At 42.6% G+C, this 121896-nt stretch overlaps 1 protein-coding gene and 1 long non-coding RNA gene across 6 annotated transcripts in view; one reads left to right on the top strand and one right to left on the bottom strand.

The window, feature by feature from the left end:
* Positions 1-1425: 1425 nt before the first annotated feature.
* LOC125466610 (solute carrier family 22 member 23-like) lies at positions 1426-86791 on the bottom strand. Of its 5 annotated transcripts, none has more exons than XM_048561381.2 (9): positions 86775-86791; positions 73470-73573; positions 72968-73122; positions 40823-40991; positions 37256-37383; positions 37026-37128; positions 31191-31417; positions 13250-13373; positions 1426-2740 (listed from the first exon to the last, which is right to left on the bottom strand). In XM_048561381.2, the coding sequence occupies exons 3-9, from the start codon at positions 73035-73037 to the stop codon at positions 2386-2388; spliced, it is 1176 nt and encodes a 391-aa protein (XP_048417338.2). In that variant the 5' UTR covers positions 73038-73122; positions 73470-73573; positions 86775-86791; the 3' UTR covers positions 1426-2385. The 5 variants fall into 5 exon arrangements, with proteins under 5 accessions (XP_048417338.2, XP_048417298.2, XP_048417328.2 ...); XM_048561341.2 differs by lacking the exon at positions 86775-86791 and adding an exon at positions 85696-86758; XM_048561371.2 differs by lacking the exon at positions 86775-86791 and adding an exon at positions 86232-86758.
* A 30331-nt stretch (positions 86792-117122) lies between these two features.
* LOC132210706 (uncharacterized) overlaps positions 117123-121896 on the top strand; it is a 59320-nt gene continuing 54546 nt past the window's right edge. Inside the window, exons 1-2 of the long non-coding RNA XR_009446878.1 lie at positions 117123-117212; positions 119626-119675. This is a non-coding gene — a long non-coding RNA (uncharacterized LOC132210706). The remainder of the gene's footprint in view (positions 117213-119625; positions 119676-121896) is intronic.

The following is a 121896-nucleotide window of genomic DNA, read 5'->3' as shown; positions in this document are numbered from 1 at the left end:
TAATCCTCTGGGAAAACATCCCGTAGGGTTCCTTGGTCAAAAGCCCAGACTCCTGTCTATTTCACTTTAAAAGACCTCTGCAAAGTTTAAGCATTACTTTCTTATCCAAAATTAGATATGGCAGCTTCCAACAATTTTTTCATTTAGCCACTTCCTCTTTAAAAGGAGCCTAAATGTTGTCCCTAATAATCTAATTGGCCTGTCTTTACAACAGGAAAAATGAAGCAGATACTGGACATTTGAAATTAAGTGCTGGAGAACTCAGCGTGTCTGACAGCATCTGTGGAGACAGAAAGAGAGTCAACTTAGTGCTTAGAGATGTAATGATTTTTAAAGACATGCAGGAAAAGATGGGAGTGGGGTGGGGAGAAGAAAAGAAAGGGAAGGTCTGCAGTAAAGTAGAAACCAGGACAGAATAAATAATAATAAAAGGGATTACTGAACAAAACAGGCACGTCAATGGCACAAGTAACAAACACAGAAAAATGCCTGTGTCCATCCTGCAGTCCTTCGACAATCTCAAAGAATGGCTATCCTCCTGAAAATGTGATTGAGATGATGATGCAAATTCTCTTAAAATTACCTGGAATTCAGGATGTGAGTTTGTTCGCTGAGCTGGAAGGTTGTTTTCAGACGTTGCGTCACCATTCTAGGTAACATCATCAGTGAGCCTCCGACGAAGCGCTGGTGTTATGTCCCGCTTTCTATTTATCTGCTTAGGTTTCCTTGGGTTGGTGATGTCATTTCCTGCATTGGTGATGTCATTTCCTGTTCTTTTTCTCAGAGGGTGGTAGATGGGCTCCAAATCAATGTGTTTGCTGATGGAGTTCCGGTTGGAATGCCATGCCTCTCGGAATTGTCGTGCGTGTCTCTGTTTGGCTTGTCCTAGGATGGATGTGTTGTCCCAATCAAAACTCGCTATTACCTGGAATGCTGTCTAAAAATTGTCTTCCACTGGCCACTCTCCAGTTTTCTGGAATACATTCACTTGGGAGTAGAATCCTAGAACCTTTCTGCAGCAAGCTCACACATAAAAAGGGTGTACAAATACTGGTCAGTCAGAGCAGAGTCCTTTTCTTTTAAAAAAACCCTTACCGTGCTCTTTTCCATTCAAGTAGGTACACAAAGCAGATAGAAAGTGAACAATGACAATTACTTTATTTGCTTTTTAAAATATTCACTATGTAACTTCAATGATCCGCACTCCAGCACTTTTGGGGATAGGTGTATTGAATTGTAGACATAACGTCAATTGACTAATAAAATACAATGGTAGTCAATGTCACTGGTGTCAGGATAACCGTGCCTCAGTGTTTCACCTTGATTTAAAAGTGGGCAGAAAGAGGTGGAAATATCTGGGTCACCCTTTGACGTTGGATGGTGGGGGGGTGGGGGGGTGGGGGGGTGGGGGGGTGGGGGGGGTGAAAAAAAAAATCATATTGACAGTGATGATGTTACCAATGATCCTTTAAACCACCAAAGTACACAGTGTTAATGGAGAACCCATTTAAAAATTCAATTCATGCTTTTAACTTTTACATTTAAATTATTCCTGTACACAAGTTTTTTTTTTAAAATGATTATCAGCAGAACACAGCCTACAAGGTACAAAACAAAACACTAATTTACAACTAAAGACCTGATAAAAAAGTGGGAGAGAGAGTGGTAATGCTGACATTAAAAATATGAGCACAGTCCCTCAGTTCTTTATTTTGATGAACAGAGCTGGCAGAAAGACAAACTGTTGACAAGAGATTTTGTACAATACTTGCTTTGATCTTTCAGAGGGAAAAAGGTCATAGATTAGTTTGTCAAAATGGGAAGTAACGATGAATCCAAGTCTTAAATAAAAACAGCCACAGGTTATTTAGTGTGTCAATAGCTGGGGAGTACTGAGGGGTTAGAGTGGGAGGAGATCAGATAACGAAGAGGCTGAGGGGGGGGATTGCAGGGACACCCCAAGCAGTGAGTCAAGCTCATCTGTAGTTCATCTTGATCCATCGCTCAGTATTTTCAATGTTAACCTTCAAACTTCCTTCATTGGGACAGCAGCTCGCCGAGCACAGTCCTTCCTGATGTTTTATTTTCCCTTCCCAACTGTAGTGCAACTCCTTCCACTATAGGCCTTACAGCATGCTCCAGGCAATCGAAAATGATCAAGTTCCCTTCACATTATTGGACAATCGTCAAAATGCCAGCCCTCTGGTGTTGGGGAGAGCAAACTCGATTTTGCAAATCTTTTCAAAAATAAAAAGGTGCCCCATCCATAATTAAAACATACCTGGCAGAGAGCAGCCCCGTTAATTGATTATCCTTTCATGAAAGAAAACCTGCTGCTGGATGAAATTTGTGCAAAAACAACACAACTGTAAACATTAAATAAAATCATTTGGACCTAGTGCCATTGGCTGTGGGACTGTCAGCAGTCAGCTCCGAGTTTGGGTTTTCGTTGAGCCCCGAGTAGTCTTTGAGCTCAGTGTTGTTCGAGAGTAGGGGCTGCTCTATCCTTTTGGCAGGGATGAACGGTTGCCTGGTGTAGTTGTCACCATCATCTATGGTTTCAGGCAGGTTCTGTCCTTTGCTTTCTGGAAGGAGCAATATGCAAATGATGCAGATCACTGTGCAGCAAGTGAAGATCACATGGTGCAGGAAGTAGCCTTTCTGGTTATGAAGCTCCATAATTGGTGCTGTCAACTGGCCAAACCCGGCGCTAGCCAAAACCAAACCCAGTCCTCCACCCCTGGAGAAGACAAAAAAAAAAGAGCAGGCAGGTTAACGTGGGCCATTCTGGAAATCCTCACTGATCTTCCATTGCTTCTCTCTCTATCCCAATCAACAGACCTTTTGATCACCAAAAACTATACAAGCTTGGTGAATTCAGCATGCTGCAGCTGCGAATTGACTAAAACCCAATAAAAGTCAAAAAGGAACTGCGGATGCTGGAAATCAGAAACAAAAACAAGTTGCTGGAAAAGCTCAGCAGGTCTGTGGAGAGAAATCGGAGTTAATGTTTCAGGCTCTGTGACTCTTCTGAGGAACGCAGATGCTGGCAGCATCCGTGTTCCTCAGAAGAGTCACAGGGCCTGAAATATTAACTCCGATTTCTCTCCACAGACCTGCTGAGCTTTTCCAGCAACTTGTTTTTGTTGATATACTACTGCTTTAGTCTGTGAACACTCTAGGATTACCGCACCTCAAAGTGGAATCAAGTACTCACTAAATCATCAGGAGGACAATTCAATCAGTTCCGTTACTTTTCAGTCAGACATACCATAGCATGTGACCAGTAGGTACAACAGTCTCATATTCCATCTTACCTCATCTCATGAAGCACAGCACTCCAATCAAAGCATTCTCTTAATTTTAGCCCAGCCTTGTATGCCTGAGGAATGTAAATGTTTGCATTCGATCTTGTAATAAAGGTCTGTTGGACTCTTCATAACTGCACCCTTTTTCTAACAACATCACAGGAGATAACATAAGCACTGTCACATCAGGGGAAACACGTTGCTGAAGGCAAACTGCATAGTGCTCCTTTGATCAGAATGGTGGTGAGCTACTTCCACTATTCAGGACAGGAATATACCATAACCGACAGACCCACTGAGGAGTTGCCCCACCACTACTACTTGTTGTTCTTCCTTTCCCTTTATTTTAGCAGGAGACCAGAAATCACCGATTACTGTAGCAGTGGTACTCTGCAGGACTGCACATGGGGGAAGGTTTACATGAATTGATTCTAAACTGAAACTAGAAAGGGAATAACCATAAAGAAGAAATCAATGGCAATGAAAATGATGGCAAGTTTCCTGGATTGACTAGGCTCTAGCCCAGAGCTTCATAGGGAGAAGATGGGAACATTGCAAATGCTCCAAACAGTAGGAATAAATTGGTCTGGGACAGAAAGCAGCTTTGGCTCAGCAGAATGATGCTGGGTATTAAGGGGTGAATTATGGGGGGGGGGGGGTAGAAAAGACAAACATGCTGGTATTCTCTGAAATGTACACGTACATGGTTAAGAGATAATTCCTTCCAAGTTCAGAAAGTTTTATTTTCAAGCCAGCGTAAATGGACTAAAACTATTTCTGCTGCATGGGGAATCTAGGCCCAGAGAGCAATCATTAGAGCTGGACCAGACCATTTTAGATTAGATTCCCTAAGGCATGGAAACAGGTCCTTTGGCCCAACAAGTCCACAATGCCCCCTGAAGCATCCCACCCAGACCCATCTCCCTATAACTCACATACCCTTAAACACTACGGGCAACATAGCATGGCCAATCCACCTAGCCTGCACATCTTTGGACTGTAGGAGGAAACCGGAGCACCCGGAGGAAACCCACGCAGACACAGGGAGAACGTGCAAACTCCACACAGACAGTAACCCAAGGCTGGAATCAAACCTGGGTCCCTGGCGCTGTGAGGCTGCAGTGCTAACCACTGAGCCACCGTGCCACCCCACGGTGTGACATAAGTGACATCTGAGAAACTGATAAAAGTTTGGAACACTTTCTACAAGTTGCATTTCATGCTAAATGAATTATTTACATTAAATCAGAGAGTAAATAGTTGTTTAGTTAACTAAAAGTGGAATGGGTTGGTGAAGCCTCGAGTGGGACTCTAATGGTAGTGAAGGAAAAGTTGGACACTCGAGGATGTTATTTATCTTTTTTAAAGAAGTTTTATTTTACTTAGAATGGTGCCTGTGCATGGTGACGGTTTAAACTTTTCACTGTATTGTATTACTGAATACACATGACAATAAGTGATTCAATAAAATTCAAGTTAAAAAGCATTAAGCAGTATTTGACAAAGTCAGGAACATCGCATTAGACTGCAATTAGTCATGATCGCAGTGAATGGTGGGATAGGCTTGAGGGGGGCTAAACGACCTCCTTGTGATCCTATGATGTTAATAGATTTGTCTTATTTGGTACAAGCTCCTCCTGGTTAGATGTGAAGTCAGCTACATACGGGCCTCATCTCTGTGATCTTTGTGCGCTCTAGCGGAAAGACAGGAAACAATGTCACTATAAGCAAGGAGGCAATTTGTGCAGAAGCTCAAACTCACGAATAGGAAAGGTGTGGAGGGATATGGATCCATCGCAGGCAGGCGTGACTGGTTTAGCTTGGCGACATGGTTGGCCCAAAGGGTCTGTTTCTGTGCTGTATGACTGTGAATTGGACAGCCCCTACCAAGTACACTGAAGATAAGGCAATGCTTCACACAGTTCTGTACACAAAAGATAACCAGTTTGCCTAAAAAAAGCTGTCCAAATTAAATACAAACACTGCACACCACAGCTGCTTGGATAATGCACATTTAAACAAAAACAGAGAAAGGGGACACTAAAATAAATGAGAAGCCGAGCTGGCAGACCATTGGAATTGCTGACTGCAGTTTCACATGAGGAGGGAAATCACAAGACAGCCAAAGTGGATGATTGTGGCACGAACTGTCAAGCTCAGTTTGTCAGGATGGCACAAGCGAAAATAAATGAGTCACAGTGTGGGGGCACTGGAAACAGAGCTGTCTCACTGCCCAGAGTGCTGGCAGAAGATTTGTATGGGACAAACTACATTGCTCCTGAAATATAACAAAATACATACTGGGGGCCTTTTGATAATATTACAGGCTCCTTGCAAAAAGCACCAACAAAATTGGATGAACCATATCAGGACAGATTAGTCTGCTACAAGTAGCCCGCACTACATAATCCCCTGAAGGGTGTGTTGATAAAGACTAAATGCTCGAGTGGTGATATGGGTTTACTGACTAAATGCTTACTGGGAGCCAATCATCTGCCTGGTTTCATCAACGCAGGATTGTTCACCATCGTACTCCATGGAAAATGCTGTACACTACATCCTAGAAAATGCAAACGGCTGAAAATAAGCATTGAAACAAAAAGCTAACCACTCAGCAAGCAACTTGTAACCTGGCTGCGATAGGGTGGCAGCAGAGAGAACTGGCCTCTGTCAGCCAACGATCAACACGACTGCTTTCAAGCAGCTACCCTCACGAAATTCCTTGTGTTATTAGAGAGCTCACGATTTTAAAAGCCGCAGTAAAGCCAGCAGAGACCAAAAGAATGGTGGAAACTGGATTTGGAAGAGATGTTATAAGCATGTTCTGGAGAAACTAATGCTGAAAGGCAATATGACCCTGAGCGGGCTGAATAATGTTCAGTCTGGAAAATGCCTTGTTCAAGTGCCAACACCACAGGGACAGCGTGTGCGCATGAAGCAGATAAGATTAACTCATGGTGCATAATAATTTTGACTGTGACCCCTCCGCACCCTCACCTTGGCCATCCCAGACACTGGGAGGTAAAGGGTAGGGTGTGTTGGTTGAAGTTTTAATAGCCTGTCTCCAGCCCATGTTGGCAGTAACATTAAAACGTACCATTTGAACAATCAGAGAGGTTCCTGTGAAATGCAAGTGACGTCCTCTTAAAATGTAGGATTAGGGTCAATGGGGTGACTCCCAACAGTTGCAGGTCTGGATAAGGTGGGGGAGTGGGAACCAGTTGGCTGGACAGCTGCTTTTTAATGCAGAGTGATGCCAGAGTGATGCCAGAGTGGGTTGAATTCCTACACTAGTTGAGGTTACTATGAAGGACTGTCCTCCTCGACCCCTTCGCCAGAGGCGTGGTGACCCTCTGCTTAAACTCACTATCAGTCACCTCTCTGTAATAACAGAGCAGTCCTATGGTGCGAGGACGATGGTGACTTTCCTTTCACTAGAAATGGCCTTACACAAACAAATCCCTCCTGTCTAGAATTGACCAAAAGCAAGAAAGGAGCATTTTTGGGAGGGTGGGTGGGTGGATGCAGATCATGCTCCTGCATATTCCCTGGAGACTCTGCTATTTTGTTGCTTTGATACATTTCCAGCAGAATGGCACCTCCAGTATTGTAAATGCCACCTTTGAGAGAAACAGCAGGATGTGTACAGCACGCTGATGAGGTAATCAACACACAGTTACAGAATGCAATCAACACTGTACAATCAAAACAGCGAGAAGGAACTCTGCAAATTCAGCATAAATACCCAGAACAAACATTCCTCGCATCATCAATCGATACGTTATGATAGAACTGAGTGGACTGATAATAAACCATCGTGTCATTCTCCTCTTCAGAGAGAATTAGTTTCACTGAGTCTAGTACTAAACCACAAATTTGATCAGGAACCTTGAATGCACATTCCAGAGAAAATCCTAGAGATTTGGCAGATTTCTTTCCTCAGCTCCCAGCCTTTCCTAAAGGCATAAAGCCCTGTGAAACTCAACAATAACAATGCAAGCAATTACACAGAGTCCTAAAACATTTGAAGCTGTCTTTTCATAGAATCACACAGTACAGAAGGGGCCCTTTGGCCCATCAAGTCTGTACCATCAAAACTACACTAAAGCTGCACTGGTCCCACTTTCTTGCACGAGACCCATGTTATGACACTTCAAGTGCTCATCCAAGTGCTTTTCAAAGGTTGTGAGATTACCCGCCTCAACTATTCTCCCAGGCAGTACATTCCAGGCCTTCACCACCCTCTGGGTGAAAACATTTTCCTCAAATCCCCTCCAGAAGCCTGCATAACATTTTACAACGTGTCCCCTCGTTACTGACCCTTTGACTAAGGGGAACAGCTGCTTTCTATCCACCTTGTCCATGACCCTCAATCTTATACACCTGTCAGTTTCCCCCAGCCTTCTCTGCTCCAAAGACAATAACCTAAGCCTATCCAGCCTCTCTTCATATATAACCTGCTCCATCCCAGGCAACATCCCGCTGAATCTCCTCTGCACCCTCTCCAGTGGGGTCACATCCTTCCGAACACATGGTGACCAGATCATGCACAGTACTCCAAGCTCTGGGTTAGGCCAAAGGCCTGTACAGCTCCAACATGACCTTCCAAAAGAAAAAGGGTCTTACCAGATGAAAGGGCAGCTTGCTCAATACAGAGAGAGGGGGAGGGAAACAACGAGATGACTGGTGGTGGTTTAACCTGAGGGTGACCGTGTGTCAGGTAAGGGGAAGAGGTTGAGAAGGAGAATCCTTGAAGGTGACCTCAGGTGCTTACCCACCCTGTTGGCATCACTTTGCATTGCAACCCAGCTATCCAGCCAACTGTACTAATCAAAGTAAGTGAATGCATTAGATTTAGTTATGGTTATCTGCACTTTGAACCAGACAGTGGCCTCCATCAAGAGACTGAATTTAACTGTAAATGTGATGCAATCTACCACACATCACTGTGTTTGATGGAAAACAGTAACTGCACTGGCACACACTAACAGCTGCAATAAAGCCAAAAGGAATGCACCAGGAATCTAATACTCCCATTTTTGATTTGAATATGAATGCACGATACAAAAATGTTTTGAAAGGAAAGGCATTTTGAACTTTCTCTTTGAGGCTGCTCAGCTGTCTCACCTTAAAATCGACATTAATGTCTGACTGAGCTCCTACTTTCTCCAAGGCTGGGATGCTTTATATCTGTTGGCATTTCAGGGAGGCTGTATAAAGAGAGGAGGTTGGCTTGCTCTTGCAGTGGAGCAGTGCTGGTGGGTCAGTCTGACCCCATACAGTCTTTCTTATCTTGCAGGCTCCTCGGCAGCCACTTCCAATTCTCACATCTACGATCACTCAGCTGCTCACCATTGAAACTACTCCTTCTCCCACTTCAGCGTTTCAACGTGTTCCGTCACATACACATTTTCATTTGTAAGCACGTGCTTGCATACGCGTTTGGAGCAAAGAGCATGTTTTGTGCATTTTCCTGCTTTCCCTGACTTCTCTTCTACTCCTTTCCAAATACTGTTCATTTGTGACTCTCCCAGTTCTGACGGCAGCTGAAGTGTCCTCGCGACTGGGCTGCCAAATGTCTCCAGCTTTGGTAGCTGCAAGACAAGCACGCACCCTGAAAAGCGATTCATTTATTCATCTGGCTGACCAAAAGACACGTCCCTGCCTCTTAAAACAAAAAAGTCAGCTCAACATGTTGTTGCGCCCCAATGCAGCACAGAGTCAAATCAAAATGCTGCCAACAACCACTATTGAACCTACTACTCCTATTGAACCCACAGTGTACGAGGGACTACACAAAGCATTTCAGTACAGGTTCCAAGTTTGATGGAGTCAGTCAAGCTGCATTCCGCATGAATTCTCTGTGTTAAGTATTAAAATCTCAGCTGTTTCCCTCCATCAGTTTGTAACATGAATTCCAGCATCACTCAGCTTAAAAAAAGGAAACACGTCACCCAATGTTACTGTCCTCAGTAAACAGCAATAACCAAAAACCTAAAAACTGTTGGAAAAATTACCTGCTGAATGGCCACAGAATCTAAAATCAATGAAAGCAAACTGAAAAAGAGAGGATTGGTCAATGGCAAAATTCTGAGAAAAGTAGCTGTGGGAAAGTACGAGTTATTTAATCGTAGAATCCAGAGAGTGTGGATCAAGTGACCTGTTACCATCGAGATCCTCCACCCTGCCCCCCCCCAAACCACCACAAGTAGTGAAGAGCACAGCGATGAAACTCAACGGAAGATTTTTTCTCAGATCAATGTTTAAAGGATCACAGACAGTGCTGGGGATGGAGGAGAATCGGAATACTGGATCGAGTAAAATAACAACATGTTCTCTGCAGATTATTTTCAAGAAAGACTCAAAGAATTGCTGCTGTCTCATTAAACATCCAGCAGTCTGTCACATTTGCAGCATTGAATTTTTGCTGATGCTTCAGAATATTTTGAATACATATTTTGAACAGAGTTTGTTATTTGAAATGAAGATCGATTGCCTACTGCAATCAAAATTGAAATAACCTGCATCATTTTGTCCATAAATCAATCTCTCTCTCTCTCGCACACACACACACACACGCTCTGCTTGGCCTGTTGTGTTCATCCAGCTTCACACTTTGTTATCTGGTAGATGGGACCTAGCTAAACTATAATCAACAGGTTATTATTTCATTGTGTGGGCATCTCAGTGACCTTAGTGAAAGGTTATGTGGTGGTTTGATAATTTTGCTAAATTAGCTGAGTTGCACTAACCTGTAGCTTTGTCAACAAAATCAGATTCATGATTATTGGAGAAAACAGAAGTCTATGACAGGCACAGAATGACCAATGGGACAATTTTATTGAGGCGTCAGGGAGAAGGCTGTCTCTCGAATGGCTGAAAGTCTGATAGGAAGCCTACCCCACACCACCATCACCTTGTACAGTCTAACTGGATGCAGAGTGGGACCAACATCTACAGCTGCCCTGGCAGCTCCATGTGTCCTGGCATCAGACAAGAGCTGGTACTGGAACTGCAAGCATTCCCAAAGTGGACCACTGGATCCCTGGACCCAGATCAGTGAGGGAAACTAGGTAGGGAAAGCTTAGAGACAGACCCCATCCTATCCCTCCCTCTTATCTGCACGTTAACAAGCTTTACAAAAAAAGTTGCCCTTTTCAAACCAACTGCCCACTCCAAACACATTGTAACACAGGCACTATCATAGCAGGTCATCCATGTTTAATTATTTGTATAAATACAGCAGAGAGGCTGCTAATTCTAGCACTCTCACCCGCTTCATACTATCAGCAACAGCTCGATAATGGGTGGAAAAATGGTAGATTGGGCACCCAGTCTATTGCAAGTGTTTCTCCATCCAATGTAAAAAGTACTGGGTGAAGACAGGTAATACATAGCCCAGGGAATGAGAAGTAATTCATCTGTGGGTACTTGTTTATTTTGTTTCTCTTAGGATCAGTAAATTGTAATCCTCCACGACAAAGACCAGAATATTCCTCCTTGCACCACTGTTTGCAACACATTGGATTGGGCTAAAAGGCCTTTTTGTACTGTATGACACTCAAACTGATTTCAATTGTCATACACCTACGAAGGCACTGCAGATGGATCACAGAGTAGCTTGTTTGTACACAAAATAAAGTTTCAAACAAGATTTACATTAGAGATTTAAATTTTTGCAGCAGTTTCAAGCAATAGTCATATTTTTCTCCAAGAACACGGTTAATAAACTGCAAATTCAAACTAAGATAATAAAGTGTGAAGCTGGATGAACACAGCAAGCCAAGCAGCATCTCAGGAGCACAAAAGCTGACGTTTTGGACTGCTTGGCCTGCTGTGTTCATCCAGCTTCACACTTTATTATCTTGGATTCTCCAGCATCTGCAGTTCCCATTATCACTGATGCAAATTCAAACTGACCATTTAACAGATTCCAAGCCAAATGCACTTTATTTCATGATTAAATTAACCAACCATCCACAGTTTCGCTCTTAACTGCAGATATGCTCCACTCTCTCACAAGTGAGCACACCAGGTTTCCTCTCCTCACATACCCCACTCAGTTTGTTTCACTCAAATGCTAATCATCTTGGCTAAGTACTTCACTGTCTCCATTGTCTGCAGATCCGTCAGTCATTCCTTGTCTCCGTTCTGCCTGTATATACTTGTCCTACCAGTGACTCCTGCTTGTATGGTTATCTGTGTGTCTCTTTACCTTCCTTTCCTCCTATAAACCCCTCCTACTACTTCTCCACTCTGGGGTTGCCTGTGGGTCAGTCTCAGAGTCTGTCACACACTTTCTTCATTCTTCCCTCATTTTGTGCCACTTTCTTTTAAAAAAAACACAACCGGTTTTCCTTTTTAACACTGTGTGGAGCTGGAGGGACACAGCAGGCCAGGCAGCATCAGAGGAGCAGGAAAGCTGACATTTTGGGTTGACACCCTTCTTCAGAAATTGGTCCTGGCCCAAAACGTGAACTTTCCTGCTCCTCTGATGCTGCTGGGCCTCCAGCTCCCACACTTATCTCTGGCTCCAGCACAGGCAGTTCTCACTATCTCATGTTCTCTGAAAGTCACTTTGGGAAATTTTCTTTCTGTAGATGCAGGCAACTTCAAACAGCATTTTAATCGAAAGATCTCAAAAACAGCAAATGAGGTAAAAGTCTTTATTCCCACGTGAACAGGACTGTGTGTCGATTTAATGTTTCACCTGAAAGAGGTCAATGCACTAGAATGCCAGCGCTCAATTTCTGGAACAGGGTTTCAAGCCAAACTGTCAGAGTCTGAGATCCATGGATCAAGCTGATATTTCTTCCCCCCTCCTCAAACTATTCATCCACAGGACATCGTGCTCCATTTATTGCCCATCGCTAATTACCCAGATGGCAGTTACATTGCCAGCCAAATTACTGTGGGTCTGGAGTCACATGTAGACCAGACCAGGTAAGGCTGGCAGATTTCCTTCCCTAGTTGATATTAGTGAACCAGATGGGTTTATGATAATTGACAGTGGTCCCACAGACATCATTATTCCAGGTTTTTGTACCGCCATCTCCCCAGCAACGAGCCCATGGGCAGAGTTATACGCTACCACAGTACGATATTCAGAGACATGAACAATCAACAGGATAGTGCAAATAATCTGATATCTTACTTGATGTATTTTACTTCTTGTGCTCAGAGGTGAAAGGTGGCAGAGATAAAGGATCTTTGCTGCTTTTCACAATATCCAGTCAGACAGGAGGGCGGTGTGTGAATGGAAATAGCTGACAGAGGAGTTTGTGGAGGCAGGTGCAATTACAGCATTGAGAAGGCATCTGGATGGGTACACGAACAGGAAGGGTTTAGAGGGATATGGGCTAAATGGGATTAGACCAGTTCAGGGTATCCATGCAGAATGGACGGTTGGACCAAAGGGTTTGTATCTGTGCTGTATAACAAAGCAAAGCAAAGCTACAACAAAGCCAGCAATCCACAGCAAGCCTTACTACATTTGTGCGAAGTGAGCTTTGACCTCGATATTACAAGAGCTCACACCCAAGAGTACTAAACTGTCTTCCTCACACTCCCACAAAGATTATTTCATTCAATAAAATTTTTAATGCAAAATTGGAGCAATTGTGGATCATAGATTTCTGTCTATGAGCAACTACAATGCGATTAATACATTTTTATTCATATATAACTGGCTGTGACTGGAAACTACCTCATCAATTTGGGCAGCATTTGAAATTGGATTGGCAAGTTAAAAATAAGACAAGCATAATAAAATTAAAGAATTTTTAGAAATCTTTCCCCCTTATATATTTTGCTTATGATCCAGAATCAGTCCACATGCATGTTAACACTATGAAGTGAACTGGTGTACACTCCATTCACAGTAAGAATATTCATATTTCAAATAAAAAAACCATAAAATGTTTGTTCTACCACAGCCTTACCTGATGACAGTGGGTGTGAGTTCAGCGCAGAAAAAGATGCTCAAGTTTCCTACTGAATGAGATGCGAACATGCCTACAATGGAGAACACGATAGAAAACGGGAGGTGCAAATGTTGGGCCAAATCTAGAGGAGAGAAATGATTGACTTCATTAAGCAAAAACCTACTTGGAATTGAAAACATTACATATTTCATGTCATTCCACTTGCACTGGAAGAGAGCTCCGTACCTACCACAATGTTCAAGATTTCTGTGCAATACAATAAAGGCAACAACAAAAGAAAAAAATCAGACACTGAGGAGAATCAGGCACCACCTCCAATTTCCTGGGAAATATGAAAATGCAATCATGTTAAAAAAACCGGCATCAAGGCTTATCAGCTGAAGTGACTGGAAGCTGACTGATGCCAAATTACAGAGCCCTTTGCATGCTATACATCTGAGTCTACATTGTGTGTTTGGCATTATCGTGGGGGACTCTGATTACAATAAAACTCAATATGGACATGTATAGCACTACTTCCTGTGGTTGGCCTGCTCCTGAAATAGCAACTCCTAACTACAACAGCGTAAAGAATCCCTTCCAACAGCAACAGGTCTCAGTGGCAGAATGGAGACGAAATCTGATGCAGGGAATGGAGCTGGTGGAAAGTGTACACCAAAGTAATTTTTTTGTAATCCATTGCATTAGGCTCGAGGGTCAAGGGTTAAAATCACCACCATTCCTGGCTGCTGGAAGTTAAATTCAATTCCTTTCAGTGGAAACAGAAATCTGGAATTGTAAGTCTCAGTGACAATAATAAAGAATAGGAACAGGCCATTCGGCCCACTGAGTCTGTGCTGACACACGACATGTTTCTAAACTAAACCCTTTTCCCTCAACATGGTCCATACCCCTCTGTTCCCTGCCTATTCTGGTCTCTGTCAAAAGCAGTCTCGTAAATATTGCTATTGTAACCAGCTCCACCATCTCCTCTGGCAGTGCATTCCAGGCACTTACCACCCTCTGTGTTTAAAAAAAAAACTTGCTTCTCACATCTCTTCAGCTTACCCCTTTGTTCCTTACGCTACTAACTAGTAGCTGACTCCAACTATCCATGTTTCTCAGTTTTGTAGACCACATCCTTTAGCATTCAAGCGAAAACAAACAATTTGTGTCCAATCTTTCCTCATAACTAATACACTTCAAATCCATCTTCAACGCCTCCTCACCCTCTGGTAGTGTGGCTTCCAGAAATGTACTGATGATTAAGAAACTATTGATTGTCACAAAGACATCATCAGGATCACTAATATTCCTTAAGGAAGAGTCCATACCTGACCAGACCCACAACAGTGTGGTTAGCTCTTGACTGCCCTCTGAAACGGCTGAACAAGCCGCTGAATGCTAGGGATAGGTAACAAATAGGTAACTCCCATACCCCATAAAAAATACAAAGGAAAATGAGGAGGGAGGGGGGAGGAGGAGGAGAATGGCTAGATGCAGGAAAATGACTGCTGAGATAAAGAACTTGCATTTAAGTGGCAGTTTTATCTCCCTGACCTCAAGACACTCTAAATCACTTCACAAGTTTAAAGTACTTTTGAAGTGAGTTTGCTGTTTAATTGGCAGCAGCCAGTTTTGATCAAAGAGCAGGAGAGAAAGACAACAGCAAGACTGATGGCCCAATAACCTGCTTCAGTGATGCTGATTTAGAGATGTACAGCATGGAAACAGACCCTTCGGTCCAACTTGTCTATGGTGACCAGATATCCTAAATTAATCTAGTCCCATCTGTCAGCATTTGGCTAATACCCTGCTAAACCCTTCCTGTTCATGTACCCATCCAGATGCCGGGGGGTGGGGTGGGGGGGGGGGGGGCAGTGCATCAGGAAAATTCAGTGCCCTTTTCTGATAAATGCTGTGGGATCCTTAGTGCCCACTTGACAGATGGAACTTTCAGTTTCATATCTCACATGAAAGTTGACTTCCCTCACTACAGCACACTGCAGTCATGCACTGAAAGGGTTGACTTTGTCTATGTGCTTTAATTGCTGGCACAAAATTCAGGACCTTCTGATAAATAAGAGGACTACTATCAAGTCAAGTTGAAAAAGATTTTGTAAAAGTAACTGGCTGTTCTGTGGAAAACACAAATGTCACTTTTCTTTGTTCGACTTTTCGAATCTAATTACATTTGAAGTATTTAAAATGGACCAAAGACACTCTCTTCGAGGAAACTACGGAATTAGTATTAGAAGACAGGTGTACAATTCTCTGTTCATTCTCTACAGCCTTAATGGAATCTCTCAGTGAAACAGGGTTCAAAGTCCCTTGTTTGCTTTAGTAGCCAATTAAACAATGTTCTCCCAGTGATGCATCTATTACTGTAGGACACAGAAGCGGAAAATCATTAGTTCCTAAGTAGTAAACAAAAATGATTTTCAAAAAAAATTGTACAAGTGTCCTTTCGAATACCAAAAGCAATGCAAAATGTGTTAAAGTGCAAAGCACAATTCAGAACATTCCAGAAAGCCAGGCCAGTTTCCGCAGTGACAAATTATATTTATTACCTTGAACATTTTTAATGCGATAACAGGTGTTTCCAGTACTTTATTACACCAGGTGAACCCATTAGAGGGACTAGCTTTTAAACAGAGGAGGTTAACAGTGGTTTCCTGGATCCACTGTGGTCCCTACTTTGAAACATTCACTTGGTGCATTAGCGCAGTTAAAACAGGCCCAATCACCCCACACACTAGGAATCAAAGCCAGGATCTGCCCAGCATCTATGATTCTGCAGAACACTGGGTAAGACATGCACTCTAACGAAAGTCACCGAATACAGCATACATAATTTCACAATTTATAACCCTACCCCTCTCACCTCCCGGTATAATTTTCTAATTTCTCCTCCTGAATGCTGTCAGTGGCATAAAAATGTACTGATGACAGAATGTGTCCAAGTGACATTTCTTCATACGCAACTAGATTTTTGCAGGTCAGACATTTGTGTCAAAACCCATTCTGACCAATCATCCACAACAGAACACTTTTAAGCGAGGTTCAATTGACGGCAGTCTGATGCAACTTTTACCTCCAACAGGGTATTTCACCCGGTGTACATTTCCAGTGCTTAATTATCTACCAAGACATAAGATGCCAGGTGTGGATCTTGCGATATTTAAGAATCCAACACGTGTTTATTTCAGCTCACTGCTATATGTAAACATTACATTCCACAGGCACATTAGTGCCTGGGCTAGTAGTAAGCAAATGATTTGTATAGCACAGTATACTTCAAATGACCAGAGGTAAAACGGAATCTGAGATTGCTATACCACCAGGTCACATGCCATAAAAAGTGATGTTAAGATAAGCATGCCTCAAAGGATTATTGGCTGAGAGACGTCACAACTTAGAATTCACATGCGGTTCCCTACTACCCCTACCCATTGATACAGGGGGACCTCCCCAGAATTGCGTTATCTAACATCATGACCTAGGAAGGGCCCTGTCTGTAAGACTTCACCTCTAATCAGTAGATTTGCTGTCATTGCGGTCACGAAAACACCTCATAATAGCTGTTCAACAACGATTTGACAGAACTCCAAGAAAAGTCACAGCACAATTGAAAGTGTGTCCTCAATACAAGCTTTTAAAACACGAAAACAAGTTTTAGTGGTACAGGACCTTTTGAATATACTCATCACTCCTTCATCTACATTGGAAAATTAAACCCCAGATCCATGCATGGAGGGGGTCAAAATGACCATCTGTCGAGGTGGCGAAGGGTCAGTCACATCTATTAGAAAATTATGCATTTCAGAGTGTTTTAGCACATCTTTTAACACCTTGGGAGTCTGAAGTGTTTGGGTTGAATGTCAGCAATGAACTGTTCCCAAATCTAAAAGTAAATGGATACGTGCTCAATTTAATTGACTACCACTATTTGCAATTTAGTAATTAGTAACTTCTATAAACATTTCAAAACTGTGTAGCATTTCAAAACCTAGTTATGACAAAAAAGTTCGACTTCATTCCCACCTTTCTAAATCAAAAATGAGGAAGAACAAAAAAAAATTCAAATCCAGTTTTATCAATGGTTCATTTCAATCCACAAACGAAGAATGGCAATTTATTATTTTTAAAATAAGGAAGCATTTAAAAACAGTACAAGGCAGAAAAAAAACCAATGTTTTCTGAATTGAGAGTTAACGCAATAGCATCTTAATTCATCTTAAGTAGGGCTTCCCTCCATGTTCTTCCAGGCCTGATGATTTACCTTGTTCTGGGTTTGTCTACTGTCCACTCACTGCTATCCTGCTTGGACTCCACCCTCTGCCTTTAGTCATTCAAGGTAACAACGCAACCAGCTCCTCTCTTAAGGGATCTCTCTCTGCTCTTATTCTCTGACTGCTATTTTCCATTTCACTTTGGTCTATCATAGCAGTCTATGTTCAGTGGGATTTCTCTTCAGGGATACATCGTCCACTCAATGCACATTGAAAGACGTGTGTGAGTCACTTGCAGGTGTTACTGCAAAACCACAGATGCTCAGGAAATGATATCTTTGCGCAGCTCGTTACCTTTTAAGTTTGAGAATCCAAAGGTACTAAAGTGCCGTCTTTTGCTGGTGTCGGGGTACTTTTGGAAAAAGAAAATCAAAAAGGAATCTGATCCAATTGGCCTCAAAACACAAAGAACTTTAGTTCATAGAAACAAAAAATAAGATTGGGCTAGTCAGTCCTTAGAACCTGCCATACCTTTCAATAGTAACATGACTGATGATCCAAATTAGTTCTCTGTTCTTGCTTTCTCACCAGACACTTCGATCCCTTTAGCTCCAAGAACTATATCAAATATGTCCTCCATTCACCCCACAAACAGACGGAAAGAGAAACATGCAAGCCCAGACAGTGGGAAATTTGAGAGTGTATTTGGTTTTCTGAGACAAGTACATTCTTGAACAAACAAGAAGCCAGGTCATATTACAGTTACAGTTAGTGATCAATAAAGATGCAAATTTAGCTATCATAAACTGAGGAAGGGTTGGGGAAAAATGAGTCATGAATTTTAAATTGAAATTAAGACTGTTTTTGAAGGGATGAATTAGATTTTAAAGCACAGCTGATCGGATAGAAGTATTAATAGATAGAACTAACAATGTGCAGGGGGCAATATAGGATCAGAAAAATGCAAATAATAGATTGAGTGAGTGGGAAGAACTGCAGTAGATGGAATCCAACACAGGATGATCATCCAGTTTGAACCCAATAAGGTTAAAAGAAAGTATTTTGTAAATAGCAAGAAATGAGAAACTGCAGGGTAGAGATTTGTGGGCTCCATTTACAGAAATGAAAAAAGTTCATAGACAATTACAAAAGAAAATGTTTATAAAAAATACAATACTGGCTTTCATTGCCATAGAGAATACAAAGTCGGTGGATATATTATAGCTGCACAAAGCTCTAATTAGATCCTGTCTGGAGTACTGCATTCATTTCTGGATGCTGGACATCGAGCAGCATTTAGGTTTTGAAGGGGTGCAGGGTTTATTTTGGAGATAAAAGAGTTATATGGGAGGACAGCTTGCATAGATGTAGGCTTGTACTTCCAGTACGAGAAAAACTTGCGTGACATAATTGAGACGTGCCAGATAATTAATGAAGTGGATCCTGTTAGAGAAACACATTCTCCTTCGGATTCCAGAAGAAAGGGACATGATCTTACAAATACAATGAGGCCACCTCAGGCTAAACAGGGCTGTGGTTTCCATTGATTGGCAAATCTAAGGGGAGACTGGATAACCTTTACTGTATCCCCATAGGAATGTCTGCCTCTGACCTCCTAGTTGCAGTGTGGCGTGGGGGTAGGGGGAGTGGCAGTGCAGAGCTGGGAAGACAGGAGATCCAGGGGAAAGTTTTTTTTGCACTTTTGGTCCATAATGAGTTACAATGCGATTTGTCATGGATCCCAAGTTTGGGGGGTGGTGGGAGGAGCTGGGACGCTCTTCGTAGGATTGGTGCAGGCTCAAATGGTTCTTTCTGCACTGTAGGCATTCTATAATTTGGGAGTTAGATCGTAAATTGAGTCTAAAGGTCTTGGAGGAGATCTGTGTCTCGGGTTGTGGGTGTTGAGGTTGGTTGACTCGCCGAGCTGGTTTGTTGTTTCGCAGTCATTTCATTACGTGCTTGGTAACATCCTCAGTGCAGCCTCCAATGAAGTGTTGCTGTGTTTTCCCCGAGATACTAGGGACTGCAGATGCTGGTGAATCTGAGATAACAAGGTGTAGAGCTGGATGAGCACAGCAGGCCAAGCAGCATTGGAGGAGCAGGAAAGCTGACGCTACGGGCCTAGACCTTTCCGACCTGGTTTTTAAACTCTGGGGTCCACTGAGAAGGATCACCTCACGTCTGGGTTTCCTTCGCGGCAGAATGTATATGGTTTAAAATCGTGTAACTTTTCCCTGAATAATTATCCCTGAATTGGAAGTTGAACCCTATAAACTGTAAACATTACAAAAGGGTTTGAGACAGGGGAGAACAAGGTGTACAAGCTGGATGCACACAGCATGCCAAGCAGCACAGCAGGAAAGCTGACGCAGGGGAATTGCCCTCGGGAATGAGCACTTTCCCCAGCGATTCCCAGAGAGTCTGCTCTGGCTAGGACTCTGCTGGGTGCTGATGTTGCAGAAGTGACACTTTGGCCATCAAGTCTTTATTTTGTAGCACGATTGTAGTGTTTAAACTTTTAACCCTTGGGAATTAATTGATTCCTGCGAGGCAGGGATAGGGTTTGGGGGATGGTGGTTGGGGGATGGTGGTTGGGGGGGGGGGGGGGGGGGGGGTGGGCGGGGCGTTCATGCCACCTAAGACAAAGAGTTTGGACAGGATGGTCCTCTATCTACCAGCATTTAGAAGCCTGAAAAGGTGATCTTACTGAAGTGAAATTGTGATCGAGAACCCAAGATGGCGGATGTTGAAAGAACTTGTTTCCCATGTAGGAGAGACTAGAATAAAGGGAGACAGTTTAAAAATAATGAATCTTTCCATTTCAGACAGAGACAAGAAGAAATTCTTCTCAGGATTGCGTATCCATGGAAATCTCTTCCCTGGAGCAAAAGTTGCTCATGCGTTTTAGGTAGATAATTCTTGAAACAAGGGAGTTAGAGAGCAGATATTTTCAAAGCAATGTGCTCAGGAGCTACTATTGCGTATCTCTGGAGCAGATGGGACTTGAACCCAGGCCTTCTGGCTCAGAGGCAGTGACACTACCACTACATCACAAGAGCTCCTCAAATGTAAAGAGATAGCCTGGAAAGATTTGGCCAGGACCAGTTCTACCAGGGCCTAATTGAAAGGTTTGTGTTTCCATGCACATTCAGAGATGAAAGATGATAATGGTTAAAAACAAGGTCCTTATCTCTGTACAATAACAAAGCAAAGTGTCACACATTGTTCTTGTTACAAGGTGGTGAATCATTTTCTGCATGGAAGATAAGCTTTTCTTTCCATGGACCCGGCCATATGTTTGTACAGTATCATGTGATTTCAGCAAAGAAACGAAAAAAACACTTGAAACTCTTCCAACTGACTGGCTGTTAAAGCTTTAGGAATGTTCCAGATTATTCTGAAAGAACAGTGCTTCACATTTCAATGGTGCTCTCATTAAAGTAAGATACAAGATACCCCATTAGCTGATGCACCGGGGAATCAGTGGGAATCCCAGAATAGTGTGGAAGGGGGGAGTGGAGAAATGTAATGAGTGACCTTTGTATCCTCCAGTACAGGAGTGAAGGAACATGCCCAATGTGGGAGAAGGAGCCAAACTGTATCACAGTGAGCGGTTACAAGGCTAAACATTAGCTGAAAATGAGTAAAAGACTCAATAGGAGGCCAGGCAGTATCTGTACAGGGAACACAGCAGGCCAGGCAACATCAGGGGAGCAGGAAAGCTGACGCTTTGAAGAGGGGTCCCAACCCGAAACGTCACCTTTCCTCCCCTTCTGATGCTGCCTGGCCTGCTGTGTTCCTCCAGCTCCACATAGTGTTATCTCTGACTCCAGCATCAGCAGTTCTCACTTGCTCTGTACAGAGAACAGAGCAGTTCAGCAAACTTGACTGCTGTCTTCACAACATTTAAAACCATTTCATTGAATTGATAAAATGTGAAATTATTTCACATTAGTGGGGCATTTTTGGACATCCCTTTTGTTTGGCTCTGATCCTGGTTGCTGACAATGGCAACCTTCCTTCTGGATAATGCACATCAAATGATGGGCAGGTAAATGATGGGCTGATGTCCGTAACTACGGCAGTCACAAGTCAGTGTGTCATGAAGACCAGGCCCAATGTTTCAGCAATTTAGTCATTAGCAACCTCCCCTTGTGCAAATACAGTCACAGCTGCCTCAGTTTCAGGGCAAAGCTAACGAAAAAGACATTAGCGTCAGTAATTGTATTAGACATTTTGTTTATTGAGGAGATGCAGTGGAGTGATTTTTCTGTATTTCCAAAAGGGTTTTGTCCCTCATGTAAACTTGTATGGCCCATACTACAATACTACTTCAGTTCCTGAATATGGGAAACCCATGTCACCAAAGAACAACAGTTCTTGAAACCACAACTAAACAAAACTAAATAATTACAGATGTTGGAAATCTGCACATTTACCTCTTCCAGTACCAACGCACAGTGAGAACAGTGTGATTGATCTACAAGGTGCCCTACAACTCGGAGACCCTTTGACCAATCTGATGCTTTTTCAGTGCACGAGCCAGATTTCCACGACCAGCAATGACTTCCAACCTGAAGATATGCTGACGGGTGTGCGCAGAATCATGAAGGAACCTTTGAAACTGCCTTTGAAAGCACTTTCCAAACCTAAAGCATCCCTGCCAATCCGCACACGTGCCTAACTGGAATTATAATCATTGCTGTCACTGTCAGAAACCTAGAGCTTCCTCCCTCATAACACAGTTGGTGCACAAAGCAGATGGCCCGTCATCACTATCTCATTAGCAATAAGAATCAAGGAAAAAATACAATGTGGCTTGGCTGTGGCAGCCTTCTATCTGGTCACTGCCTTGATAGTTGACAATGTGATGAAGCACTGCCTGGCATAGTTCAGGTACCCAACTCTAGCACCCCAGTCTGCTGAGGTGGTGAGCAATTTACTGGCCTCCCTTTCTCGGTCCGCTGAATTTTGCACGCCGGTAATTTCAGTGTCCTTTCACGAGGGCAACCTCCAGGAGGTGAGCAACTGTCTCCCAGTTGTCAGTGAGTCATTATCTGTTACACACATATCTTGCTTGCCGGTGTCCTTATAGCAGACATATAGACAGTCAGGATCTCTTGACCCAGTGCCCAATTCTCTGCATGGAAACAATGTCTTTGGGTTCATGGGTCATCTTTCATCTGATGACAGTGGCTAAGCTAGGCCAAGATGTTATTGGCTTAGCAATGAGCACATGCTGATGGACATCATAGAGTGTGTTAACTCCAAGTTGGTGAACTTGTCCTGCCAATAGATGCCACAGTTGGTTTGACCATTAGCACCATGGTGCAGGATGGTGACATGCTGCCAATCAGCATTGGTCATGTAGCACTGGAGGTTGTCAATAGCTTCACATACCTGCACCCTCTGATCCCCAGCAACTTGTTACTTGAGGATGAAATCGAGTCAGACAAGGCAACAGCTGGAATTGTAACATCCAAGTCAAGTAAGGCAGTGTGGAACAACTGCACCATGAGAACACCAAACAAGTCTACTGAGCCTGTGTCCTGAACACACTGTTCTGAAACAGTGAGGCCTGAACTATACAAGTCAGGGGAACTGACTGAACACCTTTGCTGTCCAACTTCATCGCTCAACATTGTACTTGGCCCATAGGATCCTCTGCCAAAGCCACACCAGAGTTGAGCTGGCACAAGCCTTTGCACCCATGGTGCTGCATGTCTTTAGACACCAAAAGATAAAAACTTTATTTTTAAAATAATGCTTTTCACAACCATACAGTATCCTGAAGTGCTTTATAGTCAAACAAAGTACTTAAGTGTCTTCACTGCTGTGATGTAGGAGAAAGGTAAAAGGTCATGGCACATATTATAGCACTTCATCAAGGTTGAGAAAAAGTGGAGTTATGCCTCAAGCATGAATAATTCACTGCATCACTGAGACAAGTCGAGAGTGACTCAACCCTGATTTTCTATCTTTGTCTGAGGGTGGGGTACACAATCCGACAGGTAATCTCAGTCAGGTGATGTTAGGTCTTTGCAAGACTGGTTTGGAAAGTTAGTGGATCGAAAGATATAAATTTGCAGCTTGTCATTCCTTCATCATTTTAATTGTTTCCCCACACTGCACACCATTCTGCGGCCAAAAAATTCTTAGCATGAGCTGGGTCGGGCAAACAAGAACTTTCAAAACTGTGAGACATCAAATTCCAACAGTCCCCTGTAAATGTTTATATTTAAAAACAGTGAGTGTGAGAGAGCTCTCACCCCACCCCTTTGCTGAAGCATATGGGAGTTTTTTTTAAAATGATGAGCTCGACGGGTTGGATTTCTGTCTTTCAGCTTTAGGAATCTGGCTGCTTTGTCACACCGAGCCGCAGAGTTTAATCGATCAGACAGACTGCTACCAGACAGAAGCAACTGGAGGAGTTAATGGGGTTAAAACTCTGACCCAATTCATCATAGACATGATATTAAAGTATTATTAATACTTACGTAGCCAAATGCTCACCCAGTCCTTGGAACAGAATCCCTTCAGTGCAGAGAGGGGCCATTCAGCCTGTTGAGTCTGCACTGACCCTCTGAAGAACATCCCACCCAGACCCAGCACTCCTCCCCATAACCATACATTTCCCATGGCTAATCCAACTACCCTGCACATCCTTAGACAGTATGGACAATTTAGCATGGCCAATCCACCTAAAATGCCCATCTTTGGGCTATGAGAAGAAACTAGAGAACCTGGAAAAACCCGAGTAGACACGGTGAGAATGTCCATGTGCAGTAGAATTGAACCAGGGTCCCTGGTGCAGTGAGGCAGGAGTGCTAACCACTGAGCCACTGTGTCACCCTTTGGGTCCAGTTTGGTTCGTGGCTACATAAGAAAGTTTAACAAATCTGATTTAAAAAGGCATTAGTTTTCAGTGAGCAGTTCCCAGTAGAATGATTATCCTGCTACCCAAGTTTTTGTCATGGTGAGACTACATTTAGTCAGCTGTAAGCTACGAAGAGGTGGGTAAGGAGCAAAGTACTGCAGATACTGGAATCTGTACTGAAAACAAACAAACAAACATACTGGCGATTACAGAAAGTCAGGCAGCATCCATGGAGAGAGTGCAAGCTAAATGTTTCAAGTCTAGACAACTCTTCTGATTGACGAATCCAGTTCTGATGGAGGGTTAAAATCATAATTGGTTCTCTCTCCAAGATGCTGCCAGACCAGAGTTTCTCCAGCACTTTGGTTTAGAGGACATTTGGCTGTAGAACTATTGCTTTGAGCCACAGAATAGTTTCAGTGACACAGTCTGATCTTTGAAACTTAAGTATTAAAGGGCTATACAGGGTGCGTGCATGCACAAAATTAGTCAGTGCTCAAACAAAAAAACCACACATTCCTCTGCTTGCAAAACTTAGTGCAATATTTTCACTACATTGTCACACCCAGCAGAAATTGATAAACAGAAACACAGTAATAGCAACAGTACAGGCCAGTCAAAAGCAATTTCGAAGAATTGCTTTTCCAAAGAAACTATCTGAATACAAACATAAGCAAACAGGTTTTTCCAACTGCAAGTTACAGCACAGGGTAGCTTTCAAACATTATTTCACGATTACGTAAACTTACAAATAAACCATTCCAGAAATTATTTATCAACGAGCATTTCTGAAGCAAAGTTGGTGTGGAGTGCTGTCTTTTATCTGAAGATTCATGTTCGCCACACAAAAGGAAAACAAAGAAAACTTGAGACACTTTCATGGAGCTTCTTAGAAGATTCCAAATCTTAAGGACTGGCCAGATCCAGTTTTATAGATGGGAGGAAGTGTGAAACAACGCTATGCTTTATATTTCAGGAGCACATTTCTGACTCGAGTCAGTCATACAGCAGGGAAACAGATCCTTCGGTCCAACTTGTCTATGCTGACTGACTTTCCCAAACTAAACTATCAATTTGCCTGTCCCTGCATCTACCGCTTTCGGTTCTGGCAGTTCGTTCCACATATGAACCATCCTCAGTGTGAAAAAGCTGCCCCTCGGGTCGCTTTAATGTTTTCTCCTCTCACCTTAAAATTATACCCTCTAGTTTTAAACTCTCCGACCCTAGGGAAAAGACCTTTGCTATTCACTATCTATGCCCTTCATGGATTTCATAAACCTCTAAAGGTCACCCTTCAACGCTCCAGTGAGAAATGTCCCAGCCTTTCCAGCCTCTCCTTATAATTCAAACTCTCCAGACCCAGTAACATTCTTGTAACTCTTTTCTGAACGCTCTCCAATTTAATAATATCCTTCCTATAGCAAGGCAACCAGAACTGAACACTATGGGGGAAGATTTAAGGCAGCCATTCAAGCCAATGCAAACGTCGTCAATAAAAAGAGCTATCCATCTTCACCTGGAATTTCATCCTTGTTCCTTCACTGACACAAGGGCAAAATAGAAACTAGGAGCAGGATTAGGCCATTCAGCCCTTCGAGTGTGCTCCACCATTCAATATGATCTTGCTGATCCTGTATCTCTAAGCCACATTCTGGCCTTTTCCCTTATACCCTGATGCCTTTAATACATTTAAAAAACGTCGCTTTCTTAAAATCCTGCAACTTTCTTTTTAACATCCAATGTGCCACGACACTGAAGGACTGCAGTTACTCAAGGCAGCAGTTTACCGCCTTCTCCCAAGAAATTAGAGACTGGGCCAGCATTTACTGCCCAATGAAACCAATCTCATGGATGTTTTTTAATAAAAAAATTTCACTGTGCATCTGAGCATAATCTACAGCAAACTCATTGCGCTTCAAAAACAAGGGTTTCTGCGTCTAGAGATAGTAGGAACTGCCGATTCTGGAGAATCTGAGATAACAAGGTGTAGAGCTGGATGAACACAGCAGGCCGAGCAGCATCAGAGGAGCAGGAAGGCTTGACGTTTTGGGTCGGGAACCTTCTTTTCTGAAGAAGGGTCCCAACCCGAAGATGTCAAGCTTTCCTGCTCCTCTGATGCTGCTTGGTTTCTGCGTTTACTTTACTATCTGACAACAAGTTCCTAAACCCAGCACAAGTTGGATGACAAAGAGCTTTTAACTTCCCTACAACCCTTCCACTAGTTACTTCAAAGCTATGTTCTCTCGGTATTGATCTTTCTGCTAATTAATACAGGTTCTTCCTATCTACTTTATTCGAGCTTACATAATTATATGCTCCTCAATTAAATCTCGTTCCAGCTTCCCCTATTCCAAAGAAAACAATGCCAAACTATTCAATATTTCCTCAGAATTATGATTCTCGACTCATGGAGAATCTCTTCTTTACCCTATCCATTAAAGTACATAATTCATGCAATGAACTGAGCTGAACCATATATAGTACTCTAGCTATGGTCTAACCTACTATTTTAGACAGCTCCAGAATAACTTCCTTGGCTTTGGGTCTCCCTGCTCCATGTCATGGCAAAAACAAAAAAACCCTATGTGCCTTTGTGTCTACCTGCGCTGCTGCCTTTATCAATCACTAAATACACCAATGTTCCCCGTTCCTTTATACCGTATTGAATCCTCTCATTTATTGCAAAATGCCTTGCCTGTTCTCAGGTGCTCCCCAAAAGCATTACCTCACCTTTTTGGATTGAATTCCATTGCCGAATTCCATTGCCAAATTCCTGCCCAGTTAACTAGTCTATTGATATTTTCGCACAGTATACAGCTTTCTTTAACTATCAACTACCGGGTGGGTAATTTGATGGAGGTGATGCTGAAAGATAGGAATTACACTTAGAGGGGAAAGGATTGATTAAAAGGACAGTCAGCATGGCTTTGAGCATGGGAAATCGCATCTCACAAACTTGGTTGAGCTTTTTGAGGAAGTAACCAAAAAAATTGATGAGGGCAGAGTGGTTGACGTTGTTTACACAAACTTTGACAAGATTTTACATTGTAGACTGGTTAGTAAAGTTAGATCACATGGGATTCTGGGCAAGTTTGGCTTGGCAGTAGGAGTCAGCGGGTGGAGAAGGGAAGGTTGTTTTTTGGATTGGAGGCCTATGGGTAGCGGTGTTCCACAGGGCTCAGTGTTGGGTCCATTTCAGTTTGTCATTTATATAAACAACTTGGATGAGAATTCGGGAGACATGGTTAATAAGTTTGCAGATGACACCAAGACTGGTGGTATGGGTGGGCAGTGAAAGAGGCTAAAGATTACAAAAGAGATTTTAATCAATTGGGTACATGGGCTGAGGAGTGGCAGATGGAATTTAATTTGGATAAACGGGAGGTATTGCATTTTGGTAAAACAAAGGCAGGACTTATACAATTAATGGTAGGGCCCTGGACAATGTTGCAGAACAGAGACACTGCGGGGTTGCAGTACATAATTCTTTGAAATTTGCATCATATGTAAACAGGGTGGTTAAAGAGGAGTTTGGTACGCTTGCCTTCATTGCTCAGACATTTAAAGTACAGGAGTTGTGATGTTACGTTGAGGGTGTAAAGGACATTGGTAAGGCCTTTTCTGGCATAGTGTACAGTTCTGGCTGTCCTGCTTTAGTAACGATATGGCTAAATTGGACAGAGTTCAAAATTACCACGATGTTGCAGGGAACGGAAGGTTGAGTTATAAAGACAAAATGGATAGGCTGGGACTTTTCCTTTAGGGTGTAGGTGGTTTACGGGTGGCCTTAGAGGTTTATAAAATCATGAAGGGCACAGATAAGGTGAATAGCAAGGGTCTTTTCCCTAGAGTGGGTGGGTTCAAAACTGGAAGCATATTTTTAAGGAGGGAGGAGGAAGATTTCAAAAGGGTATGAGGGGCAACTTCTTGATTTAAAAAAGTGTGATTGATTTATTGTTGTCACTATGAAAAATGTTGTTTTGCATGCTATACAGCCAGATTATACCATACAAACTGCATCAGGATGGCAGAACAGAGTGTAGCACAGAATGTTACAGCTGCAGAGAAGGTGCATAGGGAGATCAGAATGAACATTTGAGAAGTCCATTCCTCAGCATCTGCACTTCCTACTATGTCTGAAACAGCAGGAAAGAAGCTGTCCATATGCATATTCACACTTGTATATCTTCTGCCCGATGGAAGATGTGGAAGAGAGTGGTATAGAGGAACTGGTGGGTGCAGGTACAGTTACAACATTGAAAAACATCTGGATAGGTACATTAATAGAAAAGGTTTGGCGGGGGGGGGGGGAAAGAAGAGGGGGGTGGGCGGGCAGAATATGGGCCAAACATAGGCAAATGGAACCAGTTTGGTTTGGGAACATGGTCAGTGTGAACTAGATAGACTGAAGGGTCCATTTCCATGTTTTATGAGTCTATGCAGTCAATTTAAATTATCAGCAAACCTCTTAACCATGCCCCCTACACTTAAGATAAAATCATTAATATTTACCACAAAAGGAAAGGGACCCTGTACAACCCCAAAAAGGAAACAGCCATCCAATCATAAAACACACTCAATGATTACTACCTTTGGCTTCCTGCCTCTGAGCGGAGTCTGGATCCATCTTGGCACTTGTCCTTCAATTCCAGTGCTTCTTACATTGGCAGACTAGTCTGCCATGTAGAACCTTCGCAAAAATCCTTCCCAAATTCCCCTCTTGTTACCTCCTCAAAACATGCAAATCAATTCACCAGGCATGCCTTTTACTTGACAAATCTATCATGGCTGCTCCCAATTAATCCAATTCTAAAATGTTGATTTATACAATCCCTTGTTGCTGTTGTTGCGATCATTTTCCTAATCACTGGCGTTAGGCTAACAGACCTATTAATTACATAGTTTATCCCTTCTTCCCTTCCTTTACTCAGCTGTACAATGTTAGTAGTCCACCCATATCACACCTTGCAGTTGGTGAGGATTAGCAAGAGGATGGTTAGAGGTCTGCTTTTTCCCTCCCAAGGTTTCTCCTCATAACCTGGGATGTACTTCAAAATCAGGGCAACTTTACCCATTTTCAAAGTGAGCAATAGAAATTCCTAGAAAGTGTCTGTGTATACCAAATAAAGTTCTACAAATCACTAACCTTGTAGTCTATGTGATACTAGAGAAAAATATCAGGTAGAAGAAAAATAATGGAAATTATTTTGAATCTTGGTGATCATGAGTCTGGGAATTACAATAGCCTTCAAACATGAATAAAACAAGAGTCTCATGCAACGTAGGACCAAATATCAAGTTTGCTCAATTTCCACTAATACTTAGAAACATTTGTCAAAACAGCATAGGGCTACTGGCACTTAAGGGATGGATACAAGATTAAAATCAAACACCCAAAATGATTGCTGTCAGAGTTGCACCACTCCTGTTAGCTTTTCTAAAATAGCTTCTAGTCATCTGACTCATTGCTGATAGGTAATCAATGCTGTCAATGCTGATAATTGTTAATAACTGGCAGAAAAGCTCACCTGCATTTTAAAATTAACATTTGTAGTTCAGAAGAATGAGAGGCATTCTTGTTGGAAGATGTACATTTCTTAAGGGACTTGATAGGGTCATGGGGAGCAGAGAACCAGAAGGCATAATCTTAGAATAAGGAATGGCCCTTTTAAAACAGATTAGGTGGCCTTTCTTCTCTCAGATAGTGGTCAATCTGTGGAGTTCTTATCACACAAGGTGGTAAAGGCTGGGTCATTACACTATGGCAGATTTTTAAATCAGTAACGGGATCAAAAGGTTATGGGGAAAAAGGCTGGAAAATGCAGTTGAAGGTGATCATAGAAACGACACTCTCTTTGAATGACCAAGATAACCTGATGGGCTGAATGGCCTACATCTGCTCATGTCTTGCGGTCATATAGTTTCCATGTGGAATGTGATTCCTTCAGATTTGAATTGTAGGAGATTTTAAATTGTTAGAAGAAAAGATTTTTAAATTTTTCATCTTTAAACCAATGTTTCCTTCTCTGTAGTTCTGTAATTTTTTCAGAATTCTATCAACATTTTAATCTTTGCAACGGGGAGGCAACAGCCGAGTGGTATTATCGCTGGACTGTTAACCCAGAGACCCAGATAATGCTCTGGGGACCCAGGCTCGAATCCAGTCAGGGCAGATGGTGGAATTTGAATTTAATAAATATCTGGAATTAACAGTCTAATGATGACCGTGAATCCATTGTCAATTGTTGGAAAAACCCATCTGGTTCACTGATGTCCTTTAGGAAAGGAAACTGTCATCCTTACCTGGCCTGGCCTACATGTGCCTCCAGGCCCACAGCAATGTGGTTGACTCTCAACTGCCCTCTGGGCAATTAGGGATGAGCAATAAATGGGCAGAAAAGCCAGTGATGCCCTCATCCCACGAATGAATAAAGGAAAAAAACCCGAAGCAAATTAAAGGATTGCAAATCAAGTTTACTCAGATCCTGGATCACTTGTTTTCTTTTGTTATTACTTTATCAACATAGACTTCCAACAACACACTTGAAACGCAAGCACCAATGGCAGACTGTTAGATGACCTGCTACAACTCAGGATGGTATTTTGAGTTTATTTTCCAAGGTAGTTTTAAAGCATTGCTTACCTGATGGTTAGAATGCAGTAAAACATGTCACCTTTCCCTTTCCAATCATCTAAAAACTCTATAGTGAATCTGTCTACCTCATGCAAAATTTAAGACAGTTGCTCCTGAATAAAATGCAACCCTGAAGACAGCATCACCTCCAGCACACGCACACACAAAGAATGGACAAGTAGGGGCTTTGGTAGAATGAGCAAAACCAGAACTTACAGCTTATGAGGCCCAACTGAAGGAGGGAAGCCAGTGCAGTGAGAATGGTGAAGAGAAGCAACGTGCCTCTGCGGCCCATTAGTCCCACGAGGACACACATGACAGCACAGGAAAGAATGCCAATCACTTCCATGATATAGTAGTGGGTGTAGAAATTTTTTAAACCGTTCACATCACATTCCATCAGACTCTTTGCAAAACAGTTATGGATCCCGAATCCTGTAAGCCTGCAACATTGAAGAAGAATAGAGGAGCTGAGACTGCAGACAAGTTCAAATTTTGGGTGGCAAGCTAAACCTCCAATAGCCTTTCAATTGAGCATTTCTACGAGCAAGCACCTACAGCCTCACTCGGTAGGATTAATGCAACTGACCTCCACTGCTGATGTAGAAACAATGACAATAGCCACTTTGGAGAAGTTATTGGAGACTGCGAACTTAGATGGAACCTGACCCCAGAACCAATTGGTATTTTCGGAGATGAGATGATAAAAAGATTTCTGGTGAATTAAGTACTTAGCTGATGGGCAGTTATTATACATATTGTGCCAATGGCCTAATGGTATTATCACTGGACTGTTAATCCAGAGACCCAGGTAATGCTCTGGGTTTGAATTTCCCAATGGCAGGTGGTGGAACTTAATTCCAAAAATTTTTTACTTTGAATTCAGGAGTCTAATATTGACCATGAAGACAGTGTCGATTGTTGGGCGGAGGGGACCCATCTAGTCCACTCATGTCCTTCAGGGAAGGAAACTGCCATCCCAACCTGGTCTGGCCTACATGTGACTCCAGACCCACAGCAATGTGGTTGACTCTCAACTGCCTTCTGGGGTGAACAATAAACATTGGCCTAGTTAGTGACACTCCCTTCTTGGGAGTGAAGTTTCTTTAAAAAAAAATCGCCACGGTGTGGTCAACAGCAAAAACGGCTTTAATAAAGGAGGTTCAGAGGATGTCATTATTACGGATGAAACTGTCTCTCCAATCGCTCAATACATTCACAGGAAAGCACAGGGAAAACTTTACTTCCCGGGAGTTGAACTCACATTGTTCCTCCCAAAAACATGGTTGGGTGAAAGCTTGCTTCAGTACTAACAAAGTCAACTTTAAGCACTAACGAACTTTAGAAATCTTATAGATGGTTTTACATCAATGCTCACAATCTCTTTCAGAAAAAGTGGGTAGTAAACACATTTATCTCAACAAGGCCAATCAGTTTGGATCAGACTATTTTCATGACTCCCAGAAGTAAGCACAAGAAGGGAGGTATTGGAAAAAGGTCCAAGGGTTAAGCCCTTGAAATAATTGGAGTAGATTCCTGTTACTCCTCCTGGCAGATAAGACAACAGCATACTCCCTAGCGGGAACAATGCGACTCTCAGGAAAGAACAGTTTGGAGGACATACAAAAAACTGGCTTCTGGTGTTTGGAATGCTTCATGCTCCATGACCAAGCTAACACATTTTTTACTAAAGAGACATAATAATTTCCTTGCATTGTCATTTGCTTTGAGATTGAGTCAATAAAACAAAAAAGGTGACTGGTCAAACAGTACAAATATGATCTTTTAGTACAAAATCACACCAGAGACCACCAGGAGCAATATAGAGTCATACAGTTTGGAAACAGACTCTTTAGTCTGACTAGATGTTTCAATATGACCTACTCCCATTTGCTAACATTTGGCCCATATCTTTCTAAAGCCTTCTTTTCCACATACCCACACAGATAATTTTGAAATGTTGTTATTGTATCTAACTCCACTACCTCCTCTGACAGCTCATTCCACACACACATGCCACCCTTCCTGTGGAAAAGTTGCCCTTCAGGTCCCTTTTAAGTCCTTCCCTCTCACTTTAAACCTATGCCGTTTAGTTTTGGATTCCCTAAAATGTACAGTGTTCAGGTTTGGATATTCAACACAAATCATCCCTTAATTTATCCAAGATACATTCATTTCGCACTTGGTTCAACACATTTTCAACTTACCTGACGGCTGAACAAAAGGATATATTGTTCCAATGAATGAATTGATTTCATTACCAGCGGAAAGTTGAATTGGCCTTGGACAAAGTACAAGGGTTCACCAAAATGATTCCAGGACTGATGGGACTAGAAGAGACTAGAATCTAGGGGCACAGCACCAGGGTGAAGGGATGACCCGTTAGAACCAAGGTTGGGGGGGGGGGGGGGTGTTCTTTAGCCAGAGCATGGTTAATCTGTAGAACTTATTATTACAGAGGGCTGTGGAGGTCAAGTCATTGAGTATATTTTAGACAGATTTAGATAAGCTCTTCATTAGTAAGGGATTCAAAGGTTACACGGAGAAGGCAGTTGAATGGAATTAGGAAACATATCAGCCACGATCGAATGGCACAATGGACCCGATGGGCTGAATGGCCTGATTCTGCTTATGAGACGCTGCATGAGCGTTGCTCAGGTAGGCTGGACCCATAGTCCCTCAACTTCAAAAAGAAAATGACGACTTTATTGAATCATTAGATCTTAAACAGCAGAACAGGAGTGCAGATAAAAAATTACATGGGGTTTCTGGCAAGGGACAAGTATTGGGTTACTGTAAAATTCCCCAACAGGTCTTCTCAATGCCTCAATGTCCACTACCCTGTCCCATGCTCTATTTTATAGAGGCGCGGGCAAGTCAAGAATGACCTGCCCACATTTAGCTCAATTCAGGCCCTTAAGAGGCCAATTATCGACCAGTTAAGCATTGCTTCCAGCCCAACTAAAGGAAGTTCAAAAGTCACTCTGCAAGAGCTTTGGGCAAAAATGGGATGGGAGGTCTCTCAAAAAGGCTTTTTCATATTTGGGTCCCCCAAGCACCCGCACCCCCCCCGTGTAGATGTTCCCTGTCTCTTGGTCTCTCCATCAAGATTCTGCACCCCCGTTCCCCCCACTGCCCCACACACGCTCTCTATCCTTTTAAAAAAATTCCTGGGGGCATTAACAGATTGCAATGATGTTCTCGACAAACCTTTGGATGATGAGTGGAAAACCTGGCCACGCCAAATATCCTACTTGATGTCGCCCAACAATCTGCTGTCTTTTTTACAGTCAACATTAGACTCTTAATTCCAAAACTTTTTTTTTTAAACTTTGAATTTAAGTTCCACCATCTGCTGTTGGGAGATTCAAATCCAGGAGTACTACTTGGGTCTCTGGAATCAACAGTCCAGTGGATCTAGAGGTCATACTCTCAGAATAAAAGGGGCTGCCATTTTAGGACTGGGAGAAGTAGACATTCCTTCACTCGACCTTAAGTGCCTTTGAGCGTTTTCTGTCCCAAAGTGTTTTGGCTGCTCTGTCAGAGTAAATTCTAAAGAAGGAGACTGAAGAAATCGAAGAACATAAAGGAGGAGAGTGACAGAATACAGATGTTGGTGGAAGACCTGATACTGCTGAATGGCGCAGCAGGGTTAAAAAATCAAAACAGTCTAATCCCAATCCTATTTATGTGCTATAAAAGGTGTAGAGCTGGATGAACACAGCAGGCCAAGCAGCATCCCGCTCTACATCTTGTGATCTCAGTTGCTCCAGCATCTGCAGTTCCTACTATCTCTGAAACCTATTTATGTGCTGGTGTCTGCATCCCCCATTCTGTAGCAAGTGGCAGATACAGCCTCCATTTCCAAAGATTGCATTGCTTTGACTCTTCTGATTGGGCTAAAAATTTAAAAAGAAACCTTTAACCTAACCAGGCCTGTGGGCCAAGGTAAGGGTTTTGAAGAGACGTCCATTTTAAAAACAGCCAATTTCACTCTCCATTGACCTGAATCCATTTCACATCAACTTGGTGGGCAAGGTTAAAAAAGGGCATAGTTTTCTCCAGTCCCGACAATCTTAAATCACAAGGGCAAGGCACATGTGACATATCAATGACTTTAAATCTTCCAAATTAAATGGTGCCTTTTAATCACGCTCAATGAGCTTTTTTTAAAAAAATGAAAGAAAATTAGTTTTAAAACCAGTCCAATAATTAATCAAGAAAAGTTATTGTGACAGCTGCACAGTATCATTACTTGACAGCCATAAAACTGGCTTCTAATTTTTACTGCCATGAGTAATGCAGTAAAGTTAAAAGACCATTTGATCCCATTGTCTCTATCAAATATGATCTTCAATGCTGGTCAGTGAATTATCAGCCAGACATCTAATTAATGACTTCAAAGACCTTTTAATATTAAAGAGAGTGAACCTCAACAATATTCCAACCACCATCTGAATTTCCCAAGGCTTTTGGAGTGTGCTTACATCTGTTTCTCATCGGGGAAATAAAATAACCTATCACAAATGCAGTCTTTAATCCAAAGCTGCTTCATACCATAGCTTCTCCTGAACTGGACTTGTTATACAGATTGGGCAACTTTGTCTGCTCGTAGCTTTGTCAGCCTGATTAATCCATTCAAACTTATCAACTGAACAAAAATATTTACCAGGAAAATTAGATTTGGAGGTTGTTCCTTGCAAACATTTGAGAATTGATGGCACACTGCACTCTAACCAGCAGTGCCTGTCTAATAGTACCTAGCTTACAGGAGCAAAGGTTCAACCCAATGAATCTACCAGTTTAAAATATAAAAACAAAGGCATTGTCTAAACACAGTTTCAAAAGGTGAAACTTTATAGACAGCCGATGAGATCCAATTTTCCTCCGATTTATGGGCTTCTCAATGTAGCGGGGGAGTCCATGCAAAAGATATTGAACTTAAAAAGGCATTACTTAGCTCACCCATGTGGGTCCCAGGAGTTGTGCTTTATTACAGGATGAATGGAGCACCAACAGGTGCTGGGGGTGGGACAAATCTTTGGACCTTGTTCGATCCTACTCAGGCCCATTCCTTGGTGAATTCCTCCATTACATTGACCATTTATACTGTTTTTGAAAAGACTTAAAGGTTTTCAGTTTGTTTCCCTGTTATCTTTTCCCTTCTCCCCCACGTCCATCTCTAATTTGAAATCTCCAGAAAATTCTAGAGCAAAAAAAATCACACATTTCTATAATTACTTGGATTAGGTATCTTTCCACATATTATCCAGCTGCTTCCATGTTCACCTCTCCCAATAGCAAAATGGCGACTAGCCTTTCACCTCATTAACATTTTCCAGACCACAGAGTATGATCCTGACCTACCTGTAGCTCATGACTAACACTCGCTGTTATTCTCAACCTTTGGCCTACTGTACTCCTACTGGCAAGCACACACAGCCTGCCAGAACAATGTTGCTCTTGCCATAGCTAAGTGTGTCAAATAGATCAGTAGCAGCTACATAAAAAAAGGTACAAAAACCTTAAGTTTGATTGTTAGCTCAACATGCAATCTCAACATGGGGAGCTGCAGCTACTACAAGTGGGTCAGAAACCAGGATGAGCAAGTGCAGAGAGTGTGTGTGTGTGTGTGTGTGTGGGTGTGTGTGTGTGGGTGTGTGTGTGTGGGTGTGTGTGTGTGTGTGTGTGTGGGCGTGTGTGTGTGGGTGTGTGTGTGTGGGTGGGTGTGTGTGGGGGTGTGTGTGTGGGTGTGTGTGTGGGTGTGTGTGGGGGTGTGTGTGGGGGTGTGGGTGTGTGTGGGGGTGTGTGGGGGTGTGTGGGGGTGTGGGTGTGGGTGTGGGTGTGGGTGTGTGTGTGGGTGTGTGTGTGTGTGTGGGGGGGGGGGGGGGGGGTCCATCTGCTAGGTTCCTCCTGATGACTCTCCAATCGTCCCTGTGGCAAATCTGTGTCAGACACAGCTAGCAAACCATTATTGTACCCAACATGCAAAACACAAGATGATACATGAACATATTTTCAAAAGTTGTTTTTAAGAAGACAGGTACTTACGAATTCACGCAAAGTACCAAAATGTGTTTCCACAAGATCCTCGTATGAAGTAACTTGATGATGAATGTCTTTTTAGGCCTTAACTTTGGCTCCTTGTCAAATTCTAAATGAAGGGGCAAAGAAAATCATAAAATGATTGGTTCGAGCACAAAGTGAAGTTGGAACTTCTCTCATTCAGCAACTTGACTGTTCAATTCAATTATTCAACCACCTTGGCAATGTCATCTCACCTGGAAGAAATTCTTTGACATCATCTTCCATGTCTATTTTATTATTGCAGGCAAACTCCACAAATAACTCTTTGGCAGCTTGTAGCTGGTGTGTGGCCAACAACCATCGGAGTGATTCTGGGAAAATGCTGGAAAAAGAAAGGTGACAAGGTGTAAGTAAATACAGTAATTGTTGCCGTAAATGCCTCAAATATAAAAAGGTCAGAAGGTTACCACACATTATCAATGACAAGGCATTATCATTAGTTTGAGGGATTGAATTTTAAGACAATTATTGTGTTCTTTTTCGCCAGAGGTCCCCATAATTACGTAAAGGCTATGCATCCTTCGATGCACTTAGGAGGACAACAATTTTAACTCACAGCCCCAAAAATCTTGATCAGAAGAGGCGTAACAACCCAATTGGTGAAAGCGACCACAGCCTGAGGGCCTGGAACACATTTATTAGTTTCTTGTGGCCCGCAAACAAACCAGCCAATGTTCTCCCAATACCCACAGTGAGAACTTGGGGCATTCCCCAACCATCATGCTGGACAAATCCTTCCCACCCACCGTCTTACTATTAAGCGATCATGTTTGCAAAGTCATAAAGCCATCCAAACACAAAGCCAGGCTATGCAGCCCAGTGGCCAGAATTACTTTCCCCATCCAATTCATTTCACCCCGAGCAAGACATAGATGTCAGTCAATTCCTGACTGTCTATCAAGAGGCAGGCAGCATAGGTGAGGTAGTGAACTTGCTGGGCTTCGGCAGTGATGTAGCTGATGTTTTGCCCTCTTTGGGATGTGTGTTTGCCTGCACCACAATTGTGATCAGGTGGCAGCAGGAAGGAGCATGGAGTGTAATGGCAATGGGTCAAGGAGGCAGCAGGTCAGTCTAACTAAAAGAAGGAAAGGCTGAATGAGGAAAGAGAGGTTGAGGGCAGGATGTGGAGATCCTGGTGTCCACTCCAAAGCTTGCAGGGAATGAACGCCTGTCACAGTGCCCTTCAAATATGGCACGAGGGATGTCGATTCCTCATGAGACAATGTAGAAGTGATGCTCACTTCCCCAACCACTGCTAAAGCAAGACTGGAGAGTGGAAAATCCTACTCGAATTTTTTTTTGGCCTCATTAAATCTGGAGGTGATAATTTATTTCAGACACACTCATCTCATCGGCTGCTCGTATCTAGGGGAGCTGAAGGCTCCACTAACTTTTCCTTTTGTGCTCAATAGGCCAGTCGATACAAGCACAGCTCAAGAAACTGAATTGGCAGAACCTAAAGAATAATCACGCGGCCAAGTCACAACAATCTCTGTCCCCAGGCAACAGGGACAGAAAAACAAAATGAAACGGGGTTTTCACTGTTGATCAGAATGCAACACTGCTGGAGATTACAGCCATTGTAATTGAAGAGAATGGAGTTGCCAACAATAACTAACTATCTGGACACAGATAGATACTTGGAAACATCAGTCACAATAAAAATATTAAAACAGTAACATCCTCATCATAGCTGACTGCAACAGGGGACATAAGAAAATGAAAACTGAGTTTTTTTTGGTTAAGTAATTAGCAATCAAACACTGACATTGCCAATGAACAGTGGGTACAGGAATGTCAGAGTTCAGTGTGGCAATGCAGTCACTTTGCCAGAGCCATCAGCTTGCTGTCAGGATGTTGTGTCTTTGTGGATATTTTCTAACAAGATAGAAGCAAATTAACACCATCCTTCAGAAAACATTCACGTGAAGGATCGCACACACTGTGGAATGAATACTGGTTTACATTTAAAATAATTCAAATGGCAATGCTGTGAAATTTTTTCAATTTAATTTCAATGTGGACAATTATTTAGGCCTCTGGAGTCCAGCATAACCAAATTTTGTTTTGGATTGCTAAAAAAAATTGGAAAGGAAAGCCCATTATAGAGCATAATTTAGTCTTAAGTATCATTCCAATCGATTTTGCTGACATCGCAACATCCACAGCTCATCCACATTCTAGTCAGCATGGGTTAAATCATCCAAGAATGACCTGGTGTGCAGCTTTCAATATTTAGGAATTCAACATGTGAGCAACAATTACAGACTTGTGTAAGTTCAGACTTGTTCAAACCACAAGTAGCAATTCCAGTGTGTAAAGAGTTTTATGCTGGGAACTTTTGCGGTATTTTTTGACAAAGATTCTGGTCCTTCCATGGTAATGTACTCAATTAAAATGTTTGCTGCTATAACAATACTTTTGCTCTACGGGTAGTTTACATGAACAGGAGCTGGGATTTCATCATCTCAGCAGGGAAACAGAACATGCACAAAGCGTGCGCGTTGGAAGGAAGGCCACAACACTGTAGCCCATTTACCCCAACCACCAACTCTAAAAGCAGAACAAGCAACAAAAATAACTTTAACATGGTCCCGTTAAAACACGATAAAATGTTCCAAAGCACATCGCAGGTAAACTAAATGGGATACCAAGCTAAAATGGTCAAAGAAGTAGGTTTTAAGGGATGTCTAAACGATGAGGACAGAAGGGTTTAGGGAGGGAATTTCTGAGCAGCTGAAGACCTTTTTAAAAAATTCATTCAGGACAAAGGTGTCACCAGCTAGGCCAGCATTTATTGTCCATCCCCAATTACCCCAGAGGATAGTTATAAGTCAACTATGTTGCTGTCGGTCTGGAGTCACGTGTAGACCAGACCAGGTAAGGATGGCAGTTTCCTTCCCTAAAGGACATTAGTGAGCCAGGTGGGTTTTTCCAGACAATTAACAATGGATTCATGGTCATCATTAAACTCCTAATTCCAGATTTTTATTGACTTCAAATTCCACCATATGCCACAATGGGATTCAAACCGGTGTCTCTAGATTGACAGTCCAGTGATAATACCATTAGACCATCAGCTCCCCCTAAAAGGCACGACAATGCTCAGGAAGCCAGATATGGGTGGAGAAGTGTGGAAATTGTAGGGAGGCTTTAGGACTACAGGAGATTGGAGAAACAGGGGAGTAAGATGAAACCCTGGATGATTCTAAAACACAGATGAGAACCATAAAACAGAGGCATTGACGGACTGGGAGATAACACAAGTCAAGTGATGGATCATCTAGAGACGTAAATTACAATACCAACAACAGAACTCAAGTTTACAAAGGATGGTAGACAGTTTTACATCTCAAAGACAGCTGGCAAACAATGGAACTGGAATCAATCTTTGCATACTTTCATGACGCCCTCACTAACAGTTACACATTAACGGCATGCACATCTAAGCACAGTGTCAATTTGCCTGTGTCTGTTTATACAGGAACAAGTAAATCCCTACTGAAGAGGGACAGGAAGGTCGACATTTCGGGTTGGAACCCTTCATCAGGGCTGGGGAGGGGGAAGGTAGCTGGGGAAATAATTAGAGAGGGTGGTGGGGTGGGAAGGCAGGGGCAGATAGGTGGGAAAGACAACGGACAGGCTGTGTCAGGTCAAGGAGGCAGGGATGACAGGGAGGGCTAGGCACAAGATGAGGCCGGGGGTGGCGATTTTGAAACTGGTGAATTGAATGTTCAAAATAGAAAAGTCACTACACTTACCACCAGTAAGGGATCATAAAAATAAATGGACAAATGATAACAACTTGCAAAATCTGCCAATCCCGACAAAGGGCAGCGAGGCCTGGCATGAGCAGCTGACCTCCCATCGCAATGAAATTTGCACCCATGGTCATCATGAATCTGTGTCGAGGCAGGGAAATCTCAATACCTATTATTAGAAATGGAAAACGGGTTAGCTAGTGCAATTCACATTTACACTGCAATTTATAATCACTTAGCAAACCCAAAACTGTGCAACTGTGATAATCAACAATGATTCGTAAATCAAATTATGACTTTACTATATAGGATTCCAACCTTTCTTACTGGTGTTTAGAGAAATGGTTCCACCCAGATACAGGTAGGGTTGAGAGCATCACAATCAAATGTTGTTTGTATTACATTGGATCCTGTTCAGGTTTTACAAGTCCATCTGGTTTCCAGTGAAAGTCATGAATCAGTGGAGAAGCTATCACATATCTTGACAGTATTTGTCCTCACTGATCAACCAACTCCAAGGCAAATGGAAATTCTCATGCTGAAATCAGACAGCTAGAAGTGCTCATGGAAAACACAAGGGCTCACTTTTGGTTCTCCTGTACAAAGTGCAGCATTTAAGAAACGTTAGTCCGTCGAATAATGAATCATGCAAGCAAGTGGACAGAACAACTGTGTTAGGTTGAACAGACAAGCATTAATCATGTAGATTCCCATATGTGCTTTCACGAACCATTCATCGTATGTCTATATCGGCCAGATTGAAGCCAATTTTTCCCTAACCTGAGCCTGTAACAAAAAAACTTCCTAAGTCATATGCAGAGTTTGCCACTTTATTTCTGAAAATCACAAATTGAAGGTCTTTTATTATGAGTCAAAAGTGATTACTTTGTACATCCATTTCATGGACCAAAAAGAGACAAAAATGTTCATAGCCGAAGGAGGACCACTCTGCCTCCTCAAGCATGGTTGACTGAATCCTTGGGAATCTTTGCAGGAAATTTGAAGTCCCAGCATTTCGTGAAGGATTGGAGGAAGTCAGGTGAGAATCTGGAGACAGTAGAAAGTGAAGCATCAGGAAAGAGCAGATCCCATCAGAGAAGGATTGAATGGGTGGACAAAATCAGAAATTAATGAAGAGAGAAGTGACAGTGGTATGCAGAACTACAGCGAACAGAGAAAAATGCCAATACTTCTTGAGGCCAACTATTATTGGATGGAGTGGCAATAAGTCAAGTTGGGAATTCTGGAATTGTGGAAAAAGTGATCTGGCAGCATTGCTGGCTCCTTGAGCAAAGGTTTTCCTATTTCAAGTCCATTGTAGTGACCCCAGAGGGGGTTACCAACATATTACTATTACATCTTATAAAATGGAACTTGGAATGTTTTCGTATTTGTTTTCCTCTGCCTCCCCTTTCCCCGAATTCCAGGGGGCTCCCAAACCTCAGCTTGACTCCTCTTCTTCCTGATTTATTTAGATTTCACCTCAAGCCTGTTATCTTCCTCTACACCTCAATGTTTCTTCATCAGCAACGTGTAGGGAGTCTGAAACTCCTCAAAACCGAAAGAGAATCCAGTAATAAATAAAAGTCAAAAGAACGAGAAAGTGATGACGAGCCTAATAAAGCCAAATGCCTGGTCATGTGACAAGTTAACTAGGTAATCAAAAGTCAGCTGGACCCAGTATGAGTGAATCTAAATAGACTTCGCATCTTATCTTCATCTCTATTGTAACATCAGATTCCCTTCAATCTGCAAACAAATTGCGGCCTTCTGTTCACTTGTTAGGAGCACGCTGTACAATTATATAGAAAAGCAAAGACTGTCCAGGGTTGATTCAGATAGACTGCCCTTTCTGTTAATACAGGTGAGCCTGTCTTATCCGAACAACTACATTCTGAGCAAGGAGAAGAGGGAGTCACTGTTGCAGATCCGAAAGCAGAAATCCTGGCAGTTCACAGAAAGTTCACCAGACTAATATGTGAAACGAACAAATTGAACAGGGTTAAGCCTGTATCCATTGGAGTGCAGAACAGTAACAGACGATTTGATTGAAGCATATAAAGATCCTGAAGGGTCTTAACAGGACGGATGTGGAGTGGATAGCTCCTCTTAGAAAAGATTTAAGAATGGAGGGTATCCAGAGTTAAAGATCAGGAGTGGCCCATTTAAAAACAGAGAAGCAAAGTATTTTGTATCTTTGGAACTCTTCTTGGAAAATAGTGGACACAAATCCTTGAATTTCTTTTTAAGGCATAACTGGATAGATTAGTGTTTCGGGGTGGGGGAAGGGATAGGCAGGAATAAACATTTGAGGTTACAATCAAATCGGTCATGATCTTAAATGAATTTTAGATCAGGGTTAAGGGACTGAATGGCCTACACACCTGCTCCTTATTCATATGTTCATAAAAAGTCTGGCACTTCTATCGCTTTTTACTCCAGATTTCTTTAAAGACACCAAGTTGCTGCAGAGAGATTTAAACTCTTTCCTGTCATTTGGTCCAAGACTTTTGGATTATAAACACAACCACAATGCTACCTGTATCCCATCATTCATGGTTTAACATCAATGGAAGCCATCCTGTTCAATCAATAGTCTAGTGATGAACATGTTTTACTCAGTGCTTTCATCCACACCCTGCTGTCAAAACTACAAGGTCAGATTAAGCAGTAGTGGATCTGAGCATGCTGTTGATTTATTGTGTGCACATGATCAATTCACAGGAACTGCTGATGCATTACCTTGAAATTAACAGGTGGAAACTGGTACAAAAAACATCACCAGGTCCACAGACAGTCAGGGCAGGTCTTGGTCGTTGCTGACTCCAGATGAGGAGAATCAAATATCAAACAGATCTTTAATGTAATCCTTTCAAATTCTTCACACTCCACCTTCCACAGATCCATCTTTAGAAATGGATCAACGGTATTTTCGGAATGTCACTGTGCCTATGGCGGTAGCTACCCACTTGGACGTCTGCTTGACAATTTGGTTAGAAAGTTAAATTATAAAACAGGAGAGTGTTTGTGGAAGATTCAGTTTGAAAAGCAGACAGATCATAAGCTATGGGCTACAGAGGAGTCTCTGAACAAAACTACAACAGGATTTTAATAGAGGTGGTGGTCAGGTTATTTATTTTAAAAAAGCCATTAAAAAGGAGATAATTCACTCAGAACACAATGTACACTGCTCCCAGTGCTGCTTTACATAGAGCTAGTGAATCATTGCTTTGTCTGTGCTGCCAGGCACCTCATGTTGTCATGGGATGAAGAAAAGTTAGTCTGTTAGTCCCCCGAGTAACCCACCCTGAGACCAACAACATAATTGACATACACACAGTTCACAAATGTGCTGCTGGACTGGCAATGCCGGGCAAGGATTTATAGACCAAACAATTCACACGCGAGTTTTTGTATATTTTAGTCAGTCAAAAGGTGGAGCTAGGAGTAATTGCTAATGCTGCAACAATCTGTCCCTTCCTATTTTTCAGTATGTGTGTAATTAGAAGCAGCTTGATAATTGCCTGGATCGTAAATACAGATGCCAGAAATGGCTGATGTCAATACTCCACTAATTAATGACCACTGTCTTGTGGGAGATTAGAAAACACCCATATCCGCAAGCCAAAGAAAGGAGGCAAGCATAATTTAAATACCTGTATTCATGACATCAATAAATTAATTTGAAAAACTAATTAGATTACATTAATATTTTAGCTCAGTGTTCCAGAAATGCGAATCTTGCAGATGTCAAATTCAAAAGAGTTTGTGGGCACCAACCAAACCTTATTCTGAATCCATCTCTTATTCCAAGATGTTTATTCCAAACTCAAAAACACTTAAGTCACCAAATTCTTTCAATGAAGTAATTTTTTTAAAAAACGAAGAAGCTCAGTGATTAAGCCTTTAGTCAAAATAGATTCCATTTTATAGATTAAATCCAAGCATTTCTTCATTTACAGCTATGTAATGAGTTATGCAAAATATAGTTTGAAATGCAATATTATTTGGGAGATGGTGGGTTGAGAGAGTACTCCCAGTTTAGAAGAACCTCTCATCTCTTTTCAATGATTATTCAAATCATTCAAGTGCACTGAGAAGTGATAACAGAGTTTCTTTGTGCAGCTGCATAGTGACGTACCCTTTTGGATCAGACACTTGGAGACAAGCCAGGCAAGAAATCCTTCAGCAAACTGGTCGTTACATTTTGAAGAGACCAGCAAATCGTGGCCAGAAACGTGGAATTAGGGGCTCTCTAAAACGCAGAATTGTCCTGAACCCAGGAGACCTGTCCTTTCTTCCACTCCACATCCTCACAGCAACTGTTCACTAAAGGTTTTCAGGAGCTTTGAAAGCTTGGTTGACTTAGTACAAGAGATAACAAGGTGTAGAGCTAGATGAACACAGTAGGCCAAGCAGCAGGAAAGCTGACGTTTCAGGCCTAGGCCCTGAAGGAGGGTCTAGGCCCGAAACATCAGCCTTCCTGTTGGATCTGGTTGCTAGAAAGAGAATATAGTGCTTGACTGTCCAAGCGACACAATGTTTCAGATTCAAGCCAACAAACCCTGTCAAGCTAAATATTAATGAGAAAGGACACAGTCCAGTTTAGAAAGGTCCTACAGTTCCCATATCTCAATGAAAAAGGTTTCTTGAACAATTTCAGGATTTTGCCTCGACTACTCGAATGAAAGATTTCATTTTAATTTTCAAGCATTAGGCCTTGGTGACTGTGGGTCACATTACTGAATGGCAAATCAAGTTTCAGCCATCATGACTTAGAGGCAAATTTCCCACTCCACAGCCATGAGGGGTTCTTTCGCTTGAACAGCGCAGATCCATGGGACAAAGAGCTGAATGTTTAAATTCATCGGGATATGCGGAAGTGAAAGTTGGCTGAAGTTATGGAGCCAAAGCAGGAGAATCTACCAGGGAGAGCCATTGATTACAATCCAAGCCATTGGTAACACTGGTATAGAAGAAGAAGAAAAAAAATACATATGTATAAATAAAAGACAATTTGGAAAGATCTCTTTAAAAACAGCAAAGAGAAAGAGAGTCAGCCAATTTTTCCCTCCTGAGCAACATCCTTTACAGATCCTAAAATCCAAAGAACCACTCATGCCATTTAAAAATGGCTTACTCAACAGGAAAATGGTTCCTTTTGGTGAATTTCTGCAAGTTACCAAAACACGATTCTCTCCATCGCAGAGATACATTCACAGGCTAACTCACTGACTTTTCTCATCAAACTCCAAGAAAAAAACACAAGCATTTTTCCAGCTACTTTAATTTCTTTTAGGCTCCCAAACAGCACACCGGACTCTCTACTTCTGAGCTGAACCTGCTTCTGGCCCGCCTGTCTCTTTCACTGGCCAGAAAAAGTTCAACTTAGTACACACCTCATCCGTAATCTCAACAGTGGAGACCTCTAATAATTTAGTTTATGTCACGTGGTTTCCTGGAAATGCTGTTTCGATGTTCTGTTAAATATTGTTTGTGATGTTTAGGAAATAGGCAAATCACCTCCACAAAACTGAAAACCAAGGCAAAGCAAAAAAAAAACCTTTACTTTAGAGCTCAAGTCCCAAAATAGCAATATAGATTGTAAATGTTCAAAGACTAAATTTCATTGCAAGATATTCAGAACAAGAGACGAGAGAGAAAATCCTTTATAACCGAAGTGGACAGACTGTAAAATTCACTTTCAGGGTTAGTCACTAAGCTAAAAACTGCGTCAACATTCACAATTAGATTGGATATGGGATGAGGGTGAGTGTATAATTAGCGCTATTTGTTCACGAGCTGAATAAATGTGAACACAAATCAACTCAGCCTATTTTTTTCTATTACAGCTTCTATTTTTTGATTGAGCACAATATCAATACCAGTTTATTTTTAAGTCCCAAGTCAGTGAAAATAATGTGAAGACAGCCCAACACATGTTTCTGTAGGAAGGTTAATTTTACATTTCTCGCCAGTTTTCAAACAAACAAACAAACACAAAACAAAAAGGAAGCACATTTACTTTAACTTTGCTTTTACTGTAAGGAAGGGAGGACTCTGAACCCAACAAATATCTGTCAGACATTACACAAGCCTTCCCCCTCAATATATCTCAACTGTGCTCTCTCTTTCACTTATCCAGCCTCCCCATGAATGCATCCAAATTAATTTTACTACTACTGGTGTAGCTAGTTACACGTTCTGAACAGAGCTACACATCCCTTTGGCCCACGAAGCCACCACCGACTCAACTGTATACTTATCCCACTTCCCAGCGCTTGGCCCATAGCCTTGCGTGTTATGAGATTTCAAGTATTCATCCATGTGGTGCTTTTTTAAAAAAGAAAAGGTTGAAAGATTTCACTCACAGGTAATGCATTCCAAATGTTGGGTGAAAAACAATTTCCTCCAACCCCTCTAAAACTCCCACCTGTCATCTTAAAGCTATGCCCCTGATTATTAACCCTCCAACTCAGGGAACAGTTGCTTCATATCCTGTCCATGTCCCTCAATCTTGTACATCTCTATCAGGACCCACAATCCCCTCCCAATCAGTCTTCTCTGTTTGAATAAAATCCAACACCACCCCCACCCTAGCCAGCCTCGGTCCATAGCTGAAATGCTCCATTCCAAGCAACATCCTGGATAGTGACATTTCATCTGAACTCATTAATAAATCCAACAATGACCAGGTCATTGTTAAATGCACGACTGATATTTCGAGTTAGTTATTGAGAAATTGCAAGCACTGTTGAAAAGCAATGATGGGGTTCGATTGGTTGCCAAGTTGACCCTGGAGCCAATCATTGTTCTCCTTCCAATAGGATAAATGCTGTTTTCCCTTCACTTTGGTAATTCTTGAAAATTATCCTGATGAGCGCAAGATGAAAAGCTTTGGTATGTGCCTTCTCAGCAATACTCACGTTCTGTACTGCCAATAATTACAGTTCTGTTAATTAACTCACCCAATTTTTCCTTGTACTACATACAACAGGCAGCCAATGAACAGTACGATCACACACAACAAAGACTGAATGGGCCAAATGGCCTCCTTTAGTGCTCCTAGAATCACAGAATCCCTACAGTGCGGAAATAGGCCATTTGATCCAACAAGTCCACACCAACTCTCCGAACAGCATCCCGCCGAGACTCATGCACCCCTTCCCCCCCCCCAACCCTATCCTTATAACCCTACTTTGCCCATGACTAATCCACCTAACTTGCACATCTCTGGACTGCAGGAGGAAACTAGAGCACCAGAGAAAACCTATGCAGACACGGGGAGAATGTGCAAATGCCACACCAACACTTACCCAAGGGTGGAAATGAACCTGGGTCCCTAGTGCTGAGAGGCAGCAGTGCTAGCCACTGAGCTACAATGCTATAAGTGTCTCTGACTACCAGCTCTTAACACTTGAACGATAGTCAACAAAAAAGGACATTCATTAATAGGCAATAAGTGATTTGCCTTTGTTATCCTGACTACTTATAGGAAGCGTGTCACTGTCATCTTCAGACGGCAGTAGATCCAATGGGACACAAGCCAATCACAGGATCTGCAGCCGCACGTTACAGAGAGGGTGGAACTCCGGTATTCGGAGCAGCTATTTCATCAAAAATAAAATCGAGGGTGTGCCCAGACAAAGACATTGAGACGAAGCAAGTCTCAAGTTAAGTCCCACACAAGTCACAGAAAAGTGAATGTCTGATGGCATCCAGCTTTTCTAAATAGCAACTAATCATTTTTTTAAAAAAGGTTGAGCTGGAATTGACCATTTCCATGACGTTTGGAAGGTTCAAAGCAGCACTGACTGACATAAAAGTCACTGTGGGGAACTTGGCGTCATGAGCCCTTCGTCCATCTACTCCTAAGGCCCACACCATTTCAGCAGGATTCAGTCAGCAAATTGGAGGCCTGGCTATAAATCTGAATAAGTCAAAACACCCCAGAGATGAAAACATGCTTTTTGTTGCAATTTTTGTCCCATTACAGCCCTGCCTGAAAATGGGGAGGAAGAGGCCTAAAACCTGGAGTGATCATGTCCCGTATCACCTTTACTCACCAGGAGATCCTGTAGCAAAATGAAACATTAGAAATCCAGTCTACTCACTTCAAGCTAACTGCACTGTGACAACTACAAGATTATAATTATGGTTGTGTTTTTAATCAGTAACAAAGACAAATTATTACATCACATTCTGGTTTGAAGTACATTCACAGTCTACAGCTATTTTTGAGTGCAACACTTGACACTTAACACTTGAATTTCTTCTGCTCAAGGTAACTTCACAAGGGGACAGAGCACTCTGCTGACAGCATCATTACATTGGAAAACAAATCCCCTCAGGTAGTCTAGCAGTACAAGCACCTGAGCCTCCCCCAGATTCTACAATAAAACATCTGCGGGATTCTGCTGCAACTAACCACTGCCGAGGGGTAAAGTGATAGTGTCTGAAAATAATTTTACTCAAGGATCTACCAAGAGCTGTTACATAATTTGACTCATTAAAACAGAACTACCACAAACTGGAAGTGTATCTTGCTTTTAAAAATGGCATCATTAAATTAAGCAAAGACCTGGAAAATTCTCATTTGATTCCAGATCGCTAACAGATTCACTCAGTACAGTCGCAGCAATAATAAATTGTACCGCAACTGGAGAAGTGGAATAAATGGAATATTTTTGTAACTTTGACTACTTTCCATTGTTATATGTGTGACTGTTTATAATACACATTATATAAAATAAGGATTAGCTCTCATGTTTCCAATGGTTGATATGAAGACTGGTGACTGAGGTATTTAGTCAGAATGTACTCTGCTCATCAATGCACGAGCACATCAAAATGCCAGCTGGTCATTTTACCGTCAGCAGTAAACCATGCTGTGTAAGCTGTCCAAAGAATTGCTTTTTTCCCTTCCCCACTCCCAAACCTTTGAATCTACTGGTTATCACTTCCCAGACTCAGGCTTACCAGCAGCTTGGATTAATTCCCCAGTAGGTTTCTGTCTATTTCAAAGCACCCGAATCAGCATGAACCAAATTACATCCCTCGAGACCGTGCCCACAGTGCATTATAGCTCAACGTCTTGTCTACAGCCTCTAATATCTCTTCTCTATTATCCAGCTCAGTGTTACAGCTCCCACTTGGTACAACTCTTGCTCACCTATTTAGAGCAAAACCATCAATAATCATGGTTTCTCCTCCCAACCTTACGTTGTACCATTACAGCAGCTCAAGGATAATGGTCTACCTTCTGTCCTCGGATGGTTACCCGGAACATGATACCCAGCCTCTCCTGCTGCCACCTCTCTCCACGTTGTGGTTGGTAACAGATTTATCATGACAGAGTCATACAGCAAAGGAACAGGTCCAACCAGTCCATGTCAAACATAATCCCAAACTAAACTAGTTCCACCTGCCTGCTCCTGGCCCATATCCCTCCAAACCTTTCCTATTCATGTACTTATCCAAATGTCTTTTACACATTGTAATTGTATCCATATCACACCCTGCAAACTACATTCTTAAAACAAATTTGCCCACATCTTTTTTCAAATCTTTCTCCTGTCACCTTAAAAACGTGCCCCCAGTCTTGAAACTCCCCCATCCTGGGAAAAAGACAAATACCCTTAACTCTATCTATGTATCGGCACGGTGGCTCAGCGGTTAGCACTGCTGCCTCACAGCACCAGGGACCCGGGTTCGATTCCAGCCTCGGGCAACCGTCTGTGTGGCGTTTGCACATTCTCCCTGTGTCTGCGTGGGTTTCCTCCAGGTGCTCCGGTTTCCTCCCACAGTCCAAAGGCGCACAGGGTAGGTGGGTTAGCCATGCTAAAGAGCCCATAGTGTTCAGGAACGTGTAGGTGAATGGGTCTGGGTGGGATGCTCTGTGGGTCAGTGTAGACTTGTTGCGCCAAAGGGCCTGTTTCCACACTGCAGGGGTTCTAAGCTTCATCTCTATTTTATAAACTTCTAAGGGTGCCACTGAACCTCCTATGCTCCAGTGAAAAAGGTCCCAGCCTATCGGCCTTTATTCAAAACTCCAATCTTCCATGCCCAGCAACATACTGGTAAATCTCTTCTGAGCCCTCTCCAGCTTACCAATGTCATTCCCCTAACTAACTTGGAGACCAGAATACTGGACACAGTATTTCAGAAGAGGCCTCACCATATCCTGTATAGCCTCAACATGACTTCCCAGATCCTACACTCAAAAGGACTGAGCAATAAGGGCAAGTGTGCTAAATGCCTTTTTAACCACCCTGTCTGTCTGTACGTGATGCAAAGTTCAAAGGATTACATACATGAACCGCTAGGTCCCTCTGCTCTACAACACAACCCCATGTTACCATTATAATGGACCTACCATTAATTGTACAAGCTGTAGCGAATATCAGACGTCCCGTTCTGTCATTTCCTCCCACTCAAATTTTAGGAAAACAAACTGCTGCGCTCGGCCACCACAAGGAGGTTAGTGCAATCACCACCATAACCACCATCTCAGGTTGAACCCGACTGAATGATTTATGTTGTCAACTTGAACATAGGGAGGCAACAGTTTGTAATGGGAAATTACACAGAGCTGGAAAACTATGTCTCCATAACACTAGCTGAATGTGTTCCATTCAGGGGCCTCCACTGGCCAGTTGGAAATGCTGACCGCGGGCCTTCTACCCAGAACTCAATTCTGATAGAGGCAAGAAAGTGGCAGGATTCAGGTACAACATTGCCATTCTGCCCAACTAAATACCTTACCCACTTCCAAACTTGCTGTCAGCGAGTGCAGGAAACTCCAGTGCCCACTCTCCAATTCCAGCAACTCGATCACTCACCAGGACAGCTGAGTTTAGGACCCTGACGCCAGGGCAAAAGCAGGTCCCGAGTCTGTACCCTACCACTCGCCCATTGGCCAGCTCAGCAATCTTACTGAGGCTGATCTCCATCCTGCTTGGTGGTCACAAGACAAACCCTTCCAAGGATCACTGCAAAACTGCCTTTCACGCACAGGTCCCATTCTGCAGGATGGCTATACACAATAGCCAATAGGTGCAGGAGTAGGCCATTTGGCGCTTCGAGCCAGCACCACCATTCAGTATGATCATGGCTGATCATCCACAATCAGTATACTGTTCCTGCCTTATCCCCACAACCCTTGATTCAACTATCAAGAGCTCTCTCTATCGATGTGGGACCTCAGGGATCTTATAGCCCTTTGGCATCTCCTCAGGGGAGCTGGCAGTCAGTTTGGCCTGACAGGGCCCTCAGCACCTTACTGCTACCCATGTTCATTTTAATCTGTGTTCTTGCCTCCTGGGGGCAGGTCATGTTGAGCCTATGATATGGAGTTCTCTCTTCTCATGGTGGAATCTAGGAAAATTCAACTTCATTATAAACAAAACCTGTTAACAACGGGTACCAAGTAGAAACAACAAACTAGTGAACAAATCAAAAGCTTTAGGTGACATTGTAAATCCGTGGACTTCAGAGTAATCATTGTGCAACCTCCAAACTTCACTTGCATTCTTAGTCATGCAGTTTGAATTTTGTGAGGTACTTTACTTCAAATTGATTCTGTCTCCATGCAGAACAGCCAACATGCAGCCTACGACAATGCTCAGGGGCCAAAGCAAAAATTGTTCAGTGACCTTTAATTAAGGCAGCAATTTTTGTACTCAGCAAATGTATTAAAAAAGGTACAGCGAGTTTGAGAGCATTTATTGAAGAATTCGGAAGCAAAACAAGGACAAAATGGTTTAAATTCCTCCATACCTGCACATCAACAAAATCTAACTTTGACATTGCAAACTTCAAGAAACGAGACTAATAGCACCCCTCAAGATCGTGGAGCATACCAAAATGTTTCAAGGTTTATAAAATCATGAGGGACACGGACAGGATGAATAGCTAACGTCTTTTCCCCAGGGTTGGCCTGTCTAAAACTGCAGTACGTAGGTTTAAAATGAGAGTGTGGACCTTTGGGGCAACATTTCCCACACAGAGCATGGTGTTGCATGGAATGGGCTGCCAGCGGAAGTGGTAGAGAAGGGTGCAATTATAACATTTTAAAACAAAGCATCTGGATGGGTACATTAATAAGAAAGGTTTAGCGGGATAGTGGGATATTGACCAAATGCTGGCAAATGGGATTAGATTAGTTTAGCATATCTAGTTGGCATGGACAAGTTGGACCAAAAGGGTCTGTTTCCATATTGCATCTATGATTCTATAAATAGACAATAAAAGTGGCCACTGTTGAAATGTAGGAAATATAGCAGCTGAAACACACACAGCAAGTTTCTGAAAGCAGCAAAGTAATGAGCAGCTAACTTGCTTCAGTGGTATCAGTGTTGGCAGGTTGGGTCTCATTTCAGCACCTTCCAAAAGATGACACCACTGACAATGCAGCACTCCCTTAGTGCTGCACAGGAGTACATCAGCCTTCTTGAGGCTCTAGAGTGGATCAAACTCAGTTTTACAACACATGTGTTGCAATTAAGACATGGCTTCCACCTTCAAATACATTATTATAATCCTCCACTGTTAAAGATTCGCTGGAATGTCACTAAAAATGTTCAAAGTACTAACCAACTATTTTGGTTAGTAGAGCGAGCCCATATGCAGTACAAACACTACATGATTTTCTGTAGCATTCCAGGCAAATCTCTCAGACAGCCCCTAAGGTATCCAGAACTGACACACCAGCTGAAATTTTCCCTCACTAACTTCCCCTCCAAGCTTAGTCAAACAAAACTGTAGAGCTGGATAAAAAAAATTTGCCATGCAATCCACCCAAATTGGATTAGCAACATTCTGCTGGTGACTCACTGACCACAGCCATAAAACCCTGCATGTTTTACAGCTGAAATTGACCAAGTATAGATGCTCACAGTATAAACCCTGAAATCTAGAAGTTGGGGGACTAACCTGTTGATTTGCACTGACAGATGATCTCAAGTTTTTAAAAAAACTGAACTGATAAGAATTTCCACTCCTATTCCCATTCCCATTGTAATTTTTGTTTTTGGAAATCTAATTACACCTTGCTGAATTATGTGCAACTAGATTTTTAATAGTATTCTACTTATAATTATTTAGGCAGAGGTTCACTGGGCCTTGAAAAAGTGAGACAGAGATATTTGTTGATTCAAATTTTTCTAGCACTTTTAGAATTGGTTTTAAAGTACAGGAGTTCCATGATTTATGGACATTCAACATAAGAACACTTTAACTGAGAACATGATCCCCTACAGTGGTAAAGACCTGACATATGAACATTTTCTGTACTTATGGACAGCTGCTCTACATTGACCTGCATTTCCTTCCAACTAGAGTACAAATCGACTTGCAAATGCAACCTTTGGACTGCCTGTAGCCTTCTTTTTAAAGATATGTTTATGATATTTTAGCTAACTTAATCCATGCCTATGTCCCAATTATTTAATTAATTGTTCATATTTTTCTTTAAAAAGTGAAGGGATTCATTGAAAAGAACCCAGAACAGAACAACAAATTAAAATGGAACTTGACTCCAACTATTACAAACAAAGCACCAAATGGCACAGATTTTCTGAAATATAAATGATAAAAGCAGAGAGAGACCATGTTGCTGCTGTACTGCACAAAAGTTTAGTTAGGCCACAGCTCGAGTACTGAGTGCAGTTCTGGTCACCACACAATAAGATGGATGTGACTGCACTGGAGAGGGTGCAGAGGTGATTCATCAGGATGTTGCCTGGTGCAGGTTAGCTACGAAGAAATACTGGATTGGTTCATGCTGCTTTATCTAGAGTAGGGAAGGCTGAGGGGACTTGAACCACAGAAGTGTACAAGATTATGAGGGGCATGGACAGGGCGAGTAGAAAGCAGCTGTTCCCCTCAGTTGAAAAGGTCAATAACAAGGGGCAAAATTTTAAAAGTGAAAAGCGGGAGATTAGAGAGGAGGGGGAAAATTCATCCACAAGGGTGATGGGAATCTGGAATGCACTTGGTGGTGGTGGTGTACTTGAGGTGAGAAACCTCACAACCTTTAAGTAGTACTGGGGTAACAACTTCAGGTGTTACAATCAAGGCTATGACCCTAGTGTAGGAAAGCAGGACTAGTGTAGGTCATGGTATGCTGTTTAGACCAGGCCAAATCCCCACAAAAACATAATAAGGAGATAGCCGAGGCCCTAAATTTCTTTTTTAAAAACAAAAAAGTCCAAAGCGCTGCATTCCAGATATGATTTGATTGGCCAAACTACTAGGCTTTAAGCAAAACACACTTTTTTGTTTGTATTTTAACTGTGGTGCAAGAACAAAGGCATAACTTTAATGCTATAAATGTACTTAACAAAAACAATATATTATTTAACTACTACTCATCAGTTGTTCCAATATTGCAGCATCCCATAAACACACCCTTGGCAAAGGCAGATTTAGCAAAACAATTTTCCTGACTTGCTTCCTTCTCCAGTCTAGAAGGAACATCGCTAGCCTGAATCTAGTAGCAGACAGAGAGGACTCAAGGTTTTTGCAGCCCGGAGAGACAGAGAGACAGAGAGACAGAGAGACAGAGAGACAGAGAGACAGAGAGACAGAGAGACAGAGAGACAGAGAGACAGAGAGACAGAGAGACAGAGAGACAGAGAGACAGAGAGACAGAGAGACAGAGAGACAGAGAGACAGAGAGACAGAGAGACAGAGAGACAGAGAGACAGAGAGACAGAGAGACAGAGAGACAGAGACTCCAAAATCCCACCTTCAACAAACGGAAAGAAAAACTAAAACCCTGGGTCTGAGAGAGCCCGGCCCCTTCCATTCAGGCTTTTATTTTTTTAAAATGTAGACAAAAGCATGAGCTATTTACTCCACTTTCCTCAGCACGAGGCTTACAAAGCCCCTCTTCAAGAGGGACAGGATGGAACAAAACCCTCAAAAGTATAAAAGGCGCAATGGGCTGAAAGGCCTCTGAGCTGTAGGATTCTATGATTCCAGGAGTTGATGCACAAACCAGCATAATGCAACAAGTTCGTTCAATAACAAAAAGTGCAACACAATTCGTGGTGACACGGTGGCTCAGTGGTTAGCACTGCTGCCTCACAGCGCCAGGGATCCAGGTTCGATTCCAGCCTTGGGCAACTGCGTGGAGTTTGCACATTCTCCTTGTGTCTGCATGTTTCCCCTCTGGGTGCTCCGGTTTTCTCCCACAGTCCAACGGGCAAGTGGATTGGCTATGCTAAAATTGCCCTGCTATTGCCAGGGATGTTTGGGTTAGATATGGAAATGCAGGGGTAGGATACTTGGAGGGGCAGTGTGGACTTGTTGGGTCGAATGGTCTGTTTCCATGCTGTAGGGATCCCATGATTTCATGAATTTACTCAACAGTAACTCATCAAAAGTCACTGGCAAAAACAGAGTTTTAACCCCACCCTAAAAAACACAAATCTGTCACTTTTAAACAATCAGTTCTAAAACTCATTCTATTCATCAATTCAGCTCAGAAAATTCAGATTATAGATGACTGCTGTCAAATGCATGGCTTTTGAAATATGATCCAGTGGCAACAAACTGCTCAGCAGTCCAGAGTAACAAGCAACTTCTTCAGTTGCTATTTGCAGGCATCCAAGTAGCCTTTCAAATATCACAACAAACAAACCGCAGCCTCATTTTTGTCACACCATTTCTAAATTCTCGACACATTAAGAAACGCACGAATAAATCGCACATCATGCTTCAAATCAAAAATCACACAGGTATTTGCATGAATAATTCATTAAAAGAAAGCACTTGTGGGACAATGCTTCATTTTGTGGTGTGAAATATTATGTTTAACTCTTGCCTCAAATATCTTGTACGTTTTGGGAGGGTTAGCTGATCACTATAGGGAAGTGTGTGAAAAATTGACGGCAAGATCAATTTTTTTTTGAGAAGCCAAAATTTTTGTGGGGGTTGTGGAGGTAGTGTTTTGTTTTACTCTTGATCTGAGCCCAAAAGACGACCATTGTAATGACAGAAATTAAAAAACACTGGACATTGTGATGATTATCATTCATAGTCTGCTCATTGACAATTATCAATTTAAATCAGCAAAAAAAAAACTTGAAACACTGAAATGTTTCAAGCATTTATTTACTGGAAATCATATCTATCAGCATTCACACATCTGCAACAACGGGAAAATATTAACCTTGCCAGGATTTCACTTTGGTTGTAAAATCTTTGCATTTCAGTCCCCGAAAAGCTAGGATTGACCTTTAAACCAGGAAAATGAGATCCAACCAGGATAACTTCTAACACAAGACTGATTTTCACATGCGTTTATATGGTGGCCAATATGAGCAAAGAGTTAGCAACGGATTGAAGACAAAATATTAACACCACCACCTTCCTGTTTGATTTAATTTTTTTGATTTAAAGGACTCTCAAACTTTCTTTACATGAACCTGCCAGAGATACGGATGAGTGCAGTCACGCTAAATCAGATTGTAAGGCTGTTTGACTCCAGCGCATTTGGCACCCTCACTTTACTCCATTCCACTTTCAGGTTGGGCTCCGACTCCAGTTTTAACCTGGGTTCACGAGAAAACTGGGGCACTGAGCCAAGTCAACACCACAGTGTTAAAGCAGAGAGTCATTGCACATAACAATGAAGACATATGATCCAACTCGGTGTATGTACAGCATGAAAACAGACCCTTTGGTTCAACTCGTCCATGCCAAACATACCCTAAATTAATCTAGTCCCATTTGGCTCACATCCCTCTGAAGCCTTCTGATTCACATGCCCATTCAGATGACTTTTAAATGCTGCAAATGTTGGACTGAACTTCTTGTAATTATATCATACTTGATGCAGGTGAAATACTAACATGGTTTCTCTCACCACAGATGCGATTTGATTTAGAGTTCCGGCAGATGCAGTATTCTGTGTTCATATCCAATTTATTCTTTGCAAGGTTTATTAAAACAGGTGCATGTTAAGACTTGAACCTTACTTCTGTTGATCGCAGTCTTTCCAGCCCAATGCAATGAAGAACTGAAGCACTAAGAAAACTATAAACACTCAGATGACTGTATTTAAAAAAAGGCATCCTTTCAAATCGCTACTTTATCTTCCTCTAAGCAAACTGGAATATCGACATCTCATTTTTGTAAAGAAGTTTCACTCAGTTGCAGTAACTTCAGCAAAATGAGGTGCAACTTGGCTTTTAAATGTGGAATTCGTTCCCACGGAGCACAGTGGAAGCTGGGATGTTAAATGTCTTCAAGGCAGAGATTGATAAATTCTTAATCTCACAAGGAATCAAGGGCTATGGGGAGAGTGCAGGGAAGTGAAGTTGAAATGCTCATCAGCCATGATTAAATGGCAGCGTGAACTCGATGGGCCAAATGGCCTTACTTCCACTCCTATGTCTTACGGTCTTAAAACAACTTGCTAGTCTTACAATTACTACTTAACAGCCTCACTGCCTCCGAAAAGTAATTTAGTGAACATCAATTTTCTTCCACTAGAATAAGAAAAACCACATTCATTTAAAGATAAAGAGAATCTTAAAAGGTAATGATATTTTACCGTCTACCATAAGTTCACTTCGATATCCCAAACATTTGTTTCACTAGCTGTAAAATTTTAAAAAGTGAGGCATTGAGCGGTTTTTGCTGTCTAGTTTGTGGCTAATATGTATGCCTCAATTATAACGTACTCCTCACTGTTACTGGAGCCAAAAGGATCCCTGACTTCGAGCCAGGTTCACAACTAATATCGGTGGTGGGAAAACTGATGGAGGCTACATTATGGGATAGAATCAACATACACTTATACTTCTAAATTAATACTAGAGTGTCAAAATGGCTTGGTCAAGGGCAGGTCATGTCTGACAAATTTAATTGAGTTATTTGGCAAGGTGACACCAGCTGTGGAAGAGGGCAGTGCTGTGAATGTCATACATTTGGACTTTCAGGCTGGTTAACAAACTAAAAAGAGTTTGGGATTGATAGATCCTTGGCAGCACAATAGAAATCAGAGGGTAGGTACAGATGGGCATTTCTCAGGCTGGAGAGGAGTTGAAAGCAGTGCTTCTCAGGGACTGGTCTTGGAACCCCTGCTTTTTCTGATTTACATAGAATGATTTGGAGATGGGTGTCGGAGGGCAAAATCTCCGATGATACTAAACTAAAGAGAATAGTGAATTGTGAAAATGGCACTGAGCAGCGGCCAACAGACATTGACAAGTTGGTCAAACACGCAGTCACCTGGAAGATGAATCTCAGTGTAAAAAGAACGGAGTTAATGCATTGTGGTAGAAGAAATAATTTCAGAGACTTTAGAGACACAATACAGGCTCAACAACTTTAAGGGAAGTCCAGGAGCAAACGGACCTTGGCATTCATGTGCATAATTCTCTGAAGATGGTCAGAGAAGTTGAAACAGTTAAGGTGGCTTACAGGATCCTAGTGTTTGTCACCAGGGGCAGAATATATAAAAACAGGGAAGTGATGTTACAACCCTACAAATCATTGGTCAGACCATATCTGGAGTAGTGTGTTCAGTCCTGTGCACTTCGTTTCAGGAAGGACATTAAAGCCGTGGAGTGTGCGCGCAAAGGAGATTTGCTAAAATAATTCCAGGAACAGGGGATTTTAGATAAATGGGAAAATTAGAGAAATTGGCTTATTCTCCTTGGAGCAGAGAAGACTAAGAAGTGGCCTTATTGAAGTGCTCAAAATCAAGAACAATTTTGACAGGGTAAAGAGGGTATTCTGTTTCCACTAGCAGAAGTGCCAGTAACTAAGGGTCACAATTCCAAGACTGTCAGCAAGAAAGCTACAAGTGAAATGATGAGAAACTTCTTTCCTTGGAATGGTTAGGATTTTGAATGGGCTGCCTGGGAGAGTGGTGGAAGTGGATTCTATGAGGTTTCAGAAGAGAGCTGGATACATATTGGAAAGTGATGAATTTAACAGGCTACAGAGACAGGGTTAAGAGTGGGACTAGCTGAGTAGATCTTTCAGGAGCTGGTACAAGCATGATGGGTCAAATGGTCTCCTTCTGTGCAGCCTGACTAAGAGATCAGGAAAAGCAAAGTCCTTGCCATAAACAGCACTGAATCTTTCTACAAATCTAATAGCAGGTCATGTACATTTTCAAAATAAAACTACAAATAACCCAAAACCTGAAATAATTCACAAAGGAGTAATTTCAATTTCATGCCTGACGTCAGATCATCTATCCATTGCACACATCTCGATTTTCTAAATAACAAGCAGCTGATCAACAATATGATCCCTTATACCAGTCCAGGTCAGCTACAAAGACTCAACCCCAACGAATCAAGTATGAGCCCAGTCCTAAAATGATGAATATTAGATCCACATCGTCCTCTCAAAATTTGCTAGCTTGGGCCAACCTACAATGCAGCAGACACCACATTCCTCTAGCTCATCCAAGTCACCCACCACTCATACATGTGGAATTGTGACAATTCATTCCCTAATGAGTCAGTTTTCACAAAGGTCAACACACACACTCCAAGATCATTTGAGGGCACCAACACTGATTATCCTTCTCAATGAGATAATTAGTTCACATTTTAATTTTAGGGAAAAATCCACCTCCTGAAATCTTCCTGCACACCAAAAAATTTATTCAGCAAACTAAAAATTCTTTCCATCTCTAATTATTGACATATTTCTGAGAGGGGAGATCCTACAGCTGCCGTTAAAGCAAGTGATCATTTTTGGTGCAAGCTCATGGCCAATATCACTGAAGTACTGGTTGGGACACTGCAGAACACGAAGATACTGGTTAGCTGCTCCCAGGAACAGTCCTTGATATCCCAGCACATCTTATTACCCTTGCAGGTCTTATAAAGGACATACATGCAAGCCTGCACAGCGATCTTAAGGAGACCTGTGCTGTGCAGGTCATGGACAGGAAGGAAAAAACAAAAAAAAAGAGAGAAATCCAGGAGAACATTTATCTGGAGCAGGGCTCGAACTATAACCTTCAGACTAGACACCAGCACCAGGGACTTTGCAAAACTTGCTGCAATTCTAACAACCTGCTCAAGAAAGTCACTCCACATACGAAGAAAATCAGATTAGAAATTTCCGAAGTTTATTTAAATCAGTTTCTTCAGTCACAACATTTCAGACTTTCTTTGATCAATGTATTAAAAATGCATCTGTCCCGAATTACTAACAAAAAGGGGAATAGCTGCATAGCAACAATTTGAAAGGGACTGGGAAATGGCAGCAGACATGCAACAGTTAGTTACAAACACAGGTATAAGTGGAAATGCAGACAGAGTCTTGCAAGATTGGAATCATAGAGCGTAACTCTACAGAGGTTATATTACAACTGCTCATGCCCTAGTCACACATGACTTTGCAGTTGAGCGTGGAATCGTGGTCACCACATTGGAAAAGAAGTGCAATGAAGTGGATGCCGTGAAAATAACACCAGGAAAGGAATAAAAGCATAGAAGAATGAACTAAACAGAAAAGGAGAGAGGATGACTAAACAAACATCAAGAACCAGTGGTTATCAGGGTACTTAATATTTTGAAATGCTTAGATAAAGGTGCACCTAAAATACTTTGTCAGGAGTCACCACAGGAAAAGGCCAACAGAAAAATAAAATTTAACAAATACTCAGAGCAAAAACAGTGGTGAACATTGGGAAGAATATATTAGGTAAGGCAGCGGAGTCACAAATAGAAGAGAAATCTAACATACAAGATGCCAACCTTGGCGAATGGACTTTTTCTCACGTTCTAACAATGAAGCACTGTATTATTTTTGAACTATCCTCCTTCCCTCGAGCTATTTCCCAGATTGCTGTGGAAAATCTGCAAGAAAAATCAAATTTATTTTTTTGCAATATTCCCTCTACAAACCAGTTTGAAGCAAAATGTCAGAACTACCCCCTCCTCCCTAACATTTTGCAGTAGAGGCATTGCACAACATTCAAAAAATGTATTGAAATGCATATATCCTACTCTGGCCTAATTATTAAGCAAATCACTGCATGAAGCAGTTATTATGAACTGGCAAACACAATCGGATTCTTGGCATGCAACTGTCATGTTTAACATTCAAACAAACAAACAAACAGAATGTGCTATTTAGTGACCATCATTTCAAGTAACGAGAAGGAATGAAGCTGCACAGCTAATGTGTGCCTGTCACTAATGACTGGCAGTACCCTCAGGAGCTGGAGGTGTGAGCAGAAACCAAAAGGAATGCTAACCATCAGGCCGGCTGACTAATTGCAGGGACACATCTGCAGTGACCCAACCACTCTACAGGTGCAGAAAGCGGAATGGTCGGGAACCCTCCTGTGATGGTGCATCTATTAACGAACAGCTCACACAATTTGCAGAGACTAAGGCATCCCAAAGGCACAGAAGTAAATAAGAGTGCTGTATCTCGAAGGGAAACACCTCTTGTTTGATGCCAGCAATGAGGTAAGGTGCTCAGGCTGAGTGCAAGGTTTCCGCATTTGGACTTGGGGCCCTGACAGCCATTATGCTAAAATAATTCTAGTCCGGACTACTATTCAATGACTGACACTAGGAAATCAACAGCAGATGAAAGAGGATGACAGGATGACCATGAAGCACCACAAAGCTGAATAATCTCTCAATAATAAAAAAAGGCCATTTTATTAAAGCAACAAGGGTCTCCATGAAATAGCACATCAGCAAAAGCTATTATATTTAAAATTAGGCTAGAGAAATGCAAAATGCGCTGGAGTAGGAATTCAAGTAAAAGGCAATTAGAAAAAAAAAATGAAGTCAGTCAATCTGCAGTCAGGATGCATCCAGCTACTTGCATGCCACAGACCTCATCACTATCAAATGGAACTGTTTTACACTAATCTATCCACCGCTTGTGGGAAAGTGTCATTCATTGTGTGTCAGTGAGGACTGAGGAGTACACAGTCAGTTCCATGAAACTGTGCAAGATGGGATCTGACGTAGATGAACTCCGTCAACAGGAGACACAAAGAGGTCCATGATTTGAGTTTTTCAGTAGACAAAAGGAAAGCACAATGGAACATTTTCTCTTGTTTTAAATAGTAAAGTAACTAACATTAACTTGTATGTATAAATAGTGCCTTTCACATAATTAAATACATCCCAAGGAGCTTTGTAATAATATTGTAAAACAAACTCTGCCAACCACCTAAAGCTTACACAGAAGTGGGTTTGAAAGAGCATTTTAAAGAAGACAGAGATGGAGTTGGTAGGTGAAGCGGTTGAGGGAATTCCCGATTTAGGGCTTAAGCAGCTGAAAAGCATAGTGACCAACGAAGCAGCATTTAGAACCACTAGAGTTCAAGAGACAGGAATTGGAGGAGCGCAGGTTTCAAACCATTATAGATTGAGACAAGATTAGAGAAATTGGGAAAAGTAAGGAATTTGAGAGCAAGGTGCAAATTTTAAAACCAGGACATTACTTCATGTGGAGCTAGTGCAGGTCAAATAGGACAGGGATGATCAGGGAAGGTGGGGCTCTCAGTATCAAGTCTACATATTGATGAGAAACGTCCCTAACCATACGGTGGTGCTTTGCTCCTGGGACATTTGTTCGTGCTGATAAAGGGTACAACTGGAAAGACTGATGCTAATGGGATAATTCTCCCTTTATAAGCTGCAGAATGAGGGGTTCTAGGAATACACAGCATTACAGTCCCATAAAATTGCAGCCTTCACTTATCATTTTGCTGTTAGTGATCAGTTGAAGGAAAGTAAATGTGTAGATTCTAATCTCTCCAAGGAGGCTGCAGCACTACAAATGCAGGCTTCAGATGGAACACAGCATCTGAGCACTAAGTAAAAATCTCTAAATTCTCCACTCTCAAATGGTATCTGGAACCATGCATTTTGTAAATATTTTCCAAAATAATCTGTTGAGACAACAGCAGCTGTAAAGTGCCCTGACCTTAGCACTAATATTGCAAGTGTGTGCAGATAGATTGGTCATTGATATAGCACGATCATCAGACCTACTCCCTATTAAACAAAGGATCTCCAAAAATCAATGTACAATATAGTCAACTTTCTGATGATATCTGAAAATCTTTCCTGCCCAGAAACATTAAAGCTGCAAAGTAACAGTCACATGCTTTGACAAAGGGTACAGTGACATGGTTTGCTGGAAAAACACTTTTGAATTCACGATACAGTAAATGTGAACAATAACATCTTAAGCTCTCTAATTCAGTCGCATTTTAGATCTTTTTAGGGCCCACTCCACTAATTGATGGCACTGCATAATCTTCCCCCTCCACCATGTAGCAACAGCCCATCAAGAGGGCCCGACATCTTCAGAGACTAGCACATAAACACAGGGAGCACACCAGTAGAAACCCAGAGAATCCCAAACTCTGACTGATTGCCTTACTACAGACATTTTAGCAGCACAGTTGAATAAATCTTGTGAAAATATCAGGCCTGAAATAAATTGCACTAATAATGGTAGCGGTGCTGAGGGGAGGGGAGAACAAAATGATACTTTTTAAAATCTACTTTAAAAGCTCACTATTCTTAAGTAACAGAGTGCAAAAAGTCCATTGTCCAGAAAGGAAGAATATTTATCCCATTATAATACATGAAACCAGTTACTCCAAACCGGTTTGTCAAATCTTTGAACTGAAGAACTCCGTACTTCCTTCAATACTCCCATATTCCAACAAATCACCAGGTTCTAAAGAGAGTAAGGCTGGTACCATTATCATATTTATTTTATCTCTGATTCGGTGTTAAAATCCAACAGAGGCTAGCAGGGACGTCACAGACCAAAATGGAGCTTGGGAACAGGTTTAATGATGAAATGTTAAAATGAGCATGTGACTGGATGTTGCTATAAAAAGTAACAACACTTATGGCGCAATGGTAGTGCCCCATGTTTGAGCATGAAAATCCAGGTTTAAGCCTCATACTTCCTCCAGAATGTCTGACCATATCCCAACAGGTTGGTTAAAACAACTACATACAGAGAATACAAGTAATCAGTGCTGCTGGAGTTTGTGATGCGTGACTAGAAATAAAACCAACGAGCACGTACATGTCTGGACTCTGCCTAATCAACATTTAACCTCTGGGATTTAACATTCTACTTCGTACTTTGAGACTTGGCTCTACACCCAAGCTTTTACAATTAAAAAGGTTTAGACCGCTCCCCTTCTGTAAACTGGCAGATACTGTTAAATAAAATTTTCCCTATTTAACATGACATCGGACATGTACAGCAGTCATGTTATTGGCCAAGAGTGGTGATTAGGAGCTAAATAAGCAACTTCAATTCTGTTATATTCATCTTGGGCCCTAGCTGTACCAATGCCTATTGTATTTACATACACATTCTTGTACTTAACTTTCTCTAAATCAGTAATCTTATTTATCATCAAATCAGTACAGCTTTTCAGCAAAAAACAAACCTAACACAATTCACAACAACAGGTTTAAGTTTCACATCCGCAGTTTAAAAGACATATTTGGCAGGCCCCTACCTTCTCAGTGGAAACATTAAGAAAGTGCCTCAATACAGACAGCTCCTCCACAGTCAGTAATTTGCTTAAAGGCTAAACTTTTGCCTCCATCTCAGGAGGAGGTCTCTGCTTGAAGAGCTGCTGGCCAGTCGCTGCAGATGGCAGGTCAAGTGGTGGGCCTTTGTCAGCATTGTGGGCACTTTCAGAGTGAACTGTCTGCCATACAGAGTCTCCGTACATCCCCTTTGCTCAATACTAACCTTCCCAATAAAGTTGCCAGGCGAGCCACTTGATATGGACCCCTAGAGCCCTCCCTTTGGGGGGTGGGGGGGGGGGGGGGGGGGGTGCAAGTGCCAGAGGTAATATCCTTAAAATGGCTACGAATTGTCCACTTAAGAGACTCAATAAGCCCCGGATGAACAGGGTAACAGATGTTTCCAACGTCCCCGGGAAATTCTGAGACAAGTTGTACGTGGATGGGTGAGCAGTGGGCACGCCACGTGCTGAAAATGACTGGCATGAAATCACACCATGCATGTTAGACAGGCTGTGTTTTTTCCACAAACTAATACACATTTCTCAGTTCAACCCTAGATACTTCACATTCCAAGTAGTTCTATTATGATGTGAAATCGTTGGCGTATTGGCAAACAAGAGAATCAATTTGCAGAGGGTCCCATAGACAGACAAGGACTACAGGTGGTGATTTTTGGTTATGTTAACTGGAATACAAAAGGTGGAATGTTGACTGGGATACCAGAATTCCTGACTACTCTTCAAAACAGCACCAATGTAAATCTTGGACATTCAACAGCATTACTATCAATGAATTCCCCCACTTTCAATATCCTAAGGGTTACCATTGACCAGAAACTCAACTGGACACTATATAAATACAGTGCTCACAACAGCAGAGTCTAAGAATACAGCAGCAAATAACAAACTTCCTGATTCTTCAAAGCCTGTCTGCCATCTACAAGGTACAAGTCAGGAGTGTGATGGAATACTCCCCACTTGCCTGGATGGGGGCAGCTCCAACAACACTCAAGAAGCTTGTCACTGTCCAGCACAAAGTAGCTCCCTTGACAGGCACCACATTTACCAACAACTGACACTCAGTCATACTGTTACCGTTACTATCCACAAGATGCACCTCAGAATTTCTCTAAACAACCTTGGATAGCACCATTCAAACACAGGGCCACTACCATCTAGAAGGACAAGAACAGCTGATACATGAGAACGTCACCATGTGTAAGTTCCCCTCCAAGCTATTCATATCCTGGCTTTAAAATATAAAATCGCTGTTCCTTCACCGTCACTGGGACAAAACCCTGGAATTTCCTCCAACAGTATGGGGGTCCGCAGCAGTTTAAGAATACAGCCCACTACCACCTTCTAAGGAAAAACTAGAGATGAGCTAACACCACTCGCATCACATGATTGAATAAAAAGAGGGTTATGGAAATTGTAGTGAAAAAGGTGAAAAGTCATTTAAAAAGAGGATTTTAAGCAAATATGATCTCAATAGAAAATAGCAGTGTTTGTTTATTTACTTAGAACAATCAGTAAAAGTTAAAGCAAGTTGAGAACATCTCAGGAATGAAAGAGGGAATCCAACTGTGGAGCGGTGGAATAATTAAATATTTTGCATTTTTTTAAACAAATACTACAAACAAGAATGTAAGAATATTCAATCAATATAGTTCAAACAAACAGCAATTGGTCACATTAGCTAATTGGAGTCCCACGTGTGGTAAACAACAAAAAAATTAGTAATAGTGATAACGGGAACTGCAGATACTGGAGAATCCAAGATAACAAAGCGTGGAGCTGGATGGACACAGCAGGCCAAGCAGCATCTCAGGAGCACAAAAGCTGACGTTTTGGGCCTAGACCCTTCATCAAGTATAGTAATAGTTGTCTTTTTAAATGAGTCTGGTCTAATAAATCAATCCCAAAATGAGTGACTGATAAACTAGCCCACAGAGTTAATTTAAAACAGTAGAACACATTTTATGACAGAGATCACAGCAAACCAACTAATTTGTGTGCATATGCAACTTAAAGAATCAGAGCAGATGAACTGGCTGGCAGGTAGAGTCACAACATTGTATACACAGCCAGAGTCCTTAAAAGGTGACCTCAACTCAAGAGAAGGTACACATACAATAATAGACGGTGTCTTGAGGCATGTTATCTTAAAGCTTAGATCATAAGGTTAAACCAAATGCGTGGACACTATAATGTTAGTGGATTTGTTGGCAAATTAGAAAGAAAATGAAAAGCAGGGTTTGAAAATTGTCCCAGTGGCTCTTTGCTTCTATGTTACGCCATTCAGTAACCACTGAAGGAAATATACACATGCAGAGCACATTTACTCGGGTTATGCAAGCTCATGAAAAGTATTCCAATTAAAAATGGTGCATGTAGCTCAAACTGTGCTGCTATAGAGTGAGCAATCTCATAGCTGATAAGGATATGACAAATTAGTCAGGAGCACTTGTGAATTGGTCACTGGAGTCTGAAAACACTCATCGTATCAAAGAGGAGTTGGAAGTTGCAGCCACAATTTTTCAATGTTTTTAAACACAGAACGTGTGGTGGGGCTGCTGAGTAGAAAATGGGGCAGAAAGTCAGAGAGTGAGAGTGAGGGTGAGAGCCCAACCACTGAGTTACTATACATCGGCTGTTCTAATATAATTTATGGGAAAACTCTGTTCGCTGTACAACGGACAAATTTGAAAGCAATCAGGAATGCACAAGTATCCTTTGGGGGAGAGCATCTGCCATCCTCACCTGGTGTGACCTACGTGACTCCAGGCCCACAGCAATGTGGATGACTCTCAACTGCCCTCTGAAATGGCCTAGCAAGCCACTCAGTTGTACCAATCACTACAAAGACTCAGAAACGAAACTGGACAGATCACCTGATATTGACCTAGAGAGTGGAAAAGAATGATAAAAACAGCCCTGTCAACCCTGCAAAGTCCTCCTTGTGAAAATCTGGGTCTATTGCCAAAATTGGGACAGCTGTCTCAGACTAGTCAACAGCCTGACATAGTCATACTCATTCATGGGATCATGCCTCAGACAATGTCCCAGACACCACCATCGCCATCCCTGGATATATTGATTTATTGTAGTCACATGTACCCAAGTACAGTGAAAAGCTTTAGTTTGTGAGCAGTACAGGAAGATCATGGGAAAGAAGGACATACAGACCATAGGGCACTTAAACAGAGAAAGACTAATCAGGTTACAGCTGCAAGAGAGGTGCATAAAGCAAGGTCAACATTAGCAAGATCATCATTATTTGAAGTTAGAGAGGTCCTTTCAGCAGTCTAACAGAAGGGAAAAAGTTGCTGTTCTTGAACCTGTTATGTGTGCGCGCGCGTATTCAAGCTTCTGCCTGATGGAAGAGGGTGGAAGAGAACATTACTGGGGTGGGAGGGTGTCTTTGATGATGTTGTCAGCCTTTCTGCTGCAATGGGAAGCGTAAATGGAATTCACGGATAGAAGGTTGGTTTCTGTGATGGTCTGGGCTATGCCCACAATTTTCTGTAGTTTAACAGTCCTGTGCAGAGCAGTTGCTGTACAGGCCATTATGTGCCTAGATAGAATGCTTTTTACGGTGCATCTGTAAAAGTTGCTGAGGGTCCTCAAGGATATGCTGAATGGAACAGGTGGTGTTATTGGGCTTTTCTGACCATTGCATCTACATTGGTGTGTGTGTTGTGTGTTGTGTGTTGTGTGTTGTGTGTTGTGTGTTGTGTGTTGTGTGTTGTGTGTTGTGTGTTGTGTGTTGTGTGTTGTGTGTTGTGTGTTGTGTGTTGTGTGTTGTGTGTTGTGTGTTGTGTGTTGTGTGTTGTGTGTTGTGTGTTGTGTGTTGTGTGTTGTGTGTTGTGTGTTCCAGGCTATCATCACTCCTAGGAACCTGATGCTCTCCACCTCAGCTCCACTGACGTAGATAGGGGGTGCATCATCCTCCTTCTTTCCAGAAGGAAATGATCAGTTCTTTTGTTTTTCTGCCATTGAGAGATAGATTGTTATCATTGCACCATGACACCAAGCACTCACTCTCCTTTCTGTATTCTGACAGAACATTGCTTGATATCTGGCAGATATGTTGTTTTAGTGGTATACAGTGGGATGGAGTTGCCCTGGGAATCCTCAACATTGACACTGGAGTCTCATGGCTTCAAATTAAACATTAGCAAGGAAACCTCCTGCTGATTACCATGTACTGCCCTCCCTTAGCTGTTGAATCGGTACATCTCTATGTTGAGCAACACTTGGAGGAAGCATGGAGGGTAGCCAGTGTGCAAAATGTTCACTGGGTGGTGTACTTCAATATCCATCAGGCTCAGCAGCAGCACAACTGGTTGAGCTGATGGGTTCCTAAAGGACAAAGTTGCCAGACTTGGTCTGTGGTGGGCACTGAGGGACCAACGAGATGGGAGGAAAGAAAAAAATAATTCATACTCAACACCATCTTTATCAATCTTCCAGCTGCAGATACGTGTCCATGACAGCATCAATAAGAGTGACCACCGCACAGTCCTTGTGGAGAAAAAGTCCTGCCTTCACAGTGAGAATACCCCGAATTGTGCTACATGTCACTAGCGATCAGCAGAACTATACTCCAGCACAATCTGCAAACTCAACCTGACACATCCCCAGCTCAACCATTACTATCAAGCCATGGGACCAACCCTGGTTCAAAGCATTGTGCAGGAGGGCATGCATCAGGCATACCTGAAAATGAGGTGTCAACCTGAAGAAGCCACAAACCAGACTACTTGTACGCCAAACAGCATGAGCAACAAGCGATCGACAGAACCAAGTGATCCCACAACCAATGGATTGGATCTAAACTCTGTAGTCCTGCCACAATCCAATCGTGAATGGTGGTGGACAATTAAACAACTCACTGGAGGACATTCCACAAGTATCCCCATCCTCAATGACGGAGGAGCCTGGCACATCAATGCAAACGGCAAGGCTGAGGCTTTCGCAGCAATATTCAGCCAGAAGTGCCAAGTGAATGATCCATCTCATTCTCCCCTAGTAGCCCCACAGCATTATAGGGACCAGTCCTCAGCCAATTCGATTCACTCCACATGATATCAATGAACGGTTAGAGGCACTGGATACTGCCAAGGCATCGGGCTCTGGTAGCATTCCAGCCATAGTCCCGAAAACTTGTGCTCCAGATCTTCCCACTCCCCAAGCCAAGCTCTTCCAGTACAGCTGCAGCACCGGCATCTACCCAACAATGTGGGAAATTGCTCAAGTACGTCCTGTACCCAGCAATCAGGACTAATCCAACCCAACCCAGCCAACTACCAATTCATCAGTCTGCTCTTAGTCATCAGTAAACTGATGAAAAGTATCACCACCAGCTTCCTGCTCAGCAACAATCTACTTACTGACATCCAGTGTGGGTTCTGCCACGCCCACTCAGCTCCTGACTTTATAACATTCAAACTTAAAATAAAAGCTGAATTCCAGAGACGAAGTGAGAGTGACAAGCCTCGACATTTAAGCCACATTTAAACAAGAGTGGCATCAGGGTGGCCTAGCAAAAATGGAATCAATGGGTACTAGTGGGCAAATTCTCTGCTAATTGGAGTCATACCTGACAAACAAGATAGTTATTTGCATCTTCCAGGTCAGTCATCTCAGCTCCAGGACATTTCTGCAGGAGTTCCTCAGGCTAACTATCTTCTGCCGCTTCATCAATGACCTTCCTTCCCTCACAAAGGTCTAAAGTGGGGATGTTCGCCAATGATTACACACAATGTTCAGCACCATTCGAGAGTCCTCAGATACTAAAGCAGTCTGTGTTCAAATGCAACAAGATCTGGACAATATCTGGGATTAGGCTGACAAGTGGCATGTAATATCCATGCTATACAAATGACAGGCAACGTCTCTCTTATAGGAAATGGTCAGTCTAACCAATGGCCCTTGACATTCAATGGGGTTACCATCACTGAGCCCCCACTAACAACATACTTGGGATTACCATCAACCAGAAACTCAGTTATTGCCACATAAACACAGCGGCTACAAGAGCAGGTCAGAAGTTAGGAACACCATGGCAAGCAACTTGCCTCCTGACTCCTCAAAACCTGTCCATCAACCATGAAGCCTCAAGTCAGGAGTATGATGGAATGCTCCACACTTACAGGGGTGCAGCTCCAAGAACACTCAAGCAGCTTGACACCAGTCAGGATAAAGCAGCCTGCTTGACTGGCACTACATCCACAAGCATCCATTCTGTCCACCACAGACGCTCAGTATACACTGCTGCTACTATCTACAAGATGTACTACAGCAATGCAAAGATCCTCATACAGCTCCTTTCAAACTACTTCCATCTAGAAGGGAAAAGGCAACAGATACAATTGAACACCACTACCCACATGTTCTTCTCCAAGCCACTCACAATTCGGACTTGGAAATATATCACTGCTCGTTCACAATAGCTGGCTCAAAATCCTAGAATTCTCTCCCTCAGGGCATTGTGGGTAAACCCACAGCAGGTGGACTGCGGCGGTTCAAGGCAGCAGCTCATCACCACCTTCTCAAAGGCAACTAGGAATGGGCAATAAATGCTGGCCAGCCAGCCAGCAACACCCAAATCCCACAAATGAATAAAGAGAGAATATAAAACTAAGAACAGCATTGCATTTGTTAAAAGGTTGGTTTTGTTCAATTTTAGAGGAGTTTTTCCCTGTGCTGAAGTGACCAGATAGTTAGAAGAAATACAAAACAAATGCAGATGCAGTGCATATACAGTTCCAGAAATTGCTTTCCAAAGTACTGGAAAAATTTCAGGTGTGTGATAAGAGAGGGAACATAACTGCACAAAATTGTTGACTTGGAGGAAACAAACAGCTTAATTTTAAACTCATGGGACAAGAAGGTGTCCAAAAGCTATTTGCACATTCAGGAACAGAGGTGGGGAGGCTGCTTTGTTCTTTTTTAAAAAAAAACAGCCAGGCCTCACCTCACACATTGATCGCCAATGTCCTGACCTGGAGCCTGGTTTAGAAATTAGGTGACAGCAGGCTGACCTCTGATGTACAGCAACTAGATTATAGTTAAATGGTCAAGTGTCTGGTCAAAGGCATCTCCTCCTGGCCCATAAGAAAGTTGGAACAAATTGAAAATGTCGCATGTTCAGCCTCTTCTGGCTTTTGTTTGACAGACTAATTGAACGAGGCACCAACCGACTTTTAAAATATTTACATGTGTTTTACTATAAATCTACAGCTTTGCACCAATGCCAGTCTCCACCTTACCCTCATAAAGAACAATCCGACTCTTAAATACAGAGTTCAATGAGCATCTCTCACTCAATCAATTCTGGAACTGTTCTGGTTCACCCTTAGAAAAGGACCTGCATTTCTAACACTGGGTGTCTCCTGTGAACAGGAGTGACCTGACAAGGGGAAATATCACTGCTCCCCGAATCAAATTATCATCAGGTTAAAATAGCAAACTGAGTTAATGCTACAGATGCTCATGTAAGGCAGAGGTGGTGAGAAGAGGGATAAAGCAATTAAATTGATAAGGTTCCTGAACCTAGAGGTCACCAAGAAATTTACATCCACAACATAGTTGCTTTATCAAAAAGTGCTACTCACGTGTTACATAGAGAGTGAGAAATATCCCTGCCAGGCAGAATCCCTCGAAAAACCTTAGTGTGCTGAACATAGTCACGTTCACAGAAAGAGCTACTGTTAACCCAAAGACCAATACGAATATGACCGAGAGCACCAGCACCAGCTGGCGGCCAATCCTGAGAATCAAGTGGGAATTAGATAATTAATAGAAAGCCTCTCAGCAGCAATATTAAAAGATGCTTGTCTATTTTATAAGTAATTATTTGAATAAAACCCAACACAGTAAGACTCTAATTTCAAGGCGTGTTCAGCAAACAAAAAAATTGGATTAATCTATAGTTAGCTTCACCCAAATATTTGGGCCTTCGTACAGCCTCAGATTTTGCATCCACTGAAAGGATGGCCAGAATGATTTACATGAGAGGAAAGTGTCAGGCTCAATGAGGAATGTATCCTTTAATTCTACTTTAAGTGTACAACTGCCCATGTAATTGGCATTCCACCATTTTAGTGTTGAACTTACCAATCTGCTAAGCTTCCAGTCACCAAATAACCAATAATCAATCCAACCAGTAACGAAAACTTGGCAATATGGACTTTCCATGAAGAATTGCAAACCAGGTTCCACTGAAGAGGATAAAGAAATAGTAACACACTTAGAATACTGCAAATAGTAAACAGTTTAAGTCTCAAAAATAAAATGCACTGATTGATGTCACCGGCCCTTCTTGAGATTTGCTTCTGCTACTTCCCAGTCCTTTCGACATAGTATTGCAAATGTTGAGTGCTGCTTTTCCTCCAATCCTTGACATTATTCTACTACAAGAGAGTTTTATTTACAAATCCAATGCTCTGTTCCAGGAGTGAGTCATTTTGCCTCAATATGCTCTTTGAGATGGTGGGAAAGAAAATAATAAGCATGACTGCCTAAAATTTTTCTCATCCTGACCAGCATGGTCTCAAACTTCCAATAATGCAAAATTCTTAGTCCTCAAATTCTTTAAAAGGGTGTGCCTCTGAATAACATACTGGGGAGGCAATGACCTAGTGGTATTATCACTGGACTGTTAATCCAAAGACCCTGATAATGTTCTGGGGACCCGGGTTTGAATCCCACCACGGTAGATGGTGGAATTTGAATTCAATTTTAAAAAAATAGATATTGAATTAAGAATCTAACGATGACCGTGAATCCATTGTCGATTGTCAGGAAAAACCCATCTGGTTCACTAATGCCCTTAGAGAAGGAAACTGCCATCCTTACCTGGTCTGACCTACATGTGACTCCAGACCCACAGCAATATGATTGACTCTGAACTGCCCTCTGGGCAATTAGGCATGGGCAATAAATGCTACCTGGCCAGCAAGGCCCTCATCCCATAAATGAATAAAGGGGGGAAATATGCAGCAACGCCAAAAAAATACCCTCTGTGAATATCACTGATAACAATTAGAAAGGTCAAAGCAGAGAAACAGAGTAAGGGTCTTGGAGTTCAAAACCATCAATATCTCACCCTTTTTTTGAACAAAGGTGAAAATTAAGTTGCTGGGGTGCCCACTGTTGAGATACATAAAGAGTATACAATTGATCTCTTGGCGATTTGTACTCATTCTAAATACAAATCATTTGACAATCATGTTTACAATACATCCACTTCTCATTCCAAGCACAGCCCACTACAGGTGCTGCTACTTAATAGCATATAATAGCAGATGCTTCTAAAAATGTACAAAGATTAGCACAGAAATGGCAGGAAAATGTACATTAGCATAATTATTTCAACATGGAATACATCATTAAAAGTTCAGACCTTCTCAAAAGTGTGCTTACATATAAAATATTGAATATTCACAGCCACTTAATGAACAAAACTTGAATATCATTACAAAAAAATGTGTCAACAATACTTTTTTCTCCTGCACTTATCAGGACAAATGCAAGAAAACCCAAAACGTCAAATATCACAACAATTTACACAACTGGGAAATAAAAGTGCTGATTTGTTGACAAGTCAATTCCAGTTGACCCAAGCACTGGCACAGAAAAATCAACAGAGAAACTACAGGCATAATAGGAACTGCAGATGCTGGAGAATCTGAGATAACAAGGTGTAGAGCTGGATGAACACAGCAGGCCAAGCAGCATCAGAGGAGCAAGAAGGCTGACATTTCAGGCCTAGACTCTTCTTTTCTGAAGAAGGGTCTAGGCCTGAAATGGCAGCCTTCCAGCTTGGCCTGCTGTGTTGGAGTCCTCAGCTGTGTTATAATAGAGAACTACAGGCTCCTGGTTCTCGGGAAATTCAGAACATATTCCTTTTATTTACAGCGATTGGGTGCTTGTGGATTAATGCATATCACTTGTAGCAAAAGTAAGTGAACCACATTACAAATTGACTAATAATCTCAGATTCGTTATTAGTGTGGCCATTGGGACAATCCGGATGTGCCGCCCAATCTCAGAATCACATCTAACAACAAACATTTGGTTTTGAGTTTTACTTATGTTTATCAGATGGTTCATTTGCACTTGCTAGCAGTGACTTACTCTCACATGCAGGGATCTGCTCGCTGCAAAAGGATTTAGTTAGGAGCCAAAAATTCTCCATTTCTTGTACTAAAACTTGTCAGCCAGCCACTCAGCATCCTTGAAGTTTGGCACGATAGGAGCAAAAAGGTCAGCAACTTTGAACATTATAAGCTGATATCACTGATATCTCAAGGGGACTTCTCCTGACAGAGGAGCATCACCGCAAAAGCTTGTGATTTCAGGTAAATCTGTTTGACTATAAACTGGTGTCATGTGACTTCTGGCTTGGTAACACTCAGTAGCTGCACGTTACACTGAAAACCTAACATGTTTCTTATTGAAAAGATGCTTTCAGATAGGAAGAACCTGGAACAACCTATTTCAACACTTCTTTTATCCAATTACCTGAGGGGAAAAAAAGGGAAGACTAAATCACACCAATTTCCTACATTATTCAATACTAATTGAGTATAAGTTGATGCAGCTGAATGGCATCTTCTGTTTCTATGCAGTTTGGAAGATGTGATGAGCAATGATAATGCGATATATTAAAAAAAATCACAGCATTGAAACAAGAAAAAGGAATGGTTTGCAAGAGGGTATAATTTTTGCATCATGATACTATTACATTGCAGTTGTTGGAGCAGCAAATTCACTGCTCTCAGGTTAATGAGCACAGGAGTTAGATAAATAATAGGTTCCCCAACCTTTGAAAATAAAATTCCTTACATGGTTGTTATAATTTAGCTCTTAACTATGTTGAAATCTGTACTTTCAGAATTAAACAGCACAGGATCAATGTAAAAATAGTTATGACTCTACATCACAAAATACTTAAACTAAAAGGAAGAAAATCTCCTAGCAAAAACTGAAGTAATTTCAGATGTCTCAGACAGCACAATGTTGTGTAGACACAATCTAGATTTATGGCCCCATCCTCTAAGCTTGGTTAAGCGAAGGTGGGTTTACTTTATCTGGAGAAGCCTTTTACAATTAGATTACATTTACACAGTCGACAGTCAGTGTCAAAAGTCAACTGAAACACTCACATGCAAATGAAAGCTTGTTGAGTGAAAACATGAATATAAATGTATTCACAAAGAGATAAAAGGGCATTAATCCAGGTCAATAAAAACAATTATTCTATCTATACCAAAATCAGAATTATGGCCAGAGAGAACTGTAACAAGTACACAGGACTCCAAATGTATGATGTTTGCTGCAACTCAGGTATCAACAAGCAACAGATTTTGCCCACAGTGTTGATGCTGCCAATCTATGGGCCTTCCAGACTAGTACTATGTGCAGGTACGATGCGTCACAAAACGCTGAGATACAATCATGTCAGCAGTTCTTCATTTTCTGCTGTAGACATGACGATCTGGTTAGCTTGCCCTCCAACAGCTCTAGGGGTGCAGCAGTTGTAAAATACATTGCAATTTACTGAGCTTCCCGAGATTTGGGATCTTGCCCGCATGAAGAGACAAAATGTTAAGTCTGAGGTGCACTTTGTCAGAACATGACTAAGCACAGTGGCACCAAATGCATGTCAATCTCCTGCAAAAGCACCCAAACTCCTCTCTGCTCCTTGTGATGATGGAATCTTCATTAGAATTGGCTGCTCAAGGAGCACAGAAATATAGCAAAGTACCAACTTGCTCAATTTTAGAGACTTTTTTTTAAAAAGTGCCATTTGCACTTGGATGGTTTCCTCAGTTTTGTATTTGCAATTCCCCCCTCCCAACCCAACTCAAAAGTATTCTAAAAGCAAAACATATTATCCAGCTGTGCGTCACAAATACAGTCAGCGCATTAAAAAAATGCCACATAACTCAAAACAACCTGTTTCTTGCCATCTTGTTCCCTCACGTACATGGTCAATCACCAGATATTTGCTTGAATTACAGATTGATTACAGATCGCTTACACGGGCTTGAAGGTTCAAAAAAAAAATCAGAATAGCTCCTCCGCTAATATCATCCAGAGAGTCAACGCAGACACAAACATTCCGTCCCTGGCTTGCACGTCTGGACCACATACTAGGCAGAACATCAAGAGACTAAATAAATGGCTGCTCCACACATGATGGTCAGCCTTCCATTCCATGTCACAACATTTCAAGTTGCCTTTGCTCCCTTTTTTATTCAAAGACACTGACATCTCGGAAGAAATTCTGCAACGTCACAACCATGGGAGCATTCTGTGGGGGCAATCGGTGTCCAATGGCAGCTTTGGCTCAGAGATAGCACTCATCTGAGTCAGGTGGGCACTTCAACATACAATCAAGGTCAATATTTCAATGTGATGCTGACACAGCATCACACTGTCAAAGGCACTCTGATGTCTTTTAGAGACGAGGTTAAACTGAGCGTGCTCAGATGATCATTACAGAGCCTGAAATTTTCTGAAAGAGTTTGTTTTGCTCGATTGCTCCTCCAATTTCATCTCAAAATCCTTGACCATATCGTTTCTATCATCCTCAAGTGTAGGAAGTTCCAGATCATTATATCAAAAAGTCCTCTCTCACGTTCCCCCCACCTCCGCATAATCCTGCCCCAAAACCTTAAATCTAGGTCTTTGAGACATTCCTCTTCTCTGAACCAGCAGGAACGTGCCTGTGGGTAATTCACCCTCTGACTCCTGCCTGACTAGTGCCCCACAGTAACCTACTGTGGGTGGGATTTTGATTTGCACAGATTAGAGTAACACATTCACTCGGGGAAAACAGGAGTGACCACACTCAAATAAAAAAGTGGCCCATTTAATACCTCAAAGAACATGATCAAGGTGCGAAACAAACAGAAGCTCTAATTCCAATATTGTAATCCATCTCCAAACCTTGCAGGCTGCTAGTTGGGATTAGGGATCCTGTAATCACTTGTTTACCTTGGATATGGTTTCCACTAGTTCAGATAGCTAGTGGGATCTGATCCAAGTGCCCACTCTGCATAGGATTGTTTCTACAGTCAGGCATTCCTGGCGTCAAATAGCATTTGTACAGGGAGCTGTGTGCAAATTGCACACTCCTTTTATTTAAATTAACAAGTACAGAAAATCATGCAATATATGTCACCCCGGTGAACACATTCAGCATCTCAAGGGCCAAGTACGTAAATCAATCCATGACACCTTTCTGTCTGTGAAACGGTTAAAACACTAAGTTATGGAGGATTTTGAGGTACATTCTCAGTTTGATGTAGAAAGTCCTGACTATTAGCATTGCTGGATTAAACATTCAAGAAATATTGGAATAGAAATCTTCACGTATAAAGGTAAAAAACATCTAGGTATGGTGAAGAGACCGTGACTCTGATAATAAAGAGCCTGAGGTGGTGTGGGCTATTAAAGTTCTTTCCGAATGTCAGTGACATTTGAGCGACTGCTGGGCATGCACATGGACAGCAGTGAATTGAGGGGAATGTAGGTGCTAGAGGGACAGAGAGGCCACACCCTCCCTAGCAGCACTGAGAAAGCCACAATTTGCGAATCAAGCAGCTCTCACCTCCCTGATGGGTTTCTCCAGTCCTCGGTAAAAAATGAGCCACAGTGAATGTTAAATTGTGTTCCCAATTGGTCTGGAAGAGGCCCAGATAAATTAGCAAATAAAGTGCTCCTTATTTAAAGGGCTATTGAGCATCTCCTCCCCATCGTAGGGACAGGAGATAAGGGGCTTTCCAGCCTTTACTTTTATCATCTTATGATGTGTGTTTCAACAGCTTGATCTTGGAGGCAATTTCATCATAAAAATTCATCACAGCCAAGCCTAACCCCAACTTCACCTCACATCCCTGAGTGCAAACCAGTCTTGTGGGAGATACAGAGTGGAAACCCTGGCTGCACTTTTCCCCCAAGGCAGCCAGGGCCATCAATGACGACTGCAGCAGGCTATTAGGAACAACACACAACTGACGGGGAATTGAGCCTGGAAACTACCGCACAGTGTTATGCTAGGTCACAGTTTGCCTTGACAGCATAGTGAAGTTACATCAATTAATTTTCCCCTACTTCAATTTAGTGCTAACACCATAAAGATACATATCCCTTCCTCCAAACATTAACACTGCCCTTTTGTTCAGGGCCACCTTTAACACTTATTCCACTTGCTCCTGGTAAACCTCCCCAACATTTTCAACCTCTTAAAACCCATCATAATTTTTGGGCCATTTCAGCTTCAAAGAAAAATCATATCAGATTCAATACGTTGACTCCTCTCTCTCTCGCTCTGCACAGATACATCAGGGCTTTGCTTTTATTTCCTCTATCAGCCTCAGCAATACAGTGCCTTTGTTTTTATATTAAAAAAATGCATGTCCTCAATTGCTTTAATGACTGGAAAATTTTATTTGGAATGTAAAATATGTGTCTGACAAACAGCCCATAAATCAATCATTCTATTCTCTCCGAACGGTGAACTGTAAAAAGAATCCATCAGGAACTAAAACCGCACCTCAGCACCTCCCTCGCGACTTATTTACCTCAAAAGAAATACAACATGGCATTTTTCACTGAGCTTTTGACAGGAAGGTTCTACCCAGAACAAAAAAACTCTTTTTTTTATAAATGTGGAGAGAAGTACTTTACGGTTTCCATGTCTTTTTAAAAAAAAATTCCCCTCCACAAAGTAGGCCTGAGGTTTCAGTTCCAACAGTGGATCCTGGATTCTGAGTGACTGCATCTTGCACAGTCAGAGTTGTAGAGCCGAAACGAGGCCATTTGGCCCACTGTATCAGCCAGTTGACCCACAGTACCACAATGTGAATCCATTGAAAAGAACACTCCCAATTAGTCCCAATCCTTTGCTCTTTCAAGGTGCAGCACACCTTTCCCTGAGTGAGCCTCCGACGAAGCGCTGGTGTTATGTCCCGCTTTCTATTTATCTGGTTAGGTTTCTGATGTTATCTACCATCCCCTGAGAAAAAGAACAGGAAATGACATCACCAACCCAAGGAAACCTAACCAGATGTCACCTAGAATGGTGACGAAACGTCTGAAAACGAACCTTGCAGCTCAGCGAGCAAACTCACATCCAGAGCATTTTTCTTCTCTCAAACCGTGGTGAATCCATGGAATTCGTTACCATGGAGAGCTGTAGAGGCTGACAGGCTAAGTACATTCAAGGCTGAGAGAGACACATACTTTTTACTCAGTTAGGGAATAAAGAGTTGCAGGGATAGGGCAGGAAAGTGGAGTTGAGGATAAGCAGATCAGCCACAATCTGACTGATAGAGCAGATGCAATGGGCCGAACGGCCTACTTCTGCTCCTTTCTTATGGTCAAGGATAAAATGGCAGCTATTGTTAAATTTTAAAGGGAGTTAACACAGATACCAGTAGGTTCCCCCAAGGTGGTGCATTTTAAAAAAAAAAGTTAGGAATTATTCAGGTATAAAAGACTCTCTTCAACTGGAATAGATTGCTTAAAATGCAGTTTAAAACATTGTAATGGAGCAGTCAGCAATAGACAGCTTCTCTGAATTTCTTTCTAAGATTCCTTTAGTCACCTGCAGCAACTAGTCTCTAATGTTATATTTTATTTCAAAAGGAAATATTAGATTGCAGCATTCTATCAAAAGGCAACAACATCGCTACGAGCAACTCCAACAGCGGGCCCAGTCTGCTGCAGCTCACTCATTCTGAACATGTCAGGAAAAAGAATCTCCAAAACAAAAAAGCCTTTTTGACATTATTCTCACAAAGGGAAGGGAGGGGGAGGTGCTCAGGTAATTACAAAGCATTACAACTCATTGTTCTACCTGCATTCACTGGATGAAGCAAACCTTGAAGGGTTAAAATTAACCATTAACAGATGCGTCCTAAATCTTTCACAAAGGTGCCCTGTATCGATAAGTATTATTTAGAAGGGCAAACAATACGGTGGCTTTCACAACATCCACACTCAAGGATCCAAGACAAAATTATTGCTCCTTTTGTGGGGAAGCAACACAGCAAGATCATCTATATTCCTGATATAAATGAGAACTGCAGATGCTGGAGAATCCAAGATAACAAAGTGTGAAGCTGGATGAACACAGCAGGCCAAGCAGCATCTCAGGAGCACAAAAGCTGACGTTTCGGGCCTAGACCCTTCAGAGGGCTCTCTGATGAAGGGTCTAGGCCCGAAACGTCAGCTTTTGTGCTCCCGAGATGCTGCTTGGCCTGCTGCGTTCATCCAGCTCCACACTTTGTTATCATCTACATTCCTGTTGTTTCAGCAGGACAGCCCCAAGGAGTCACCCGACAACAGAAGTTGTAATTGAAACATGCCAGGTATAACAGAACAACTCTATAGTTACTGCTGCTGCAACAAATTAACCTGACGTCACTAACCCAAGAGAAAAGATCCACGTGGGAATAAAGCAAAAGCCTATTCAAAACAACAGCCCTTCTTTCCCAACAATATGAGCTTACAGTTACAGCTGTAGTAGTGTCTCTCTGATACTGAGATGAGGTAATCCAACGCTGGAATTCTACAGAGATAGTAGGAACTACAGACACTGGAGAATCTGAGATAACAAGGCGTAGAGCTGGACGAACACAGCAGGCCAAGCAGCATCAGAGGAGCAGGAAGGCTGACGTTTCGGGCCTAGACCCTTCTTCAGAAAAACCTGGTTAATCGCTGAAATTCTACACATTGCTCCAATCGTTTTTCTTTCCATGGCAAAACACTTCAGACCTTCTCGCTATGATTTAAAGCAAGTGATCTAATGGATTATCCCAGAGGATTCAAAAGCATGAACTGATTGTTTAGAGGCAAGAAAATTCTTCCAGATGAAATATTTTAAACAAATGTCAAATCTTGAGCTCCAACATTTGGACAGAACCTCAAGTAGAATGGGAATCAAATTAAAAACTAAAATATGGAATATGGATGCACATGACAAATTTAAAGGCAGCCATAAACAAAATGATCAGATCCAATCGATCACCAATATCCTTTAGGGAATGGAATTCATCTCACTATCCCATTCCGACACATGACTCGTCACAGAAGACATGGCTAACTCAATGTGCTCTATGCACTAAGAACAAGCACGAAATATACTGCCTCATCAATTTCAGGCATATGCAAGAGTAATTATTTTCAAAACTGCCTGGATCAGGGATTATCAAACAAGACATTGCTATGTTGAAACAGTTCTGATACTGACAGAAACACTAATCCTGACAATTTCTCACTCTGCCAATGTGAGTATTGTGATCTGATGTTATCTTTACAGAATGCAGGATAACCCAGACAATAAAATGAAAAGCACCAAGTTACTTACTCTTCTTGGTTTCTTTTCCCTCCTAAAAAAAACAGGGGTCATGCAAATCTAGTGAGAAATTGTGTTCATTGGACAGGATAGCTACAGTGTGCATTACTATGAGCCAGATGGGCCATTCAAGTTGTGATGCTGTTAATGCCAAGGCTCCAATGGTTACTACAGTAGGTAGTTTTATTGCTGACTCTGCACTCCTCTCAAAACAGAGGGATGATGAGTATCAGTCCTCAATGCAAACCTGCTGCAGTTTCCTCACTGACTAGGTAATGGACACAGGGACAATCCTATGTTCGATCCCCAATAACACTGAATTAGTTAGGCTAGGCTTTTATAACTACCAACATGAAAGCAGATGAGGTCAAGACCAGGTTTGGCTGTAATAGGCCCTGCACTGGAGCAAGTGTACAAACCTCAGCATCTATGCAGCTGGAGATAATGGGAACTGCAGATGCTGGAGAATCCAAGATAACAAAGTGCTGATGCTGCTTGGCCTGCTGTGTTCATCCAGCTACACACTTTGTTATCTATGCAGCTAAACTGGGCTCTCGTACCTGCCCAGGCAGAGAGGAAATTTCCCCAGAACAATCCTATTTTGATTGGATCAATAAAAGCAACACTGGACCCCAGTGTGAATATTAAATTTGAGGCCCAATTAAACTAATTAAAACCTTGACCTGAGCGCTGGGGTCCATTCTACATTATTATAGGCAAATATACTTTTTGAAGCAATCTTCTAAGACATGTTAGGAGACACCTCTGGGCTAGTTGGAGCTTCAACCTGACCCAGAGTAAGGATGCTACCACTGTGCTGCAATACATGACATGACAGTGACACTCCCCCGCCCAACCCCAATAAACTAAAGTAAGCTCAGCACAAAGCTTAAAATTGGAATGATCTTCTAGTCAATTAAATAAGAGCTTGCTGGGTCCATTGGCTGTTGAAATTGAAATGTGCAAATTGGCAGAGTAAGGAAATAGACAAAGTCTGCCAATCAGAAACAAACATCATCCCAATAATATTTACTCAAAAGCTGCCAAAACGGATGGGTTAATGGAGAGAAAGGATTCCAGCGAGCTGCCTGCAGTGTGCTCTGAAACATATTAAAAGTTTAGTAGTTAGCAGTGAACTCTGCCATAAGCGGTAGAATGTTTTAGTTTCCTCCTTCCCACCCATTTTAAACTTAGTTAAATCCCACTCTCCCTGTCCTTTAATGGCTCGCATTGCCCTAATGGGCTTTGTGTGCAAGGTATTGGATTGGAAACATGGGTGATTCACTGATGGCAGTGAAAAACATACCACAGGTGATATGGTGATGGGAATAAGTAACACTGTGTGCAACAGCACTTGTGGAAATAAACACAAAATTAACAGTGACCTTTCAAAGTCGTGAAGTCCAGTTTAGAATTAGGTTGTCAAGATATGATCCCTTGTCTGAAGTCTGAACTCCCAGGTTTGGCTTCAGTTTGCTGCATTGTTTTGAAGCCAGAAGCAGAAGTATCCAATATTAATGGAGGAAAACTGACTCTTCCTTTCACTCAACATCCAGCCTCCTAGGCAGGAACTTAAACACTTGTTAAAATGATATACATTCCACTGTCTATAGCACTGCATCATGACGTGACCAGTTCCTTCACCAAAGGAAGGATATGCATGGGAGGGGGAGGAGGAATAAAAAATTATTATTTTTAACAAATCAGATTATTGTAACACCACCACTTATCTCAAAAGCACAGCAAAGCAATTTTTAAAACTTGAAACAAAAATAGAGGTTGCTGGAAAAGTTCAGCAGGTCTGGCAGCATCTGAGAAGAGAAATCAGAGTTAACATTTAGGATCAAATGACTGTTCGTAGGAAATGTTCTGAAACGTTAACCGGTTTCTTGCCACGGATGCTGCCAGGCCTGCTGAGCTTTTCTAGCACCTTCTATTTTTGTTTCTGATTTATAGCATCTGCAATTCTTTCTGTTTTTACTTGCATGGTTTGTCGGTAAGGAATCAGCTAAGCCACAGAAAAGAAAGTGTGTGTGTCATGGAGTTTGTCAGGCAGTCAGTATTGGAAACCTGCCTTTTCTGATACTTGTTGATGACCCATGTCTCGCTGCATAGGGCAGAATTTCAATGTTTACGGATCATAAAAAACTTGGAAGAAAGATAGCGTAGAATTTCAAACAGACATGTACAGATCGGCAAAATGGGCAGACGGGTGGCAGATACAGCTCAATGCGGAGAAATATGAAGTCGCTCGTTTTGGTACAAACAATACAAAAAGAGATAATACAAACCAAAGCGCACAATTCTATAGGGGGTGCAGGGGCAAAATGATGCACGTAAATCATTGAAACTGGCAGGACTAGTTGGGAGTACAGTTAATAAAAATATATTACATCCTAGACTTTATTAATAGGGATGTAGGGTAGAAGAACAAGGTGATTAAGTTGAACTTATGAATTTATAAAGGCACTACTACAGCCTCAGTTGGCACAGTATGTCCAGTTCTGAGTTGTCTTCCTGGCCCTGAAAGTCTGGGAATTTAAATCCCATTTGCATCTCTCAGAGTTATGTCCAGACATATTTATGAAAACAAAAAAAAACAAAAACATATCAGCAGGTTGCCAGGTGCACAATAGGTTGGTGAGGTGGTCTTCCCTCCGTTCCACTGCACATCCACCACCTCACCACCACCCCATCGAACCCTGCTTCTCCTCAGCACCCACCGCCACAACATACACTCTATCCACCTCAGCCTCCACCCCCTCTCCTATCTCACTTACCCGCCACTCCCCACCCCTCGCCCCATGTCCCCGTCTCCGCCTGACCCTCACCTCCACCCTACTCTGTCCCCCACATGGCCACACACTGTTCCCCACCCCCTTGCCCCACCAACTGTCCCCACACCCTCCCACCCGCTCCATACCCACAACCTCATGCTCCTGACCCCAATCCCTACGCCCCCCCGGTTACCTTGGTGACTATGTTCTGAGTCAGGGCGGCGTGTATCCTGTATTCCCACGGTTTGCACTGGCATTCCCCGGGAAGGCCGTTCCCGCTGCCGCTGCTGGAGGCTGAGGAGGGGGGATCCGTGCTGTTCGCGCCCGCCGCCCGTCCCCCGCTGCCTCCCGGGGCCGCCGCCCGCGGGGCCCCGCCGCTCTGGTTCGCCGCTACCTGGGCGTGAGCGACGTGGAGATCGGCGGCTGCGAGCGGGCGGCTGCTGCGGTTAGTCCAGCACACGATCTGGGGCTCGGCGGTGAAGAAGCAGTCGGAGCTGCGGCTCAGGCCGATCAGGACCGCGGGGATCCAGGTCAGCAGCAGGATCTTCCTCTGGTATCTAGCCAGACCCCCCAGGAGAGGCAACACCGTCCCATCCACATCCCGGTACCGGGGGGCTGGCAGTTTACCCCCGGGGGCTTGCTGCTGCTGATGCTCATCCCTTTCCACAGCCATTAAACACTTTTAAAACAATAAAATGTATTTTTTTTAAAAAAAGAAACACCCTTCACCTAAATCGGACGTGAGTTCCAGAATTATTCCATTGGGACGAAACGAAAACACCTTCTGGGAAGGTGGCTGGAATTTCTGTCCCCAGTTGCAGCCGGGTAGATGTTAACTAAAAGGTTTTGTCAGTGAGGCGCGGGGGAGTGAAACCAGGCAGTACAGGAATGAGTGAGCTGCACTCAGACAGACAGACACACACCCGGGCAGCTTTGAACTAGACTGGATCAGCCTGTCCTGGCCAGTGACAGGGCACACAGGGGGATCGAGGCTGTCTTCCGCTCCCCCCCGCCCGGCCGGAAGATACCCGAAGTTCTCGCTTTCTTCCTCCTCCTCCTCCTCCTCCTCACTGACTTCGCACAGGTAACCACACCTGCCCGCTCCAAAACGCCATCTCTCCCAAACCATGCAGCAAAAAAACCACTTCAGAATTAAATGGTATTATTTTTTAAAAAAAAGAGATATGATTTCCTTTCTTTCCTCGTTTACCCGGCTTCTCCTGTCAAACTCCAGCCCTGCCCTCACTGAGTCACTATCCGCCAATACCTTACCTAGCTCTGAATCACACCGAAACCCAACCTGGTTTAAAGCTGTATCGTCCCGCTGGTTTCAAACACCGCCCGCCCCGGGGCGGTTTTCCCCTCCACAACCACTGAGTTCCCAATCCCACCACTCCTTGTTTAACTCATGTCCAATGCTCCCTGAATCGATTGTAAATATTTTCCTTGTGCAACCGAAAATAAAAGTCCAGTCATTAAACGCTTTAAGAACCCTCCTGCAGCAATGCGGATTGGGCTCGGTTGGAGTTTTACATTACGGAATAATAATTTTTGGAATTCTTACTTAAGATAATTATATCTCATTTAAAAGTATTTTTGAAACATTGATGATTATGGCAGGCAGGGTGTTTGGAATCAAGGATGAGATAATATAGATTTGGTGCAAAATGTGACTAGCAGTAGGTATTTGCGCTCAATTTTGGTTTTCTTACAAGTTTCACTCTTTATTGACAGCTGTGCAAGGTACTGCTTGAACGAGGGTAATTTGAGCTCACGCCCCCGGGGATTGTTGATTTTTATGCTGTGCTTTCCTCCTCATAGCAAAAAAAAGACGCAAATTACCCAGCACACATGACTCATCGAAAAACTTTGCTCACTTACATAGTCGGTGTGGCCGCTGAATTCCTCGTGAACATGTTAAATCAATCCAGTTCTCCCGGAAACTCCCAGTAAAAGAGGGAGTGTCGGTCTCCCAATGTAAAAGTTTTGAATTTTACTGATTTTCAATATTTCTCTGGGATATGTTCTCCCTAAACACTGACCCAGTAGATTCTATGTACGCAGTAATCAAATAAGCATTGTTTTAGTGCTAATCAATATTGTTAGGCATCAGATCAATATTCAGTCCAGAGAACAAAAAAACCTTGAATAGATTCCTTACATGCATTAATAACCTTTAATCAGAATCCTACAGATAGCAACAATAGACAACTTGAAATTACGAGTTATGGGAATGGGAATGCAACGTTTCACTATGCCAAAAATGAACCGTCTTGAAATTTTTTTTCTAGGCTCCGTTAGCATTGGCCAAGATCATAAGGGTACGGAAGGGTTGAATTATTGGGAGAGGCTGGATTGGCTGGGACTTTTTCACTGGAGTGTACAGGTACAGTTACAACGTTTGAGAGACACTTAGATAAGTACATGAATAAGAAATGTTTGGATGGACCAAGTGGGCTAGTTTAATTTGGCACCATGGTCAGCATGGATTGGTTGGACTGAAGGGTCTGTTTCGATGCTGTATGACTCTCTGCAGTCAGTTGCAAAGGAATAGGGTTTTTTATTCACCTTACAAACATGCACCCCACAAAACCTACGATCAGCTTTAAATTGGAGTCTTCCTGACAGCAGGCATGTGATCCAGAGTGGATCCAGGCGAACCGTAAGGTGTCAGAGATTGCGGGAACTGTTGATGCTGGAGAATCTGAGATAACAAGGTGTACAGCTGGATGAACACAGCAGGCCAAGCAGCATCAGAGGAGCAGGAAAGCTGACATTTCAGGTCCGGACGTTCCTTCAGAAATTCCATAAGTTGTGATGCTCTTCAACTAATCAAACTGACAAATCATCACTCAGACTCGCAGAGTGCAAAGCAGGAAACTTAATTTGGATATAAGTACATGTAGGATTAAGGGTGCAAGGTAAATGAAATAAACCGTTAAAAAATCCATAATTTTGATGTTCTTCTGAGATAGTGACCTTTTTTCAAGATCAGAGAAGCTGTTCAGAGAAAAGGGTCAATTATACTCCTTATAACTCATTTATTCTTGAATACACTCTTGGATACTTTTAGTAGGAAGTCCATATCATTACAGAGATTTCAATACTCAGAGTACAAATGTGAACTGCCGTGTAGAAGACCCAATAATCTGGCAAGCACCTTCTAGATTTCACATCTAACTGAATAAATGTAGGCCTTAAATATTGCTTCAGTCTTACTCTGTACAATGAGTGCTGAACTGTTTCCGCATTATTATTACATTGAGATCCAGGGCCAATTCTGGTGAAAATTCAAATGTCTGTTGACAAATAATTGTCCTATTCATTTCTGTATGTCTGTTTGTATTAGTTTGCTTCTAATCCTATGGCTTTAAGGGGCTATGACAGTTTTACAATTTCCAAGCCTCTCTAATTTCAAGAGAGTTTAAATTCACATTTTCAGTATCAATTTGTGTCAAAATGCCTTCATGTTTCCTGTGGTGTATGGTGAACCCATCGAGTGTTACCAATAATTAAGTGTTAACTTGACCTGGCAGAAGAACTTGATTGCGACATATGGGCCACTTACTTACAAAGGAAATGTAGCATAGTTGTGATGAGATGGACCAGTGATCCTTAGGTCTGACCTAATGTGTCCTAATCCTAACATGAGGACCAGAGAAATTCAAATTACATTAATCAGTCTGGAATAAAGATCATGAAATTGCTGGATTGTAATAGAAACCCACCTGGTTCGCTAATATTCTTCTTACCCAGTCTGGCAACATCTGACTCCACATCCACAACAATGTGGTTGACTCACTGTAACTCTCTGAAATGGCCCAGCAAGCCACTTCATTGTATCAAGCCTGTGCAGAAACACTGTAAGTAATTTAGCAGTTTATGAAGGTGGCTCACCACCAACTTATCTAATGCAGTTAGGGATGAATTAGCGTTAGTTCCTAGCAATAAATAATAGAAGAAAAACGGTCTCACAATGCAAGGTGGATTGAACATTAAAGTTTGCTTAGTATCAGAGACAATGGGAACTGCAGATGCTGGAGAATTCCAAGATAATAAAATGTGAGGCTGGATGAACACAACAGGCCAAGCAGCATCTCAGGAGCACAAAAGCTGACGTTTCGGGCCTAGACCCTTCACCAGAGAGGGGGATGGGGAGAGGGAACTGGAATAAATAGGGAGAGAGGGGGAGGCGGACCGAAGATGGAGAGTAAAGAAGATAGGTGGAGAGAGTATAGGTGGGGAGGTAGGGAGGGGATAGGTCAGTCCAGGGAAGACGGACAGGTCAAGGAGGTGGGATGAGGTTAGTAGGTAGCTGGGGGTGCGGCTTGGGGGGGGGAGGAAGGGATGGGTGAGAGGAAGAACCGGTTAGGGAGGCAGAGACAGGTTGGACTGGTTTTGGGATGCAGTGGGTGGGGGGGAAGAGCTGGGCTGGTTGTGTGGTGCAGTGGGGGGAGGGAACGAACTGGGCTGGTTTAGGGATGCAACTCATATTCCGCCTGGGAACCCTGCAGCCCAATGGTATCAATGTGGACTTCACCAGTTTCAAAATCTCCCCTTCCCCTACTGCATCCCTAAACCAGCCCAGTTCGTCCCCTCCCCCCACTGCACCACACAACCAGCCCAGCTCTTCCCCCCCACCCACTGCATCCCAAAACCAGTCCAACCTGTCTCTGCCTCCCTAAACGGTTCTTCCTCTCACCCATCCCTTCCTCCCACCCCAAGCCGCACCCCCAGCTACCTACTAACCTCATCCCACCTCCTTGACCTGTCCGTCTTCCCTGGACTGACCTATCCCCTCCCTACCTCCCCACCTATACTCTCTCCACCTATCTTCTTTACTCTCCATCTTCGGTCCGCCTCCCCCTCTCTCTCTATTTATTCCAGTTCCCTCTCCCCATCCCCCTCTCTGATGAAGGGTCTAGGCCCGAAACGTCAGCTTTTGTGCTCCTGAGATGCTGCTTGGCCTGCTGTGTTCATCCAGCCTCACATTTTATTATCATTAAAGTTTGCTTGTTTACTTGGTCACTCTCTGCACTATGCAACAACAAACTGATTTTTTTTAAAAATTCCATTTAGCACTGACAGGTAAGTATTGACTACAATGCCAATCTACCTGGTTGTTTGGGCTCTGTGAATCAGATATTGTTAATATTCTAATTCTCCTGAAGGTGCACATTCATTCCAGTCTGTGAGCCAGTTCCTGGCAGTTCTCCAATATCTCTCCCACAGAGCAGTTTCTCCTGCAAAGATTTAGATAGAAGCTCAGCTTTCTGAAGTGTGTGAGCAGCGGAGAAAGCAGTGGTGGAATGTAAAACATTTCTCATCTGGCCTCGGGAGTGTTGATTGCCTTTATGATCATGGAACATATGCGAGGTGATTCCATCCCTGATTCCATCTTCAGCCAATGTCCTCACTTCTAGCAGAGTTGATGCATGAGGTTAATTTTAATCTTTGCAGTTCTGACAGGTTTAGAATGGTAAGGAATTCTGATCTGCATGACTCAGTGATAACACCACATTTTGCATTTACCCTAAAGTCATCTGGGCATATCTTATATTCTGACAAGCTTTCTGACCAAGTTACTTACAAATATGTTATGAGCAGGCAAGGAGAGTAATTGGCTTCTCTCTTTTAAACATCCTCTTGGTCTGTTGCAACAATTGTTTTAAACTTTTTGTTAGCATGCAGCTATCACACTTCAGTTGAAAGAGTTGCGAGAAAGTGAAGGAGTCGAAATATCAAGAGTTGAGTGAAATAAGTAGGAATTCTAATATTAACTAACATCAAGAAAAAAATGCAAGATCAGATGCACACATAAGCAATTAATAGATTTTATTTTTAAAAGAGTGTGGTACAGGCAGAGAAGAGTAAAGCCACATAGTTCAGTCTTTGGAATTTTGAGGCGTCAGATTTTTAAACTCAGGCCACAGTTGGTTAATTGTTGACTTGTATCTTCGACAATAGCAGAATCTGTAAAGAACTTTGAATTCTTGGTGAATGGGCTGCTTTTCCAAGTTACTATTTCACCAGGCGCGCTTGGCAAGATCACAAAAGAAACAGGTAGATTTTGCTTTTCCTTCTCTCTGCTCTACCTCTCCAAAGCAGCTATTGAAATTTAAAGTTTTAACACAGATCTGTAGCTCGGGTTGTGGATGAGGTTGTTGACTTACTCACCGAGCTGCCTTCTCGTCTACTTAGTAGGCCCCTGTGGATGAAGTTGCAGGGATATCTGTTCATGGCGAAGATTTAGTATAGGTGCTGTTCCTCTTTCCTGCGTAGTTCCAGAGTGTTGCAGTGTGTCCTGGCCCATTGACATAGGTGCCTACAAAACAGACAAAAACAAGAGAACACAGTACACCCTAACACACTGGTCACACTGCTCTCTATCAATATCATATCAGAACTGACAACAAGACTGCTAAGACTGCTAGGAATTATGGTGGCCCACAAGCCCACAGCTACTCTTTGACAAACACTCACAAGGATTATAGACCCCATTCCCCCAACATGCAGAACCAACGTAGTTTACAAACTACTGTGCAACGACTGACACAAACATTACATCGGACTGACAGGAAGGAAACTAGCCATCAGAGTACATGAATATCAGATAGCAGCTAAACAACCTGATGAACTTTCCTTAATATCAATACACTCGGACAATGAAGGCCATCAGTTTAACTGGGACAAGGTAACCGTAGTAGCCCAAGCCAAACATAGACACGCACAGGAATTCCGAAAGACATGGTTCTCCACCTGTAATGCATTCAACAAACATATAGAATTGGACCCCGTATGCAAACCCATACAGATCAGAAGTTGCACCTTTCACCATAATGGACCTGACAGTATAAATTCCAAGCAGAGTAGAACAACATCACTCCATCGGAGTCCTGATGATGTCACTGATGATGTCACCTCACATAGTGATGAAACATCTGAACATAAACAAGCCAGCTCGGCGAGCAAGTCAACAACCTTAGCTATTGAAATATAGTTCAGTATGTTTTCCAATATCTGGATCCATCGTCTTTCCAAGTTGGCTAACTGGTGGCCCAAGCTTTCATCTCCCATTATTACATGACATTATCAAACATGTATGAATTAAGCAGGAGATGTGAAATTCTTTATGCTGACTCAGTTGCCTTCAGATGAAAATAGTAGTTCCACTTTAGCTGACTTTAATTATTTGACATGATTCTCAGAAAATCTGCCCAATCTGTCATCAGATGACCGATACAACCATTTTGGGATAATGTTTCTTCCTTTATAAAAAAAAACATTTTAGTCCAAGAAAAATCTCAGATATAATAATCAGCTGATGAACATTAAAATTCAATCATTTCTTTCATTTCTATTTACTATTGTTGTAATAAGCATGGCTTAGATCTTAGATATCTGTTTATAGAATAAATATAAAAAGGTGGCTTATTCATCCAAGCGACATATTAAAGTCCCGCTTTTTATGCTGTGCCTCATCGTCTGCCCATCTCAGTGAATCAATCCCAGAATATGAAATTTACGCATAATCGAACATCAGGGAGATGAAAGAAATTGTGCCTGTATTCTCCAGAGTTTAGAATAATGAGAGATGATCACATTGAAGGATACAAAATTCCGCTAGACCCCAACAGGATGGATGGAGGGAGGATGTTTCTCTTGGCTGGGATCTAGAATCAGTGAACACAGTTTCAGCTGAGGAGTTAAGCCATTTGGGACTAAAATGAGGTGGAATTTCTTCCCTCAGAGGGTGATGATTCTATGGAATTCTCTGTCCTTGCAGATTGTGGAGGCTTGGTCATTGACTATACTCAAGAATGAGATAAATATATTTGGAGAATCTAAAGATATCAAGTAATATGGAGATGGTGCTGGAAAAAATGAGTTTGTGCGTAAACTCAGCTGATTCTCATGTGAAACTTTGTGAGATGCACTGTTGAAGCTGCCATCCTTTGGATTAGATGATAAGCCAAGGCCCAGGGATAAACTTCTTTCTGGCCTCAGGAAAACTCAATCTCTGCACTTTTGCACCTCACACTCTTGACTTATATCTGATTTCACAAGTTATTATTGCCTTTTCGTGTCAGCATCAGGTTTGTGGTGTGGTTTGTGAGTGTGGATGTGGAAGTGGGTTTATTAAACAGTACACCAGTAACCAGCAGTGTCTATACACGCCTAAAGCTCTCTCTTACTTGCCTCAGCCTGCCAGCCGCCCCTGGCTATCTCATGACCTCCAGTTCACCCACATCACACCATGCCAACATTTTTCCTTCCTCCATGTCTCTGTATGTGTCCTCCATAGCCATTCACTCAATGTGCACCTTGAACAGTCCTAAAATTCAATACAATATTAAAACAAACTAGTTCATATTCCTAGGAATAAAGTAAATATTTCACCACCTCCATATCCATTGACCAAATGCTCCATAAAAGTCTCCATATTATTGATATTGAGGAATATATTCTGCCATGGAAAACAAATTCTTGGAGTACTTGTAATTTTATTAGTTTGTATTAACAAACCAACAATCAGTACAAAGGGGCAAGCTGTTAATCCAACTTCTTGAAACTGTCAGTTATTCTCAGATAAATGGATGAAATCCATTAGACCTTCAAAGCATTATCATGGTCACAGCTATCCAAACAAAAAATTACTTCCTGGGACAGAAAGAACAGAAGGTGCCAATTTAAATTTCAAACTAGAACCCCTGTCAATCATTATAAGGCTGGTTAGATTTTTGAAAAATGCATTGAACTCTTTTCAAGCAGCAAATCAACTTTCCTTTATCAGCCAAAACCATTTAAGTCACAGCAGAAATTATGACAGCACTGGCTGACAGGACATTTTGAACATTTTTCTTTGTATTTATCCATTGCTATATCTATTTAAAAAGTTATTATCATGCATGTAAACATATATGCAAGGCTGCCCAATATATGGGCCGTTTTATCTTTCAAAGGGCAGATCCCTGTCATAAATCATTGCATCAAAACACATTATCAGTGCAATAGAGTATCTCATAGAGAAATTTGTAGCCATGAAACCACTTACACTTGCCTTTCGGAATATTCGCAACTCTGCAGATTTTACATTTTCTTCACAGACTCCCAAGCGTGCCAAACTTCTAATGGCCTCCCAAAACCCCTTACCACCAAATATAAATAGTGGATGGGAGGAAATACGATTTTCATCCTCTTATATAAAATGGCAACGCCTTAGTTGAGGTGTATTTTGGACATAAGGCATTCCCAACTAGAAGCATCCTAAAGGAAAATGGCGTGGTGTTGGAAATGTGAAGGACCATCAGATTTCTTCCAAAAAATACAAAGCCTGGCCATTTGCTTACTGAAAAGAGCACCTCATCCAGTTGAAACAACTGCTCCCAGCAGTTTAGTGGTTTGCACAGCTGTGGCACTATTTACAGAACAACAGGAAATTTACTCAATATCCTGGCCGATTCTACCAAAAGATAGGGGAGACAGCGTTCATCTATTATTGCTTATGAAATTTTGCTGTGGGAAACAGTTATTGCACTACAGAAGTAATTGTGTGCCTGGTATTACGAAATGTTTCTGAGAATTTTCATGCAGCATAAAATGATTCATTTTCTCTTTAAGTTTGTGTGGCCCGCATTGTAGGTTATAGGTTTTGTCTAAGAATAGTTGCAGACATGTTAAAAAAAATACCAATAGTTGTTTACTTAGGTCACCAAATACAGTTACTTAAAAAGCCCTGTAATTTCAAGGTACTAGTCAATGATGACATTTAAACATTAATTCTCAAATCCAGAGAATTCAGATAATACCCAGACAGATGCGATTAAAGTCAGAGTGTTGTGTGTTCACTCAGTTGTTGTGCTACCTATTTATCTCCAGGGAAATGCAGATTTTGTCTAAAACCAAGCAGTTTAATTATGGAACTTTCAACTATCTGAAAACTTGCAGAGTTTCCAAGATACAGAATCTTATGCTCACTGACATGACAAGCTTGGGAGTGCAAAGGGCACTTAATCAGGTGAGACAATAATATCTCCAAATGCAGCCAGCTTCTCACCTCAACCAGAATGAAGTTATGAGGAGGAAGGCTCATGGTCAATCTTCCCATCCCACTACAAATTTGAGGCTCTAATGCACCAATTGAGGACCATTTGAGGGTCTTGTCCCTCAAATCACCCTGGTAGACAATGGCCAAATGGTATTTTTGCTAGGTTATAAATCCAGAGAGCCAGGTAATGTTCTGGGGTCCTGGGTTCAGATCCCACCAATGCAGATGGTGGAATTTGAATTCAATAATAATCTGGAAGTAAGAGTTTAATGATGACCATTGTTGATTATCAGGGACAGTGCATCTGGTTCACAAATATCATTTAGGTAAGGAAATTTGCCATCTGTAAGTCGTAGCTATCCTCTGGGCAATTAGGGATGGGCAATAAATGCTAGTCTAGCCAGTGACACCCTCATCCCATGAATGAATAAAATAAACCCCACCAGTGTGGGTTACCCCAATTACAGCTGGGTCTGTCGTCATGCAATACAAATGATAAATCAAACTGCGTGAACTGCTCATTATGTTTAGTTTGGGCTGAAGGCCCAAGTTCAATGTTTCCTTTCTGTTCGACTCAATTTCTGTTAACACCAATCTATGGCAACAGCCTGTAAAAATAATGTGGTTGGGGTGAGGACAGAATCACTAAGGTGGAGCTGGAAAAGCACAGCAGGTCAGACAGCATCCGAGGAAGAGGAAAATCAACGTTTGGGTTTCAGCCCGAAACATCGACTTTCTTGCTCCTTTGGATACTGTCTGACCTGCTGTGCTTTTCCAGCTCCACATTAGTGATTCTGGCTTCGAGCATCTGCAGTCCTTATTCTCTCTAAGTCGCTGAGGAGAAAAACAGTTCACAATGGAATCTGACCTGCCTGCCGACTTTTACTTTTGAGATTTTAGTTAAGAGTTTGCTTTTTGAAGCTGCTTCCTAAGCTGGTGTTGACATTGGCATGTGAACTGGAAATAACCTTACTTCTTTCATAATCTTACATCATCAGTTCCTTTGTCAAGATCTATTTTGTTTCCTTTTCCTGCCCAGTCCTTCTATGCTTTATCATCCTTCAGCTGAAAGGCTGTCTGCATTTGCAGGGAATCTCTTGGTTGCAGTACCTACTATCTGGCCTTGCTGTCCCCTTGTGTGTGTAGGCAGCCTTTTCAATTAATGCCGGGGAATAGCTATAGCTGTGAGCAAGGAGACCCAATCTCATTTCAGGTCCCCGTGCTTACTTGTTATGTACCAGTTTGAAGCACTGGCATGGCATGCAAAATCATATTGAAAAGCATTTTTGGCTGTCCACTATGAAGTTGCATGAGCGTCACTATGGACATATCCAGTGAGAATGATTACCTATGCTTTCCATTGCTCCTTCATAGGCAGCAGTGGGCAGTAGACCCAGGGACGGCTGGTTGTGGTGTGAGTGTGGGTCCCTCACGGCAGCCCATTGACAAGATGGGCCCAGCATCTGGAGAGTGGCAACTCCGATGTCGGTGGGTCTGGCACAAGCAGTAGAGGCGTGGTGACTCAGGTGTCATTGGCCAGCCGGCTCAGGACTCACAGTGGAAGTGGGCGGAGTGAAGATTGTCTTTCTTTCGGCTTTATCTTTGTATTCTTAAGATTTTCAAGATGGCACCGGATTGTGGTGACAGTTGAAGCTTTTCACTGTATTTTATTGCGCTGTTCATTGCAGAGTACCAGTGATAATAAATCATCATTCATTCATTCAGCTGTTGATGTATGTTTGTAGCCCATCTCTTATAACCAGAAATGTTGTTCAAATTCATAAGCTGACACTCGCCTTAGCATCTTTCTGGATAATGGGTTACCTTTCAAATCCTGTAAAGACAGTACTGACTCCAGCAACACTTCCTGCATGTTGTGCTGCAGCCTCCACCTTCCTACTATCCCACACATGACTGTGAGTGATTACCCTACCGGCTGCAGTCCTTTCTGTTTCACCACCAAACTTTCCTTCATCAAAACGGCTATGTACGCTCGCCTACCTTTCACGGTTGGTGCCAGTTTCCTGTGGGGTTGCCTGGAAGTGAAAACAGCAGCTCCTGAAGAGTGGCCAGCCCCCAGTGATATTACCTGCTCTCAATCATAGTTCACACTCAGGAGGTAATGTATTCAGGTTCTACTGATGAGTTGATTTTACTGAATTTGACACGGTCAATTCCAAAACGTCAGTGATGTGGAGGCTTTGGGAAAATGGACACTTCCGATAGGAATTGTTGAATTTGGTGCCACTTTTATAGTGGTAAGCTTGCAACTTGGTGCTTTTGAAGCACAAGCCAATTAAAACCACTCTACAATTGTTGTGCTTTCAACCCAAACACACGTAGCTTAACTCAAGTTTAGTAAAGTTCGATATTTGTGTTTTTTTTCCTGAACCCCATAACTCAAAATGGGATATTTATGTTGCATCATTTGCCAGATCAGTGTTTACAGGCCAAGCCTGATTCCCCTTGAGAACATTGTGGTGAGCCACCTTCCTGAGTGTAAAATGAATGGTTTACTAGGCTGTTGTAGAGAGTATTGGAGAGTTAGAAAACAACTACTTTCCCATGGGCCTTGAGGTGCATATTGGCAGAAAGGGTGAGGATGGCAGACTTGCTTTCCGCTATGCTAATGGTGAATCAGTTGGACTTTTATACCACAATCTGGTATCTTCATGGTCACAAAGAAACAAAGAAACCTACAGCACAGGAACAGGCCCTTTGGCCCTCCAAGCCTACCCCGATCAAGATCCTCTGTCTAACCTGTCATCTATTTTCTAACGGTCTGTGTCCATTTGCTCCCTGCCCATCCCTGTACCTGTCCAAATATATCTTAAAAGACGCTAACGTGTCTGCGTCTACCACCTCCGCCTGCAACGCGTTCCAGGCGCCCATCACCCTCTGAGTAAAGAACTTTCCACGCATATCTCCCTTAAATTTTCCTCCTCTCACTTTGAACTCATGGTGGCCATCAAAGTTTGCACTCAGAACCTTGGCTGTATTTCCCACTGTCTTACCATGTAGACTATTTACCCACTCAGCTATTAGGTGAACCTTCCTGTCTATTATGTTTTGTACAATACACATGCCTGGGACTGAAAGGTAAAGTGTTGCTATAAAAACATCAGAACTCCAAGTTTCCTTGAAACAGCATCAAAGATTTGAATCCAAATTCCTAACTCCAGATCTGTCATTACCTTTGCCAAATGTATAGCTTTTAAGTTTTGAGTGCAGCCACGCAGTTCAGTTCCAGGTCTGTTATTCTGTAAATACAGGACTTCCTCCTCATGTACAGAAAGCAACTCATCTCGTATCTGTTCCAAACCATATTGTATTTTTTCCAATCTTCCCAGGCAATTTTTAAAAAATCAATGCTTTTACTATAAATGTTAAAGGCCACAGTGAGGATGTTCACTGCACTGGTCTCCTCCCAAAGCGCACATCAATCAATTCTTGTATTTATTTGCATGAAAGCTTTCACTATAGCAACAGGCATGAAAATGAAACAAGCTGTTTTCATGTCATAATGAAGTTCAAACTGACTGGATTGGAGTGGAAGCAACAAAGTTATTTGCATATTTTTATTAATTCTGCTGGATCATATCCCACGTTCCTTTCCTGTCAAGTCTGCTAGTGTGGCTCCACTGTTGCACACCCACCCTAACCCCCCAAAAAACTTGCAATTTATGAGGCCAAAACTTCTCTCTGATGCATGCAAACAGTGCAAAATTTTACAAGGGGTGGCAGATCAGATAGTGTGTATGAGAAAAGTGACACCTGACCAACCCGTGCCCCATTGTTGTGAATGTGGGCAAGATGCCAACTTTATGCTATTTCTCATTTGCACAAGCCCAGTTTCCGGCCACCAGCAATCTTGGTGTTCATTGGCTGGATGCAGCTTGAGGGGGTCACGACTGTGAGATGTTGGTGCCAGTTAAGGTTCCTTGATGCTATTTAAAGTCTAAGGGATAAAGGGGAATGGAGACTCTCTAGTCACATGTCAAAAGACAGTTCCTTCCCTTCCATCCCATTGACTAATCACCACCACTCCCTACCTGCACTCACCGATCACCATCCCACCTACCTTCCCAGCCCCACCCCTCCTCTCTATTTATTTCTGCCCTCCCTTCTTCCTCCCCATTTCTGAAGAAGGGTCCCAACCGGAAATGTCAAATTTCCTGCTCCTCTGATGCTGCCTGACCAGCTGTGCTCCTCCAGCTCCACACTGTTGTCTCTGACTCCAGCGTTGGCAGTTCTTGCTATCTCTTAATTGAAGCAGTCAATTGTGGAGGCCAATGATAAGAATCAAACACTGGAGACCTGGATCTATTGCTGCAAACATGGTCAAGATCAGTGAGCCCGTCTTCAAATGCTATATCCTACCAACTGTTCAGTTTATAAGGGCATTGGATGATTATTGAATACTGGGTTTGGGGAAAAGATTGGAGGTTGGCACTTGGGAATGCATCTATTGCAGCCATGATGGATTGAATGGCCTCTATCAGCTATTCAATTGACTGAACCTCATCTACCAACTAGCTGCATTAATCAGGCCTTGGATCTGACCTACCCATCCTATTCTCTGCCTCTCCTTTACATATTTAGCATTGCTTAAGCCTCACACTTATGTCTCAGAGGTGCACACACTACCTTTAGCATGTGGGGAGCTTTTAAAGCAAGGAAGCTGGCTGGCTTATGTCACCAGCAAGCGATGCTCCCAGGACCACCTGCTATGTGCAGGGTCAGCACTGAGATTAGATGAGCAATGTGCAAGGCAGTGAGGCCGACATATGGTTCCGTACTACACCTGAGGAAATGAGATGGGTAGTCAACTTCAATTGGTGATCCCTGATTCCAAACATCAGAACAAGCAGTTTCTGAACCCTATGTAATTCCAATATATGTTGTGAGCAAATTGTATGTGGAGCGGGCCCAGTTTCCCAATGTTAGCTCCTTCAGATGACAGTCTGCTTCCTGCTTACAGTTGCCTGGGGATGAAAGGAGGCAAATGGTGTATATGTTGCATTTATATAGCCTCTTTACTGGTGCGTCAGCTCTGGCTTGTTTGGTAGCATCTCTACATTAGAGGACACTTTCTTTAAGTCCCACTACAGGACATGAGATCACGATCAACACTGCCTCCCCAGCTGAGTGCTGAGGTTTGTTTTTGGATGAGATGTTAAACTGAGGTTCCCCCTCTGTTCTCCCAAGTCAGTTTTAAAGATCTCACGGCGCAACTTTAAAAAGAACAGAGACGTCATCCCTCAGTCAATACATATTTGGGGCGGCATGGTGGCTCAGTGGTTTGCACTGCTGCCTCACAGCGCCAGGGACCCAGGTTTGATTCCAGCCTCAGGTGACTGTCTGTGTGGAGTTTGCACATTCTCCCCGTGTCTGCGTGGGTTTCTTTCGGGTGCTCCGGCTTCCTTCCACAGTCCAAAGTTGTGCAGGCTAGGTGGATTGGCCGTGCTGCATTGCCCATAGTGCCCAGGGATGTGTAGATTAGGTAGGTGAGAGGTGGATGGGTCTGGGTGGGATATTCTGAGCATTGGTGTGGACTCGTTGGGCCGAAGGGCCTGCTTACACAGTGTAGGGATTCTATGAATGTCCTACAGTCAATATCCATAGAAAACTGGTCATTGTCACATTGCAATGTGTGGGAGTTTGCTGTCCTCAAAATGGCTGCTATGTTTCCTGCATTACAACAGTGACAACATGTCTGGAGTGTTTCAAAAATTGTAAAGTACTTGTAAAGTGGCAATAAGACACAGGATTCAAACATAACACTTTGGGAAGGACAGGAAAGCATTAAAAGATAGTGCAGAAAAGATTCATGAGAATGGTTCCAGGGATGAGGTTATATCGAAAGATTGAAGAAGCTGGGATGGAGGAGAGAAGGGCGAGATAGGATTTAATAGAGGCATCAAAACCATGAGTTACCTCGACGGGAGATGAGGAAGAACTCTTCCCTTTGGTGGGAGGATCAAGAAGTGGAAGAGAACAGTGCAAGTTGATTGGCAAAAGAAGAAATGTTGACTTGGGGGAAAAGTTCTTTCAGCTACCAGGGATATCATAACTCAGTATGAATCTGTACCTTTAGAAGGAGGCAGGAATGTTTCAGGCCAGGAGAAAATAAAATGCTATTGGAGAATTCAGGTGGATGGGACTGATATGCCTTTCTTGGGAATGTGGTAGAGACAAATCCATTGGCTTTCAAAAGAGAGTTGAAATGTTTACAGGACTACAGTGAAATGACAGGGTGGTGGCAGTGGGCAAGTTGTTCTTGCTGAGGGTTGGTGGAGTCATGCCAGACTGAATGGTGTCCTTCAGGTCTGTAACAATTTCTATGGTTCTAGGTCCTGCCTTAGCCCTGTCGCTGAGTGTATTACCCCTGACTGCAAAGTACTGGGGTATGAACTATTCCATCTGGCTGGACTCAGCTTGTTCAGTCCTTGCAGAATGTTTACTAAATGAAGCTTATGTTTCTATATTCCACAGCTCATATTTTTAGTGTGGTAAAGTTTCAGCTGTTTTGCTGTAATGATGAGAATGGGCTCAACCGTGACCTTGGGTTCATGTCGTGCTACATGTGACCCCAATCACACAGTCCTGTGTTTGTAAAATTTTCCTCACTGTTCTGTTTTGACACCCCCTCACCTTGATAATGTGTTATTATCTCTCTACCTTAATTAGTTTGTACAGTTTTTTATTACTTGTTAGTTCCCCGTCATGTGGCTCTTGTACCTATCATGTTATTCCAGCCAAAGTAGGAGCTCAGATGCTGGAGAATCTGAGATAACAAGGCATAGAGCTGGATGAACACAGTTATTCCAGCCATTTGGTTTGTCTCTAGCACCATCTTATTTCTGACTATTTGTAGTTATCTCTCTGTTAATTAATCAATTCATAGGTCATCTCTTTGCTTGTTATTCAGCTATTTACTTACACCATTTGACACTTGCGATCACCTGCAAAAACTTGTTAGTCAGCCTGTCGACACTCATCTCTCACTATTTATACTTATTTGTTGACACTCTTAATTACTTGACATTATCTTGCCATTATCTGTCGCCCTATAAGATCTTTGTCTCTGCACTTCCCTCCACTTCATTGGATGGAGGAGCTGCACTCTGAAGTCTTGTGATTTCAAGTAAACCTGTTGGACGATAACCTGGTGTCATGTGACTTCTGACTTTGCCACAATACTGGAAAAGATTCTATTTTGTACATGAATACCCTGGGTGCAAATTAGTCTCATCCACCTGAATTCTCCAGTAACGTTTTATTTTCTCCTGGTTTGAAACAGAGAATTTAATTCCAGCTTTCCCCTCCCCCCTCTTGTTCTGATGGTATAGGTTCACACTGAGCTCTGATATCACTGGTATCAGGATCACTCAGGACTGATTACTGGCTGGTTAGGTGGCTATACACAAGTCTCAAGTCATGGCCTGATTTGATAAGTGCATACTTTACCATCAGTGAGTTAACAGAGGTTAAGAGCAGGGCTTTGCCAAGGAATGTGATGGAATTCTCTTCATTTGCCTGGATGAGTAGAGGTCTAACACTCAAAAAACTTGATTCCTTCCAGGACAAAGCAGTTAACACTCCATCTGCCACCTTCAACACACTCCCTTCGTTGCTGGCTCACAGGGATGTCAGTGTGTACCACCTCCAATGCGCACTGCAAAAACTCAGCAAATGTCCTTTGACAGGACCATCCAAAACTCATGACCGCTACCACCTACAAGAACACAGGCGACACCTGGGAACATCATTACCTGTAAGTACCATTCCCCCATTATGACTTGCCATTCTTTCACTGTTGCTGGGTCAAAATCCTTGTGCTCCCATCTAAACCACACTGAGATAACAAGATGTAGAGCTGCATGAACACAGCAGGCCAAGCAGCATCGGAGGAGCAGGAAAGCTGGCGTTTCGGGTCTAGATCCTTCTCACAGAAATTCAGGTTGGCCTGCTGTGTTCATCCAGCTCTACACCTTGTTATCTCAGATTCTCCAGCATCAGCAGTTCCTACTATCCCTAAACTACGCTGAGGGTATCCCTACAGCACATGGACTCCAGCTTTGCAAGAAGGTAGGTCATGTTCGGAAGAGCAACTGGGGATAGGCAAAAATGCTGGTCTTATAGGCGATGACCACATCCCATGAATGAATAAAAATAAACTTTGCCTCTTCTCCCACCTCCCCAGCACTGGATATTTAAGTCCAACAATGCAATCTATTAGAAATTATGGCGACCCTGCTGAAAAATACGGGACCGTCTTAGTTTGTAGAATAAAGTTCCACGTCTGGCAGTGAATTTAGCAAATACGAGTCCTCTTTTTGTTAAAGAAAGCATTGTGGTGTTGCTTACTGGTGCGTGTTATCTCCAGATCAGATGATGTTAAAGTAGAGATCTCTCAGGGTCTAAGGACACTGGAACTTTCATCGAGGGTATGGGTATTGGACAGTATTCTATGTAATCTTAATGCAGATCAACTTGGTGAAGCTTCCACTGTTTGTTCCTGCATTTTTACTTCTTTTCACAAATAGGTCATAAACGGGTTTTCCTGTAATAGTATTTATTATTTATGTGGTGGATAGTTTCCTTTGTTCTTTGCTATGGAGGATTAAGCTTGCCTTTCGAATCTTTTCCTCTCCTCCTCTCCTGAAGTCACTGAGCTCTCAAACAGCGGTATGGGCTCTGAATGCTCTTTTTCTTCATGTTCAAATGGCCATTTCGTTCCGATTACAATTCTCTTCGTCAATCGCGCAGATTGCCCAAGACTGAGGTCAGCTAGCTCAGCACAAAAACAAGATTGAGGGTGCCACATTTCTGTCAATGTGGCTTCTTTACACAGAAAATAGTGCAGCTGCCAACTGAACCGTTAGAAAATTTCTTTTCAAACACGTCAACATATGTATAGCACAATAATTTTGCTTTGGTGCAATACAGTCCCGGTACTGTTGAGTCAAGTACAGCAACAGGGCCAGTTGTAAGTCTCTCACACTTGTCAGTGTACCTCCTATTTTATTGCATTGGTTTTATTGTCACATGTACTCAAATGAGTCCAGTGAAAAGTTTATAAGCTTCCACTTATGGTGCCATCTTAGGAAATGATTGTAAAAGTTTGCATAGGTATATGAAAAAAGGATTCATGAAGATTGTAGCCCTTGCAGTCTGAAAAAGGAGAGTTTATGATAGGGGGCAAGGAAATGGCTGACTAACCAAAGGAAAGTTGTAACAATGTACAAGAAATATTGGGGAACACAGGGTTTCGCGCCAGGGAGGAACTCAAGGAAATCAGTATTAGTAGGGAATGGTGTTGGGGAAATTGATGGGATTGTAGCCAAATGTATGCCCAGAGCCTTGATAATCTAATCCAGGATATTTAAGGAAATGGACTGTGAAATATCAGATGCATTGGCGGTCATCTTCTATAGACTCTGGAACAGTTCCTACAGATTGGATGATATCTAACGTAATGCTGCTATTAAAAAAAAGGGAAGCAGAGAGAAAGCCAAAAAATATAAACCTGTCAGCCCAATATTGGTAATGTGAAAATGTTCAAGTCCATTATAAAATATTTAATAGCAAAGCGCTTGGAAAGCGGTGGTGGTATTTGGCAGAGCCAGAATGGATTTATGAAATTGTGCTTGACAAATCTACTGGAATTTTTCAAGGCTGTAATTTGTAGTGTTGATGATGGGGAACCAGTGGATATAGTCTATTTGGACTTTCAGAAATCTTTTGATCAAGTCCCTCAAAAGAGATTAACATGTAAAATTAAAATGCCTGGGATTGGGAGCAGTGTGTGGAGATGGTTAGAAAACTCGCTGGTAGAGAAGAGACAAAGAGCAGGAATAAATGGGTCATTTTCCAAGTGGCAGGCAGTAATGAGTGGGTATTGCAGGCATCAGTGCTAGGACTCCACCTATTCACAATATATATTCATGATTCAGATGAGGGCTCTAAGTGTAATTTCTCCAAATTAGCAGATGGGTGGGAGGATGAACTATGAGGAAGATGCAGAGATGCTTCAGTGTGATTTGGACAAGTTGAGTGAGTGAGCACATGAATGGCAGATAATTTTTTTGTGGATAAATGTGAGATTTTCCATTTTAGCTGTATAAACATAGAGGCAGATTATTATCTGAATGGCTATAAATTGAGAGAAGGGAATGTGAAATGAAATCTGGATGACGCCATACTTCAGTCACTGAAGGTAAGCATGGGCGGGTCCTTAAAGAAACTGAAGAAGGCTAATGATATGTTGGCCTTCAGAGCAAGGTGAGTTGAGTGCAGGAGCAGGGATTTCCTACTGCAATTATCCAAGGCCTCAGTGAGACCAAACCTGAAATATTCTGTGTAGTTTTGGTCTCCTTACCTTGAGGAAGATTGTTCTTGCTATAGAGGGAGTGAGTGAAGGTTCTTCAAATTGATCTCTGGGATGCCAGGACCAATATATGAGGAGAGGCCAAATCAGTTAGGATTATATTCGCTGGAGTTCAGATGAATGAGGAGAATCTCATAGAAAACTACAAAATTCTATTAGAAGTAAACAGGGTAGATGCAGGAAGGGTGTTTCTGATGATGTGTGGACGTCCAGAACCAGAGATCACAGATGTAGGGTAAACCATTTAGGAACTAGGATGAGGAGAAATTTCTTCACTGAGTGAGTGATGAGTTTGGGGAATTTGCTATCGCAGAAAGGAGTTGAGGCTAAAACTTTGTACGATTTCAAAAGGAGCTAGAAATAGCACTTTGAGGCTAAAGGATCAAAGGATATGGCGATAAAGCAGGAGCGGTTATTGTGTTGGATGATCAGCCATGATCATAACAAATGGTGGAGAGGGATCGAAATGCTGAATTCCTGTTTCCTGTATTTCTATTTCCTGTACATTTTAAAAAAAGTAACCCTCCAGATGAGATTGTTCTGTTTCCTTGTAAGGAATTTTTGAAGAAAGACATCTTGAGCTGCGTTTTCCTGTTGGTTTGGCAACCTCGATGCCAAAACCAAAACCAAAATGGAGTCCAGAAGCTGAATTTGCCATTGGCAGGCTGGCACCAGGATATTCCTGGAAGTTGTCTTCTCCTTGGCTCTGAGCTCATGGTCCAATTAAAGGTGTTGGTGTGGATGCTGCTTAAACAGGAGGGGGATAGAGCGGGTACCTCAACATGGAGGAGCACTAATGCTGAGGGCTGGGCAGGTTGCTCTGATATGCGTTTACAATAAAAATTCAGAGAAGAGAAACAGATGGACTCCTCCGATCATAGGAAAACCCTCTGAATAGTTTGTTGAGGTCATGTAGTTTGACTTGCTGCAAACAGCCGCTCTGTGAGCCTTCAGCTCCCATCTCCCCTTTTCCATCCTTGACTGGTTCAATCAAGTTTGTGACTTCTGCATGTGAGTGGCGGTCACACTGCATTTGGCAATGAACCCTCTACATTGCCCCTAATTGCATTCTTACATACACAGAGAAGCTGGCCACCTCTACTGAGCAGGCAGCTCAAGTTGCTTTCCTGTCTGCCACTGGCACACTACCCCACCAGTATACATGTGTGTGTGGTCCCATGCAAAATCAAAGCCCTTTCAACAGTGTAATGAATCATTAAGGAAAACAAATAAAAAATTGGGGTTTTCTTTCCAAAGAGATAGAATCAAAACCTAAATAAGTGATCAGAGATAATGGGAACTGCAGATGCTGGAGAATCCGAGATAACAAGGTATAGAGCTAGATGAACACAGCAGGCCAAGCAGCATCTTAGGAGCACAAAAGCTGACGTTTCAGGCCTAGATCCTTTATATAAAACTTGCACAGAACCTTGATTAGACTACACTTTGAATACTGTGCATAGTTCTGGCCTGCATTTTATTAAACATATCGGGCGACACTGGAGAAACGGCTGAAATATTTACTAGACCAATATGGGATATAAGAATGATCAGGAATAATTGAACAGGTCAGGGCTTTTTCACTTTAAACAAAGATAAAAGACAGGGGTGTTTGTCCTAATTGGAGTCTTTAACATTATTCAAAGTTTTGATCAGGTGTATGTAAAGATTTGTTCACTGAAGGACAAGGCGATATATTTAAGTTGGGTACAGGGCAGAATACAAAGAGCAGTGAAGAATCACTAGAAGATGAATAGGAAGGGGAAAATTAGAGCACAAGAGAAAGGTAGCTAGACATATAAAAACAAAAGTGAGAGTTGCTGTGGATATTTTTTAAAAAGGAGTTAATAAAGCTAGCGTCAGCCTTGTAGAAAGTGAGCCTGGGCAATTATGAATAGAAAATAAGGAGATTGAGGATGAATTGAACAGTTACTAAGCAACTGGCTGGAGCTGCAGACTGACAAGTCACTGGCTTCGAATGACCTTTATCCTCGGATTTTCAAGGGAATGACCGACGAGATAGTTGATGCTTTTGTTTTAATTGTACAAAATTTCCTAGACTCAGGGAATGTTCCATTAGATTGGAAAATAACAAATGCAACTTGCTAAACAAAATAGGGAGGCAGAAAGCAGTAAATCACAGACCGTGTTCTGTAGCATCTGTCATAGGAAAGAGATGAGAAGCTGTTCTTAAAGGTTTTGTAGCAGGGCACTTAGAAATGTTCAAGATAATCAGACAGAGCCAACATGGTTTTGTGAAAATCATGTTTGTGAAGTTCTTTGGGAAAGTAATGTGCATGGAAATTGGGAAATTGGTCAATGTGCTATACTTCAATTTTCAGTCGATTTTGGTAAAATGCCACATCAATGTCTATCATTGAAAATAAAAACGCACGGTTTTGTGGGGGAGGTAGCACATTATCGTGGAGATAAGATTGGTTAGCCAACAGGAAGCAGAGAGTTTGGCATAACTGGATCATTTTCTTGTTGTCAAGTATAATAAGCAATGTGCCGTTTATTACAATTTATGCAAATGACTTGGATGAAGGGAGCAAAAGCATGGTAGTTAAATATCCTGATGACATAAAGTTTGGCAGGAAAGTAAGTTGTGAAGAGGACATAAAGAGGCTACAATGAGATAAAGGAAGATTAAGTAAACATGAAAAGATCTGGTGAATGAATTATCATGCATGAAAATGAGAAATTATCCATTTTGGCAAGGAGACTTAAAAAAGAAGCATATTATCTAAAAGCTAAGAAATTACAGAGCTCTGAGATGCAGAGGAATCTGGGTGCCTCAGTGCATAAATCACAAAAGCCTAGTATGCAGGTACAGCAAGCAATTAGAAAAGCAAACAGACTGTTACCAGTAGGGAGGACAAGGCTGGAAGGTCATACTTCATATTTACTGCTAATTGTTAAAACCATAACTGGAATCCTTACACAGTATTGGTCTCCTTACTTAAGGAAGGATGCAAATGCATTAGCAATGGTTCAGATTTAGTTTACTAGATTAATTCCTGGAATGAGTGCGTTGATCTTATAAGGGAAGGTTGAATGTGCCAGGCCTGGATCTCTGGAGTCTAGAAAAATAGGAGCTAACTTGGTGGAACCTGAGGAGCCTGTGTGCATGTGAGTAGGATGTTTCCTCTTGTGGCAGTATCTAGAAATAGGAGGTTACCATTTAAAAATGAGGGGTTGTTCATTTCATTCAAACATCTGGAGAATATTTTTCTCACAGAGCATTGTGCATCTTTGAAACTCTCTTCCACATGTGGTTGATTTGATTTGATTTGACTTAATATTAATCTAGGTACAGTGAAAAGTTTTGTTTTGCGTGCGGTATAGGCAGATTTTACCATACCAAATGCATTATGTAGTAGAACAGAGCAAAGAATACATCCTTACTTCTGCAGAGAAGGTGCACAGAGAGCAATATTTAATTTAAAATTTGCGAGGTCCACTCAGAAGTATAATAAAAGCGGGGTAGAATCTGTTCTTGTATCTGTTGGTCTCTGTCTTTAAACTTTTGTATCTTCGGAAGAGGGCTGGGAGGAGTCTTTGATTATGTTGGCTGCTTGCCCAAGGCAGCGAGAATTATAGATGGAGTCAGTGGTTGGAACATGGTCTTTGAATAATTTTAAGACAGAGGTACTTTGATTATTGATAAACAAGGGAGTGAAAGATGATCAAGAATAGACAAAAAATTATAGGGGAATCAGATCAGCCGTGATTGTATGGAGTAAGCCTGAGGGGCCGAATGGCATAATTCATATGTTCTAATAGGTACCTCAGGAGAAATGTCTTTAATGGGGAGTGGTTAAAATACAGGACATGCTATCACACACTAGTTTCGACTAGTGACTTATATATATATAAAAATGTGTGAGGGAGGAAGAAATATAAGGGGCTAATGATGGATTAAGTGAATAGTGTTGGGAGAAGGATGGTTTGGAATATAAACACCAATACCGAGCTGTTGAGCAGAATGAACTGTTTCTGTGCTGCAACTACTGCATAACTGTGTAATAGTACATAATATTTTTATAGTGTGGCTGCGATTATTTAAAGGTTATTTCCAATTCTATAATACATCAGCCTGAGTGACTCAATCCCTGAATTCTCTTCGCCTGTCTGTGGGGAAGTTTCCAGCAACATTCCACACTGCCAAGTTGACAGGCTCAGGGGACGCTGTTTGCCTCCTTCACAGAGAGTTGGCCACAAAGAAGGAATTGCTTTTAGAGAGGACTTTTCACCATCAGCAGACATCTGTAAGTGCTTGGCAGCCATTGAGTGCTTCTGAAATGCAATCACCAATGTTATATCTTAGCTGCATTGTCGCATGGATGTTCCATGCATACTGATTGGTGCCAGTGCATTGATTTCCGAATGTGGAAATTGCAGCTCAGTGATCAGTAAGAATTGGGGAAATGTACTTACTCACTGTTACAATGTGGGAAAACATTGTGTAAGATAGTTACTACCTGAAAGAGTTAATTGCTGTCACAATAAGGTCTGCTCAACAGGCTATAAGGATTTGTTCCCCTAAGGAGTTAACTAGTTCCACATGTGTTCACTGGTCCGTAACATTCTTCAACAATTGTTCTTACTCCTTTAGCTAAACTAGAATGTGAACTTGCTTCAGAGATAATGGGAACTGCAGATGCTGGAGAATCCGAGATAACAAAGTGTGGAGTTGGATGAACACAGCAGGCCCAGCAGCATCTCAGGAGCACAAAAGCTGACGTTTCGGGCCTAGACCCTTCATCAGAGAGGGGGATGGGGAGATGGTTCTGAAATAAATAGGGAGAGAGGGGGAGGCGGACCGAAGATGGAGAGAAAAGAAGATAGGTGGAGAGGTAGGGAGGGGATAGGTCAGTCCAGGGAAGATGGACAGTTCAAGGAGGTGGGATGAGGTTAGTAGGTAGGAAATGGAGGTGTGGCTTGGTGTGGGAGGAAGGGATGGGTGAGAGGAAGAACAGGTTAGGGAGGCAGAGACAGGCTGGGCTGGTTTTGGGATGCTGTGGGTGGAGGGGAAGAGCTAGGCTGGATGTGTGGTGCAGTGGGGGGAGGGGACGAACTGGGCTGGTTGTGGGATCCATTGGGGGAAGGGGAGATTTTGAAGCTGGTGAAGTCCACATTGATACCATTGGGCTGCAGGGTTCCCAAGCGGAATATGAGTTGCTGTTCCTGCAACCTTCGGGTGGCATCCTTGTGGCGCTGCAGGAGGCCCATGATGGACATGTCATCTGAAGAATGGGAGGGGGAGTTAAAATGGTTTGCGACTGGGAGGTGCAGTTGTTTATTGCAAACCGAGCGGAGGTGTTCTGCAACGTGGTCCCCAAGCCTCCATTTGGTTTCCCCAATGTAGAGGAAGCCACACCGGGTACAGTGGATGCAGTATACCACATTGGCGGATGTGCAGGTGAACCTCTGCTTAATATGGAAAATCATCTTGGGGCCTGGGATGGGCATAAGGTAGGAGGTGTGGGGGCAAGTCCCGCACATCCCAGATGTCCAAGTTCTTCAAGAACCGCAACTAACCCCCGCAGTGGTTGAGAACGCCCTTGACCGCGTCTCCCGCATTTCCCGCAACACATCCCTCACACCCCGCCCCTGCCACAACCGCCGAAAGAGGATCCCCCTCGTTCTCACACACCACCCCACCAACCTCCGGATACAACGCATCATCCTCCGACACTTCCACCATCTACAATCCGACCCCACCACCCAAGATATTTTTCAATCCCCACCCTTGTCTGCCTTCCGGAGAGACCACTCTCTCTGTGACTCCCTTCTTCGCTCCACACTGCCCTCCAAACCCACCACACCCGGCACCTTCCCCTGCAACCGCTGGAAGTGCTACACTTGCCCCCACACCTCCTCCCTCACCCGCATCCCAGGCCCCAAGATGACTTTCCATATTAAGCAGAGGTTTACCTGCACATCCGCCAATGTGGTATACTATATCCATTGTACCCGGTTTGGCTTCCTCTACATTGGGGAAACCAAGCGGAGGCTGGGGGACCGCTTTGCAGAACACCTCTGCTTGGTTCGCAGTAAACAACTGCACCTCCCAGTCGTGAACCATTTTAACTCCCCCTCCCATTCCTCAGACAACATGTCCATCATGGGCCTCCTGCAGTGCCACAAGGATGTCACCCGAAGGTTGCAGGAACAGCAATTCATATTCCGCTTGGGAACCCTGCAGCCCAATGGTATCAATGAGGACTTCACCAGCTTCAAAATCTCCCCTCCCCCACCGCATCCCTAAACCAGACAAGTTTGACCCCTCCCCCCACTGCATCACACAACCAGCCCAGTTCATCCCCTCCCCCCACTGCATCCCAAAACCAGCCCAGCCTGTCTCTGCCTCCCTAACCTGTTCATCCTCTCACCCATCCCTTCCTCCCATCTCAAGACACACCTCCATTTCCTACCTACTAACCTCATCCCACCTCCTTGACCTGTCCATCTTCCCTGGACTGACCTATCCCCACCTACCTCCCCACCTGTACTCTCCTCTCCACCTATCTTCTTTTCTCTCCATCTTCGGTCCGCCTCCCCCTCTCTCCCTATTTATTTCAGAACCCTCTCCCCATCCCCTTCTCTGATGAAGGGTCTAGGCCCGAAACATCAGCTTTTGTGCTCCTGAGATGCTGCTTGGCCTGCTGTGTTCATCCAGCTTCACACTTTGTTCTGTGAACTTGCTCCTAAGTTAAGCCTGGCAATCATGCTTTCTGCTGGGATGTAATGTAACTAGCTACTAAGTACTATGTAGTAAACCTATTTACTGTTCATCAAGAGTGAGCGGATTTTCTGCCTCGGGCTTTGTGTGTGCATCTTTCCCCATGGTATAAGACTTTAGGTTCATAACAGCGAGAAGCATTGGAGTTAGGCCATTTACCCATCACATCTAACATCACAAGATGATGATAACAGTGAGACCCCTGCTAATTCTGAGACAAAACACAACAGCTAGCTGTAAGCAAGACCCCATAACCCACAAGGCAATAATGACGATATATTGTGATGTTGATTTGAGGGGTGAATATTGGCCAGGGCCTGTCTCTCTCGGCCTTGCTTAAAATCAAGTGCTAAGGGCTGGTTTCTATCTACCACAGCAGGTAGCACAGAGACTCAGTTTAATGTTTCATGTGAGAGACAGCACCTACAATAGTGAAGTGTAATCTCAGCGTTTCATTTGCATGGTCCTTAAGTTATGTTCTGTCTAATTCTTTTGCCTTCGCATCTCTGCGGATCTCCAAGATCTATACCTGACAGTGACTTCTGAAGTGAGCGCCGGCAGCAGTGTTGGCAGACCAATTGTGAGCACGGACTCTCAAAATACCCACATGGCTGTACAGGCAATGTTGCCCTCGAGGATATGTTGCTCTTGAGTGTGACTTGAACCTTGTGACTCGATGGCGAGAGCACTACCAGCTGCTGGCACACTGAACAAGTTACTGGATCAAGTTTTAAGAAGGAGTTGGATATAGCAATTGGGGCTAAAGGGGTCAAGGATTTGGAGTAAAAGAGTCATAGAGCCTTAGTGTAATACAGCATGGAAACAGGCCCTTTGGCCCAATCTGGCCGATGCTGACCATGGTTCCCACTCAGGTGGCTCCAAATGCCCGCAATTGTTCCCTACCCCTCTAAACCCTTACCATCCATGTACCTATCCAAGTGTTTTTTAAATATTGCTATTGTAATTGCCTCGACCACTTTCTCTGGCAGCCCATTCCATAAGTGCACCACTCTCTCCATGAAGAAGCTACCCCTCAGGTCCTTAAATCTTTCCCCTCTCACCTTAAACCTGTGCCCTCTAGTTTTCAATTCCCCATCCCTGAGAAAAAGACATTCATCCTATCTATGCCTGTCATGATTATATACACCTCAATAAAGCCACCCCTCATTCTCCTACGTTCCAAGGAATAAAGTCGTATCCTGGCCAACCTCTCCCTATAACTCAGGCCTACTAGCTCTGCCAACATCCTCGTGAATCTTCTTTGCATACTTTCTAGTTTAACTATGCCTTTCCTGGGTGACCAAAAATGTACACAATGCTCCAACTGCGGCCTCACCAACAACATATACAATTGTAACGTGACGTTGCAATTCGCACACTCAGTGCTGCAACTGATGAAAACCAGCATGCTAAATGACTTCTTCACCACCCTGTCCAAACTGCTTCCAATGAACTATGTGCTTGTATTCCAAGGTCCCTCTGTTCCGCAACATCCCTAGGATCCTACCATTTGCTGTGTAAGTCCTCCCTTGGTTTGACTTTCGAAAGTGCACCACCTCACACTTATCTGTATTAAATGGCATTTACCAATCCTCAACTCAATTCCACATCTGATCAAGATCCCTCTATAATTTTCAATAACCTTCAACAATACCTCCTAATTTTGTATCATCCACAAACTTGCTAATCATGCCTTGAGCACACCCAGACCATTTATGTAAGTAACAAATTACAAAGGTCCCAGTACTGACCCCTGGCACACCACTAGTCACAAGCCTCCAGTCAAAGAAACAACTTTCAACCATCACCCTCTACTTTTTACCGTCAAGCCAATTTTTAATCCAGTTAGCTCACCCCGGATCCCATGTGACCTAACCTTCATGACTTGCCTGCTGCGTGGGACCTTGTCAAAGGCCTTACTAAAGTCCATATAGACAACATCCACCTCCCTACCCTCATCTATCCTCTTGGTTACCTCTTCAAAAAACCTCTATAAAAGATTCAGAAAGGGAACAGGCTATCAAGTTGGATGAACAGCTGTGATTATAATGAATGGTGGAGCAAGATTGAAGGGCTGAATGGCCTACACCTGCTATTTTGTATGTTTCGTTAAGTAGTGAGGGCAGATTCACTGCAACATATCAGAACACTGACAACATGTGTTTTGTACAATGGCTCATTTTGTTCTGGTGGATGGGACTTGGGTTTGTTCTTCACTGACCCTGCAATCTCCAGGAACTCATTTTATTGCCATATGAGGTGAGAAAGGAATTTTTCAAATTCCCACCACTCTACCATTGGTGTAGGGTTTTAAAGCTCCTTTGTTTATCTCTCCCTGGAGATGTCAGGAATTGCCCTGATGGTAGGTGTGAGAGGACACAATATATTATTGAATTTGCTACTGGACCCAGGCCAGACTTTCTCTACCCGTGGATTCATGAGAGGCTTTTGACGGTCAGCAGGAAAGTAACAGGGCTGACAGAGGGAAAAAGAGACAGTGGTACTTCAATATGAATATATGGGTCAAACCAGAGCTCCATTTTCAATGTACAAGACAGATTGGACCAATAGAGTCCCAAAGCTCACAGGGACATGGTGGTTGAATGATCGACTTCCAAATGTGAAAAGGAGGGGCCCAAGGAATGGGGACCTCTTGTGAAAGCAGGGTGAAGAGAGGACAAGGAGAGGACAGGCCACTGCAGAGCACCAGACAGACAGACTTGGGTGGGTATGAGGTCTGCAAAGTGTTACAAAGACAAAGATTGGAAAGTGGATTCACTGAAGCACTAGAAAAGCAGTGAAGCTGAACAAGGACATAGGAGTGGAGTGTTGAATTTTATATTGGAGAGGATGTGCACCACAAAATTAAAGATTAACTGCAGCAACAAATGGCCTAGGATGGCTGAAAGAGTATTTTGAAAAGTCAAAACTTTGACACAATAAGCAAATGGATGGTAAATTTCCACAGTATTCCTTTTTCTCCGCACTTGCTGTTTCTCCTATAATCTCCCAATTTAAGTTCTGGTCAGCTATCCATCACCTTCTAGTTTGAAGTAATTAATTGACATAGCAGCCAGATAAATCTGACCTCACTCAGAAATGCAAGCATCTGTTTGAGTGGTCACAGATTGCAGATTGTGTTTGACTTCATTGACATGAGCGAAACCTGCAGCCTCTAGCACTCTCATGAGCCAACAGCTTCATACTTGTTCGAAATGTCACTTACAAAGCAGGTATCATCTCTTTAAGGGGCTGCTGCGTCCAGTTGTGGGCTGGAGGAAATCCTTGGAAGGAAGTACAGAAGTGGCAAAACCTGCAGAATAAAACTAGCAGGTTTTCATCCCCTTTAACCAATACTGTGGAAGTTCTGACACCAAAGGACAGAAACGGTTCAAGAAGGCAGTTCACTACCACAATCAGGCATGGGCGATCAATGTTGACCCAGCTGTGAAGCTCACACCCAAAGAAAAAATAGAATAAATAGCCCATTCCTCCCTTTCTTCAATGTTATTTTGAAAACCCTGTTCCAGGCAATGGATGTAAGGAGATAGACTACCCATTTACACGTGTTTACCTCACCCCCATCCAGTAGGGACTGGGAATCCCTTCCCCGTCAACATTGCCACCTCCATTGGGATGTGATTATCAAGGAGGCGGATGCCAAGAGCCTGATCCTGCAAATTTGGCTCCGTCAGCGACCACAACAAAGTCATCAAGGCAAAAATATTGCCCACTACTGTCTTTGCTCATACTGCTAGTCTCAATATGAACCATAACTCCTAAAATATCACATATACATCAGCATGTTACATATCTGGGATCTCAAACCAGCCTGCATTCAGGGTGTGAAATCTCTGTTGAGACCAGTGTTGCATTATGACTTTAATAGCTCTGTGGTTTTAAGTGCTGAGTATGTCAAAGAACCAAAAACCTGGATTTCTTTTTCTCTTTCTTCGATAATGGGATGAGGGCGTCACTGGCCAGGGCAGCCATTATTGCCCATCCCTAATTGCCCAGAGGGCAGTTCAGAGTCTAACACATTGCTGTGGGTCTGGCATCACATGAAGGCCCGACCAGGTAAGGATGGCAGTTTCCTTCCCTAAATGGCATTAGTGAACCAGATGCGTTTTTCCAACAATAGATTCATGGTCGTCATTAGATTCTTAATTCCGGATATCTTACTGAGTTCAAATTCCACCATCTGCTGTGGTGGGATTCAAACCCAGGTCCCCAGGACGTTATCTGGGTCGCTGGATTTATGCCAAAAGGCTATTGTCTACCATGTGACCAGTAATCCTGAGCCCTCGAAGCAGCAGCATGTGAGATTCAGGGCGTGGACATAAGTAGCTCTGTAACTGCAAGTTATCTGTTTGCCTGAGAATTAAACCAGTTTGAGTTTCAAGTAAATTGAATCTCTACAATTTAATAATCCAGCAGGAGAGTGCAATTCTGTGCTGTGGAATGTAACACAAGAATATGACAGTAGCTACTGAGCTGGTGATGGGAAACATGCAAAGAAATGTGAGTACCATCTGTGATACCTTGGATCCTGGGGACATTGCAATCTGGATGAAACCTCATACTTACTCATCCATTCTCTGTGTTCGTGGGAAAAGAGATGTAGGGTTTTTTTTAACCTGATGTAGAGGATCTTATTTTACTCATTAATGGACTCACAATTATAATCCCCACACAGATTACCCCCCAAGATGGGCATGTGAACCACTGTTGCCATTTCAATCCATGGGCACTGGGATAACTGGGTGCAGGGGAGCTCAGCACCTTGCCCTCTGTCTTCGGGGGTACACTGGAATGTGACTTGGCGTTGCCTCAGACAGTTTTCTGAAACATGCGTTTTGAATTGGGAGTGTTGTGAGTGTTGCCTGTCACTCTGTGAGATGGCGTGACTGGTGACCTTGAATCATCTCACCTCTTAATGGCCACTGAGACATTGGCTGCCTTTTGTTACAGAGTCATAGAGCCGTACAGCACAGAAACAGACCATTTGGCCCAGCTCGTTCCAGTCGACCCCAGATATCCTAAATTAATCGAGCCCCGTTTGCCAGCATTTGGCTCATATCCCTCTAATCCAGATACCTTTTAAATGTTGTAATTGTACCAGTCTCCACTTCCTCTGGCAGCTCATTCTTACACACACCATCCTCTGTGTGAAACGTTTGCCCCTTAGATTCCTTTTAAATCTTTCCCCTCTCACCTTAAACCTATGCTCTCTAATTTTGGACTCACCCAGCCTGGGGAAAAGACTTTGTCTATTCACCCTATCGTGCCCCTCAAGATTTTAGAAACCTCTATAAGGTCACCCCTCAGCCTCCGACACTCCAGGAAAAATAGCTCCAACCTACTCAGCATTTCCCTGTAGCTCAAACCCTCCAGCCCTGTTAACAATCTTGTAAATCTTTTCTGAACTCTTTCAAGTTTCAGAACATTCTTCTTATAGCAGGGAGACCAGAATTGAATGCAGTATTCCAAAGAGGCCTAACCAATGAGCTGAACAGCCCCAAAATGATCTCCCAATTCCTGTACTCAATGCACTGACCAATAAAGGCAAGTGTACCAAATACCTTCTTCACTATCCTATCTACCTGCGACTCCACTTTCAAGGAACTGTGAAACTGCACTCCAACATCTCTTTGTACAGTAACACGCCCTAGCCCCTTACCATTAAGTGTATAAGTCCTGCCCTGATCTGCTTTTTTAAAAAGCAACACCTCACATTTATCTAAATTCGACTCCATCTGCCACTCTTCGGCCCACCGGTCCATAAAATCAAGGACCCGTTGTACTCGGAGGTAACTTTCTTGACTGTCCACCAATTTTGGTGTTATCTGCAAACTTACTAACCATGCCTCCTGTGTTCCCATCAAGTTATTCATATAAATGACAAAAAAACTTTGGACCCAGCACCGATCTCTGTGGCACATTGCTGGTCACAGGCCTACAGGCTTAAAAGGAATCCTGCACCATCAACCTTTGTTTCCTATCTTTGATCCATTTCTGTATCCAAGTGGCTATTTCTCCATGTATTCCATATGATCTAACCTTACTAACTAGCCTACCATGAAAAACCTTGTCGAATGCCTTACTGAAGTCCATTTAGATGGTGTCCACCGCTCTGCCTTCATCAACCCGCTTCATTACTTCTTCAAAAAACTGAATTAAGTTAGTGAAACACTGTTTCCCACACACAAACCCATGCTGACTATCCCTCATCAGACCATCTGGCCCAACTCGTTCCAGTCGACCCCAGATATCCTAAATTAATCGAGCCCCATTTGCCAGCATTTGGCACATATCCTTTATTGATGCAATTACAAATACATGTAAATCCTGCCCCTTCAGAATCCTCTCCAACAACTTGCCCACCATGATTTCAGGCTCATCGGTCTGTAGTTCTCTGACTTTTCCTTAACACCTTTCTTAAATAGTGACATTGCATTAGCTGACCTCAGGCACATCACCTGTGGCTGTCGATGATATAAATATCAGCAATCACTTCCCTACCTTCCCACGGAGTTCCAGGGTACACCTGATCAGATCCCAGGGATTTATCCACCTTTACCTGTCTTAAGGCACCCAACACCTCCACCTCTGTAATATAGACATTGGTAATATGTGACTATGGCTCAATAATAAGCTTCCTAAGGGAGACAAAACGGCCATTGTTAGGGATTATTGGCTTTTAGCAATGGGAATAGAATGGTCTATGTTATACACGCATGAGCCAGCAGCAAAATCTGAGAGGAAATAAAATACCCTTTGTTATCTGACAGTAAGGCAGTAAATCTTTGAGGGCTAAAAGAGAAGTTTGGCTATCAACGTAAAGACTGAACCTATCCTAGTTTTACTAAGTGAGTCTTAGAGTGAAGGTATATTTATTTCTGATCTTTCCTCCTGGCTTCCTCCCATCTTCCAGGTCTACCATTCCACCTGTGGTAAACAGCAGCTTCCCAGTGTCTCACTGAAGTAAGTACAAGCTCAAACAATCTACACATGAAGATCAACACAGTTCCTAATGCCTAAGGTAGATATACCACTGAGTCCTTTCTGTTATGTATGGCTCAGTGTCTCATCATGCACTTACTCCTGGCTCACTACTTTGGTTCTAAGTGTCAGCTGTGTCACGTCCTACCTCTGAATCGCAAGGTTCTGGCTTCAAGAAGCCCCACCAGATTTGTACACCAGGATCAAGACACTCATCCCATTGCAGTACTTAGGGAGCGCTGCAGTGTTGGACGATGTTGTTTTGGCAACACCTTTAAACTGAAGCCTCATTTACTTGCTCTGGGGGGTTATTACAGAGTCTATGGCACCATTTCAAAGATGAGCAAAGATGTTCCATTCACTGCCTTGGAGAATATTTATCCCTCATTCGGTCCATAATCACATGCCGTCTGTGGGAGCTTGTTGTGTGCAAATTGGCTGCTGTGTTTCCTAAACAACAAGTGACCACCCTTCAAAGGTAATTCATTGATTGTAAAGTGTTTCGCGATGAGGAAACTGAACTCAAAAAATAACACATCTCCACAGCACTGTTGAAGTTTAACTATATTTCCCCATAGTGAATGGTTACTAGACATAGCCCTATTTCCGTCCGCGTGGAAATAATATGAGTGATAATGGGAACTGCAGATGCTGGAGAATCCAAGATAATAAAATGTGAGGCTGGATGAACACAGCAGGCCCAGCAGCATCTCAAGAGCACAAAAGCTGACATTTCGGGCCTAGACCCTTCATCAGATGAAGGCTCTCTGATGAAGGGTCTAGGCCCAAAACGTCAGCTTTTGTGCTGCTGGGCCTGCTGTGTTCATCCAGCCTCACATTTTATTATCTTGGAGATAATATGACACTCTTTTAACACTGACTAACTTATTCATGTCATTACTTGAGTTCCAAAGGCATTCGTATGCATGCTTTGTGAATTAAGTTAATTTGCAAGCAATTCTGGGAGGATCTGTACTTGCCTCCAGGTCTGGCAATTATTTCTAAGATTTCAGCTTGTGGTCCCAGAACCGATTGACATCATGATAATGATGTATCATTGGTTAGATCAGCATTTATGGACTATCATTAATTGCCCCTGAGAAGGTAGCAGTCAGATACATTCTTGAAGTGCTGCTGTCCTTTGGTTTTAGGGGCTCCCAGAGTGCTGTTGGGAAGGGATTTCTAGGACTTTGACCAAGCGACAGTGAAGGAATGACAATATAGTTCCCAGTCAGAATGATGTGTAGCTTGAAGGGGAACTGGCAGCTGGTGGGTGTTCCCATAGCATTTCTCCTTCTTGGAGGAAGAGGTGCTAGGTTTGGATGTTGCAGTCAAGAGATGGTTTGAGTGTAACTGTAGTACATCTTATAGATGGCACACACTACTGCCACTGTGCATCACTTGTGAAGAAATTGCATGTTGAAGGTGTGAGTTAGGGATCCAATCAAGCAGGCTACTTTGCCCTGGATGACATTGAGATTCTTGAGAGCTGTTGGACTGCACCAATCCAGGCAAGTGGGGAGTATTCCATCACACTCCAGCACCAAATTCCCTCTCACTTTCTTTCTGCTTGTGCGGGCCCCTGAGAGTCGTGTGGGATAATGACTTCCAGAACTGAAGTCAATGCTACAATCAGTGAGCCAATGCCAATTGCTCTGCACAGAACCTTGGAGTGAGAGGCTGTGCAGCTTAAAGAGAACATTGCTTGTGACTTGAACCTCACAGATTATGGACAGACTTTTGAGAGTCAGAAAGTGAGTTACTTGTTGCAGTATTCCTGTCCTCTAGTCACAACATTTGAATGGCTGATTGAGTTTTTGGTCACTGATAATACCGAGTTGATAGTGGGAAATTCAGTGATGATAATACCACTAAGTCAAGGGTTGGTGGTTAGATTCACTCTTGTTAGAGATGGTCATTGCCTGGCACTTGATGGGTGTGAGTGTTATTTGCTACTTGTCAACTTAAACCTGAATATTGTCCAGCTCTTGCTGCCTTCGTACTCAGAATGCATCAGTATCTGAGGCGTCGCAAATGCTGCTAGAGATTACACATTCATCAGTGAATATCTCCATTTCTGACCTCACAGTAGAGAGAGGTTCATTGATAAAGCAGCTGAAGATGGTTGGGCCTAGGACACTACCCTGAGAAACTCCTGCAGAGATGTCCTTAAGCTGAGATGACTGACCTCCAACAAGCAGTA

The sequence above is a fragment of the Stegostoma tigrinum genome, chromosome 2 (assembly GCF_030684315.1).
Source record: "Stegostoma tigrinum isolate sSteTig4 chromosome 2, sSteTig4.hap1, whole genome shotgun sequence".
NCBI lineage: Eukaryota > Metazoa > Chordata > Chondrichthyes > Orectolobiformes > Stegostomatidae > Stegostoma > Stegostoma tigrinum.
The sequence above is the reverse complement of the archived record's forward strand: the minus strand, read 5'-3'. Positions and strand labels throughout refer to the sequence as shown.

Excerpts from the sequence above, each read along its gene's own strand:
- LOC125466610 (XM_048561341.2), bottom strand. The coding sequence starts at position 86,175 with ATGGCTGTGGAAAGGGATGAGCATCAGCAGCAGCAAGCCCCCGGGGGT. Across the intron at positions 40,992-72,967 it reads TCTCACTCTCTATGTAACAC|GTATTGAGATTTCCCTGCCT; the intron begins GTGAGTAGCACT and ends TTCTAATAATAG. Across the intron at positions 2,741-13,249 it reads CTCACACCCACTGTCATCAG|GGGTGGAGGACTGGGTTTGG; the intron begins GTAAGGCTGTGG and ends TGTCTTCTCCAG.